The sequence below is a fragment of the Schistocerca piceifrons genome, chromosome 5 (assembly GCF_021461385.2).
Source record: "Schistocerca piceifrons isolate TAMUIC-IGC-003096 chromosome 5, iqSchPice1.1, whole genome shotgun sequence".
NCBI lineage: Eukaryota > Metazoa > Arthropoda > Insecta > Orthoptera > Acrididae > Schistocerca > Schistocerca piceifrons.
Window position 1 is genome coordinate 356779002 of NC_060142.1, and position 140933 is coordinate 356919934.

Below are 140933 nucleotides of genomic sequence, written 5' to 3' on the forward strand. Positions count from 1 at the left end.
GGTATCTCGCGTCTTAATTGTGATACAGTGATTTCAATGGGTCTTCTACGAAATATTTGCACTTACGTACTACGAACGCATAAATGGAATTACAATCATTTTCATTAATCAGCTGTTAAAGAGGCCTTTCGTACGTCGTGGACGCGAATTGTTTCGCACTATTGCATCTCCTAGATTCCGAAACAGTTTTCTGTGTACCCTCCCGCAATGCTCCCAGCGATTAGTAGCAACTATTATTTTTGCCACGTTCAGGTCCATTACATTTCATTAAGGCCTTAGGTCACCAGCAGGGACATCAACGTGCTTTGCAAATAATTTCCAAACTCGGTTACCATTTGTATGTGTTATCACCATGCAACTACTAATTATGCCTTTCAACGCTGAGTCTGATAAGCGCATGCTGTTTAGTATCTCCGTGCGTTATTATTGTTATTATTACTATTATTATCATCATCATCATCGATAGATATGTAGAAACAAAACGTCCGTCACCGTTAGGGAAGCATTGTAATTCGAAAACGACCATTTCACAATTAGCAGTGTCGGAATGGATCATGTAGAACAAAAGCTGTAAGAGAAGTAATGCGCGTTTGGTAGAACAGCCCGCTGCGTCTAATGACGAATGTATACTTTATGCTGTGTTCACCAGACGGGGACTAGTTTCTGTAGGAGCAACGCGCCCGCGACATTCGAGCACATATCGTGTTTTGTGTTATTGTAAAACAGTGTGACTGACGTAAGGCATACACAAACGATTAATAAAAAAAATCAAATGGTCAAATGGCTCTGACCACTATGGGACTTAACATCTGAGGTCATCAGTCCCCTAGAACTTAGAACCACTTAAACCTAACTAACCTAAGGACATCACACACATCCATGCCCGAGGCAGGATTCGAACCTGCGTCCGGAACGGTCGCGCGGTTCCAAACCGAAGCGCCTAGAGCAGGCAGGATTCGAACCTGCGGCCGGAACGGTCGCGCGGTTCCAAACCGAAGCGCCTAGAACCCCTCGGCCGCAACTGCCTGCAACGATGAATATGTGGATACGTTCTGGTCCTTGTATCTGATAACCGTGCTGGTGTTATCGCTCATGAATATGCTGCTAGATATCCTGGTCGGCGGTATCCAAATAAAAATGTGTTTTGATTGAATCAACTGCGGGTTCTTGGTGAAAAAAATGGTTCAAAGGGCTCTGAGCACTATGGGACTTAACATCTGAGGTCATCAGTCCCCTAGAACTTAGAACTACTTAAACCTAACTAACCTAAGGACGTCACACACATCCGTGCCCGAGGCAGGATTCGAACCTGCGACCGTAACAGTCGCGCGGTACCGGACTGCGCGCCTAGAACCGCTAGACCACCGCGGCCGGCGTTCTTGGTGAAACATTGTAAATTAACTAAACAAACACTGGTTTTTGCCTTGTTTCAAAAATTTTATTATTGTTACTGCACAATCTAGGTTTCGGATTTTAAGCCCATTTTCAAGCATATTACTGATTATCATCTTTTGGAGTCAGTAATGTACTTGAAAATGGGCTTATAATCCGAAACCTAGGTTGTACAGTAACAATAATAAAATTTGTGAAACAAGGCAAACATACAGTGTTTGTTTAGTTAAAAATGTGTTTTACTGTCTGGAGCTTCACCTTCGGGAGACAGGCTCTCTCCTTCCACCATCGCGTGACAGATGTCGTCCACGGACTCGCCGTACCAGCTACTGAGGAAGGTGTCCTGGAGGTTATACACCAAGAATCCCAGAGAAGTACACGTAGCGTAGCAGCGCAGCTGCCTGTCTCGCAACGGACGGTCGTCGACGTGCTGCACCAGCAGGGGCTCCACCCCTATCCCTGTTCCCTAATGCAATACCTGCATGCTGCAGACCGCTGTCTACGGATGCAGTTCTATGAATGGCCCCAACAACAACAGGGAGCCATCGACGACTATAAACACTGTAATAAGGTCGGATGAAGCAGCGTTCAGTCGTGAGGCAGTCTTCAATATGCACAGTGCACTATTGGCGTGACGTTAACCACACGTCACCCGCGACCGTGGATATCAACTTCGGGCATCAACGTCTGGGCTGGAATATTGGGAGACAGTTTTGGTCCCTGCTTGTTGCCTGACCGGTTGACTGCACGAAGGTATCACGCATTCACCTCTAACTGTTTACCTGACGCACTGGAAGATGGTCCCCTACATGTTCGGCAGAGGTTGTGGTTCCAACATAATGGTGCGACTCCACACTTTGGAATTAATGTGCGACAATATTTACACAGAACATTTACAGGGAAATGGCTCGGACGGGGAAGTCCAGTTGTAGACTTTTACCTGTAGACTTTTACCTGATTTCCCTGGATTTCTTCCTGTGGGGACACTTGAAGGAGCAAGTGTATTCTGCTCCTTCGACACAGGTGGAGGAACTGATATCGCGTTTTCGTGTCGCGCAATGTTTGGACGAGCAAAGTGGATCGCTTTGAACATCTGCTCTGAGGACAACAAATTCTTTTAAAAACGTCACGCGGTCATTAATATGGAAGTTATTATCGTCACTGAGCGGACGTATTGCATGTAGCATAAATGTCTAGAAGATGTTGGGTTATTGAACTGTGCAATTATCTTTAGCATCTCGAAATTGATATTGTTGTATGACAGATAACTTGTTTCAGCTACCTATTGCTGAGTTGTCAGACCACGTTTTTGTTTACGTTCACCGTTACAAAACACTGTGCTATGTAAATGTCAGATACGTGTCCGCCCCCGTTAGCTGAGTAGTCAGCGCGGCGGCATGCCACGCCAAGGGACCCGGGTTCGTTTCCCGGCTGGGGCAGGAGATTTTCTCCGCTCAGGGACCGGGTGTTGTGTTGTCCTCATCATTTCATCCTCATCTCCGACGCGCAAGTCGCCCAATGTGGCGTCAACTGCAATAAGTACTTGCCCTCGGCGGCCGAACTTCCCCAAATGGGGGACTCCCGGTCCAAAATGCCGTATGGCTTAAGAAACGGCGTATACTACATTGTTATATAGCAAAATGAAACTAGCAAATAAAAACAAATACGTCTCGATCCAGAATCGAACTCTCAACCTCCTACATCCTAACCCAACTGCACAGCACTACTCCTAAATGCGGACATGTGAGTACAGAGTCGCCAGATTGTAACGTCCATCAAATGCCGGAAATATGCGCAAGACGAAATTTTGTGAGAGATACTTTTGTATTGCTAGTATGTGAGCAATCGCTCTGCTAAGTCAGAGTCCGCTAATTTTTCCTCATTAGTAATTGACTGATTATCTCTCGCAGTATAAGAAAGTAAATAGCGAATATTATGCTAGTGCTGTTGGAAAACTGGATGAAGGAATACGTAAGAAGACGTCTGAGTTGTAAAAGTAAAAAACAAAAATCTTTTTTCACGTAAAGGGAAAGTACTTTAGAATGACGAACAGAGAGATTTGAAGTATGAATTTTATTCACTGTAATTGACGCCTTCCTTCCTGACTCACATAGGTAAGCAATCAGAGAAGGAGTGGTCACTAAGTTTTTATTTCTCTTGAAAAAATAAGTTACATAATTTATTTTGGTACACGGTACTGTAGCACGCCGCTAGAGGATCCGAAACAAAATAGCGCATCTCTTTGACAAAGGGAAGTGTATTGCAGTTATCCGTTCTTTGATCTCAAGGCGAATAACGGCGCAACATTCCATAATAGCATGGGATGTATCGGCAGTTGCGAATACGAACAGCTATCAGCTATATAAGGGAATGGCGACAAAAATTGCCCTTTTTAGGCGAGCGATTGCCAACTCTCTCCCCCCGCACTGCAAATCGGACAAAGACTACAGGACACCTTGCACTGCTTGCAGTAAGATGTTTTAGCCTTTTTTTTTAATTTTAAGTTTTGTAATTCACATGTTGAAGAGATTTTATTGCTGAGTAGGAACAGTGATGAGGTAAGAATGACCTTAGGGAATTACTAAAATATGAGAATGATGAAATAATTTTTATCTTATGGGGAGAGCTATTGTAAATTTGTATCTCACTGTTTGTAATGGAACTTTTATGAGACGATGTTCTTACCTCCTGGACATGATGCATTCCTTTCTGCCTTACAATATTTTCATGGATATTGAAGTTTTTGTTTATATATACTACAGACAGAACAACCAGACTTGTATATGGACAAGAGAGGAAACTACGTTTTAAAAGAGCTAATATAGGAATTTCACGCCAGTCCGATTCGTAAACAGTGTGATTTAGGAGCCAGATACAGCCGACAACTGCCGCAGGAGCGCGTTGCGATAGCGTATACCACGCTGGAGCCCACGTGCCGTATGCACAAGTCGCATCGTTTCCGAGCTTTTTTTTTTTTTTAAAAAAAAAAAAAAAATCTCATTATGTTCTGTATTGTTCGTTGACTTTGTTCGTTGCGGACGTCCGATGACACTCGTTCTGGTTGTTCGTTGATCCGTTCACCCAGTTTTTTAATTACAGAAGGTAGCTAAACCCTCTGACCGAACACGCTGAGCTACCGTGCGGCAAGCGTTCAGCAGCGCGTCGAACTCGGTACTCTCAACGTTTACGCAAAGCCGCCGAAGCAGAAGGAAAAGGCGTCCCAGCCCCGGACCAGCAGAACAGCAACGTGTCAACCGCTGTCGATATAAGGCTGGCAACATGTACTAAACAGCAAACAGCAAAACAAGTTTGATTAATATACACAGTAATGAAACTTTCTGGCAGATTAAAACTGTGTGCCGGACCGAGACTCGAACTCGGGACCTTTGCCTTTCGCGGGCAAGTGCTCTACCAACTGAGCTACCCAAGCACGACTCACGCCCCCTCCTCACAGCTTTACTTCTGCCAGTATCTCAGTAATGCTTAAACGGGGAACTGAAAGTTCAACTATTAAAACTTCAGTATGGGAGCGGCCCGCTCATTACGTTACAAGTTAATCTTCCCAGTAATAACAAGAAGCAACATACAAGGTCATTTAAAAGCGTAATTGTATAACAATTGCCGGCCGGTGTGGCCGTGCGGTTCTAAGCGCGTCAGTTTGGAACCGCGTGACCGCTACGGTCGCAGGTTCGAATCCTGCCTCGGGCATGGATGTGTGTGATGTCCTTAGGTTAGTTAGGTTTAAGTAGTTCTAAGTTCTAGGGGACTGATGACCTCAGTAGTTTAATTCCCATAGTGCTCAGAGCCATTTGAACCATTTTTGTATAATAATTCAAACAATAGTTTAAAAATCAAAGTACGCCTTTACTCGGGCCTCTTAGGAGCTAATAGACACTGTGTTGGGATACACACCAAATGGCAGATGGCCGGTTAAACTGTACAACTTTAACCCGAAGGACTTCTGAACACGGAGTGTGTGCAAATACAAGCCGAAAGCACACATGACCCATACGTGCGTACCTTTAGGCTGAGCGCACACAACTTTAGCTACAGGTCAAAACTAATAGCTCGTCACAGGAAGAAGGGCCATGAGGTTTAACAACAAACAGAAATTTAAAAAAAATGTTCAAATGTCTATGAAGTCCTAAGGGACAAAACTGCTGAGGTCATCGGTCCCTAGACTAACACACTACTTAAACTAACTGAAACTAAGAACAACACACACACCCATGTCCGAGGGAGGACTCGAATGTCCGGCGGAAGGGGCCGCGCAATCCGTGACGTGGCGCCCTAAACCACGCGGCTAAATGGAAATTACAATCAGTAGTACCAAATACTCAGTAATACCAAACCATGATTTCAGGTACAAGATAAACATTGCAAAATACTATCTTGGCCCATAAAGAAACCTCAACATTGAAACTCACATTCCCAAAGCGGTCATCGAAAGGCATAAAGCAACTGGATTCTTGAACAGCTCACACTGGGCAGAATCAACAATTTTTAAGTACAGTACCGCTTGACCGCTACGGTCGCAGGTTCGAATCCTGCCTCGGGCATGGATGTGTGTGATGTCCTTAGGTTAGTTAGGTTTAAGTAGTTCTAAGTTCTAGGGGACTGATGACCTCAGATGTTAAGTCCCATAGTGCTCAGAGCCATTTGAACCATTTTGAACCAGGTTGCACGGGACGAGAGCCGTTCTTCCCCCACTAAAACTCGCAGGTAGCAACGGCCAACGCTGCAGGAAAACGCGGGCACCCATAACCCATTGATCAACGGTGATAACTCGCTGCAATCACCAGGATGCCGAGTACTCAGGCACACCCGTCCGACACTCCACTCGCCAGCACACAGCCCCAGAGGGAACACACAACCCAGCAAAGTTGATACGACGTGGGCCAGAGTCGATGGACAGCGCGCCCTCACGGATGCCGCAGCGGCTCATTATGGGTTTGAGAAAAATGTAGCAAAAAAAAAAAAATCGCATGGATGTTACCAGTTAAAAATCAATGCCGTACACAATTTGTTTTCGGTAGAAACTGTATTTGAAATGATCTAGACCTTGACTACCTTACCTAAAAAAAGACAGCGACGCGGGCTGCCCATATTCCGGTCTCCGACCTGTTCCGGTCTCATCATCTCTCCCTCGGTCTTCCCTTGACCCATAGTTTATATTCCATTGTTGGTTTAGGAAATCTTTGTAGCGACATATGACGTACGGGTACTCTCCATTTTTCTTTGTATTGGAGTGCCTCTGGGTAATTGGTTGCATCCCAAATTCTTCCCTTATTGCGTTGTTCCTAATTTTGTTAGATTGTAGCTCGTATTTATCTCATTTAGTTCTGTAACGCAATTTATAGTTTATCTTCGCTGTCTTGTATGATAACTTGATCACCAGCGCATAACATCGGCCGGCCGGTGTGGCCGAGCGGTTCTAGGCGCTACAGTCTGGAACCGCGCGACCACATGGATGTGTGTGATGTTCTTAGGTTAGTTAGATTTAAGTAGTTCTACATTCTAGGGGACTGATGACCTCAGACGTTAAGTCCCTTAGTGCTCAGAGCCGTTTGAACCATTTTTGAATAACATTGTGTTAATATGTTTATTGTTCCCAGTGTTTATGCCTGATAGTTCTCTAATCACCTCATCTATATAGAAACTGAATAATGTTGACATCGTGTTAATATGTTTATTGTTCCCAGTATTTATGCCTGATAGTGCTCTGTCTCTGGCTCTGAGCACTATGGGACTCAACTGCTGTGGTCATCTGTCCCCTAGAACTTAGAACTAATTAAACCTAACTAACCTAAGGACATCACACACATCGTTGCCCGAGGCAGGATTCGAACCTGCGACCGTAGCAGCAGCGCGGCTCCGGACTGGAGCGCCTAGAACCGCACGACCACCGCGGCCGGCGCTCTGTCTCTTTTCCATTCTTTAATCACCTCTTCTATATAGAAACTGAATAATGTTGATGACAAACTACACTCTTGTTTTACTTCTTGATTTGTTTGTATTTCTCTTATTATCTCTCTACCCGTGTCAGTTCTAATTCTGTTCTTATACAGGGTATTCATTTTAACTGAAGGCATTGACACATATCGAAAACTGCACATCAGATCAAAAAAAGTTATAGTTACAATTTGTCTGTCTCGGAGGGGGACATCCAGCGATACCACACTGCACCCACCAGCCCATCCCGTGCGTGGGTGGCAGGGGGCAACTTTGGAATCTTCAATGGGAATCCCCGGTTTTTATTGCACAATACAATTCTGCGATCTGCATATGTTTTGTCTGAAGCATTTTCTTCTTCGTTTCGCCACAGATGGCGCTGTAAATGGAGGAATGGAAATGGGTACAAAATTGTAATTTACAATATGCTACTCAATGGCCCTTGAATATCCAATGGCACATGGGACCCCACCTCCATGCTGCGACGGTAGGACAGGCAGGTATTTCATCTAAAAATTACAATAAGAGGGGCGTTTGAAAAGTCTGTACAAAAGTAAAAACTACTTATGTGTTTGGGGTAAACCTTTTTTTTTCGACATAGTCTCCTTTTAGACTTACACACTTCGTCCAACGCTGTTCTACTTTGTTGATCCCTTTCCAATAGGAATTGTTCATGTCTGCAAAATAGCTATTAGTTGCTGCAATCACCTCCTCGTTTGAATAAAATCTTTGTCTCACCAGCCATTTCTTCAAAATGGAGAACAAATAGTAGTCTGAGGGAGCCAAGTCTGGAGAGTGGGGGGATGTGAATTTTAATTTTGAGACCACAACTGCTGAGGTGTGTGCTGGTGCATTGTCGATATGGAAAAGGACTTTTTTGCGGTCCAATCGCCGGCGTTTTTCTTGCACCTGGGTTTTCAAACGGTCCAATAACGATGAATAATATTCACTTGTAATAGTTTTACCCTTTTCCAGATAGTCGATGATGATTATCCCCTGTGAATCCCAAAATACAGTGGCCATAACCTTTCCAGTCAAAGGAATGGGTCTTCGCCTTTTTTGGTGCAGATTCTCCCTTGGTGACCCATTTTTTAGATTGTTGTTTGGTCTCAGGAGTATAATAATGTGTCCATGTTTCATCCACAGTGACGAAACGACGCTTAAAGTCCTGCGGATTCTTCCTGAACAGCTGCAAACCATCCTTGCAACACTTCACACTATTCCGTTTTTAATCAAGCGTGAGCAACTGCGGAACCCATCTTGCGGATAGCTTTCTCACGTCCAAATGTTTATGCAAAATATTATGTACCCATTCATTCGAGACTCCCACAACACTAGCAATCTCATGCACCTTAACTCTTCTGTCATCCATCACCATATCATGGATTTTGTCAATGATTTCTGGAGTCTTAACCGTCACAGGGCGTCCAGAACGTTCAGCATCACTTCTGCCCATATGGCCATTCCGAAAATTTTGAAACCACTTATAAACTGCTCTAATCGAAAGTGCAGAATCACCGTAATGCTTATCAAGCTTCTCTTTAGTCTCCTGAGGCGTTTTGCCTTTCATAAAGTAACATTTAATCACCACACGAATTTCTTTAACGTCCATTTTTTGACAATCACTTGATTTCCTTGATTTACACGAATGCCAAACACAAAGAAATAGACCAATATGGCTGAAACTCGGTGTGCCTTCTTTCCAAAGATGCTACTATCTAAACATGACCTCGATACTAGAGAGTCTGTATAGAGGCTCTCTACTCGATACGCGCCGTTAGTGCCATCTCTCGGCCTTTGCACGGACTTTTCAAACGCCCCTTGTACTTGCGCAGTGCTTATTGCCTACACACGGGCCTATCATTTGGAGATTAGACTTGCAAGTGGACGATGAATGTTGCAACCACATAAGAAAAAATTGAAATGATCCTAATTTATGGAGAATGTAGGAGAAATGTTGAGACTGCTGTTGTCTTGTATGCCAAGCGTTTCCCGAAGAAAGCTTCCTCTCGTTCGTTCTTTTACAAGGTTGTGAACGCCCTTGTGTCAGATGGCAGAGCACCGACCGGGAAAAGGAAACGGATCATACTTGCTACAGGAGAACTAATGAAATAACTGTACGTGCACCACAATCCACCGATAATCGCCCGGCAATTACTTCGCGATTCCGGTATGTCCGTAGGTATTATTGTCACAGTACTGCATCGTCGTAAATATCATCCATATCTCGTGTCACTGCATCGAGAACTTCATGGCGCCGATTTCCAAATCGGGTAGTGTTTTCTGAATGGGCATGTCATAAAATGCAAATGATCCACACGTTCTTTGACGAAGTACTATTTTCCCATGAGATTACATTCGCAAACCATGTTAGGGTTACCAGCACGGATTACTGGAACGTAGACGATACCCAATGGTTACGGCAAGTTGGTCATCAACGTCCTTGGTCGGTTAACGTATGGTGTGCCATCATGAGGAACAAACTCATTGGTCTGTATTTTATCGACGGCCGTTCAGTGAACGCAAATATGCGAACTTTCCTGAAACAGGAACTACCGATACTACTGCAGAATGATGCCCTGGATGTTCGACAACGTCTGTGGCTTCAGGATGACGGTTGCCCAACGCATTACGCAATTGAACCACGGGAGGTATAGCCCGTGTTTACACTGGTCGGTGTATCGGCAGAGATGGCCGTATTAAATGACCGGCTAGGTCGCCGGATTTCTTTCTGTGGCGATATTTAAAAGATAAGGTGTACACGCAAGTGCCAGCAGGCCTGAAGACATGGTCGACCTCACCAGAAACCCCTGTGCTGACTTTCCGTCCTGTGTACGGTCATTAGAAAAGCGGATCACTAAGCGTATTGAAATTGGCGGTACAACATTTGGACACATACTCTAACTGGAAAATTGTAAGATATGAATTCCGCCTTTTTGCAAACACACTGTTTTTTCTTTTTACTCAAACCTGTTTCAGCTACTAATCGACAAAGAGGTTTTGTTTGCTGAAAATATGATTTTACGTTATATGCTTTTGCAGGACCAACTGTATGGTGTCCTGCACTGATAGCTTGTCATATTTTCTTGTGAGTGGACCTTCTTTTTTTTCGTTCCGAGGACACTGCCCCCACACATTAATGTACTTGTGTGATTTCTGTCTTTATAAACGCCTGTTTACTAAGCAAAACGCGGTGAGCACTATGTTGTTGCGTGAGGAAACACAACATAGTGCTCAATCACAACAAAACATGACAAACTATCAGTGCAGGACACCATGCAGGTGGTCCTGCAAAACCATATAATCTGAAATCACGTTTCCAATAAACAAAAACAGAAGTGCTGAAACAGGTTTGAGTAAAAAGAAAAACAGTGTGTTTGCAAAAAGTCGGAACCCATATCCTACAATTTAACAGCAAACGCGGAAAGAAATATCAAGAGCCGTAGATCCAAAAGGAGTAATTGGAAAAGTTGAGCAGCGTTCGCCTCGAGCCACGGCCACTGTGGCGCGGTGTTTAGTCCCATTGGGAGGGGCTTCCAATCAAATGTTATGAAATACTGGCCTGTCTTACTCTCGCAGCATGGAGGGTGGTTCCCACGCGCCACTGGATATTCAAGGGCCATTGAGTAGCATGTCGTACATTACGATTATGTACCCATTTCTATTCCTCCGATTACAGCGCTACCTGTGGAGAAATGAAGAAAATGTTTCAGACAAAACGTATGTAGATTTTGCCGTAGTATCTTAATCAGCAATAAAAACTGGAGGTCCCCATTGAAGATTTCGAAGTTGCTCCCCGCCACCCACGCACGGGGTGGGGAGGGGGGTCGAGTGTGGTATCGTTGGATGATACCTCCTAGGCAAATAAATTGGAATTTTTTTATCCAATGTGTACTTTCGAGATATTTGAATGTCTTCAGTTATTATGAACACCCAGAAGAGCTTTATGTGGCTTGGATAAGATATTTAGAGATAAATCTTTTTTTTCATTTTTGCCCGTAGCTCATCTCTGTGATTTCTGTCAACAGTTCTATCAACAGTTCTAATACAGGATGATTCAGCTGTCCCTATGTATGGATTTTTTATGCAACCTGCAAAGCCTTCAAAGATCACGAACAATATTTTCATATTCTCTCGCTTGCTAAACGCAAACTGTTAATCCTACAGAAAAAAGTAAATGGGACCTTTTTGTAAGAAATTTAGTGTAGTTAAATTTTGTACTAGGATAATTTTCGCGAGAGGCCATAGTTCTTGAATTATTCAAGAAAAGCGTACAGAAGTGACCTTCAAACGCGTTTTTCTTGACTAACTGGAAAACCACAGCATCCAGCGAAAACGTATCTCAGTACAATGTTTACCTTCATTAAATTTGCTACATAAATGTCGTGTTAATTTTTTCTGTAGTACTAATAGTTTGCGCGTAGCAAGTGAGAGAGTAAGAAAATTTCACGTGTGGTTTCTGAAGGCGTTCGGGTTACATAAAACCTATAGGCAAGGGCAGATGAACCATGCTGTATGCTTGGATAAGCAGATGACCAGCATTTCAGCACAACTGTACAATGTCTATAAGAGTAACATCATCGGCACACCGATCGTAAGAAAAAATTATCTCCACAAAGATAAAAAGTGAGCCTTCAGCTGCACAAGAAAACCTTTATTTGGTTCACTTTGCCGGTTTCCATTGTCATCTTCAGAAGTGAGATTAGCTAAAATCATTGTGGAGGACGACATTCAAACCCACGTCCGCCCATCCTGATTTAGGTGTTCCATGATTTCCCAAAATCACTGCAGACAAATTCCGGGATGGTTGCAGTGCCGACTTCCTTCTCCATTATTTCCTAATCAGATGGGACTGATGACCTCTCTGTTTCGTCCCCTCCCCCAAAACAACCAACAACCCAACAGAAAATCATTGATAAGCCAACGTCATAATAAGAATCAGACGGTAGTGTCTTTTGCTACAGAGTAACAAAAAAGAGCGACTTCGCTAGAAATGTGTGATAGGTGCTACGAGTGGCAAACAATTAACTGTCAAATTTCACATCGTACGTAGTATCTACGTCTACATGACTACTCTGCAATTCACATTTAAGTGCTTGGCAGAGGGTTCATCGAACCACAATCATACTATCTCTCTACCATTCCACTCCCGTACAGCGCGCGGAAAAAACGAACACCTAAACCTTTCTGTTCGAGCTCTGATTTCTCTTATTTTATTTTGATGATCATTCCTGCCTATGTAGGTTGGGCTCAACAAAATATTTTCGCATTCGGAAGAGAAAGTTGGCGACTGAAATTTCGTAAATAGATCTCGCCGCGACGAAAAACGTCTTTGCTTTAATGACTTCCATCCCAACTCGCGTATCATATCTGCCACACTCTCTCCCCTATTACGTGATAATACAAAACGAGCTGCCATTTTTTGCACCCTTTCGATGTCCTCCGTCAATCCCATCTGGTAAGGATCCCACACAGCGCAGCAATATTCTAACAGAGGACGAACGAGTATAGTGTAAGCTGTATCTTTAGTGGGCTTGTTGCATCTTCTAAGTGTCCTGCCAATGAAACGCAACCTTTGGCTCGCCTTCCCCACAATATTATCTATGTGGCCTTTCCAACTGAAGTTGTTCGTAATTTTAACACCCAGCCTTGAGAATTGTACTATTTATCGAGTAATCGAATTCCAACGTGTTTCTTTTGGAACTCATGTGGATCACCTCACACTTTTCATTATTTAGCGTCAACTGCCACCTGCCACACCATACAGCAATCTTTTCTAAATCGTTTTGCAACTGATACTGGTCTTCGGATGACCTTACTAGACGGCAAATTACAGCATCATCTGCGAACAACCTAAGAGAACTGCTCAGATTGTCACCCAGGTCATTTATATAGATCAGGAACAGCAGAGTTCCCAGGACGCTTCCCTGGGGAACACCTGATATCACTTCAGTTTTACTCGATGATTTGCCGTCTATTACTACGAACTGCGACCTTCCTGACAGGAAATCACGAACCCAGTCGCACAACTGAGACGATACCCCATAGGCCCGCAGCTTGATTAGAAGTCGCTTGTGAGGAACGGTGTCAAAGGCTTTCCGGAAATCCAGAAATACGGAATCAACCTGAGATCCCCTGTCGATAGCGGCCATTACTTCGTGCGAATAAAGAGCTAGCTGCGTTGCACAAGAACGATGTTTTCTGAAACCATGCTGATTACGTATCAATAGATCGTTCCCTTCGAGGTGATTCATAATGTTTGAATACAGTATGTGCTCCAAAATCCTACTGCAAACCGACGTCAATGATATAGGTCTGTAGTTCGATGGATTATTCCTACTACCCTTCTTAAACACTCGTGCGACCTGCGCAATTTTCCAGTCTGTAGGTACAGATCTATCGGTGAGCGAGCGGTTGCATATGATTGCTAAGTAGGGAGCTATTGTATCAGCGTAATCTGAAAGGAACCTAATCGGTATACAATCTGGACCTGAAGACTTGCCCGTATCAAGCGATTTGAGTTGCTTCGCAACCCCTAAGGTATCTACTTCTAAGAAACTCATGCTAGCAGCTGTTCGTGTTTCAAATTCTGGAATATTCCATTCGTTTTCCCTGGTGAAGCAATTTCGGAAAATTGCGTTCAATAATTCCGCTTTAGCGGCAGTCGTCGGTAACAGTAGCATCGACACTGCGCAGCGAAGGTATTCACTGCGTCTTGCCGCTTGTGTACTTTACATACGACCAGAATTTCTTCGGATTTTCTATTAAATTTCGAGACAGTGTTTCGTTGTGGAACCTATTAAAGGCATCTCGCATTGAAGTTCGTGCCAAATTTCGCGCGTCTCTAAATTTTAGCCAATCTTCGGGATTTCGTGTTCTTCTGAACTTCGCATGCTTTTTCCGTTGCCTCTGCAACAGCGTTCGGACCTGTTTTGTGTACCATGGGGGATCAGTTCCATCTCCTACCAATTTATGAGGTATGAATCTCTCAATTGCTGTTGCTACTATATCTTTGAATTTGAGCCACATCTCGTCTACATTTGCATAGTCAGTTCGGAAGGAATGGAGATTGTCTCTTAGGAAGGCTTCTAGTGACACTTTATCCGCTTTTTTAAATAAAATTATTTTGCGTTTGTTTCTGGTGGATTTGGAAGAAACGGTATTGAGTCTAGCTACAACGACCTTGTGATCACTAATCCCTGTATAAGTCATGATGCTCTCTATTAGCTCTGGATTGTTTGTGGCTAAGAGGTCAAGTGTGTTTTCGCAACCATTTACAATTCGCGTGGGTTCGTGGACTAACTGCTCGAAATAATTTTCGGAGAAAGCATTTAGGACAATCTCGGAAGATGTTTTCTGCCTACCACCGGTTTTGAACAAGTATTTTTGCCAACATATTGAGGGAAGGTTGAAGTCCCCACCAACTATAACCGTATGCGTGGGGTATTTATTTGTTACGAGACTCAAATTTTCTCTGAACTGTTCAGTAACTATATCATCGGAGTCTGGGGGTCGGTAGAAGGAGCCAATTATTAACTTAGTTCGGCTGTTAAGTATAACCTCCACCCATACCAAATCGCACGGAGTATCTACTTCGACTTCACTACAAGATAAACCACAAACACTCCACCACCAATTCTGCCTAATCTATCTTTCCTGAACACCGAGTATGTGCGAGGAAAGTCAACCACCCACTTTTCTCACACACACTACACTGAAGCGCCAAAGAAACTGGTATAGGCATGCGTATTGAAATACAGAGATATGTAAATAGGCAGAATACGGCGTTGGGGTCGGCAACGCCTATACAAGACAACAAGTGTCTGGCGCAGTTGTTAGATCGGTTACCGCCGCTATAATGGCAGGTTATCAAGATTTAAGAGAGTTTGAACGTGGTGTTATAGTCGGCGCACGAGCGATGAGACACAGCATCTCCGAGGTAGCGATGAAGTGGGGATTTTCCTGTACGACCCTTTCACGAGTGTACCATGAGTATCAGGAATCCGGTAAAACATCAAATCTCCGACATCGCAGCGGTCCTGCAAGAACGAGACCAACGACGACTGAAGAGAATCTTTCAGTGCGACAGAAGTGCAACCCTTCCGCGAATTGCTGCAGATTTCAAAGCTGGGCCACCAACAAATGTCAGCGTGCGAACCATTCAACGAAACATCATCGTTTTCGGAGTCGAAGACCCACTAGTGTACATTAGACGACTGTACGACATAAAGCTTTACACTTCGCCTAGGCACGTCAACACAGACAGGACTGTTGACTGGAAACATGTCGCCTGGTCGGACGAGTCGCGTTTCAAATTGTATCGAGTGGGTAGACGTGTACGGGTCTGGAGGCAACGTCATGAATCCATGGACCCTGCATGTCAGCAGGGGACTGTTCAAGCACCTGGAGTCTCTATAATGGTGTGGGGCGTACGCAGCTGGAATGATAAGGGACCCCTGATACGTCTGGATACGACTCTGACAGGTGGCATGCACGTAAGCATCCTGTCTGATCAACTGTATCCATTCATGTTCATTCTGCATTCGACGATCTTGAGAAATTCCAGCAGGACAATGCGACACCCCACACGTCCAGAATTGCTATAGAGTGGCTCCAGGAACACTCTTCTGAGTTGAAGTACTTCCGCTGGCCACCAAAGTCCCCACACATGAACCTTATTGAGCATATCCGGGATGCCTTGCAACCAGCTGTTCAGAAGAGATCTCAACTCCCTCGTACTCTTACGGATTTATGAACAGCCCCGGAGGATTCATGGTGTCAGTTCCCTCCAGCACTACTGCAGACATTATTCGACTCCATGCCACGTCGTGTTGCGGCACTTGTGCGTGCATGCGGGGCCCCTACACGATATTAGGCAGGTGTACCAGTTTGTTTGGCTCTTCAATGTATGAACAAAGTGAAATTCGACAATTAATTGTTTACCACTCATCTCACGTATCATATATTTTTAGCAATGTCACTCTGTTTTATTGACTGTGTAGCCGTCCGATTCTTATTTTGAGGTTGGTTTACCAATGATTTGAGCCTATTTCACTTACGAAGATGACAGTAAAAACTGTCGAAACTACTAAAGTGAACCAAATAACAGTTTTCTTGTGCAGTTGACGACTGACTTTTTATCTTTGTGGAAAGACCAGTCAAAAAAAGAAAAATAACGCCTACACATTGTAAATATACTGCCAGTTTTAGAGCTGTGTATTTAAATATTGTTTTGTTACAGGATATTCTGTACAGCAACAACCTGCTTATCCCCTTCAGAGCAAGAATTGAAAGGAAAACGGTGGACGTTCCCGCTTGGCTATAAACAATTTACTACCAATGATAACCGGAAGTGAGGGGCACAATAAAAGCTGTCCGATGATTCCGTCGTTCGGTTTCTTCACATATCGGATTTGTCTGGAACACTTCAAGTCGACTTCCCTGGGTTTTTTTCTGCAAACAACAGCGACCTGGCAGCTGTAGTGTCAAAATTACGTGGTGGAATTAAACGTTGCAGTTTTTGTAGCAGCGCCGAGCGCCGATTACGTCAGCATTTCCCCTCACACGTCTGCGATCACCGCAAAGATTAATCCTGTTATTTAGAGTTTTGTTCATCAGTTTCAGCAACCGATTTTGAAGAATGCCGATGTGAAGAATCAGCACACTAGCTGCATTAAAATTATTTTTTAACGCAACTGGTGTGCTATTTTTCACATCGGACATGATGAAAGCTCAAAAAAATAGTAAGACTCCTTTACACAGTGAAAGTAAAATTATGTTCTAGTACAATTTGAAAAGAACAACTTCAAAAATCTATCGAAAATTGCGAAAAAATATAAAATAAAAATATCGGCAAACGACATTGTCATTTCGCTATCGATGAAAGATACCCGCCAATATATCTCGATATACTTGCAAACCATTTCGATATATCGATATTTTATCAACGGCACTACCCTGTATAATACACCTCGTGTCGATTTGACGTTTATTGCGTGCCACTTTGATGCCCAACCGTGTGTTCCCCACTCTAGAGGTCATCGCCCCCACGGCTGGGCATTCATTGAGTAGCCGCGGTGTGAGTGGCGCGCACAGTAGCGGCGGGTGACCGGAAGCGGCCGCAGCAGCAAAAAGCGGCGCCGAGTCCGCTCTGGCCGGCGGACCGTGCCGTGAGCGAGCGCGCTGTGTAGCGCGGGCCCGATCCGCTCCAGCGGCCGCGCGGCACGCCGCCCCCTCCCCCGCCCGCGCCAGTCCATAATCTAGGCAGCCGCCTCCGCCACCCTCATCTCTCATTTTTACGCGTCGTACATTAGCCTACGGCGCCGGCGCAGATGCTGAAGCTGATGAGGAAGCGCCACCAGATGACGTGGAACGCAGTTCCGAGACCTCTTTCCCGCTGCCTTCATTCTCACCTTCTCTCTTTCGCATCCGTGCTGCAGTGCAGTGGCGGTAGAAAACCTGGTATTAGTGCAAGAGAAACTATACCTCTGCAATAGCTGTAATCACTACTGCAGTGTAAAGTCTAAAATTTTATCTGTAAAATGAAAAACTATGAATAAATAAATTTTAAACAGCAACAAGAAATGTGAATTTAAAACCAGTATTACTTCTAGTACTGTAAAAACAACAAGAGTTGTGGATGTAAAGCTGTATTACTACTGTGAATTTTTATGTCTGAATAAAAAAATTGTTATTCATTACCGTATATCTTTGTTGTTATTTCACAAATCCCTACCCTTACAACTGTATATAATGGCTGTGCAAGACGCACAAGACATTAGTTTGAAGCATGAGGCAGGTGTCGTTTAATATGCATCAAAACAAAATATATGCAATGATTGCAGGGGATTTCGCCTATTGTGCTGCACATATAGGTTTTTGGGAACAGGCGGCGCGTGATCGTGCCCGCTTCCAGAGACATATAGCAGACATGACTAAAATTGTATCTCATGTGCTTGAACAAAGCCACTAACGTAGCATCTGGGCAAAGCTACATAATGTCTAAATACACTACTGGCCATTAAAATTGCTACACCACGAAGATGACGTGCTGCAGACGCGAAATTTAACCAACAGGAAGAAGATGCTGCGATATGCAAATGATTAGCTTTTCAGAGCATTCACACAAGGTTGGCGCCGGTGGCGACACCTACAACGTACTGACACGAGGAAAGTTTCCAACCGATTTCTCATACACAAACAGCAGTTGACTGGCGTTGCCTGGTGAAACGTTGTTGTGATGCCTCGTGTAGGGAGGAAAAATGCGTACCATCACGTTTCCGACTTTAATAATGGTCGGATTGTAGCCTATCGTGATTGCGGGTTATCGTATCGTGACACTGCTGCTCGCGCTGGTCGAGATCCAATGACTGTTTGCAGAATATGGAATCGGTGGGTTCAGGAGGCTAATACGGAACGCCGTGCTGGATCCCAACGGCCTCGTATCAGTAGCAGTCGAGATGACAGGCATCTTATCCGCATGGCTGTAACGGATCGTGCAGCCACGTCTCGATCCCTGAGTCAACAGATGGGGACGTTTGCAAGACAACAAACATCTGCACGAACAGTTCGACGACGTTTGCAGCAGCATGGACTATCAGCTCGGAGACCATGGCTGCGGTTACCCTTGACTCTGCATCACAGACAAGAGCGCCTGCGATGCTGCACTCAACGACGAACCTGGGTGCACGAATGGCGAAACGTCATTTTTACGGATGAATGCAGGTTCTGTTTACAGCATCATGATGGTCGTATCTGTGTTTGGCGACTTCGCGGTGAACGCACATTAGAAGCGTGTATTCGTCATCGCCATACTGGCGTGTCACCCGGCGTGATGGTATAGGGTGCCATTTGTTACACGTCTCGGCCACCTCTTGTTCGCATTGACGGCACTTTGAACTATGGACGTTACATTTCAGATGTGTTACGACTCGTGGCTCTACCCTTCATTCGATCCCTGCGAAACCCTACGTTTCAGCAGGATAATGCACGACCGCATGTTGCAGGTCTTGTACGGGCCTTTCTGGATACAGAAAATGTTCGACTGCTGCCCTGGCCAGCACATTCTCCAGATCTCTCACCAATTGAAAACGTCTGGTCAAAGGTGGCCGGGCAACTAGCTCGTCACAATACGCCAGTCACTACTGTTGATGAACTGTGGTATCGTGTTGAAGCTGCATGGGCAGCTGTACCTGCACACGCCATCCAAGCTCTGTTTGACTCAATGCCGAGGCGTATCAAGGCCATTATTACGGCCAGAGGTGGTTGTTCTGGGTACTGATTTCTCAGGATCTATGCACCCAAATTGCGTGAAAATATAATCACATGTCAGTTCTAGTACAATATATTTGTCCAGTGAATACCCGTTTAATCATCTGCATTTCTTCTTGGTGTAGCAATTTTAATGGCCAGTAGTGTAGGAGCTAGGAACAAAGAAAGAACAACGCAGAATGTGAAGTAACAAATTCATTTATTTTCATTAATCCAACTTAAAAATAATTTTACATTTTCATAAGCATGCACAACACTATTTCCATACATCTTCTTCTTCTTGAGCTGTTGGAGGGCAGGGCACCCTTAGAATGCCAGGTCTTGAATAAATGCGAACTTGAAGATTCGCTGCAGCCATGTGATCTTCTCCTCAGCTTCAACGTAGGAAATGGTCTCAGGATGACTGAATATTCGAAGTGACGTCATCATTTCTTTATAAGGCATACCAGGATCGTCCCAGTGGAGTCCATGAAAGAAACGTGTCAACCTCTTTGCACTCCTCCATATTTTAGCACAATTCACATCCTTGAAAGGCCTCGGTCATGCAATTCTTGCTTAGAATGTCTCTATTATACCAGCATCTACTGTGTATCCTATGAATGGCTCTGAGCACTATGGGACTTAACATCTGTGGTCATCAGTCCCATAGAACTTAGAACTACTTAAACCTAACTAACCTAAGGACATCACACACATCCATGCCCGAGGCAGGATTCGAACCTGCGACCGTAGTGGTCACGCGGTTCCAGACTGAAGCGCCTAGAACCGCACGACCAAACCGGTCGGCGTATCCTATGAATGCAACATCTTTAAATACGAGGGTTGGAACTTAAATAGTGGGAACTATTTATTCACAACCGATACAAAAGAGTTACATGTTTGAACCTGTTACTGTCCTTCAAAGTAGTCACCAGCGTTGTGTAGAACCTGTTGCCAGCGATGTGGAAGGCGTAGTATACCGTTAGCAGAGCCTGTTCTGTTAATGTAGCGAATGGAGCGGTCTACTGTCTGTCGAATCTCTAGAACAGTTCTGAAGAAAATGCCACGAAGTGGTTCCTTCATCTTCGGAATCAAATCAAAGTCACAAGGACTCAAGTCCGGGGAGTATGGTGGATGATACAGTACTTTCCAGTCCCATCGACCGAACAGAGCAGCCACAGCTTGCGCTGTATGCTCCTGCGCATTGTCGCTCGAAATGATAGGTGGGTTGCGCAGAAAGCGTCGCCGCTTCTTTCGCATAGCTGGTCGCAGGTGATGCTCCAAAAACGAACAGTAATACTGTGCATTGACGGTCTGCCGTGGAGGAACGTAATGCTTTAGGATAACACAATCTCAGTCGTACACGAGAATCACCATAACTTTCACCATACTGGGGCTCTGACGCACTTTCGACTTTCGCGGCGCCCCATAAGGACGCCATTCGTTGGATTGTCGTTTCAGTTTTGGCTTAGTGGTATTCGCTTCAAAACTGTTCCAGAGATTCGACAGGCAGTAGACCGCTCGATTCGCACCATCAACAGAACAGGCTCTGCTAACGGTACTCTGCAGCGCTACTAGACGTAGCCAAAGCCTTTGGTTCAGTATGGCATAGAGGGCTACTCTACAAGTTGTACACACAAGGGTTTCCCGGGAGCATAGTTCAGCTCATCAAGAGCTATCTCACGAATAGGACTTTCTCCGTCAAAGTAGAAACTGTCACCTCCACCAGAAGGCGTATTCGTGCCGGGGTGCCACAGGGATCGGTCCTGGGGCCCGTATTGTACAGTTTGTACACTGCGGACACTCCAACGGCCCCCCTGGTGCACACTGCACAGTACGCTGACGATACAGCCTTCTACACGAGAAACGCGAACAAGGCTACAAAAGGTTTTAGATGACACAGAAACTTGGGCCCGTCGCTGGCGGATCACCATCAACTCCGAGAAGACGCAGGCAATGCTGATTACCCGCAGGCTCGGAAGGCGCGAACCTCCTCAACGTCCCCCCTCCACCTTCACCTAAATGGAATCCAACTCCCCTGGCGCAGAACCGCCAAGTACCTTGGCGTAAACTTGGACTCTCGTCTTACGTGGAAACCCCACATAGACGAGGTCCACAGGAAGGTCTGCTCCAGAATGTCCATCCTATACCCTATCCTGAACACAACCAGCCCCCTTCCCTGCCCAGTAGCAGTAAATGTTTACCAGGCCCTGATCCGGCCAGTAATGGAGTATGCGTGCCCTGTCTGGGGATACGCGGCAAAGCAGCACCTGGACAAACTCCAGAGGCTGCAGAACCGCGCCCTCAGAAGGGCACTGCACCTACCTCTTGGATTCCCCACAGACGACCTGCACGCCGCAGCCGAAATCCCACTCCTGAGAGAGCGTTTCCAGGATCTGGCAAGGGCCTTCTATGAGGGTTCTTCCAGATCCGGAAACGCGCTCATCCACTCCCAAGGTCGGTATGACATGTCCCGCGATAAGCATAAGCGCCCTATGACGATCTTCGACGATTAAGACGAAGAGAAAATCCCAATACCCAGTCCCTAATCCAGTTCCTTCCCATATAACACCAATCTTTTCGCCTACCTCAGGCAAGTACCAGACTCACTCAGAACAAACATCACAAGTCACAGACACCAAAAAACTATAGAAAAATCACACACACACGTTCACAGGGGAGTAAAAGCCGAAAGGCTACAAACTCCCACCTCACACTTCCCCAAAGAGGGGAAAGTAATAGATGTGAGCAGCAGCAACGGTACTCTGCGCCTTCCACATCGCTGGCAACGGGTTCTACACAACGCTGGTGACTACTTTGAAGGACAGGAACAGGTGCAAACATATAACTCTTTTGTATCGGTTGCGAGTAAATAGCTACCACCGTTTAAGTTCCAACCCTCGTATGAATTGTCTTCACTCATCTTCATAGAAACCTTGAATGACGGCGTTCATACTGCAAGTTATTGAGAAATGCTCTGGGTATGCCACAGCACTTGGTCATTTATACAGCACGCTGCACAGCACCAGTAAGTGGGCAATAGTTAATCACACGGTCATGTAGAACTAGAGCATACGCAACAGTGCGTTCTGGGAAATTTGATGAGGATTCAAATTCGATTTGTACATCTATCGGTTTTAATTTAATTATCTCATTCTGCTTAGAACAGAGTATTACGATGATTGGTGCTGCCAGTTCCTTGAATTTCTGTGGACTGAGTAGGAATACTTCCTCTTCAACACCTTCATAGTAAGAAGCACGGAACCTTGCATACATGTCAGCTGGTAAACTTTATACATTCCGGTCCTACTGTAGCAGTAAATTGTCATATAGACAGAACTCAGAACTGAAGTAGACTCTGGCATCAGTTACATTACAGTTGTCAAATACGATGGAATCATTTGCTAATTTCCCCCTTTTATTAATCTGAAATGTAAGTATGGCGAATCTCAGTGTTTCCAGCTGCATGGAGGTTTTAATAGGCCATGTTTGCTCTCTGTCGGTAGCTCCTGATACTTAAAAACCTCCCATGAGCGGAAAGTTAATGGCAGATATGTACCGGTATTCGGGTCCGCTTGATAGCTGAGTGGTCAGCGTGACGGATTGCCGTCCTACGGGCCGGGTTCGATTCCCGCCCAGGGACTGGGTGTTGTGTTGTCTTCATCATCATTTCATCCCCATCCGGCGCGCAGGTCACCCAATGTGGCGTCGAATGTAATAAGACCTGCACCAAGGCGGCCGGACCTGCCCCGTAAGGGGCCTCCCGGTCAATGACGCCAAACGCTCATTTCCATTACCGGTATTCGTAACTTTTAAAAGCTTCAACTGCTCCTCGTCTGCCACAGCGATGTGTGGCATTTTCCATGTAATTTTATTGATGATGATTTGATTCTCCTCGAATGTATTAGTTGCTATGTGTTGCACGCCGTACCAGAATAAGCTGCTTTTTAGCATTCATAATAATTTGCTGCGTATCCTCAAAGTACTCCATAAGCATTTTTAGAGCTATCCATACAGTACATCGCGGTACTCTTCTGCTGTTCTGCCCACACCCTCGTCTATGAATCATTCTGCATTTTGTAAACCATTCAAATCCGAGGTTGATGAGGAGACATACGTTTTAAGGGTTGATACTACGCCAACATTACGTGTACGATCAACCTCCACCCCATTAAGTTCAATCGTATTTCCTGGAACAGGGAGGCCAAAGCATTACGTGTAAGTTTTTATCCCACTGTATGCCTACCATCCTTTTCCTTAAATCATCCATCCAAATATACGAAATTCTTGCATCGAAGAGTTAAAGCGTCTTGGTGTTGGATGACAATCCTAATTTCATCGTTCTCGTTAAATGTCGTTGAAACATAAGGTTTATGTGAGAAGTACTCCTGGCGTTTGATTCGCTCATCATATTCAACTGGGTGAGATACATTGAGCGATGATGCCGTTGCGAGGTTGCAAGCCTACTGATTTAAGAAACTCATAATTCACACTTGTAATCACCTTGCGGTTCTGCTGCGAAGTGCTGTGCTGTGCACTGTTTGCGCCAGTTTTATACCTTACGCCCATCTTGTCGTAGACATAGTCGTACAATTTTCCTCACCACGAAAGTCAACAAGTTGGATGTTCTGGTCCACAATACACAGCTCCAGATAGTCCAATGTCTGAATTGTCACTGGAAGGTATATAGCATTGGTAGGAGTCTCAACAATCTTATACCCTGTTCCAAACGACGGGAAGAATCCGTAATTGAATGAACCAATCTATCGTTGGGATATGAGTTCGTTGCATTGTTACACTCAACACAGATTGTACTGACAAGAAGAATATCCTCTTTCTGATCAGATTTGTAAAATTTACTGGGATCTGTCTTCAAAATCTGTTTCTCTGTGAAACCCAGTAGAGGTCCTATTGAACCTTTCTGTGTGAAGTCAATCAATGCATTCACCATCCTTACTTCGGATTTAATTGCACTGATGTTTGCACGGATCTCAATCCTCAAAATGGTTCAAATGGCTCTAAGCACTATGGTACTTAAGATTTGAGGTCATCAGTCCCCTAGACTTAGAACTACTTACCCTAACTAACCTAAGGACCTCACACACATCCATGCCTGAGACAGGATTCGAACCTGCGACCGTAGCAGCAGCGCGGTTCCGGACTGAAGCGCATAGAACCGCTCGGCCACAGCGGTCGGCTCTCAGTCCTCATTTAAATCGTCATATCGTATACACCAGGCTCAATTTCCACCATTTCGTTTTTACCATTAATTTCCAGATGCAGTTTACTGCTAGTCTCTGTGATATTTGGGATGGTGTTGTATGTCTCCAGTCCAATCAGCGTGACACTCCAACCTCCAATGCTTAAATCAACTGGTGGGAAGTAATTCGGACGTAATACAGATGATCGTGCTTTTAAAGTCAGAGTGTACGACGTTGCATCTAAACATCAACTGGTGAACGAATGCTTAATATCTATCTTTATGTATCATTCGTAAACATCAGGAGAAACATGATGCATAGATGACCACAGTGGAATGTATTAAAGTCCTGGTAGCGTCGAATATTGTAGAACACATGTCTGCTGTCTGTGAAGTATCGTTTTAATTTTTCTGGCGGTTACAGGTCCCCGAATGAGTCAAAATAAATAGTAGACATCTGTATTTCTTGTTTTAAAGTATGCTACCCTTGAGTTCCAGGTCCTCCTGCTACATCGAGATTCACAATTCCGCAGTCTTCTGTTTTCCACATAGTCCTCGATAATGTATCGCGCATAAACACACCTCGGAATCTCGAAATGTTGAATTTCTTCTTAATAAACTTAAGCAGATCTGTATTTGTAACCTCCCTGCTTGTAGGGCTGCTTGGGGGCTTTTTTTGTTTATGAAGAGACCTAGTCCTTTCTTGTATGGTTTCAAGTATAGCCCTTTCCCGATGGCTGCTGCCTCCATCATGCGATTATGTCTTCGGACCTCCTGCAGTTGCTCCTGAGAGTTCTGTGCATTCTTGAGTGTCCTGGCTATAGCCGCAGCACCCCCAGCCAGTGAACCCACCGCTGAGAGACCGGCAGGCGCAGGAATGAGGAAGGGAATAATTCCACCCGACGTCTTGGATGTTGGTGGAATCCTGGATGGTTAAATCAATCTTTTTTTTTCGCTGCTTTCTGCTTCATGGCGCGTTTAGCTGCATACAACGCTGCCAGGCAACAGTTTTTCATGGGTTGTTTCGTAGTCATCTTCTTCCTTAGTGCACTCCGTGCAGCGCTGTTAACTTGAGTGAACTTCTTCATACCCAAGCCCAAATTAACTTTACCACGCACAGTTTTTTTTTCTGCTACAAATGCTGTAATGCGTGGACATATACCAGTATCCCTTCTCGCATGTATTGTCTTAGCTTTACCAGCTAAAATTCGGGCGGCGGTGTGGCGATCTTTATTTGCTACTTATGCGATGTTGTGTTCCATACACGCTTCGTCGAGCAGATTTACCCCCTTACCACCGCGTGCCAACGTTTTTGAAGTTTTATTCCACGTCCACAGTAGTTACATCCAGGAAAGTGTTATTCGACTGGTAGTTTGTCGAGAATACCGCCTCCTCCTCTAATGCGTCTCCTATCACGCATGTTATGCTATTTTGGGTGTTGTGGTCTGCGCACGCTATTATATAGCAAATCGCCAGCGTCGATCCAGCTGCTTTGTGATGCGGGAAAGCCAAGCCATTTAACTAACGCTCTATACCCTCGTTGCTGCATGACCCTCTCTGAGATACACAACTCGTTCCGAGCTCTTGTGTAGCTCTTCCGTGTAGAAGCATCCTGCAATTTCAGTACCACTGCTGTCCTTTAAGAGGATTCGTTCCCTGCACTTTGGAAACTGTGAATATCTCGGCTGACCGATTTGGCATGTATGACTTCTCTAATGCTGTCTTGTGTTTTGAAAATCCGGAAATTTTATGGTAAGGACTAATGGACCAAACTGCTGAGGTCATCGGTCCCTAGGCTTACGCACTACTTAATCTAACTTAAACTAACTTACGCTAAGAACAATACAAACACCCATGCCTGAGGGAGACTCGAACCTCCGACGGGGGCAGCCGAACTAACCGTGACAAGACACCCTAGACCGCACGGCTACCCCGCGCGGCTTGTGTTTTGAAATATGTACTGAATCAGCTACGTTAAATTGCTATTTGCCTGGATTTAGCATTTTAACACGATTGTATACTGTATCTAGAAGTCTATTATCACGAACATCGATTAGTCTCATTTTTATTGCACGACGTTTGGTTCGATTATACCGTGCAATTATTTGCGGGAGGCTATCGGTCCATTTGTGTGAGCCACGAAGATTGAATCACATCCACATTGGGCTTTCATCGTTCTGTTCAGGCGTTCCACTATACTCGCCTTCCAGTTGGTGAATGTCGAGTAGTGATGTATTCCATACCGCTCCATCACGGTCTTGAAATATCTATTTTAAAATCTCGCCGCCATAATCTGTTCGAAGGTTGTCTGAGATTCGATTCAGCACCATCCGCAGCAGTCGCTCAAACACATTCACGACGTCCTTTCCTGTTTTCGCTTTTACGGGTAATGCCCAGGTAAATTTAGAAGAATCAGTGATCATTAAAATATATTTGAATCCGTTATTTACACGTGAATGTTCCCTCATGTTGACAAAATCCGCCTGCCACAGGTCGTCCAAACCTTTAAGCATAACATATCTTCGAGGATATGTTTTGCGTGTTGGTTTGTGCAATTCTCGAACTACGGTCTCCATACTTATTTGATGGTACCTGTCTCTCTAAGCTCAGAAATTATTGAAACAACTTCATTCGAATGAGCTATATCACCAGCACCAGCTGATGCCGTGTGCATTGGGGTCTTCGTAATAGGTATACTGTGGGAGTCAATTGTACACTCTTTTATGCTGAATGTCAATACCATCACCACTGCTGTTTTTTTTCATCATCTAATGTAGGTTTTATAATGGATTTATATTTCACATTGCTTTAGCTTTTTGGATTCTTATGCAGATCTGTCAAAAGCAATATTTCACGAAACATATCCAGATCTTTTGGCGAATAATTTACAATTGGGTCTTAGGAAAATGAGGTTCAGTAGACCGGGTGTTCTTTGAAACTGTCTATCGCCAGACTGTGTCGTTTTGTCATTTGAAGTTATAGGCTTTTTGTCCAGCATGTGTGGTTTTTTACCACTGACACCAAATGTTTTGTCTATCCTAGCGTCGCTGTGACGGTTAATGAAATCGGCAACAGCGTCACCGTCGTCGTTGTGGAATTTAGCTGAGAGTTCACAGGTTTCTCACAGTGTCTGCTCTCGCTTCAAATGCCCTAACCTCAGCAACCGTAAGTTCTCACGAATGGCCTTCCTTGTCTCGATGAGTTTATGCTTAGTTGACATCCCGTTGTATACTAATCGGACTCCTGTGCAGTGTGAGGTTTTATATATCCGCTTTTCTTCGTATGCTGCTCCCCATTCTTGGTAACAGCTATTTTCCTTTCAGTTAAGTGGCCTACTTCCTTTTCATTTCCGGTATCCCATTCATGCAATGTTCCGTTCTCAATAACAGCTATTTCCCCCTCAGTTAAGCCGTTTACTTTCTTCTCGATTACATGAACCCGTAATTCATAGTATTGTTCAGTTCTCAGAAGGCTATGACAATACATCTCTAGTTCCTTGTGTACGCCTCAAACTTTACGTTTGATAGTTTGAATTTTCGCTTCAATGTACAAGCGAATGTTTTGTCTATGCAACCTATCCTATCAGACTGAGCTCCCGGCATGCATGTGAATTTATCCGTAGTGATGCGTGCACTGATTTACTCACTTCTTTCCATGGCTATACATATAAGAACTCCTGGAAGTTCCGTCCATACCTTTCGGTTGCTTTATCCAATAATGAGAAACCCATAGTGTTAGTGATTCCAGGAATCTGCACATACATTTAACAAATCATTGAATGACATATCGGTTCCTACATGAGCCTGGTAAATGTGTTTTAGATTCAGATTGTCCTGTTTGAATGCTATAATTAGGTTTGCACTATCCCTCAGCTGTTTTAGGATTCCGAAATACGTCTGACTCAGACAAAATACATCAACAACCACATGGACACCAAAACAGAAATATCGTCGAATTTGATCTTGGTTTTCCACAGCAACATCGTAAAAAAAGGACACTGAGTTTAGCTGTACTTTTTCCGGTGGAGGGAGGTCATAGCTCTCACTGAATGTCGTATATGTGAATGTCGTGTGTCACACCATCTACACCCAGCAATAACTCTTGTAATAGATGGTGTTTGGACAAGCGGACTCCATGCGAATGTTTTAGCACAGACATGAAAACATTTGTCTTGCCGCAGTTGGATGGACCTACAATTATTGCACATATGTTGTTGGGAAGGACTATGTCATTCTTCTTCTGGTCTTCTTGCACACCGTCACAGCTCCTGTCGCTTACAACGAAGTCTTCATGCTTACCCACCCTGCCATGATACCTGTTACGTAAAGTACTGGCGAGCAATGAGTTTTTATAGAAAATAATGACCACTATGCCCTGTCATGATACCGAATGTCAGGTACTGGCGTGCGATTGGCTTTTACAGAGAATTTAGTTAAATAATTTTCTGCTGTTGCATATTTGCAGTGAAAATGCTGGTAGCAAAAGCTTTAGTACTTGAAATATAATGAGGAGCAATAAATAAAAACACATACATGGTTATATACACTTTTTGTTAAGTAATCGTATATGGGATCATTATCTCAACAGGTTCTTTCTTTATCTTAACACCTGTACAGAATATAGAAAATAAAGCCTTCTTGTAAGCACAGTACTGGCAGTGCATTAGTTTTCGTTGACAGCATACTGACCCAATGTTCAAAGTCGTGTACATGCACACTGTTCATACTTAGATACTCTGCAATGTCTGTATACCCAGCTTTAAAACACGGCAACCATCTTTCATTGTTTCCAACACAATGGCTAGCACCATCTGTAGACCGAACAGGTTTGTAACTGTGGAGTGCTGTAAATAAATGGATGTGTCACCTGATTTCACACGGTGTGCAGAGTCACTGTATATTGTTGTAATGAATAGAGCTAGAGCAGCGCAGTAAATATCCGGAGGAGGACGGCTAGGATGATACTCAGAGGGTAGTCACCTGACCAGAAGTCTTGTTCCTCCTGCCACCGAACTTCACTAATTCCCACTATATCTAACTTTAACCTATCCATTTCCCTTTTTAAATTTTCTAACCTACCTGCTCGATTAAGGGATCTGACATTCCACGCTCCGATCCGTAGAACGCCAGTTTTCTTTCTCCTGATAACGACGTCCTCTTGAGTAGTCCCCGCCCGGAGATCCGAATGGGGGACTATTTTACCTCTGGAATATTTTACCCAAGAGGACGCCATCATCATTTAATCATACAGTAAAGCTGCATCCCCTCGGAAAAAAATTACGGCCGTAGTTTCCCCTTGCTTTCAGCCGTTCGCAGAACCAGCACAGCAAGGCCGTTTTGGTTAGTGTTACAAGGCCAGATCAGTCAATCATCCAGACTGTTGCCCTTGCAACTACTGAAAAGGCTGCTGCCCCTCTTCCGGAACCACACGTTTGTCTGGCCTCTCAACAGATACCCCTCCGTTGTGGTTGCACCTACGGTTCGGCTATCTGTATCGCTGAGGCACGCAAGCCTCCCCACCAACGGCAAGGTCCATGGTTCATGGGGGGGGGGGGGGTAGTGGATCACACTAAGCAGATTCAGAAGGATGTAGGTTGCAGTAGGTACTGGGAGATGAAGAAGCTTGCACAGGATAGAGTAGCATGGAGAGCTGCATCAAACCAGTCTCAGGACTGAAGACCACAACAACAACAACTTATCCACTACATCCTCACTCTGTCCATACAGTATCACTGGAATATTCTGCGATGGTGCGTATGATGAAGCCCAGTACCTATTTGCGTCATGCTGATTAGGACTCCCGGTGCACTTCAGCGAGTCAGGGGCTGGTTAGGTGTTTTCAGGTGACAGTAACACCTGATTGTTCTGCTCCATCAAGCTGACCAGGTGCGCAACAGGATCCCAGTGTGCTGCCGCTGCTGCGGATCCAGAAGGGCTGGGACACGTCGCTGTTGCAGACCCCTGCAGGCTCGAGAGTGTCGCATCCGCTGATGAGCAAAGAAGAAAGCGACGATAGAGGCACAAGGACTCATCTGCCTCACTCGACAGTAAACACAGTCATTAAGCAAGGGATACTTACTGTTTCGCGGCTTCTCCCTGTTCTGTTGATGCTGAAGCTGGGCGGCGCTGGACGCGATCTCAGCTGGTACTTAATTCTGATTCACTGACTGACTGACTGCAACTGAGGCTGCAAAGCTGCTGGGCCCGCCTTATATCCCCGATGTGATCGGATGCTGAGTTTCTATTTTGGCTACTGCCAATTTCAAGCGCCTCTAGTGGTACAATTGTGTTAGGGGGGTGGTGGGGTGCTGTGCTTTAGAGCTTTCCTCCCAGGAGGAACGGTGTTCGAATCCCATCAATGGCACCTCCATTTTTAATTTCCCACCAATTTCCGGGTTGGGTGAGGATGAATTGGAACGCCAGCACAGCCCCGGGACAATTAAATTTCCGCCGAAATTCGAAATTCCCACCATTTTTGAAATTCCCACCAAGATTCGAAATTCCCGTCAATAGATGCCGGTTGAGGAAAACACATGACGCCACCTGGAGATGGGGCGTGGTTGGGGGTGGGGGAATTAATTGATCAATTTAATTAATTTGCGTATCAATTTGATATCAAAATTGCACTCGTGGCGCCATCTCCCTACTACTGATAATATACTGACACTACATATTCCCCCCCAACTCCCTGAGCCGAGAGACCACAAGTTTTAAGGGTACTTTATAAATGACAGCTTAGTGCTGCTGAAACTGAATATAATTAACATATTTGTGCTAAGTATGAACCTACAGTATCATGTTTCGTTTGTTAACTGATTAATGAAAATATTTATATATATATATATATGACTGCGATCTCATGAAACGTTTTACGCATACAAAATAAACATTATTCCTTAACAAAATTTGTTGTAGTGAAATGTACAGTACGTGCTCAGTGGAATCCACCTTCTAGTTTCGTTACAGAATATGAACAAACTCAGTTCATTTCTTTGGAGACACTTGAACGTCATGAACAAGATTCTATATGAGACGTGCTCTATAGATGCGGAAAACTTAATATCTCTATAAATGTCAAGCAAATTCAGGGGCTATTGATATTCGTTGTTTTTTCTTCATTCTGTTAACTGTAATAATAGTACACATTTTTTTTCTGTACAAGTCTGAAGAAAAATGAGCACTAAATATGCTATTAGGGGCTAATAATTGGGCCTCTCCTTTATGTAGCAGGCCAACATATCAATGGGATTCTAGTTTCTCTATGAACATTAAACAACCCTTCACGAAGTATGTGCTCACTTTCTGTTATCTCGTAATTATATTCACAGGAATATAAGTAAGCTATGTTACATGACCCATTATACTATTTGCAATGCTAGTATATGTATGTGCTTTCTTTAAACTGTAATAGGAAATATTTTTGGGATTAAGACTATTCTTTAACTACCCAGTTCGTCCTTAACAGATTTAACCATAATACACACTTTTTTTTCTGTACCTTTGTCGGTAAAAACGGAACCATGGTAGGATCACTCTGTTGTCCTTTGTCAGCCCGCCTGTTGAGACCTCTTTTTCTCGGAAACGGGTAGGGGTATTAAGTTGAAATTTATGTCAGATACAGTACTGAAATCTAAAGTCCCTCGGCGGTGTAAAAAATTTAAGCTTTTAAGTTAATGCAATTAAAAGATACGGCCATTTATTTCACATATTTTGTTAATCGCAAAAGCACTCATCATAGCGTATAAAAAAAATGGCTCTGAGCACTATGGGACTTCATCTATGGTCATCAGTCCCCTAGAACTTAGAACTACTTAAACCTAACTAACCTAAGGACAGCACACAACGTCCCCAGCTCGTGGTCGTGCGGTAGCGTTCTCGCTTCCCACGCCCGGGTTCCCGGGTTCGATTCCCGGCGGGGTCAGGGATTTTCTCTGCCTCGTGATGACTGGGTGTTGTGTGATGTCCTTAGATTAGTTAGGTTTAAGTAGTTCTAAGTTCTAGGGGACTGATGACCATAGCTGTTAAGTCCCGTAGTGCTCAGAGCCATTTGAACCATTTTTGATCACACAACACCCAGTCATCACGAGGCCGTAGCGTGTAGATGAACTATCTATATACATAATTAATACATGAAATCTATTTGCAGTTGCGAATATGGACAGGTGTCAGCTGCGAATACATATCTCTCTCTCTCTCTCTCTCTCTCTCTCTCTCTCTCTCTCTCTCTCTCTCTCTCTCTCTCTCTCTCTCGCTATATATACCGAAACGCCAAAGAAACTGGTAGAGGCATGCCTATTCAAACACAGAGATAAGTGAACGGGCAGAATACGTAATCGCTGTCGGCAACACCTATACAGGGTATTACAAATAGGTACGGCTAAACTTTCAGGAAACATTCCTCACACACAAAGAAAGAAAATATGTTATGTGGACATGTGTCCGGAAACGCTTACTTTCCATGTCAGAGCTCATTTTATTACTTCTCTTCAAATCACATTAATCATGGAATGGAAACACACAGCAACAGAACGTACCAGCGTGACTTCAAACACTTTGTTACAGGAAATGTTCAAAGTGTCCTCCGTTAGCAAGGATACATGCATCCACCCTCCGTCGCATGGAATCCCTGATGCGCTGATGCAGCCCTGGAGAGTGGCGTATTGTATCACAGCCGTCCACAATACGAGCACGAAGAGTCTCTACATTTGGTACCGGGGTTGCGTAGACAAGAGCTTTCAAATGCCCCCATAAATGAAAGTCAAGAGGGTTGGGGTCAGGAGAGCGTGGAGGCCATGGAATTGGTCCGCCTCTACCAATCCATCGGTCACCGAATCTGTTGTTGAGAAGCGTACGAACACTTCAACTCAAATGTGCAGGAGCTCCATCGTGCATGAACCACATGTTGTGTCGTACTTGTAAAAACACCTGTTCTAGCAGCACAGGTAGAGTATCCGTATGAAATCATGATAACGTGCTCCATTGAGCGTAGGTGGAAGAACATGGGGCCCAACCAAGACATCACCAACAATGCCTGCCCAAACGTTCACAGAAAATCTGTGTTGATGACGTGATCGTACAATTGCGTGCGGATTCTCGTCAGCCCACACATGTTGATTGTGAAAATTTACAATTTGACCCCGTTGGAATGCAGCCTCATGCGTAAAGAGAACATTTGCACTGAAATGAGGATTGACACATTTTTGAATGAACCATTCGCAGAAGTGTACCCGTGGAGGCCAATCAGCTGCTGATAGTGGCTGCACACGCTGTACATGGTACGAAAACAACTGGTTCTCCCGAAGCACTCTTCATACAGTGACGTGGTCAACGTTACCTTGTACAGCAGCAACTTCTCTGACGCTGACATTAGGGTTATCGTCAACTGCACGAAGAATTGTCTCGTCCATTGCAGGTGTCCTCGTCGTTCTAGGTCTTCCCCAGTCGCGAGTCATAGGCTGGAATGTTCCGTGCTCCCTAAGACGCCGATCAATTGCTTCGAACGTCTTCCTGTCGGGACACCTTCGTTCTGGAAATCTGTCTCGATACAAACGTACCGCGCCACGGCTATTGTCCCGTGCTTATCCATACATCAAATGCCAACTCCGCATTTGTAAACATTGCACAGACTGCAAAACCACTTTCGTGATGAACATTAACCTGTTGATGCTACGTACTGATGTGCTTGATGCTAGTACTATAGAGCAATGAGACGCATGTCAACACGTCACCGAAGCCAACGTTACCTTCCTTCAATTGGGCCAACTGGCAGTGAATCGAGGAAGTACAGTACATACTGATGAAACTAAAATGAGCTCTAACATGGAAATTAAGCGTTTCCGGACACATGTCCACATAACATCTTTTCTTTATTTGTGTGTGAGGAATGTTTCCTGAAAGTTTGGCCGTACCTTTTTGTAACACCCTGTATACGACAAGAGTCTGGTGCAGTTGTTAGATCGATTACTGCTGCTACAACGGCAAGTTACCAAGATTTAAGTGGGTTTGAACGTGGTGTTATAGTCGGTGCACGAGCGATGGGACACAGCAACTCCGAGGTAGCGAGGAAGTGGGGAATTCTTCAGTACGACCATTTCACGTGTGTACCGTGAATATAAGGTGTCTGGTAAAATATCAAATCTCCGACGTCGCGGCGGCCGGAAAAAGATCCTGCAAGAACGGGACCAATGAGGACTGAAGAGAATTGTTCAGTGTGACAAAAGTGCAACCTTTCTGCAAATTATTGCAAATTTCAATGTTGGACCAGCGTGCGAACAGTTCAACGAAACATCATTGATATGGGCTTTAGGAGCCGAAGGCCCACTCGTGCACCTTTGATGACTGCAGACACAAACTTTATGCCTCACCTGGGCCCGTCAACAGCGACATTGGACTGTTGATGACTAGAAACATGTTGCCTGGTCAGACGACTCTCATTTCAACTTGTATCGAGCGGATGGGCGTATACGAGTATGGAGACAACTTCATGAATCCATGGACGCTGCATGTCAGCAGGGGACTGTTCAAGCTGGTGGAGGATCTGTAATGGTGTGAGGCGTGTGCAGTTGGAGTGATATGGGACCCTGATACTTCAAGATACGACTCTGACAGGTGACACGAATGTAAGCATCAAGTCTGATCACCTGCATCCATTCATGTCCATTGTGTATTCCGAAGGACTTGGGCAATTCCAGCAAGACAATGCGATAACCCACACGTCAGAATTTCTACAGAGTGGTTCCAGGAACACTATTCTGAGTTTAAACACTTCCTCTGGCCCCCAAACACCCCAAACATGAACGTTATTGATCATATCCAGCATGCCTTGCAACGTTCTGTTCAGAAGAGGTCTCCACCCCTTCGTACTCTTACGCATTTGTGGACAGCCCTGCAGGATTCTATCCTCTACTGTGATAGTATACGTATTACCCAAATTTGTGGGTAAAACAGTCTCGGCTGGCGCCAGAATATGTATTTCACATGTGATAAATTTTTTAAAATGTATTGAAATGGCTAGAAGAAGAGAGGTTCTTGCAGTGAGGAGTTAAATATGGGAAAGAAAGACGCCAGTGTCAGGTAACCCACCTCCCAAATTCAGGATTTTACTGACAGGATCAGTATGCGTTTTAGAATAAATTCTTCTACTGTAGTCAGTGTGGACTAAGACCGTCGGAGGTCTAGGGCGGCGAAACTAAGTGAGGCCCCTAACTGCGTAGAAATTGATGTATTTGTGGCGTGAATTTTGTAAAAAATGAATGATATGGATGTAATAGCTGATCATAAAAGACGATGCGACACACATGTTCAAGAAGTACTGGATTATAAGTGATGTACACGATAATGATTCCCTGAAGTCCCGTTTAATTATAAATTGAAGGGTTTCTGGGGCTGTCCATCTAGCAGCAATATCCAAACAGGTATCGACTACACATAGACGCTTACTATACCTTTTTATTTCTTGCAGTACCTGCTCCTTATCACACTTGGCGTACACTTCTATCAGATTCACCAGTGCTACAGCGAGAGCATCAAGTATAAACTTTGTTTCAGGAATCTGGAAAATTTTGCTGATTTCCTTCATGGCCATGTATTGTTGTCACAGTTCTTGTATAAATCGGTTTATACATTCAAACATTGATTAACAAATTTCTTCGTGGATCAATAATCCAGTGTCACGAGCTCCTCCTTCCTCATTGGTCACTGTTAATGTACATATTACTGCATTTTGTAGTGCCAAAAGTAACAGCATTTTCTATAATTGTAGTTCGTCCCATCAGTAAAAACTCATTCAGGGTCTTTAATATGGCGAGTTCTTTATCCAAAGTAATTTTTGGAGATTGTAGATATTGTTAGACTAAATTGACTTTCTCCGGTATTGTATGCCAAAAATTGATGTAGATCAAAGAGGTAAAATCACATATAGCTAGAAGAAGCAAGCTTGCAGATCTAGTATCAGGGTTTGCCTGCGATGGATCTTGCACGTCTTCCAAAATGCTCACAATTATTTCCACGTTTTCCTTTATGACTTTAAGTGAATTTTACTGTGCGCAGCAGCGAATAACAGATAATTGTTTAAAACTTTTCCACATGTTCTTTACAAGTAACTCCCATCCGTATGTAGAAGATGAGAAAAATGAGGATGGGAATAGACGAGAATGTATGAACTCCACAAAGATTCAAGGAATGTTTAGCATAGAGACTGAACAGAGCTTTAGGACTGACTTTTCGAATTTTTCGTTGTAGTCTTGCATGCACTCCTTACATTGACATGGCATTATCATAACCCTGAGCCTTGTGCAACGTAATATCTAGCCCATATCTTTTGACTTATTGTCTGCAGCTTTTCCCAACATAAAAAAGACCTAAGAAAGATTCTAAAACTTCCACACTGCTGTCTTCTCTATGGACGTATGTAATTATTTGACTCATCACGAACATCCAGAATGCTGTCTTCTGTATGGACGTATGTAATTATTTGACTCATTTGGGCAGTTCTCCTTTCTTCGGGAATGCTGTCAAAAATTACCCCGTAATAATTAGTTCTTTTTATATTTGCAGTACTTTTTCCCTTGTCATGTTCACCCAAAATAAAAATAAACTCATTTTGTATCCCTGTTGACTAATAAGAAGGTGCCGTGACCAGCGGACTCTTCACGTTTTAAACAATGCTTTCCCGACACTGGGTCTTCGCCATCGGCTGCACCAGTTCTAAGGAATTTCTTCCGTTTTCTGGCGAAACGTCTTCACGATCATCGATCACGCAATAAAATTTATAAATCCATAACTGCAGCCTGAGGATTCAAAAAATCCCTCTTTGTTTTGATATACTTCACTACCCTTTTCAATTATAACAATCCTGATATGCTCTAGAGCAGGTACAGCCAATATGCATTATCACTGGATAAAGAGGCGTCAGAGTTAGATGCAGCAGAAATACGTTCATTCTCAGTAATTTTTTCGTAATTACTATCCTTATCATCTTTTTTTCTGTGTCACTTACGCCAAAGTATTCATTAAAATCACATACAGTCGGCTTTTCACCTGTGTTTGTAGTCTCAACACGAATAATTATCTGCAAGCCAGAGCCTGATTCAACAATTTGATTAGTCTTTCCTTCGCCACGTTTATTTTCTCTATGAGGTGAAAGGTATTTGGACAAAGATCCAGCGAGTGATTTAGCCTCACCAGTCTTTGTTTTTCTCAGCTTTCTTTTCTGAGAGCCAGATGGGTGAATTCTTTTTATTAAAAAGAAAAAAATAGCAACATTATTTTGGTGACGGATCTTAGGCTGGTAGAAGAGGGTAGATGGGTACTATCATGATCATAAATGTATGGTCATTTTCAAATAAATATTTATGTACCGTTTATTATATTGTGGCTGACAATAAAGCCTTTTTTCAGTTTTTTTTAGATATCATGATTCTACAATTTATAACACCTTTCAGTACTACAATAATGTCTTCTTTGGTGTAAAATAGTGTAAAGAAAGAATATAATGTTTGCAAAGTATTGTGGAACTTGTGGGCGTCTGTGTATTTCTCATCTTGACAGTACGTACTAGAAAATTTCGAGATAATAATAACATTATTACAGATGTTGGCACTTACTTTTTGATTCCCCTTAGATACAGTACACAATAGTACAAACACTTTTTAAACACACGTAACATGCCACAAAAAAAAATCAAAGAAAAAAATTACATTAATCGTGTAGCATTTCTGATCGAGCTTCATAAAGAAAGAAATTAAATGAAGTTAACACGAAACTCAAGGTGTCCCTAGAGCATGCGGACTGTTTGGAATTTCACCGTTCTGATGGATATTCCCCGAGAGTTTCAACGGGAAGCCGAAGAGAAGTCCCACGACGGTTACTTTCATCATTTGTCTTTTAAAAAGTTACAAATTATAACATAATTTTATGACAGTAAGGTTGACATTGATTGCTCTTGTTGCTATTCTTAATAGGTACGTTGTCCTTTTATAAAAGAAATCATCACATGATTTCTCCTTTGTTTGGGTCTATTATAAGGCTGTGCTAAAAAGTAATGCCTCTGAATTTTTTATGCGAAAACTCTTAAAGCGTTTTAAATAAAACAAACATTATTAACATTCGCCATGTGTTTTCTTCATGTCTACATATTGATTTCTCAAGATAGACACCTTGGCGATGAACACATTTCTCCCAGTGAGAGACCACTTTGTTGATACCGTCTCTAGAATGTTTGACTTGTTGATGTAGCCACAACTTCACCCCCGCTCGCACCGCTTCACCGGTATGAAAGTGCAGTCCTCGAAGCTGTTCTTTAACTTTTGGAAAAAGATGAAAATCGGATGGGGCCAAGTCGGTACTGTATGGAGGAGGATTATCGTTGACAGTGAACCCAAGACGTCGCATTGTTGCAGATGTCACAGTGCTCTGCTTGGTCTGGCATATAGTCATGCTGAAGGAACTCTTTGAATATATAACTCGATTACAACTCGCTGTTTCTCACACACCGACACAGTTATGTTACACACTGCCACATTACACCCTATAATTCGGAGCGCTCTAGCGGCAGGGGGGCTGTAAATATGTAGACATAGAGAATAAACAAGTAGAATGTTAATAACGTTTGTTTCATTTAAAATATAAGAGTTTTCACATAAAAATTCGGAGGCATTATTTTTCAGCGCGCTGTGGTATTTTTGTTTTGCGCCGAAAGCCGCCACAGAGCAACTGGGGTGCAATATATTTAAAGGCCAATTTTCATTAGCCGTCACGGCACTGTCACCACCTCCGAGTATTGAAAGTGAGGCTATGACTTACTATCCGTGATACAAGAAGTCGGCGCATAGTATCGGAATTGAGGAACCAACATCGATGAAGTTTATTAATGGCAAAACAACTTTATAATGTATGTTCTTGATCAGTTTTGTGTAGTAAAGGGCTGAGAAGTGAAACAACATTTAAAAACATTGACACTTTTTAGCTAGCGAAAATATACGGTAAATACAAACATACCAAACAATATTTATAAGGGAATAAATAGAAGCTGTATACCTTATCCATTACGGTTTTTATGTAACTAATAACACCATAAACAACTTACATTCACTAGAACTGACTTTTTCACTTAAAATGTTGCCGTATCCATTGAAAATTGGTTCATCAATTTAAATCATTATAAGTGGATGTCAGCTCTATTCTGTTTTTGTAAAACCCAAATAATTTTTCGCTTTCAGATATCTGACATCCGACCTCAGTGGAAGTGCGCTCAGTGGAAAAAAAATATCCAAGTCGTCACATAAACAAAGCATAAAAAGATTAAGAAGACATAGAAGCCCGACATGCACTACTACAACATGAGAGCGGCTAAAATAGGTTAATCTAGGATGTTAGCAAACGACGCCACCGTCAGAACTTTCTTCCCGAGAAACTGTAATGTGACGTCAAAGTCCATTGACGGACTGTGTGGATGCATTGTGGAATGTTTTGACATGGCGTGACGGCAAGGGCGGATTAAAGGAACGGGGGGGGGGGGGGGGGGGGGGCAGGGGGAAGTATCTCGGGTAGGATGTCCTTCATTTCAGGGCCCGATGGTGCGTAATCAAAACCCTAGCGAAGGACGTGGTTCAGTTGTTCCAGTCCGTGGTGGTCCTGAGTGACGAAGGGGACACTCCTTTGTAGCTGGTTTTTGCGCCACCACTCCTATAATGGTGTTCCGTCACCTACTCAACTTCCACAACATCCTAGTCCATCCCTAGCCCGCTCCCGATCCCAACCCATTGCCATAAGGATCATATCCCTGTGGAAGAATACCCAGGTCCAAAACCTGCCCAATCCACCCACGCAGCACTTCCTATTCCAGTCATGTCACAGGTTTCTCCTACCTCACTCAGCGATCAAGCCGCCTGTGAAAGCAGCCATGTCATTTACCAGCTCTGCTGCAATCATCGCATAGCTTTTTATATTGGTATAACTGACAACCAGCTGTCCACCAGAATGAACGGCAACTGCCAGACTGTGGCCAAGAGCAAAGTAGACCACCCTGTGGCACAGCATGCAGCTGAACGTAACACACTTGATTTCAATGGCTGCTTCACTATCCAAGACATCTGGATCATTCCCTCCACCACCAGCTTTTCTGATCTGCGCAGGTGGGAGTTGTCCTCACAATACATTCTCCACTCCCCTAATTATCTCAGCCTCAACCTATGGTAACATACTGCCCCCACACACTCCACCCAACAATTTCCACCCCCTCTGTTTTTCCATTTCTTCCCCATTCTTGTCTCCCATCCTGCTCCTTTTTTCCTCACCTCCCTCTCCCACAATCACCTGATGCTGTGCCTGCTGGCAGTTTAGTCCCTGCACACTCAACCAGGCAACATTTGTCTCTCTCCCCAACCGTCTACTACTATCCCTTCCCTTTCTCCTTCGCCCAACCCCTCCAGATTGCTGCTTGCATCCCACGTGATGTTGCATTTCGGCCCAAGATGCTGGAGTTGGCAGTTGTGTGTGTGTGTGTGTGTGTGTGTGTGTGTGTGTGTGTCTTCACTGATGAAGGCTGTGGCCGAAAGCCATATGTGAGTTTCTTTTAATTGTGCCTGCCTGCAACTTGATGTTTCTCCTTTACGACAAGTAGCAATCTGTTGTTTCCCACACTGTTGATAGATATTCCTACCTGAAGTTTCCAATGTTTACTTTTTGAAGTCCCCTTGTATATTTAAAAATACACAGTGTAGTGCTTCGCATAGTGAGAAACAAAGCACATTGACAGAATGTAACATTATGGTTCGTATTTGATAAATGAACTGTGTGGCAACATACCCACCCAGATAGCCATGCATGTTAAATAACCACTAAAGGACAGGGAGGTGCGCTGACCCTGGAATGAACCTGTCCAGTGGATTAACAACAAGGACCAGTGTGCCAGTCAGCCTGGGTGTGATTTTTAGGCTACTTCCCACATCCTACTAGGTGAATACTGGGCTGGTATTCAAATCCTATGTCAGTTACACCATTCACAAACATTTAGAAAATTGTCACTCACTTTAACATAAATAACACTACATGCAGACAGTTGGGGTACACACATTCTGTCCTGGAGTGTAATCAGATGGTGACAGGAAGGCCATTCAGCCACACATTAAACAGACCATGCAAAAACCATTAATAATCGTGCTAGCCCTGCGTCAATGTAGGAGAAAAGTACACGAGAAAGAAGAAGTGTTATATGTGCGAACTAAGCTGACACTTGGCACGGTGACTGGTGGGAGTGACCATAAAGCCATTTCCCATTTACAGTCGCTTCAATCAGGCACCATGCTGAGTGTCAACTTAGTTTGCACATGTAGTATATGGCAGCTTGTATCATTGCTTCATTTGACTTCCTAATGTCATGGAAATGTGCCACAGAAAATGCTGCTAACTATTTCAATAATTATAACAGAACATTATAATTTCTGAAATGTATCATCAATATGGCAGGCTATTGTTTGTTAAAGAGTTGTTATAATGTACATCAATTTTCTTGTTCCGCAAAATGTAAATTATGATGTACATCCATAAAAATATAAAAACATGCTAAAAAGACCTTAAACATAAATAAAATGGTTTCTTCAGGTGCAAAATGAAATGAGTTAAAATTTAATGACACTGAAACATGTTCAGCTGTAAATTTGCGGCAGTGCTTCAAAGCCAAAATCATCAAAGCCATGGCTTACCAAGTAGATTAAAATGCTTAACAAAGCTTTAATATCGTTGGATGTGGATGCATATCAGAGACATAACAGTGCAGACAGCATTTATCTTATCCCTGCACACCTCTACATAATATTGGTCTACAGAAGACGGATTTTTGCTTACTTAAAAACAAGGAATAGATTTTAGTTTAAAAAACAAATTCCCCTCCACTGACTTCTGTGTATATTTAAATGACAAGTTAGTTGCATATCCCTTGTATGAGATACTGATTGTAATAAAATATTACAAAAAATTATTATTATTATTATTATTCAGATAAACACACTAAACCACCATAAGAATATTTGCAAGATAGAGATATTCATGATATTAATAATAATTTGTTCACCAATTGGCTATTTAAGGTATAGGTGGTCTATAACAGATTATCAGCGTTCTGTTACTTTTTATTTTTGAACAGTGAGTACAAGTTAAAGTACATGTATTTATACTTGTAAGATAGGACATTTTATTTTATTTTATTTTAGCTTCAGTTAAAACAGACACTAATGTCTTCTGCCCTCAGTATTTTATAAAACATTTCTGCAGCACTACAGTTTTAGAAATTTCACCTGCCTTTACTTTTTTATATGAAGGCATCACTTGTTACTTCATTCACGTGTATTGTTTCAGAATCAACACAAGGGGAAATACCTTCTGGAGTATGTTTGTCGACAACTGAACTTAGCAGAGAAGGATTATTTTGGACTTCGTTATGTAGATGCCACACGACAAAGGGTAAGTAATGTTTTCTTTTTTTAAATGTATTCTTAACTGTCTTACAATCCCAGTTAGTAATCTAACCAGACTGCTCATTTTGAACAAGCATATGATGTAGTGCAGTACATCAATTCAAAAATTAATTAATGTTGTATTGTTTTCAGCACTGGTTAGACCCGGCAAAATCTGTGATAAAACAAGTCAAAGGTAATCACGAAAATAGTTTTATTATTTATTTAAATTATATTTTTGTGTTCCATTGTCTTTAAAAATTAATCCATTCTTGTAACTTCACTCTTTGCTCTCTACAAGTTTTCACCTAGAACTGTATTTTGTGAGTTTCCATTCTATACAATGTACTATACCCATGTTTGTATTCAGCTACTAATCATATGTTGTATACTGACTATCAGAGTTCATAATATTCTACAAAACAGTGTAACATTATTATATTGATATATGTATGTCTGATCATATGATCAATTAATTCATGTGTAACGTGGCTGCTGATGTCTTTTCTCTTGAGATTTAATATATCTTGGAATTAATCAGATCTTGGCTGATGATTCACTCTTTTTATTTCAGATATGGATCCTATATTGTTCAGCTTCCGTGTAAAGTTTTATCCACCAGACCCCTTCAGACTGAAGGAGGAAATAACTCGATACCAGATCTACCTGCAGCTCAAGAGAGATCTCCTCCATGGACGCCTGTACTGTACGCCGTCAGAAGCAGCCCTGCTGGCTGCTTATATAATTCAGTGTATGTGGGCTATACTCTCAACACACAATATTTGCATCTATAGTAAGGAACAGAGTGAGAGAGGGAGAGGGAGGGAGGGAGAGGGAGAGAGAGAGAGAGAGAGAGAGAGAGAGAGAGAGAGAGAGAGAGAGAGAGAGAGAGAGAGCATGCTGTTTTCACAAGTAGCTGAAAAACAGGTTGTTACACAGTCAATCCTCATCCATCCTGTGCTGTTATTTTTATGTTGACAGGACATTTTGTGTTTCCTGGTTGATTTCTGTTAATACATCGAGAAAAATTAATTTTTTAGTCATATTACTTCAGTGTGCAGCTTGGTAAAAGTTCATATTCATACAAGGCTGTGTGGCTCTTCTCGTATTTCTTGATATGTTGTGATGATGATGTACTGAAATGGATCAATACTTTAAATTGTGACCAAGACATTACCACAGTTCATTAAGTGCCAGTTTTTCCCTTCACATGGAACTATGAGTTGCCCTCTCTATTTCACTCTCACAGCAGAAATCCTTCATAACCAAAATCCCCACTGTTTATGGTTCCATCATTGCATTAGGTTTTCACAGTTATGAGTTCGGTGAATAATAGTATACATTTATATGTATAAAGAACACAAATAGCTCAGGGTTTGGAATATGAACGCTTTATGTCTGCAATGAATAAGATAAATAAATCTTTACTGGACAGACTATGCATTTTACTATGGCTCCTAAGCAGAGGATATGGAGAGTGAAAGCTTGTGATTGGCTCACAGCACTTTGGCAGCTGAAACTAGGTCCATCTAATTCTCCTAAAGATTGATGCATCACACAAATGCATGAACGTTGATGGAGAGCTGCTAAAAGGACCAGATACAGCCTTTTTGTTTATTTTTGTAAATAAGTTTAACAACCACTACACAAAACATGGGAAACAAATCAATGTTATATTCACAATGGCTACTTGGTGCTATGGCCTACAATAATTTTATATATGCTAAGCCTGTCAACAAGCTTAAACATTCTGCAGTGGAAAAAAGTCAGCTAACTATCACAGGTCAGAGAACAGTCAAGTTAAAGTATGTTATCAGCACTGTGCTTTCCAGAATATGAAAACAGTGTCTGTCTGGAAACTGAGTAGGTGCTAATAAACATATATTCCATCAAAAATTTCTTCTGCTGTCAAGATTACATACCTGAGTAAACCCCACCTGATTTGGCTATTGGCTTTTTTTCTGTTGAGTGTAATTTTAAAATGGCAAACATAGGAATTAACATAAAATCTTGAAAAGTTGATGTACTAAGTTTGCTACAGAATACATAATAAACATATCTACTGAACTTGAATTTTAAATACACACCCCATAAACAGCTTACAAACATCATAAAATTGCCAGAGGTAATCAGTCAGCTTTATTCAACTTCCTTCAATCCTTCGGATTTGATAAATAGATTGCCATAGACTCCTACTCCACTTTCCTTGGAAAAACTTGTTGGTGGTCTCCTTGTTTGCTTTAGTAAAGGACTCTCTACAGAGAAAGTCTTGTATGACTTCACAATTGGGTATGCTAGAACAAAAAGTGAACATTTGTTTTAATAGTATTTTCTGGGTTTTGCCAAAGACTAGTCCACAATATCTTACATGGAGAACTAAAATATAATGATATCCATCTTGCATGTATAGAATCCCTTCTTCTTAATAAAAGACAGAGTATCACATTAACAACTTGTACTGTAGAAGAAAATCTAAACTCAAAATAGGTGAGAAATAATGTGATGCCCCTGTTCCAAGGAGTCATGCTAGTTCAGCCCTTATTCTTGACCTACATAAATGAATTAACAATGACTGTTATTTTAAAACTATAATGTTCACTCATGACATCCTCAATCTTCAGAGGATATCCATCTTTGACAAAACTACAGGCATATAACTATTACAGAGCTGCCATTTTAGGTCTTAGTGTCCCAAAAAATCATTATATGGCATTTCAAACAGCTAAAAATAAACATGAGTATCAAAAATAGATGATACTGTACATACACAAGCTGAAACACTGTGTGTAAACTTTATTTGTATCCCTGATGGGTAAGAAGTTAAAACAGGGGTGAAAGATTGATAACTCTATCAAGAAATTCAGTTCAGCATTTTTTGCACTCAAAAATATATGTCACTGTGGTCACTTTGAAACAAGTAACTAGCTCGTTTAAAACACTTTCACTCGATAGTGTCTTCTGGAATTATCTGCAGGACTAATACTGTCAAAATTGACAATGTATTTATTGTAGAAAATTGAGCAAAATGAATATTGTTTAAAGTAAATTATTCAGCAGCACACCTTATAGAAGTTTCTTTGAATACTGTGGCACTAAAAACCCAGATGATGTTTACCCAAACATACAAATCTTCATCATCATCAAATGTACTTTTCAATACATTTATCCCTTGTTGTCATTTACATCCAACAATAAGAATTAATTTCAGAAACTAAATTTCATGTAGATTTTATCTTCTGGCACAGGCTCCAAATTGTGGATCTATATTCTATTGTGAAGGCTTTTAAGAAGCTGCCTCTAGGCATAATGTGAGACGTTGATAGTCTTTGCCAATTTAAAATAAAGCCTTAAACATACCACGTCAATTAGTCCAGCAAATTATGAAAATTTTCACAGGAAGCTTCTGCTTGCAGTAGGATGAGTTGAATTCCCACTGTAAATAAGAATTTCTATTCTGCATATAGTCCTCGTTTGTTTTCTGTTATTAAAATGTTCAATAGAATCCACTCAGCAGCTTCTCCAGGCACATACCTATATGATATAAGGGGAAGTGCTTGGAATTATGTGAAGCAATGTTGAAAACATCTGAAGATGATAATGATGTCCTTCACATTTCAATTTTGGTGATGAAGCTGACTTTCAGCTGCATGCATACATCATTTATCACAGTGTGAGGATTTGAGGAAGAAAACATACACATTAAATTAAAGATGAATGTATTCTGTATTATGTAAGACAAGATATTTATGGTCCATTTTCTTTTAGGGCAACTTCGTTACAGGACAGTCCTATGCCTGAATATTGACATCTGACAATGGAATCTGCAGGTTGGAATATCAGCAATATAAGGAAAAGATAGATTGCTACTTACCATAAAGATAACACACTGAATTCCAGTCAGGTGCAACGTAAAGACAGTTACACATTTAACATTATGCCAAAGCCTTCTTCAGGAAAGCATTCTAGTTCGAGCTGCTGGAGATGGCAGTCATGTGGGGACAGGTAGCAGTCATGTGTGCATGAGGTTTGCTTTTTTGTGTAAATGAATATATGTATGTTTCCATTTCTGAAGAATGCTTTGACTGAAAGTTAAATGTGTAACTGTATTTTCATTTTGCTTGGCTGTAACTTAACAAGTCATCTTTATGGTGAGTAGCAGTCTGTCTTTTCTTTATATCATTAACGATCTGACTTGTTTTCTTTGCAGTGGATGCATACGTGCGACATAGATTTTCCAGTGAAATGAATCACTGCCTCACTGGCATAGGAGGATTTGATGATTTCTTAACAGTAGCTAGCACACCTTTTATTTGATTGATCAGCAGCGTGCTCAGATTCTTTCCCTTTAAATGTCACATGTAAGATGCCCAGATACCTTTCCTTCTAACTACATGCTCTAAGTGACAAAAAAAGCCAGTGAATATGTTCGAGCACTTCCAGAAAACCATATAAATTAAATAACAACAGCAATCACCTCATTGAAGAGTTTCACATTATAACATGGTATCTTGATGCTTCTTGTAACTGCAATGTTGTTGAATGATTACTGTCATGTAATATGTCTGTGATTTATTTAATAATGTTATGTTAATTGAACAAATATCTACTGAAAATGTTACTTTTATTCTTATTACATGCATTAGGGCATTCACAGCATTTGACTTTTTCTACAGCGGAGTTGGGTGATTATGATCCAGAAGAGCATGAAGATAATTATGTCTCAGACTTCAAACTGTTATTAAAGCAAACACCAGAAATTGAGGGAAAGATAATGGAGCTGCACCAAACACAACTAAGAGGGCAGACACCAGCACAAACAGAAACCAATTTTCTGAGGAAAGCCTGCCAGCTGGATACATATGGTGTTGATCCTCATCCTGTAAAGGTAACAGACAAGAAAAAGAACTTAAGTGAAGCAAAACACATTTGTTGACACTACACAAATAAAGTAGTAAAAATGAAATCAGTTAGTGAAAACATTCAATTTTAAAACTCCAAGAGTAGTGCATCATTGGTATTTGAGTGCAACGGAGTTGTATACAAATTAAGCAGAGCACAGGAGGTTATTCAGGACCAAGGCCATTACAACATTAAAAATGCAGTTTTTTGAGTCATCCTAGATAACTGAAAGAGTAAAATTGTAGAGCTAAAAAGGCATACATTATGGAAGTATAAAAATAAGATTATAATTGAGAAGCATAAAATAGTGAAAATTTCCAAAAATATTGTAGCCAGGGTTAATGTAATGTGTTAAAGAAACTGATAATGCCTGATAAGAATATCATATGTGATTTTCTAATATAGGAAACTAATTTTGTGGGGAGAAGGTGCCATATGGTAAAGCATTGATTGGAAACAAAAAGAAGAATATATGGAAAAACCAATTTGTATGCAGGTTAACACTGTTAAGAAATATGTGAGAACAGAAATGTAAATAATGTGATGCACAGATCAGAAATATTGTATATATTAAGTACTGTAGTGTGTCTGTTGTGTTGAATGTGATTTGTTCAATGAAGATTTGATATTTTTCTTCTTTGCCTGTCATTTCCTCAAACCATTCCCTTGAATGCAGTGATGAAAGACATCATCTCTTCCTTTTTTGATTATTTGCTGTAAGGAACTGTAACACTGCTTTTCTTGAATAATGTGCAAACACCTTTTATATATAGTCACACACACTCCGTATATTGTCCAGCAACATACACATCATCAACTACATAACACCAAGCATCTGACTAATCGAAATGCCCAACATGAAACCTTTACATACAAGTCTATCCAAAGAAAAAATTAATCAGATTAACATTTCTTTTGTTTAAGTAAACATCATGACTATTGTCAAAAATATATGTATTCTCTGAGGACTTCATGCTTCTCCAAAGTAGGCTGGCAATGCTAGGAGTTCCTATATTCATTTCCACACAGATATTTCCCCTCATGAAATTACTGCAATCCGCACCCAATCTAGAAGATGTGTGTCTTTCCTCAACACAGTTCTCCACATGTAAATAAAGTAACAATTTGCACAATATTTGTGCCCTCCTCTCCTCCTGTATGGTTATAATTTGCAAGTATCATTTGTCAGTAACAATATGTAGGATTCACTCTTTTATTACCATACCATATTTAAAATATAATAACTGATTTGAGATTTTCTTACATTGTGTTCTATTAATTGGTTTGTTTTATTTTAGCTACTATTACGATACTTTTACAGGGTCTTGTTCTTGCTGTTGTATATCAAAGTATTTTATTTTACTGATGGACACAAAAAAGATCTGTTTATTAACAAATAAAACATTACTGTGAAAGTATGTTGGTAGTATTTCATAAAACTTATTAACGTCTTCAAAGAAAATAATTGTCTGTGATGAAATTTCAATTACCTAGAAAATAGCTTATTTCAATGCTTCTAAAAGCAGCAGACTGATGGGCATACACAAAAACTGACAGATAAACCTAATTTTGCATTGCTACGCTTTGAAAAATACAAGGATTAGGAGGAAACTTGATTTTCCAAAAAATAGTATGAAGTCATCACTAATAAAGAATGGATAAGGCTCAACAGTAAAAATGTTCTGCAATATAGATACCTGCACATGCTGTAGAGGTCTCTTCAAAGATCTTAGAGTTCCCACATTCACTTTCCAAAACATTTAACCTGCAATAGTATTTGTTACTAATAATAAAAATCTGTTTTTGGTGAACCATGATTTACACAACCAAATAAAAGACATAAAATTAAGTTTCATGTAGAGTTTACCATCTTGTCTGGGGTTTGGAGTAGGAGTCTGTATTCTGATATGAAGTTTCTCAGCAAGCTGCCATGAGACACAAAACAAGAAATTGCTCATAAATTCAAAGAAAATTAAAAACACACCTTATTAGCCACTCTTTCAACAAATTATTTGATTACCTAGCTTTAGAGATTAAAGATTCCTCTTGCTGCTGCATTATAAGTTGCAATGTACTGTTCTTGTGGCATGTGGATAACTATTGTAGTAGCTAGTTTCAAATCAGCTGCAGTTATGATAATTTTACTGGATTAACTGTAGCTAGATAACAGCACAATTAATTTATAGTAGTTTAATGGCAGTTAATTATTAATATATATTTTTAATGGGTGGATTCACAAAGTGAATGCATACCTAGAATTGTTCCACATCCCTGAAGGGTCTTCTTCATGACTGGATCCCAGGAATTGATGAATGCATTTACAATAAGAAACAGTATTGTCCAGTGGATATTAAGCTCACAGTAGGAGTTGTACAGAAGCTATTTAATTGGCAGAGCAGTATATTTATTCAAGGTAGCTATTTTGTTGTTTAATTTTACTAACACGAAATTGTGCCTACTCACCATCACTGATTTCATCCAAATTAATGGTATTTGCAGGACTTGACCAGAAATGAAAGTGACAGAAGTGGGCACCCCAGATGGCTGAGTGTTTAGAAAAAAAAATGTATTTTTGGTGTGGATCAGGCAAGGCATGAGCTGTTAACATTAGAAGAGCTTCCAGGCAGTCACTGGTGTAGTGGAAAGAGTACAGAGTGGTAATCAAAAGGTCAGGGGTCGAATCCCTAAGCAGATTTTTCTTTATTTTCAGATTTTTCATTTCTTTACACTGCAAGTAAACTGGAGTTCTTGATATAATGTATTTCTTAATATTTTCATAAAAGGCATACAAACAAAATCCAAAAGAGAATTTGTGTTAGCAACTAAATTTCCAGGAAGAGGGTGTACTTACAATGCCCGAGAGGACTCTGCAAGGAACATTCCAAGAAGGGATTTTAATTAATGCGTACAGGACATTGTATTCCATTAGTTTCATTTTGACCGTCATGCCACTGCATGCATGTGTTGTGTGCTGCAAACCGTGCGATGAAAGAGAACCCATGATGAATGTAAACCAAGTCTGTTTTTGTGTAGCAATCCTTTTCTTGAAATTTATTTACAGAATCCTTGTGGGTCCAGTAACTACCATCCTCCCTTGGCAATTTATTTGCTATCCCAAATTTGCCTTTCCATGTCTTTTATGAAAATATTAGTGAATATAATATATTGCTGTTGAGCTTATTTTGGTTTATTTGCAGTGTGAGTAACTTAAAAATAGGCAGTAAAAAAAAAGAAAACCTTCTGTGTAGGGACTCAATCCAAGGACCAAGGGTTAACCATTATGTACTTTTTCCACTGAGCCAGCCACTACCTGGTAACCACAGTAACATTAATGGCTCATACCAGGCCCAACTTATGCAAAAATGTAATTTTTTTCTATATTAGCTCCTACAGCTATCACTTTCATTTTCAGCCAAACCCTACAAATGGCATGAATTTGGGCAAAATCAATGATGTTGAGTAGGTGTGATCCCCTTGCAAGACAAATTTAGCGTGACTTTATAGCAGTGTAACAACTGTTAACTACTAATGCAGTAGCTAACAACACTTTCTCTTTGTTAATGCAAAACTCGGGTTGTCCATATCCATTAGGGCTCATTACAGTGGAATATACAGAATGTGATAGTTGAATGAGTGGATGGATGAATGAACAAATGAATGAATGCACATCAGGACAGTGGGGAGAAAAAATATATTAAAGAAAAACAGAGAAGAAAGGCAAATAAATAAAAATATCTTATTAAATGTGGAGATATACAGAAATAATGGAGAAAGAAAGAAGTGTTGCCTGTAGGAAAACAGCAGAAATTATGATGGGATTGCAGAAGTAGATAATTGATGAATCATTGTCAATATTAATTGCATGGGAAAGATTTGGAGCAAATGGTGAACTGCCATGTAGTTTGTGTCTGGGATTTGGACTGTTCTTCAGTCATTTTCAGATTTGGTTTCAGGTGGTATCATTCTACTGCTGATAATTTGGTCCTGTTTAGTTGCTTGATTGATTTTTATTTGGTTCCATTTGACTATATTTTGTACAGTGCGAGAACACAACAAACTTTCCTATGCATGCATCAAATAATAGATGTTTCTTCCAACCTAAGGAAATCTAAATCACTACGTGGAGATACAACATTGTTGGATAGCCCTATGAACTGGGCAATATTTTCTGCTCTTCATGCAGTGGTCTCACTCTACAAATGCTATTTTACATGTAGACAACAATATGAGGAAAAGATAGATTGCTACTCACAAATGACATGGAGAGTTGCAGACAGGCACAACAAAAAGACAGTTACACATTTAGCTTTAGGCTAAAGCCTTCTTCAAAAAAGGAAACACACACACGGAGGCTGTGGGGCAGGGAGGGGGAAAAGGGGGAGGAGGGGGGATGGGGAGTGAAAAAGGAGAGAAGTGGGAAAGGGGAAAGACAGGTGGGTGTGATGGCAGAGGGTGGCACACAAAGAGGAAAGGGAAATTTGTGGTAAGGATTATGGGACCAAACTGCTGAGGTCATCGGTCCTTAGGCTTACACACTAATTAAACTAACTTTAACTAACTTACACTAAGGACAACACACACACCCTTGGCTGAGGGAGGACTCGGAACCTCTGGCGGGGGTAGCCGCATGAACTGTGACAAGACGCCTCAGACCGATTGGCTCACACAAACAGGGTGAGAGGATGCGAGTAGGGAGGAGGTGATAGGACAGAGGGAATGAAAACTGTTGGGTGGAGGGTATGGGGCAGTGGGTTACTGTGGGTTCAGATCACAATAACTTTTGTGAGTCTTTAACAGTATGGCCTTTCTTCATATTTACTTTCATCTGTGTTTCACTTAATGGCATTTTATTATGAAATTGCATACAAATCTATGTTTTAAATGTTGGTACTTATAGTTATGATAAATACCAATCACCTGTGGTGAAAAGTAGCACAGTAGTAAAGATAATAAAGCTGTTTTTCCTAACTGTAGATCATTGTTTTCACATATCTGTGAAATAAAATGCGTTTGGCAGTAGTTTTATTAGATAGTGAACCATTTTTCCAACAAATTTTCATTTCTATCCTACTATCCCAACATATATTATCATTTCACATATCATCAAATGAGGTAATACTTTCCCATATATACTACGAATTTTGTATGTGTGTCGTACTCTTTTTAGGTTCAGATACACCACGAAATGTTTGTTTCAGGATCACAGAGGAAACCAGTTATATCTTGGGATAAACCATTGTGGTATCTTAACATTCCAAGGCAGTCGCAAGACACATCACTTTCGTTGGAGTGAGGTTCAGAAAATAAATTATGAAGGGAAAATGTTTATTGTTCACCTTACATATAATGAGGTAAGATGAATATCATCACTTGATGTTTCACATAGCTAAATAATTATGTCACAGGCAGTGTAACTGCACTAAATCACAGTATATTTCACTTGTCAGACAATTAAAATTGATTTTTAATAGTGGAAATGCACAGAGATTTTTCTACTATAAAAGAGTGCATGCACAAATTAATCAGAGTCTTTATCTCTGCCTGCCTTTACTGCAAAACAAGTTTGCTAGATAGTGATAGTCTGTTTTGGATTCTGACTGTCAAACAGAAGTTACTGTTTTGGTATTATTTGTATGTTTTGTATGTCATTTTGGTAAACATTTTTTAGAGTATGTGAAAAAGTTTATATAAAACATGTGACCTGTGTAAAAAGGAAATCAATGGAATTTTACTGAACTATGTTCCAAAGTGAGAGGAGAGGAAATCTCGCAGATTTGCCGCAAAGTCCCAGAGCACACATCTCTCTGAAAAAGCAGTACTTTCACATAACACAAGGAATTGAGTTGGTTGAACTGAAGCTGAGAAAAGGAATTTGCATGTCAGAAAGACAGATTAGACTTCCCAGGAGGAGGAGCATTTACAATGAAAAGCGAAAACATTAAGTCAAAGGAGGTATAAAATGAATGTGGCTGTGAACTAATATGGACTTTTATTTTCTTATTGCAGCATTTAAAAAAGCATTTCAGTACACATTTACGGGTCCAAACCAGCCAGAGGTGACCTTAAACTGGCATAATATTGAGTACAGAAACTACATATGTTTTATCAGTGGTAAGAACAAATAGTCTTTCAATGTACTGCCAAATAAATTGTCTGCCAACTGCCTCGAACAACTAGTACAAAACCCATGCAAAAAATAAATATTTTAGACCACATGGTAGAACTGAAATTTTCGAGAGTGTCACCAGTTAGACAGGGAATAGCAGTCATGATCCTGTTACAGAAAAAATGGTCACCACAGGACAAAAGGGGTGTCAAGACAGCTATGAGAGTACTTATATTTTGGTCAAAATGGTAAACAATTACAAACAGTCTACTTAAAATATGAACTGAGAACATTTGCTTCAGAACCAGCAAAAATTAAGAACAATTACAGGTAAAACTAAATGACATTTTAAAAAACAGTCTAGTTAAGAAGGTGCCAATTAACATAATAAACTATGGTGAAAATACACCTTCATTTAATGGATAATATTGCAAAAATAGTCTGTTATACTGTCACTTCAAAAGAGACTGCAGGAGAACTGCTACAGAAAACTTTGTGCATCCATAAGATGGGCCATGCACGAAGCCGGCTAGAATTTTTAGTCAGATCTTGGTGAACGATCTGAAGACAGAAATAATAAAAATGTAATTTCTGATTTAAGTACACTATGTGATCAAAAGTATCCAGACACCCCCAAAAACATACGTTTTTCATATTAGGTCCATTGTGCTGCCACCTACTGCTAGGTACTCCATATCAGCAACCTCAGTAGTCATTAGACATCATGAGAGAGTAGAGTGGGGCACTCTGCGGAACTCACGGATTTTGAATGTGGTCAGGTGATTGGGAGTCACTTGTCTCATATGCCTGTACGTGAGATTTCCACACTCCTAAACATCCCTAGGTCCACTGTTTCCGATGTGATGGTGAAGTAGAAACATGAGGGGACATGTACAGAACAAAAGCATACAGGCCGACCTTGTCTGTTGACTGACAGAGACCGCCAACAGTTGAAGAGGGTCATAATGTGTAATAGGCAGACATCTCTCCAGACCATGACACAGGAATTCCAAACTGCATGAGGATCCACTGCAAGTACTATGACAGTTAGGCGGGAGGTGAGAAAACTTGGATTTCATGGTCGAGCGGCTGCTTATAAACCACACATCATGCTGTTAAATGCCAAACAACGCCTTGCTTGGTGTAAGGAGCATAAACATTGAATGATTTAACAGTGGAAAAACATTGTGTGCAGGCAGGGTGCGGGTATGGCAAATGCCTGGTGAACGTCATCTGCCAATGTGTGTAGTGCCAACAGTAAAATTCAGAGGAGGTGGTGTTATGGTGCTGTTGTGTTTTTCATGGAGGAGGCTTGCACCCTTGTTGTTGTGTGTGGCACTATCACAGCACAGGCCTACATTGATCTTTTAAGCACCTTCTTGCTCCCCCTGTTGAAGAGCAATTTGAGGATGGCAACTGCATCTTTCAACATGATTGAGCACCTGTTCATAACGCACGGCCTGTGATGGAGTGGTTACATGACAATAACATCCTTGTAATGGACTGGCCTGCACAGAGTTCTATCCTGGATCCTATAGAACACCTTTGGGAAGTTTTGGAAAGCTGACTTCATGCCAGGCCTCATCAACTGACAGTGATATCTCTCCTCAATGCAGCACTCCTTGAAGAATGAGCTGCCATTCCCAAAGAAACTTTCCAGCTCCTAATTGAATGTATGCCTGTGAAAGTGGAAGCTGTCATCAAGGCTAAGGGTGGGCCAACACCATATTGAATTCCAGCATCACTGATGGAGGCTGCCAGGAACTTGTAAGTCATTTTCAGCCAGGTGTCTGGATACTTTTGATCACACAGTGTATGTATTTGCACATGACAATACTAACTACGTAGCAGTGTTAGAACAATAAATAGCCTCACAAATGAGAGATGCAGTGTAAGCACCACCAGTGCTGAAAACTGACTAAGAGTACTTAAAGCAAAGAATGTATCAAGCCCTGACAGAATTCCAGTTAGATTTTACATAGAATACCCCGGAGGACTGGCGACATTATTATCTCATATATACTGAAAATATTGTGTGTTGGGAGTAGTCTCTTGTGACTGGAAAAGTATGTAGCTCACTACTGTTCACAAGAAGGGTAAAAAATCAGAAGCACAGACTAAAATCACCGACATTCATCTGTTGTAGGATCTTAGAACAGACTCTAAGCTCAGACATTAGGATATCACTCAGGGAAAAACAGCTTTTCTCAAAGAATCAACACAGGTTCAGGAAAAATCACTTGTATGAACTACAGCTTCCTTTGCTGTTGTGCAAATGTCTCTGTTGTACCATATAGTATGAAGCAATGTTCCTTTGGATATCTAAAGGAACAGACTCTGCGTTGACAATCAACAGCCAAATTTCAACGAAGGAATGATTCACAAGTCGTGCTATATTGTACAACACAGTTGCTATAATACATAACAGTTTTTCACACCATAGTAGAGCAATGTGACAGTCAAAAAACAATGTGTCAACCTGTGTGGGAATCATGGAAGTACAAGGGGCATTTGAAAAGTCCAGACAAAAATAAAAACTACAGACTTGTTTGGGATAAACCTATTTTATTTTTTGACATAGTCTCCTTTTAGACTTATACACTTTGTCCAACACTGTTCTAATTTGTTGATCCATTCCGAATAACAGGAATTGTCCAAGTCTGCAAAATAGCTATTAGCTGCTGCAATCACCTCCTTGTTTGAATAAAATCTTTGTACTGCCAGCCATGTCTTCAAATTGGGGAACAAATAGTAGTCCGAGGGAGCCAAGTCTGGAGAATAGGGAGGATGTGAAACGAGTTGGAATCCTATTTCCAATAATTTTGCGACCACAACTACTGAGATGTGTGCATTTTTCTTGCACCTTGCTTTTCAAATGGTCCAATAATGATGTATAATATGGACCTGTAATAGTCTTACCCTTTTCCAGATATTCGATGAGGATTATCCCTTGCAAATCCCAAAAGACAGTTGCCATAACCATTCCAGCTGAAGGAATGGTCTTCGCCTTTTTTGGTGCAGTTTCTCCCTTGGTAACCCATTGTTTAGATTGTTGTTTGGTCTTAGGAGTATAGTAATGTATACATGTTTCATCCACAGTGACGAAACAACACTTAAAGTCCAGCGGATTCTTCCTGAACAGCTGCAAACCATCCTTGCAAACTTCACACAATTCCATTTTTGGTCAAGTGTGAGAAATCGTGGAACCCATCTTGCAGATAGCTTTCTCATGTTGAAATGTTTATGCAAAATATTATGTACCTGTTCATTCAAGATGCCCACAGCACTAGCAATCTCATGCACCTTAACTCTTCTGTCATCCATCACCATATCATGAATTTTATCAATGATTTCTGGAGTCGTAACCTCCACAGGGCGTCCAGAATGTCCAGCATCACTTGTGCCCATATGGCCACTTCGAAAATTTTGAAACCACTTATAAACTGTTCTAATCAAAGGTGCTGAGTCACCAGAATGTTTATCAAGCTTCTGTTTAGTCTCCTGAGGCATTTTGCCTTTCATAAAGTAATGTTTAATCACCACACAAAATTCTTTTTTGTCCATTTTTTGACAATCACTCAACTTTCTTGATTCACACGAACGCCAAACACAAAGAAATACATCAGTATGGCTGAAACTTGGTGTGCGTTCTTTCCAAAGATGTTACTAACTAAACATGACCTCGATACATGCTGGTGGTGCCATCTCTCAGACTTTGCACGGACTTTTCAAACGCCCCTCGTATAGTGTGAGCACTTGGGAATTTAGACACCAGTACAAGTGGAGATTTGGGCCGCTCCTGGAAGCATGTTTGGATAGCTGAAGCATTTAAGGTGACTGCTCATGACAAACAGGAAATCTGGGTTTGAGTCCCAGTCCAGCACAAATTTTCATTTGTTCTGAAATATTCCACAGCCAATGTGTATGGAACCATAATTACAATTTGCAAATGATTTCTTTACAGATTGCTTTATTGATACATGATATGCTAAAAGCAGATGCAGAGGAAAAGGTAGATTCCATCTTCCTAGATTTCCATAAGGCATGCAATACTCTATACAACATTGACTACTTACCAAGATACAATCATGCAGTGTATCTTTTTTAATACGTGACTAGCTCAACAGATATTTTACTAACAGAATACAATAGAAGTTCAATAAGCTTGGAAGTAATAATGAACGTGTCTCAAGGAAGCATAATAGTTCCTCTCAATATACATAAATGACTTATTAGATAAGGTCAGCCACACTATAAGACTGTTAGTCAATAATCAGTTGTGTCCAGGAAAGTACCATCACGGGACAATCATAACGAAACATAGAAAGACTCTTAGTGCAAGTAATGACAGATCTGTTTCAGTATGAATAAATCCAAGAAAAATGCCTATAACAAAGAGAATGAACCTGATAGTATCCTACTATAAGAGTGATGATAAGTACTGGCACATCATGTAAGCTTTAGAGGTAATACTAAGGAACAATGTGAAATCAGATGAACAAAGGAAAGCAGCATTAAGCAAGACAAATGGAAGGCTTAATCTTGTTGGGAGGTTTCTGGGAAGGTGTGAAGTATCTGTAAAAGAAATTGCGTACAAGACACAAGTGCAACCAATTCTAAAGGATTGGTTCAATGATCAGAGTACTTACAAAGTAGGAATGACAATAAACAGTAATAAATTAGGTAAAGTCCTGCTAGTATCATACAGGATGGTGTAGTGCTTATTAAGTTAAACAGAAATGCTCAGGGAAATTAAATGGGTATCCCAGGAAGATAGCTACTGTAGCTCTTGTGAAAACCTACTGGATAAATTTAGAAAACCTATATTCAAGGAAGACTGTGTGATCACCGTGCATGTGTAGGCATAATGAGAATAAAAAAAGGTTAGGGCACATACAGAGGTGTATAGACAATAGCTTTTCTCTTCACTCAATACATAAATGGAACAAGACAAGAAACCACTAACATTGGTATGACAGACCCTGCTCAATGCATTCTACAGTGGCTTGCAGAGTATTACTTATACATTGCAGATGTAGATCCCACCACCATCTTCCATCACTCCCTTTCTGGCCTTTTTTTGATTGACAGAATTTCATTATTTACTCTACTACCTTTGAACATTTCTATCTTAATCTTTCCTTCTCTCTGTTGCTGTCTCTATTCACTTTTACCTCTTCTTTTTCTCCAAGTTCTTAGTTTCCTATTCATTTCACTCCACATTTTGGTGCTTCTTAATACATATTTATTTTACTGTCCTCCTCTGATCTCAGGGCTAAAGCTAATGCAATGCTTCTAGGTGTATCTCTTTGACATCCTACTCTCTCTAACGCTTTCCCCTTTATCTTTGCCTCTATGTATCCTCACTACTGATAGGACTCCTCGACTGTGATTTGAGTGACCTGCACCTCCTTTACAATGTCTCTCAACCTAACCCACTTTCGTCCCTGAAGAAAGAATTAACAACAGTATGAAAAGTTCTGGTTGAGAATTATGAATTATTAAGGAATGAAGGAGATAACTCACTGAAAGGAAGAAGCACTGCATCATTGATAGGTACACAAATGAAAGGTACAGAGCTTTTCTAGATTTCGCAACAAACTTCCTTTTTCAAGCTTGTAGGAAACACACACACACACACACACACACACACACACACACACACACACACACGCACATGCACACACTGTCTCCCTACAGTGAGCTCAGTCAACTGCCAGCTCTTTCCTGGGCCACAGTGGGTGTGATGGGGTGGGGTGAGGGATGAAGGAGGCAGAGAGTGGAGGGGGTTGGGGGAAGCATCTAGTGGCTCATGGGAGAGTGGGGAGCCATGTGTGAGTTACCTAGGGTTGCAGTTAGAGGGAGCAGGTGGCAGACGGCTGGACACTCGATTTCACAGACTAGGGCATGAGATAGCAGCACATAACTAGCTGACATGAATTGGGCAGGAGTACTGGGACAGGAGACGGATTACACACACACACACTCTCTCTCTCTATTGAGTGGGGGTTTGGAGGACTGCGAGTTAGACCAGAGAGCTTATGGGAGCAAAGGATATGCTGTAAGGATAGCTCCCATCTGCACACCTCAGAAAAGCTGGTAGTACTGGGGGGGGGGGGGGGGGGGGGGATCCAGATGGCACGGGTTGTGAAGCTGCCATTGAAATCTCGGATGTTGTGCTGTGCTACGTGCTGTGCCACTTGGTGGTTCACCTTGTTTTTGGCAACAGTCTGCCAGTGGCCATTCATTCTAGTTGACACCTAGTTGGTTGTCATGCCAATCTAAAACACTGTGCAGTGATTGCAGCAGAGCTGGTACAAAACATGGCTACTTTCACAGGTGGCCTGGCCTGTGATGGACTGGAGTAGGTGGTGCTGGGTGGCTGGATTGGGCAGGTCTCGCATCGGGGTCTTCAGCAAGGGTGTGATCCCTGTGGGAGGGGATCATGGGAATGAGTGGCATAGGGATGGACTAGGATGTTGTGGAGCTTGGGTGGATGGTGGAACACCACTTTGGGAGTGGTTGGAAGTATCTTGGACGGGATGTCCCTCATTTCAGGGTATGATGATAGATAATCAAAAAATTCCTGATAAAGGAAGTGGTTAAGTCATTCCAGTCTCTTGTGGTATTGGGTGACAAGGGGGGGGGGGGGGGCACTTCTTTGTGGTTGGTTCTTGAGATGGCTGTGAGGATCAGAGGTATGTGGGGATATGGCATGGGAGATCTCTTTGCATATTAAGTCAGGAGGGTACTGGCTGGGTTTGCAAAGGCCTTTTTGAGGCCTTGAGCATACTGAGGGAGGGAGTTCTCATCACTGCATATGTGTCTACCATGGGTGGCCAGGGTGTATATGAGAGGGATTTTTTTGTGTGGAAGGGGTGGCAGCTGTCAAAATTCAGGTACTGTTGGTGATTTGTGGATTTGATGTGGATCGAGGTGTGAATGGAGTCATCTGAGAGGAGGAGATCGACATCTAGGAAGGTGGCACAATGGGTGGAAGAGTACCAAATGAACTGAATGGAAGAGGTGGCATTGAGATTGTGAAGGAATGAGGATAAGTGTCCTGGCTTTGGGTCTATAAACCTGAATCAGACCAGGGGTTTTGGGGTTTTGGGTAGATATGAATATTTTATCTAGGTGGCCTGTGAAGAGGTTCGCATAGGAGGGTGCCACACAGGTGCCCATGGCTGAGCCATGAATTTGTTTTCCTAGCCTTAAAAGTTGAGGTGGTTATGGATTATGATGTAGTTGGTTAGGTGTTTGAGGAATGAAGTGGTGGGTTTGGAAACTGCAAGGTGTTGGGAAAGGTAGTATTCAATCATGGCAAGGCCATGGGCATGAGGGATATTGATGTATAAAAAAAGGGGGGGGGGTTGTATCACCAGTGATGAGGAGGGACCCGGGAGGTAAGGGTGTGGGGATGGTGGAGAGCCAGTGCAGTAAGTCATTCATATCTTTAATGTTGGAGGCTAGGTTTAGGACAATTGTTTGCAGATGTTGGTCAACAAGGGATGAGACTCTTTTGGTGGGGGCACCATAATCAACCACATTGGGGCACCCAGGATTATTAGATTTGTGGATTTTGGGGAGCATGTGGAAGGTGGATATGGGGGCTGTTGTGGTGAGTAAGGAGATCGATTCAGGGGAGAGTTTGTGGGAATGGCCTAAGGATTTCAGCAGAGATTATAGGTTGGACTTCATGGATGGGGTCACTTTGGCAGAGCTTGTAGGTGGAGGTGTCAGACAACTGGCAGAGGCCCTCTACTGGGTAGTCACTCTGGTCCATCAGAACAGCAGTGGAACCTTTGTCTGTTGAGAGGACAATCAGGTGTTCCTTCTCATGAACCCCTCATAGCACCCAGTCTTTGCCTAGCTAACCCTTTCAACCCTCCTCATCCTCAAAACCTCCTGCCAACACTCCACGAAATCCAGAACCAAAACTGTTGTTAAACTCTCCACCAAAATCCTCAACCCCACAGAAGTTTCAGTCCCACCCAAAGTCCTCACATTCAGTCCTGCTCCCAGGTTTAACCATGTTGGACTTGTGAAAGACCTACTCTCCTTCTCCCACTCCCTGCAGTGGAAACACTTCTTTGCCATCAACCCCTCCAACGAAAGCCCATCCAATCCTCACATTAAATCCTGCCAATCCCAATTTCTACCATCATCCAACCATGACCCTCCCACCTAACCATCCCCTGGTCACCTTCCAGGAATTCCTAACTTTCAACCTGGTCTCACCATCCTTTCCCAGGTCTCTCCATAAGAACATCACCCTTTAGCAGAAGAAAGGACTGCCCTACACAACCTAAAAATGGATCCTGACATGATCATCTTTTCAGCAAACAAAAGTTACACCACTGTTTTGATGAACTGTAGTGACTACCTGGCAGAGGGCCTCCTCCTGGTGTCTGACACCTCCACCTACAAGCTCTGCCAAAGTGACCCCATCCCAGAAGTCCAACACAAACTCCAATCCATCCTGAAATCCTTAGGTCCTTCCCACAACCTCTCCCCTGAATCCATCTCCCTACTCACCCCAACAACAGTCCGCACACCCACCTTCTACATGCTCCCCAAAATCCACAAACCTAACAATCCTCAGTGCCCCATTGTGGCTGGTTACTGTACTCCCCCCTCCCCAAAGAATCTCAGCTCTTGTTGACCAACTTCTGCAACCAATTGTCCAAACTCTAGCCTCCCACATTAAAGATAACAATCACTTCCCACACCGGCTCCCCACCATCCCCACACTCTTACTTCTCAGGTCCCTGCTCGTCACTGTCAATGCAACCACCTTATAATCATCATTCCTCATGCCCATGGCCTTGCTGTGATTGAACACTACCTTTCCCAACACCCTGCAAATTCCAAACCAACCATTTCATTCCCCGTACATCTATCCAACTACACCCTAACCCATATATAGTGCACCTTTGAAGGGAAGGTATACAAACAAGTTCGTGCCACAGCCTTGGGCACCCGAATAGCACACTCCAATGGCAAACTCTTCATGGGCCACCTAGAAAAAACATTCATAGCTTCCCGAAACCCCAAACCCCTGGTCTGGTTCAGGTTTATGAATGACATCTTTATAATCTGCACCAAAGACCAGGACACCTTATCCTCGTTCTTCCACAATCTCAATGCCACCTCTCCCATCCACTTCATCTGGTCCTCCTCCAGCCATCGTGCCACTTTCATTTATGTTGATCTTCTACTCTCAGACAGCTCCAACCATACCTTGGTCCACATCAAACCCACAAATCACCAACAGTATGTGAACTTTGACAGCTGCCACCTCTTCCACACAAAAAAGTTCCTCCCATACAGCTTGGCCAACCATGGTAGACACATCTGCAGTGATGAAAACTCCATTGCACAGTATGCTCAAGGCCTCAAAAAGGCCTTCACATATAGGCAATATCTTCCAGACCTAATACACAGAGAGATCTCCCATGGCATATCCCCACATACATCTGATCCTCACATCCATCCCAAGAACCAGCCACAAAGAAGCGCCCCCCTTGTCACCAAATACCACCTGGGACTGAAACGACTGAACCATGCCCTTCATCAGGGCTTTTTTGATGATCTATCATCATGCCCTGAAGTGAGGGACAGCCTACCCAAGTTACTTCCATCCCCTCCCAAAGTGTTCCATCACCCATCCAACCTCCACAACATCCTAGTCCATCCCTATGGCACTCCAACCCCCAACCCCCTGCCACAGGAATCATACCCTAGCAAAAGACCCAGATACAAGACCTACCAAATCCACCAGCCAGCACCACCCACTCCAGTCCTGTCACAGGCCTATCCTACCCCATCAGAGGCTAGGCCACATGTGAAACCAGTCGTGTTACATGCCAGCTCTGCTGCAAGCGCTGCACAGGATTTTACATTGGTATGGCAACCAAATTGCTGTCAACTAGAATGAATGGCCACTGCCAAACTGTTGCCAAAAACAAGGTGGACCACCCAATGGCACAACATGCAGTAGAGCACAATATGTGAGATTTCAGTGGCTGGATCCTCCCCACCACCACCAGCTTTTCTGAGCTGTGCAGTTATGAGCTATCCTTACAGCACATCCTTTGCTCCCATAACCTCCCTAGCCTAAACCATCCCCCACCAATAGTGTGTGTGTGTGTGTGTGTGTGTGTGTGTGTGTGTGTGTGTGTGTGTGTGTGTGTGTGTGCGCGCGCACACACGTGCGTGTTTTTTCCTACAAGGAAAGTTCATTCCAAAAGATAGCAAAGCTCTGTACCTTTTGCTGGTGTACCTATAGAGGACACAATGCTTCTGCCTTTCGGTGATCATCTCATTAAGAGTTCAAAAAGCTATGTACAGTTTTATCTACTTTTAATTGTGTCTGTTGGCAGAACTTGCAACTTCACATTTTGAAGTGTTTTGTGATGTTGACAATTTGTCATGCTGTTCATGCCTGTAATATTTACACTCACTTACAGATATGCTGTACATACTCCTCTGAGAAGCTTGTGACAAGTAATTTTGTTTCTGGCGAAACAGTGTCCAAAATCATAATACATTAAACAGACAAAAATTTAACTAAGTGTTTTTTTCTGAAGGGCAAAGACAAGAAACAGATTTATACACTCTATGAAAAGTTTCTAATGAGCTGCGACTAAGTATAAGCTATGGAGCTGAAAGCATTAATTGCAGGCTATTAGTTCTGTAAACTGATTGGAATTTTAGAGTCCTAAAGGAGTTTTTTTTAATAAATTACCATGAATACAAATAATTTTCTTCTACTCTAATGGGAAAATAAAATTTTTACCTGTGTAATATAATAAGCATAAGTTGTTTCAAGTTATGCATCTCTGTATCTGTTATAGTTCCTTGTACATTTAAGTTATTTACCTAATATTTAGTAGTATTGTGGAAAAGTTTCTGTTTGTTTTTCGTGAGGAGAAGTATGGAAAAATATTGTGTGTGTGTGTGTTAGCTCTTTTATGAATTAATAATTAGAGTACTTTTCATTTAATGCTTACTTGATTCAGGATCCAAGGACGAAGGTATGATCAAATTTAGTAAACATCCACATAATTTAGATCACTTTCCAGTGACTTAAAATCTTGTAAAAGAGATCACAATTGGCTCAGAAACAACTCAGGAAATTCTGCCACTTGAATCAGGACATTCAAAAAACATTTAATTTAGAATATAATATCTAGCAGAAGGAAGGTTTGCTCGTTTTGCTGCCTGTAAAGACAATGGAGGATCAGTGTACATAGGAGATAGTAAATGAATGTAATTAAGACCTGGGACCTATAGAGACTATTGTTTCCCCTAAGCCTTCTCATTGGTTTGGTAACCAGCTGCTTTGTTGTTGTTGATAGTCTGACGTCAATAGTGCACTCCCAAGGAAAGAACTGATATTTGCAGAAGGCACCATAGCTTCTTGTAATTTGATAACTGTTGGTAGCATTATCAAGAATTATATATATATACGTTAAGGACATCAAGAAATGAAAAAGATGTGCTAGTCATCGCAAAGAAGTGAGGCAGAAAAATGACACTGAAATGCATCTATAAGATTCCTTCATCTTGTGAAAGAAGAAGTCTCATTGCTGTCATCCACTTACCCTAGATGGCGTGCTGTGTATATGATTCTGTTGTCTGACGTAATTACTCCAAAGACGACCAAGACAATATTTCATAGATAGACCTGATTCAGATTCCTTCATTTCTGTGTCCATGAAATTGTTTTTTGTTTATCCTTCCAGACAAGACTGCTTTATCTCTGTTCCAATTTTGATCCATGTTGCTGTTAATTGTACTCAGAAATCATCTGATTTCAGCACTGAATCCAGTGTTATGTCATTTACCTTTTTTACCTAATTGCCTACTAGTTTTATCAAAGTCACTGAATTTAAAAAAAGTTAAATCGTAGGATAGTAGCTAATTCAACAGAAAACCACCGTCTGTTGTTACTGTAATTGAACCTAGCCAAGTCTGTTCCTTCAGCCACAGCCTTCTCCCACTGTCACCTTCACAACCAAACATAGTACTGTTATTAAAAAGTATGCAGCATATCACTATGACAGAAGCTGAAGAACTTCTCTCCATGCTCTACAAATTGACCATCTTCAATATCCTAAGATTCACAGTTAAGTCATGAACAGCTCTTGTCCAAAAAATACCCAAAAAAATGTTTTATTATTTAGCCTTTCAACCAATCAGCTCTTTGTTTACAGAGAGACAACTTTTGCTTCTCTAATGACTATCCCTCTTTATGTTGTCCCCTCTTCTGCTAATTGCCCTTCTCAGATTAATATCTTGTGGTAGACATTCATTGCTACTAATTTTATCCTACAGCCTGGCATCAAAGAAAACCTTCCAATGTTCAGGTCACCTCAGAAACTACTGCAGGAGTATTCTTCTAACAACAAGCTTTTCCAGTATGACAACTATGGTCAGCTTATGGAATCAGAACCCTGCTACAGGTTGTTATGAAGCAAATATGTATCACATAGATAGGCAACCAAGCTGTCAGGTGAGGTCTCAGTAGTTAGAAGTTGCGTTCATACTGCAGTCGTATTATTTGTCACATTTAACTTACATAAATTGCATCAGAAGGAAAATTCAGTTGAGATAACTGTATAATTTCAGACAAAATCAAACAATGGAAACTCCAGGTAGAAATATCAACAATGTAGGAAAAGAAAGATTGCCACTTACCACAAAGAAGACATGTTAAGTTGCAGACAGGTACAATTAAGACAGGTGAAGGCTGTGGCTAAATACTTTATGAAAGTGTCTTTTAATTGTGCCTGTCTACACCTTAATGGGTCATCTTTATGTTAAGTCTAGTACTGCTGATAGACATGTTTAATACTGATAAAAAACTAATCCTAGCTTACAGAATTATTAGTTGAGCTGGATTAAGGAAGGTTAGAAGGGAGGAGTAGGTCATTCAGCCTCATGATGAGAGGTACAAATCTTTTCTGAGGACAAGGGGAAACAAAGATGAAGGAGGATGATTCAAAGTAGTGATCTCTGTACTACATGAATGTCAATCTCTGATCTCAGAGCATGGATCTTTGGAATGCCTTCAGATTCTTGTCATCTGCATAGTCTGCCATGTTGTGACTTGGCAAAAAAATTTCCACAAGTCTGTATGTGAAAAAGAATTATTTTCTTATTTCTGACTTTAAAATTCATGTCAGTATGCAATTTGGGATCAGAATTTAAAAAATATTTTCATTTTGGATTCCTGTGACATTTTGTGGCAGCCATGTTTTAATTTAGCAAGAAACAAAATATGAACAGCTTTGGCCAGTGTGTCCACACAGGTTTCATTTGACATCCAGATAGTATAGATATCACTGATTAAGAGAGAGTAGGATGTCAACAGTAGTATACTGGTAACCACTGTGCCAGCTTCAGTCCAGAGATGATATGAAGACAGTGAGAAATAATGATGGATAGAGAGGGGCAGGGGGAGGAGAGAGAGTGAGAGAGTGAGAGTGAGAGTGAGAGAGAGAGAGAGAGAGAGAGATGAGAATAGTTCAAGTAAAAACTGAAAAGGAGATTGGGAAGAAAACGAAGACGGAATGAGGGAATTAGGATTAGGAAAAGAGAAAAGGGGAAGGTATAATGGGGGGGATACAGATAAACAAGGAATAAAGAAAGTAATGGAGTAAATAAATAAATAAAATATACAAAATAGCAGTATAAAATGTCTGGAGGGTTGAATGTTAAAGGAGGCAACATCTAGGAGGTTTGTGGGATGCAAGGATATGTTGGAGAGAAAATTTTCAACTACAGATCTCACAGCACTTTCAGAAACTGGATATGCTTTGTCTCTAAGATCTGCCGGCTGGTGGTCATTTCTATAGAAAATGCCATGCAGTTAACATGCATTGTTTCATGTGTTGCTCTGCCTTTTATGTTGTCAGAGCATGCTCACCAACTGGGTAGCCAAAGTGCCCAACACACATTACTTCTGTGTTGATTCATGCGCTCAGGTATTTTGGTCAGTCGTTCTTGTGTAAAGTCCCGTGTAGTGACCACATGAAAAGCAGTAAACAACGTACAAGGTTTCACTCATTGCTCTACGTTAATGGAAAATACCTGAGTCATCATTTTTCTAATAACATCACCTGGTTGCCTCTAGTACAGATAAAGTTCAACAACATATGGAAGAAATTAATAACGAAAATTAAAGAAAAACCATGAAAATCAGTTATAGTATTACTTAATGTCTAACCAAGACATGAAAAGACAAATGTGAAGATTAATAATAAAATCATAAAACCAGTTGATAAGTTTTTACACTGACTGAGGAAGAAAGTGAAGCACCCAGAAGGAGAAGAGGAAATGAAATGAAACTTCATGGGTTGAGGGGGCATGTGATGTTATTTCAGTGATCACAAAACCAAGTCAAATTTATAAAGAACATGGCAATATGAGGTCAATTACCACTGAGTTGCACCTCCTCTGCCATGAAACAGTTGTATGCTCTCCTGCGGAAAGCTGGCCCACAATTATTGTGACTGGTCCTTGATACGCTGGATACTGACACAGTGACAGAGCTAATTTCCAAGCTGATCTGGGATTCTTGTTGGCCATGGGAGTAGCTCACATCATGCAGACAGTACATTGAGACATGTGTCATGTGTAGATGAGCATTGTCCTGTTGAAAAAGGACACTATGATAATATCACATGAAATATAACACACGAGGCTGGAATGTGTTTGTGACCTACTGTTGTGCTGTCGGAGCTCCCTCAGTCCCCACCAATGGTGACCTCACGTCATGCAGTTCTCCACACTCTGTTGCAAGGAGTAACATCACTGTACCTCTCCAAAATGTTGGAAGAATGAGACCTCTTTCTAGGTTGCTAGCATACACTTGCTGATGATGGTCATCTGAGGTAGTACAGAGCCACACTTCATCACTGAACACAATGTGACATCATTCATCAGCATTCCATGCTCCACAGTCATGGCACCACTCCAAATACAGCTGTTTGTGTTGTGGTGTTGATGGCATCCTACACATGCGTTGATAATTCCCTGGTCTGGCTGACACTAATCTCCGACTAATGGTACGGGATGATACAGAATGTTGCAGGGTGTCCATTACTTATTCTCTGTTTGCGAGTAAAGATGTAAAGGGGCTATGATGGGCCTGGTATCCAATATGGCAAGCCTCCTTTCTGGTGGTCACATATGGTTGACCAGAATCTTTATGATGAGTATGCCTGTCCTCAATTCGCATGCAGTCCAACATTGGGATGCTGTCACATCCAAATGCATCACAAATATAGATACTGCATTATTTGACCAGTTGACCTGTTGGCCAAGCAGAGACCCATGATGGAGCCCCTTTTGAGATCTGCCATGTACTGATAACATTGTATCACATGATTATGTGTCACCTCCATGTCCTTCACTGTGATCACTCACCATGTGATGCCATTAATGCCTCTTACATACCCTCCCAGGCCTTGTAATGATGCTAAAATGAACAACACTAATCCACTCTGTTGGCCACTCTCTTCTCTTTCACAGAGAATTGCAGCTTTAATAGTTTACATACCTACAATAGTGTGTACATCTATGAAGCTACATTGACAACTGACAAGGTCTTCTAGGTGATTCACTTTTTTCTCATACATTGTATTTACCAGTGGTCACACTAGCTATTTGAATCCACGCATCCAATACTAGTTTTCCTGAACACAGAAAATGGAAACATGCTCGCCAACATATGCTTGGATTCTGCCAAACTCTTAGACTTAACCTTAGTTAACATACAACCCCACCCTTTTATATTATTATTATTATTATTATATTGTATAATTATTGTATTTATTATGTTATTTCCTTTATTCCTGTTTTATCCCTGTCCCCGTTTCTTCATCTCACTCTTATTCTCTCCTTGTTTGTTCCCTGTCTCCTTTTCAGTTACTAATTAAACTGCTCAAAGCACTTCTCATTTCTCTTCATCTATCCATCTCCATCTCATCTCTGGACTGAAACTGTCATAGTGCTTACCAATAAATTATCTTTGATCTCCTTACTTTCTCTGAGGGGTCCCTTTTCACCTTTCTTTCCCCTCATCTTCAAAATAGGTTGGTCTTCTTCCTTGAGAAAAGAACTACCAGTTTCAAAAGCTGGGATTAGATATTATTTTATTTTATTTTATTATTATTTTTTTGCACTTTAAAATACAATATAGATGTATGTTGGTAGTACTGCAACCTGGAAAATATATATAAGCACTGTGGAAACAAAATTTCTACACATCATCTTAGTGGTAATGTAAGACACCAATGGTATCCCAAAGCAAACTGCAAAGAGCTTATAGGACCTAAGACTGCATTCTTCACTCTGTTGAAAATGACAGAAGACGGTAGTGCTGCACAGCAGAATAATTCATTCAGTTCTTGGGAAACATAGTCAACATAGTTAGTTCAAACTGTTATTATCAGTACTATGTAAAAATGAGATAATCAGTAAATAACAAAAATATAGAAAGGCATAATTATCTAGTGGTAGCAGATTAACAGATCAGAGTTTTTATTTGCTTTTATCCAGGGTGATTTGTGTAAGTCATAATACCCCTTTTATTTTGTGAATGGTTACAGATAACAAAATGAGGTTTTTGGAAAATGATGGTATGCTAAGAAGCATGTATTTTGGTATGAGGTAAAGTGTCTTTACTCTCATACTTATCGAGATATTGCAGCAAGTATTTTTTTTAATAAAGTGATGTACTTTTTTCAACTGCATCTGAAACTGCTTGAAAAGATGAGTACAGTGATATAATGCTTGCTAATATTGAGGTTGGATGTCTTCACAAAAGGAACCAAGAAATGCACTAAAATTGGAAAGCAATGTGGCCAGAATCAGCTGCTGTGATGTACACAATGCCAAGCAGAGCTCTCATGGGAGCCTCCATCATTATATACAGTGAGACGGGCCAGGCTACTAAGATAAAACTGCTTTTCCTGTAAGACATAGATACACGACATAGATACATGGCCAGCTATGATTTTTGTATATGGATAAACCCTTCCCATTCCTGCTTAGCTGTCAACTCCAAAACAGAAGTGTTGGTCATTCATACTACATAATGATAAACAGCCATAGTCAAGGGGAAAAGAGAATTACTGCATTAACTTTCTTAAAGTTGGAAAAAAAAAGAAAATGATCTGTCTTTGCCTGGAGATGCCTGAATGCTTCTTAAAGGAAACAATCTGCTGTCAGACAAATATGTCTATAAATACTATTCGAAATTGTAATTATATCAAGTACACTCTCAATAACCCAAACAGCTTATTCAAAATGACTGATGACATATCATTCACAAAACAATGTATTTTTACACTTTACTTAAGTATGCATTCAAATTGTTTATCATCGACTGCAAGCACATTTGTAACTGCCATTTGAGAGATAGATGAACAGATGAAACTACATTGGATATTACGCTGTTAGATGCTGTGGCAATTAGACAATGCATATTTTCTGGTGTGGTTGGGGTTTCATGATATACAGCATCTTTCAGTTCTTCCCACAGAAAGAAATCAAGGAGTCCAATCAGGAGATCTGGCCATTTGTTTTATTGCAGCATTCCATCCTGTCCAACAGCCAGGAAACTTTTCATTCAGTATTTGCATTGCAACATGGAGGAGTGAGCTGCCCACCTATCTTGTTGCAGCCGCATACACTATTGCTTATCCAGTGGTACCTCTTTTAGAATAGCAGAATGTTCATAAGAAAGTTTGCAAACATATTTCCATTTAACATCCCTGGAACGAACTAAGGTCCAGTGTGTAATTTCCTATTATGCTGCCCCATAGGTTTACACTTCATGATTGTTGTTATTGTATCTGACAAAACCAGCATGATTTTTGAGCTTCCCAGTAGTGCATGTTATGTAAATTTACATTACTATCTTTTGTAAACATTACTTCATTGGTAAAGAGCACTTTTGGAAAAATGTAGTGTTATCTCTCAAGTGATGCAGAGCAAACTGACAAAATTCCACATGAGTTTCAAAATCACATCCTCCGAGTGCCTGATGTAGTGACAGATCATAAAAATTGAATTTACGTCAAAGCAAGATGCGAATGACACTCCTCTGGCGGATCCCACATTCCTTTGCAGTATGTCTCATGTCACCATTTGCTGTGTAAATGTAGCACATCTAAATTTACCTCAGTTGTGTACATGTCTGCATGCAAGGTATGTTGAAGCAGAAATGACCTGCCCATAGGTAACACAGTTCTTGATAGTTCTGAAATGCAGACAAGTAAACAATAGAAAGGTTTGATACAATATAGCCTGTCATGATTGTGTTTACAACACAACAGATGATTCTGGCTGACTTTTCTTTGAATTTTAGAATATTTCTTCACTTCTTTTGTGAAGGGTTTCAATCTCAATGTTGACAAGCATTTTATAATTTTACTCACCTTTCAAGAACTTCCATTAAAACTGTTGTGTCGGCTACTGTGAGGGTCAGCACATACACAAACAAGGAAAGAGAGAAGTTGTGATGGCTGGTGGCAGGATTCCAAAATGATCTGTACATTAAACTTTGTAATTAATAGGACACTTTATTTCTAAAAAGAAAAGAAACATAACTTAACTTCTTGTTATGAGGTGGCTTTCTGTGCCTCCTACATGCAAATACTTTACATACTATTACCACTTGCAGAACAACAGGCTAACTACCATCTTCCTATTACTCAGTACTGGTGCTCTCAAAGTCTGTGAGCAAGCTCTAGGGCCAACCAGCAATGGGCGGCTGGTTAAGTCAACATTGACAGGGAGTGCTACACGCTGTCTTCCTGGAGGTGTGGCACTGCCCACTCTTTCATTAGCACATGGGTCAGCACTTTCTTAATGCCATTTCATGGTACTGCACTGTTCGGTGTCCAGTCGATGCTTTAGGACTGCACAAAAACAAGTGTCTCATTCTACTTAAAAAAGTCAAACTTGTGTCAATATCTCAACTGATACAAGAGTTAAGACTCTTTATCACATACCAAAGTACATACCCATTAGTGTACTATTATTTGCCAGAAACCTCATTTCAGTGCCTAGAACCATTCAAAAAATAAAAGGGGGGTGTTAAATCTTATGTGACACATACCCTACGTTTCTGTGAATTTGCATCTGTTTGTTAAGTAGATGTTATTTTCATCTCTGTTTGATTACAATTTTATTGTGTGCTATGCTTTTCTTTGTAAATGCTTTGGTAACTACGAAATATGTGATTTTTTTTACAGAAAAAACATACAGTTGGTTTCAAATGTCCTACTGGGGCAGCTTGTCGCCATGTCTGGAGATGTGCCATAGAACAGATGCTTTTTTTTACGTAAGTACTAAATTATGATTCTTACACAGTAAAATTTTATCCTTTTTAAAGGCAAAACTTTAGAGACTGAGCAGCACATCCAGAAATCTAATAGAAAAAGTACTTGGCATTTAAATATGAACAAAATTGGTGGTCACTTATTAATTGGATGCTGTAAGTTTATGCATAGTAACATATCTATTTATCTGTTATTTGACGTACAGAGCTAGATAAAAGGCTTCTGCAGATATCTCCATATGTTATACCTTTCCTCCATGTATTTTATAATGTCATCTACTCACCTCCCATTGGATGGTTACCCAGAACATTTTTTATGTCCTCGAGTTAAAAACAAAGGTGTCTTGATCCATCTACTATCCACTCACCTTCCTGATTCTCTTGTGTCTCTTTGTCTTTGCTAGTAATTCTCAATTTACATTTCTCTCTCCCTCACTGAGCAGCCTTTAGTTTTTGAGTGATTTTCATATCTGAAGTCCATGTCTCACTGATTATAAACTTGCCATTTCAGATATCCAAAATTTAAGTTGCAAACATTTTTTAGTTTACCATAAGGACTACAGGTCATTTTTACTCTTGTTTTTGAGTCCATCTAGTTGTGTTCCTCTGCCCTAAATATACACTGCCTGACAAAAAAAAAATGAAGCACATAGAAGACATGGTCAGATGTCAGTGTAACTTCATATTTGCACACACCAACAGCACGTATATAAATGATTAGAGTTGCAATTCTCTGTGACAGGTAGAAAGGCACCAGAGTGCATTAATGTTTTTACCAAACCTGATAAGATATACAAGGGGCCTGAACAGCATAAGGTGTTGAACGATGACTATGAAGGACATGGAGATGCCGCATACTTGTGCAATATAATATTATCAGAACTTGACAGAGTCTGGAAGGGGCTTTATTGTTTATTTCTATTTGCCCAGTTGGTTGAATCATGCAGTATTCAGATTTGTGGGGCATTCAGAGGCGACAGTGAACTGATGTTGGATGGCATCAGACCATGAGGGCAGGCATACTCGTTGTCAGCATTCTGGTTGACCCTGTCAGACCACCTTCACCAAATTGTGCAATAAACACAGTGTAACTACTTCACATTTGTACCTGCCATCCAAAAACAAGTAACATACTCCCAGGAGCAGTCAGAGCAGGGAATTACTGTTCCCTGCATAGATTACTATTAACACCACAATCCAAGAGACTGTGTTTGGAGTGGTGCCATAACTAGGAAGCATGGACTGTTGATGAATGGAGTCACGTTGTGTTCAGTGATGAATCACGGTTCTGTACTACCACGGATGACCATCATCAGCATGTATGGCAGCAGTCTGGGGAGAGGTCCCATTTTCCAGTGTTTTGGAGAAGGCAGTGGAGTTACTCCTGGTGTCATGATGTAGGAGGCCATTGGGTATGACTTGAGTTCACAGCTGGTAGTGATTGAGGGAACTCTGCTGGCATAGCAGTATGTCCAGACTTCTTGTAGCCTCACGTGTTACCTCTCATGCGACAGCATTGTGGCGACATTTTTCACAATGCTCATCAACAAATGGCATATGTCTCTGTGAACTGTCTATGTGGTTTTGGAGCACTCTAATGGCCAGTGGCATCCCTTGATATGTCCCAAAGAGAACATATGTGGAACCAGCTCAGACAGCAGCTCTGTCCCAGTGCCATTATCCAGGACATCAAGGAACGGTTACATCAGTTGTAGGCCATCTAGCCTCGATAGAGGATACTATGGATTTATGACATTCTTCCCAACCAAATCAGTGCATGCATGCAGGCCAGAATAGGTGCGGTGTCATACTGATAAGTAGCTCATACTGCCAAGTTATTTGTAAATTTGACTTGATTTTGCAATCATTGAAATAGCTTCATATCCTCTTGCAGACCCCGAAGTTGCATTTTCTTTCCTCCTCCCCTTTGAGGTGCTTCACTTTTTTCATCAAACAGTGTAAAAACTCATTAACAGATTTGTTGAGTTTATTATTGCAGTGGATGGACAAAAAATATGGAAACACCACAACATTACCATACCTAATACGGTGTTGGAAAACCAATGGCTTTCAAAACAGCTTCCAGTCATCTCATAATGGATAAATACAAGTCATGTATGGTTATCAAGGGAATCCTATACCATTCATCCTGCAATATAGTGGCAAGTTTTGGTAATGGTGATGGAGGTGGATAGCGATCACACATCCTACTCTACAAAGTAGATCACAGTGACTAATTAATATTGAGATCTGGTGACTGTGGTGGTCAGAGGAGATGTGACAACTCATCCTTGTGCTCACAAAATCAGTTCTGGATGCTGCAAGCTGTGTGAACAGGAGCCCTGTTGTCTTGGCACACAGCACCACAACTGGGGAAAAAAACATTGTACCATTGGATGGACCCAATCAGCCAAAAATGGTAACATAATCATTGACAGTAATGTGATCTTGCAGAGTAACCATGGGACCCATAGTATCTACATCTACAAGTATATGACTACTCTGCAATTCACACTTAAGTGCCTGGCAAAGGGTTCTTCGAACCACCTTCACACTATTGCTCCATCTTTTCACTTTCCAACAGTGCATGGGAAAAATGAATACTCAAATCTTCCTTTATGAGCTGATTCCTCATATTTTATTATGATGATCATTTGTCCCTATGGAGGATAGCGACAATAAAACAATTTCACATTCAGAGGAGAAAGTTTGTGACTGAAATTTTGTGAAGAGATCTCACAACAATGAAAAATGTTTTAATGATTGCCATCCCAACTCATTTATCACATCTGTGACACTCTCTCCCCTATCAGTGACAATACAAAATGAGTTGCCCTTCTCTGAGCTTTTTCAGTGTCTTCCATAAATGTTATCTGATAAAAAATCATGGAGCACAACAATACCCTAGCAGAGATGAAAAAGCATAGTGTAGGCAGTCTCTTTAGTAGACCCGTTGCATCTTCTAAGTGTTCTGACAGTAAAATGTAGTCTTTGATTTTCCTTCCCCATAACTTTATCTATGTGATCATTCCAACTTAAATTAGTTGTAATTGTAATTCCTAGATATTTAGTGGAAATGGCGGCCTTTAATTTTGTGTGATTTATCATGTAATCAAAATGAAATGGATCCTTTTTTTACTTATTTGGATGAACTTACACATTTCCTTACTGAAAGACAACTGCCATTTTTTGCACCATTCAGAATCATGGGAAAGTCATTTTACAATTGTTTTTAATCTTCCGATGAAAATATGGATACCCAAATCATCACTGAATTGCTGAAATGTTTCACGCTTCAGATGTAAACTCAGCCAGAAGTTGAAAACACTGTGAAACAAGACTCATCCAGCCAAACGACTTTTATTCCATTCCTCCATTGTCCAGGTTTTATGGCTGTGGCTCCTTTCTTTCCCACTGCATCACTTATGTGTGTTTTTAGTATTCCCCGCTTTTATCAGTGTTGTGTCTGAGCAGATGATGATTTTTCCACTTTCCCTGTACACAGTGTAAATCATCGATACAGTGCCTCTTGAAACACGAAACACTTTGGCTCCCTTGGTTATGGAAGCACCCAACACATGAGCGCCAATTTGCCCACATGTAAATTCACTTAGCTCTGACGTAATGCACTCACAAATGGAACATCAGCGACCTTGGTGGGTTAATGTATGGTGCGGCTTTATGGGAGGAAGGATAATTGGCCCCCATTTTATCGATGGCAATCTAAATGGTGCAATGTATGCTGATTTCCTACATAATGTTCTACCGATGTTACTACAAGATGTTTCACTGCATGAGAGAATGGTGATGTGCTTCCAGCATGATGGATGTCCGGCACATAAATCGAGTGCGGTTGAAGCGGTACCAAATAGCATATTTCATGACAGGTGGATTGGTCGTCGAAGCACCATACCGTGGCCCGGCATGGTCACTGGATCTGACGTCCCCGGATTTCTTTCTGTGGGGAAAGTTGAAGGATATTTGCTATCATGATCCAACAACAACGCCTGACAACATGCGTCAGTGCATTGTCAATGCGTGTGTGAACATTACGGAAGGCGAACTACTCACCGTTGAGAGGAATGTCATTACACATATTGCCAAATACATTGTGGTTGACAGACATCGTTTTGAGCATTTATTGCATTAATGTGGTATTTACAGGTAATCATGCTGTAACAGCATGGGTTCTCAGAAAAGATAAGTTCACAAAGGTACATGTATCACATTGCAACAACCGAAATAAAATGTTCAAAAGTACCTACGTTCTGTATTTTAATTTAAAAAACCTACCTGTTACCAACTGTTCATCTAAAATTGTAAGCCATTATGTTTGTGACTATTACAGCGCCATCTATCACAAAGCGAAAAAAAGCGTTCTAACTAAAACATTCACATTTCTTTACGTATTACATGAATATGTAATAAAATGGGGGTTCCTATTTAAAAAAACGCAGTTGATATCCGTTTGACCTATGGCAGCGCCATCTAGCAGGCCAACCATAGCACCATCAGGTTTCCCCCTTCAAGCTAGACAAGTTTTGTTCTTTGTAGTTTTTTCGTTTGACACTTATTTCGTGAGATATTTGGCCCGGTCATGATCAATGGACCACCCTGTATATTAGAAACCCAGGGCTTGTCCTGATTCCTGATTTCACAACAAAAGTACACTTTGTACACCTTCCTAATATATTGTGTTATTGGCCTCCTTTGCGATTTGAATGTAGCCTGCTTGCAAATGTAGTAAAAATTGACAGCACTGTTTATGCATTTGTGAGGTGTATTGAATCACAGGAATTACAGTAACCACACACATTCTTCCAGCACATGAACAGAATACAGTTTGTAAAGGACTGAAACTATGCTTAAATAAAACATGCCTTGCTCCTCCTACCTCTTGCCCTTTCCCTTGTTGCTACAAGCCCAGCTAAAAATAGCAACAAAATACACACAGCTATGGCTGCCTGAAACTTCATAATTCTGTTACTATCAGTGGGATTTTGAAGCCTGTACGAGAAGGGATTGGCCATGATAACAAAATATAATTAAATGCATCCCCCTTTAACTTAGAAACAAGAGCTAATTCAAGTTGCTCATTTTCATAGTCAGTATGGTAGATATAGTTAACATTTATTTCATCCCAGTTACGTTTTCATTGTTGGCTCATGTAATTTGACTCATAATTTCAAACAATGGAAAACCCAGGATGGAATGTAACAATATTGTGAAAAGGAAAGTTGTTACTCAGCATACAGCGGAGATGCTGAGTCACAGATAGGCACAACAAAAAAACTGTTACAAATAATAGCTTTTGACGAGTAAGGCCTTCATCAAAATTAGATGGCAAACACACACAGCAAACAAAACTCACAAACACATGACTGCAGTCTCGGGTAACTGAGGCCACTAAATGTGTGTGTTTGCCGTCTAATTCTGACGAAGACCTTACTGGCTGAAAGCTATTATTTGTGACAGTGTTTTTGTTGTGCCCATCTGTGACTCAGCATCTCTGCTATATGGTGAGTAGCAACTTTCCTTTTCACAATATTGTTGACTCATAATTTAACATTTTTGGTTATTTCAGCAAGAATTTGTTTTTAGTTCCATGTTATATTATTGTTAATTATTTTCAGACTTCCCTCGAGTTCTGAAGCACCTTCAGTGGTGACAGGTGGCAGTTTCTTTTCCTGGGGAACAAAGTTTCGATACACTGGTCGAGTTGAGAAAGAAATTCTTGAAGATTCTGGTCCATTGAGAAAGGAAGAGCCATCAATAAACAGGAATTTTCGCTCATCTAGTTTGCGGCGGAAGGCTTCCAGTGTTCCAGCCACTCCTTCAACACCTATTGGCTCGGAACTGGGTGAGATTAGTAAGGAATCCTCCAGTTTTTCTTAAGCTCGTTTTTATATCTTTGGTTGCACATACATAAGTTCTGTTTAAAAAAATACTGAGATACTAGAGAAGATGAACATCAGAATATATACGATGCTGAGCATACTGCTTCCATTTTTTCAAATTTAATCAGAGTTGAATTAAAATTGATTAAACCATTAACAGAAATGTCTTTGTTGTTCATTGCTCAGTGATAGGCAAAAATTAAAGTACTTAATTTATAATCTTATGAGTACACTTGCAGTAAAGTATCAAGTCAAGTAAAATACTATTGAAAGACATTTGTGTGCATCTCCATATCTACATATTTTTATCTGAGAATGAGTGAAAAAATAATACTGCAAACAGATGAGCAAGATTTAGTGAAACTATATCTTACCCACATGCAACAGTATTTGATTTGACAGTATTGGATCACATAAAGGCAACAGGAGCAGACCAAATCTAATTCTATATATACTAAGTTTCATATATTAAGTCACACGTTATGACATATTAATTAACGAGTTGTGACAGAAGCGGTCAACATATGTTAGCTATCTTCAAAGCAGAGTTGATGTATATATTTTACATCAGTGCCCACTGATGGAAAAACAATTTTTTTGGTGCTATGTTAACAAATCATCATATGTGCTTCTTGGCACAGTCTTGTATAAAACTTACGTAGGTAGAATTCCTATTTAAAGGAATGACTGCTACTGCCAGAATAGTATTGCTGAGATAAAGCAAAAGAAATATGAGCACAAGAAAACAGTATATAAAGTTATGTTTATCATATTATTAAGGGACATATTAACAACATGATGCAGAGAACAAACATTGTCTGAAAAGTATGTCAGAAGCTGATCTTTCCTGTATATTTATATTTTATTTGTACTTGAGTTCAAGGAGACTTGTAAGGCATTAAGGCATACTGGCCGAATGGGTAAAGTTCCTAATTGTATAATCAAAGAAGCCCTCTGAAGGGACGCCAACTTGTTGGAGGCACCTACAGTGCCCAGTGCCGAGCGGGGGCTTGCGTGTTACGTCAAAGTCAAGAGCTGTACCAGCAGCAGCGTAACTACTGGTAGGGTCACCCAAGATGGCGTGGTCTTGACAGAGGAGCCAGACAAATTACATCCCACAACATAGGGCAGGGAGGGCTCTAGAGGTGTAGTGAAGCAAACTTCCCTAAAGTAGTAAACCCAATATAAATAATGGTCCTCCAAGTTGTGGGTCAGGCAAACGGCTAACAACCCCTTCCTGTAAAAAAAAACCCTGATCAGAAACTCCAAAGTACAGAAACCAGACTGATAAATGGACAACAACACAGCACTGTTAAAGGGAAAAGCAAAGGCAAATGAAAAAGAAAAAAATATGGATTTATTGGAACCTGGAATGTAAGATCATTATACAGGGCTGGGGCCCTGAGGTCACTACTAGAACAGCTTGGTAAAATGAAGGCAGGCATAATTGCACTACAGCAAATGAGATGGAATGGACATGGAGTGTTTGATATGGGAAGCTGGATAATTTTCTACCATTGTCCAGAGAACAACCACGAATTTGGTGCAGGGTTTGCAGTAAGACAAAACTTTAAACATATAGTGGGTGGATTTACTGGAATAACATCTAGAATCTCACAAATGAGATTGAAGACCCAATTCACAAACCATTCATTGACAAATGTATATGCACCAACAGAAGTAGCGGACAACCAGGATACAGATGCCTTCTATGAGAAGGAGGGAGCCTATGATGGATGCCCTGGGCATGATGTTAAAATAATTATTGGAGACCTCAATGCAGAGACTGGGAAAGAAGATCATTACTGTCCAGCAACAAGAAACCATAGCATCCATGAATACACAAATGATAATGGACACAGAGATGTTCAGTTTGCACTATCACATAACAAGGCTGTATGTAGCATTCTGTTCCCACACAAAAGGATGCATAATTCAACTTTGTGTAGCCCTGATCAGCATACCTTCAACCAAAATTATCATGTAATAATTGACGGCAGGTATTTCTCAAACTTATTAGATGTACTTTCATACAGAGGAGTTAATGTGGATTCAGACCACTACCTTGCAATTGCTGAACTAAGAGCTCGAATACCTAATGCAAGGAAAATGAAAGGAACATCTCGAAGAAAGTATTTGATATCAAAGTTAAAAAAATGAAGAGATTGCTTAAACACACTCTGAAAAGGTTACTGAGAATCTTGCACTGTACACTCCTAGTGTAAGTGATACTCTGGATCAGGCATGGAGTGCTTGCAATGCTGCAGTCATTAAAGTAGCAGAAGTAGTGCTAGGGAAAGATGGAAAACAACCAAGGAATCTGGTTTGATAATGACTGTAAGAGAATAAGTCACAAGGAAAACTTGGTTTACAGGAAAATGCTTCAGAAACTGTTTACACATTTAGCAGTAAGAATTTATCGAGATAAAAGGAAATAAGAAAAGAAACTGCTTTGGAAGAAGAAAAGGGAATGGGAAAGAACACAGATTGAAGAATTGGAGACAGTTGGAAAAACAAATGAAACAGAGGGACCCTTTTGAATGTTGCAAAATCCTATAATTTAAAGGCTGAAGTACAAGCTGCTACCCGAGTAACAAAAACTTGCCAAACAGCTCTAAATCAATTTCTAATCAACAAGAGTTTACACAACACTTCACTAAAAATTTTCAATACAGGTTTCAGTGACCATCTTGCTCAAATATTAAGCATGAAAGTAAGAGGCAGTATTATTAACAACATGTCTTTAAGAACCTCATGTAGAAGTTATAATCAGGATAATGTAAACTACTTCAGCAGCTTATTACAGAAAGAAAAATGATCAGAAGTGTACAAAATGAACAATATAGATGAAAAATTCAACACCTTCGTAGATACATTAACCCATTTTTTCAAATTCCATTCCCACTGAAAACTGTAACCACACAAGGGAAATCTAGAACAAACAAATGGATCTCAAGGGATTAAGGGTTTCATGCCACAAGGAAAGACTGCTTCATAAAATATGTAGCTCAAAAAATCTCTCAGCTGAAGTATGTGCATACTGTTAAAAATACTCCAAAATATTAATGAAAGTAATAAAAGCAGCAAAAATAATGCCTAACGACGAATACATTTATAATTCAGCTAATAAATCAAAGGTTATGAGGAGTGTTACAAAAAACAGAATCTGAATAATACAGACAATCTTGCAAAAATATGAAATTATCATAAAAAAGTAACAAACCCCTTAGAAATAGCCAACACATTTAACAATTTTTTCACAGGTGTTGCTGATAATATGTTACAATCAAACTTAGATAAAAGTATCCAGGCATACAAATATAAAATAAGTGCATGTAGAGGATCAATGTACATCAGTTCTGTTTCGCAAGATGAAGTAGCTAGAGCAATGAAAGGACTCAAAAATTCCATCTCTGCAGGCACTGATGGTATATGTGCAACAATATTAAAGAAGAGTGCATCAAACCTGACTGAAATACTCACACACTTATGTGACTCCTCATTTCAGGCAGGCACTTTCCCTGGTGTATTGAAAACATCAAAAGTTATTCCAGTAGATAAAAAGGTGAGGAAGATAAGGCAAATAACTACAGACCCATCACAATTTCCTCCTGTATATCTAAAGTATTATGAAAAGTTATGTGTGACAAAGTTATGAAATTTATAAATAAAAACAACATCCTGTGTAATGAAGAACATGGATTCAGAAATAAAAGGTCAACGACAACAGATATTTATAAGTGCATCAATTCCATCCTAAACCTGGTGGACAAAAAACAGGAATCAGTAGGAATATTTATTGACTTGTCAAAAGCTTTTGGCATGTTTTTGCAACCACAACAAAGCGGTATCTGTTGAGAGGCCAGACAAACATGTGGTTCCTGAAGAGGGGCAGCAGCCTTTTCAGTAGTTGCAGGGGCAACAGCCTGACTGATTGACTGATCTGGCTTTGTAACACTAACCAAAATGGCCTTGCTGTTCTGGTACTGCGAATGGCTGAAAGCAAGGGGAAACTACAGCCATAATTTTTTCCGAGGGCATGCAGCTTTACTGTATGATTAAATTGGGTAAAATATTCCAGAGGTAAAATAGTCCCCCATTCGGATCTCCGGGTGGGGACTACTCAAGAGGACATCATTATCAGGAGAAAGAAAACTGGTGTTCTACAGATCAGAGCGTGGAATGTCAGATCCCTTAACTGGGCAGGTAAGTTAGAAAATTTAAAAAGGGTAATGGGTAGGTTAAAGTTTGATATAGTGGGAATTAGTAAGGTTCGGTGGCAGGAGGATAAAGACATTTGGTCAGGTGAATACAGGGTTATAAATACAAAATCAAATAGGGGTAATGCAGGAGTAGGTTTAATAATGAATAAAAAAATAGGAGTGTGGGTAAGCTACTGCAAACAGCATAGTGAAAGCATTATTGTGGCCAAGATAGACACGAAGCCCACACCTACTACAGTAGTACAAGTTTATATGCCAACTAGCTCAGCAGATGACGAAGAAATTGATGAAATGTATGATGAGATAAAAGAAATTATTCAGGTAGTGAAGGGAGACGAAAATTCAATAGTCATGGGTGACTGGAATTCGATAGTAGGAAAAGGGAGAGAAGGAAACACAGTAGGTGAATATCGATTGGGGCTACGAAATGAAAGAGGAAGCTGCCTGGTAGAATTTTGCACAGAACATAAAGTAATCATAGCTAACACTTGGTTCAAGAATCATGAAAGAAGGTTGTATACATGGAAGAAGCCTGGAGATACTAGAAGGTTTCAGATAGATTATATAATGGTAAGACAGAGATTTCGGAACCAGGTTTTAAATTATAAGACATTTTCAAGGGCAGATGTGGACTCTGACCACAATGTATTGGTTATGTACTGTAGATTAAAACTGAAGAACTTGCAAAAAGGTGGGAATTTAAGGAGATGGGACCTGGATAAACTGAAAGAACCAGAGGTTGTACAGAGTTTCAGGGAGAGCATAAGGGAACAATTGACAGGAATGGGGGAAAGAAATACAGTAGAAGAAGAATGGGTAGCTTTGAGGGATGAAATAGTGAAGGCAGCAGAGGATTAAGTAGGTAAAAAGATGAGGACTAGTAGAAATCCGTGGGTAACAAAAGAGATAATGAATTTAATTGGTGAAAGGAGAAAACACAAAAATGCAGTAAATGAAGCAGGCAAGAAGGAATACAAAAGTCTCAAAAATGAGATCGAAAGGAAGTGCAAAATGGCTAAGAAGGGATGGCTAGAGGACAAATTTAACGATGTAGAGGCTTATCTCACTAGGGGTAAGATAGATACTGCCTACAGGAAAATTAAATAAACCTTTGGAGAAAAGAGAACCACTTGTATGAATATCAAGAGCTCAGATGGAAAACCAGTTCAAAGCAAAGAAGAGAAAGCAGAAAGGTGGAAGGAGTATATAGAGGGTCTATACAGGGGCAATGTAATTGAGGACAATATTGCGGAAATGGAAGATGATGTAGATGAAGATGAAATGGGAGATATGGTACTGCGTGAAGAGTTTGACAGAGCACTGAAAGACTTGAGTTGAAACATGTCCCCGGGAGTAGACAATACTCCATTAGAACTACTGACAGCCTTGGGAGAGCCAGTCCTGACAAAACGAGCAAGATGTATGAGACAGGCGAAATTCCCTCAGACTTCAAGAAGAATATAATAATTCCAATCCCAAAGAAAGCAGGTGTTGACAGATGTGAAAATTACCAAACTATCAATTTAATAGTCACAGCTGTAAAATACTAACCCGAATTCTTTACAGATGAATGGAAAAACTGGTAGAAGCCCACCTCGGGGAAGATTCCGTAGAAATGTTGGAACACGTGAGGCAAATCTGACCTTACGACTTATCTTAGAAGAAAGATTAAGGAAAGGCAAACCTATGTTTCCAGCATTTGCAGACTTAGAGAAAGCTTTTGACAATGTTGACTGGAATACTCTCTTTCAAATTCTGAAGGTGGCAGGGGTAAAAGGCAGGGAGCAAATGGCTATTTACAATTTGTACAGAAATCAGATGTCAGTTAGAAGAGTCGAGGGACATGAAAGGGAAGCAGTGGTTGGGCAGGGAGTGAGACAGGGTTGTAGCCTCTCCCCGATGATATTCAATCTGTATATTGAGCAAGCAGTAAAGGAAACAAAAGAAAAGTTCAGAGTAGGTATTAAAATCCATGGAGAAGAAATAAAAACTTTGGGGTTCGCCGATGACATAGTAATTCTGTCAGAGACAGCAAAGGACTTGGGAGAGCAGTTGAATGGAATGGACAGTGTCTTGAAAGGAGGGTATAAGATGAACATCAACAAAAGCAAAACGAGGATAATGGAATGTAGTCGAATTAAGTCGGGTGATGCTGAGGGAATTAGATTAGGAAATGAGACGCTTAAAGTAGTAAAGGAGTTTTGCTATTTGGGGAGCAAAACAACTGATGATGGTCGAAGTAGAGAGGATATAAAATGTAGACTGGCAATGGCAAGGAAAGGGTTTCTGAAGAAGAGAAATTTGTTAACATCGAGTATTGATTTAAGTGTTAGGAAGTCGTTTCTGAAAGTATTTGTATGGAGTGTAGCCATGTATGGAAGGGAAACATGGACGATAAATAGTTTGGACAAGAACAGAATACAAGCTTTCGAAATGTGGTGATACAGAAGAATGCTGAAGATCAGATGGGTAGATCATATAACTAATGAGGAGGTATTGAATAGAATTGGGAAGAAGAGGAGTTTGTGGCACAACTTGACTAGAAGACGGGATCGGTTGGTAGGATGTTTTCTGAGGCATCAAGTGATCACCAATTTAGTATTGGAGGGCAGCGTGGAGGGTAAAAATCGTAGAGGTAGACCAAGAGATGAATACACTGAGCAGATTCAGAAGGATGTAAGCTGCAAAGGTACTGGGAGATGAAGAAGCTTGCACAGGATAGAGTAGCATGGAGAGCTGCATCAAACCAGTCTCAAGACTGAAGACCACAACAACAACAACATCAAAGCTTGAAAAATACAGTATTCGAGGTCTGTCCAACAACTGGATGAGTTCCTTCCTGACTAATCATAAGCAGACAGTGTGCATGAAGCACACAAATATTGAACTAAAAACTGTATCCGAATACTTATCTCACTAACAAACCAAATGTGGTGTACCCCAAGGATCAGTAATGGGACCCCTTCTGTACATAAATGATCTAAACTTAAATTTTGATGCAGTTAAAACAATCATATTTGTAGATGACACTAAAATTCTACTAAAAGGAGACATCAATGAACAGTTACAGCAGTCACTAAACATGACCAAGACAGTTTAGCAGCTGGGCCCTGAATGATCACACTAAAATTCCACAACGCTCCTAACAAGAACATGTTTATCCCATCGGTTTCTGTCAATGACAAACTAGTTGGTAACAGTACTGAAATCAAATTTTTAGGACTTTGGCTGCATAGCAACGTCAAATGGAAATAAGCATATTGAATATCTCAATGCAGAACTGAGCAAAACATGTTACCTTCTTTACTCACTAAAATCACGCTGTAGTGAGAAAACAGTAATGAATGCATATCATGCCTGCTTTCATTCTCATCTTACATATATGAGGTCACTTTCTGGGGAAACTCTAAAACAGCTAATAGCACTTTTAAACTACAGAAAAGGTCAATTAGAATCTTATTTGGGCACAAGCCTCAAGAATCTTGTAAACCTTTGTTTAAGAAATCTGCTATTCCTCCATTACCATGTGTATACATTATGGAAACCCTTTTATTGTTAAAATAAATGTAATAGGTAAGGACTGCAGATTGCAAAAAAACTGTGATATACATGATCACTTTACTAGAAAAAAACAGAAACTTGAATATAACCTGAATCAGCACAGTTCTGTGGCAAAAAGGTACTTTTCACATGGAAGTTAAGCTTTATAACAAACTTCCTGAAAACATAAAAGCATTTACTAAGATCAATATCTTTGGAAAATATCTAAGTCATATTTACAGCATCACTGCTTTTACTCCATTGAAGAATATTAAATTTATGAAGAGTGTTATATAAATACTTATGTATAAAGTTTATTATTGAAACCTTCAATAATTATGCCTGGAAATGACTTTCAGCTGCATACTTATAACTTGACTTGTCCAATGTCTTATGCATAAGGTGCTTTGTAGACAACAGGACCAATAAATACAATACAAAAATTATGTCAGAAAATTCTATCAAAAACTTAAAGTGAAAGAAAAGCATTTAAGTCACATATTAATATATATGTAAGATTAAAAATGGGGAATTACTAACTGATGACCAAGAGGTAGTGGAATGTTGGGTAGAATATTTTAGCAAACTGTTGGATGCTCCAGAGCCCCCTATTGAGGAGATCCTCATCCACTTACAAGGAGATGATGAGGCCATAGCCCCTCACATCTCTCAAGGAGAAGTAGACAAAGTAATAGCCTGACTGAAGAACAATAAAGTACCAGGAACTGATAATACAACATCAGAACTATTGAAAGGCAGAGGAGCTGAGTTAAATTGTAGGGTATACAAGATTTTGTGACATATCTGGAAAAAGGAAGAGTTGCCAGAAGGATGGAATGTAGGGATAGTGTGTCTGATACACAAGAAAGGAGATACATTTAAATATGACAGCTACAGAGGCATAACACTCCTATGTTGCATATAAAGTATTGTCAAATGACTTGTTTATTAGTCTCTCACCCACAGTAAAAAACATTATTGGAAGCTATCAGTGTGGATTCAGACCAGGAAAGTCAACTGCAAACTGGATATTTACTCTCTGGCAAATAGTAGAAAAGACCAACGAATTTAATGTTGGTGTGCACCACCTTTTCATTGATTTCAAATCTGGATATGACACAATAAATCAGGCTAAACTTTATGAGGCAATGTGGGAATTCTGGGTGCCTAAGAAATTGGTGCATTTGACAGAGGTTACCCTAAGCCACCACCAGTATACTGTGCGAGTGCAGTCTAGGCTATCACCACTGTTTCCCACACAAACTGGGCTAAGACGAGGGATTGGGCTTTCCTGCCTACTCTTCAATTTGGCATTTGAAAAAGTGCATGAATTGGGTATCCAGACAAGAGGTACATAAGTCTGTACAACTGTTGGGATATGCAGATGATTTGGACCTAATGAGCAGAACATTTAGAGATCTATAAAGTGCCTTCTCAGCTCTAAAACTGAGGGCAGAGAAGATAGGCATGAAAATTAATGATGGGAAGACCAAGTATATGTATAATGGTACAAATTAACCTTTACAGCCCACAGTAAACCTTAATGGCATGTCTTTTGAGCGAGTGGAATGTTTCACTTATCTGGGCACAAAGATAGAAACAAATGGCAGCACTTCGACTGAAATTATGGCCTGCATAAGTGCTTCTAATCGATGTTATTTTGGAATGCTGTGACATTTTAAATATGAGCTCCTGTCATGAGAGACTAAGTGCTGACTCTATAAAATGCTGATCCGCCCAATACTTACATACGGTTCAGAAACATGGTTGATTACAAAGCATAGTGAAAGTAGACTGAGATCATACAAAAGAAGTATATTGAGGAGAATTTTTGGACTTGTGTATGAAAATTGGAGTTGAAGAAAGCGAATGAATGATGAGCTTTATGACTGCTATAAGGAGGATGATGTGGTCAAGTTCATAAAGTTGTGTAGATTGAGATGGGCTGGACATGTAATATGACTTGATGAGACAGATCCTGCAACGAAAGCCAGCTGCAGTGAACCTGGAGGAAGATGAGCAAGAGGACAATGAAGGTTGAGATGGAATGAAGTTGGAGAAGATGCTGCCTGAGTTGGTTGCCATAACGGGAGGTCTTCAGCAAAGTCCAGAAAGGAATTGCAGAAAATTATTGAGGAGGCCAAGTCCCATCCTGGGATGTAGTGCCAGTGGAAGAAGAAGATAGTCAAAGAAAACTGACAAAAGTGTAATATATGGTCAGAATATAGCTTCGAAACAAATAGCATGAAATATCATACACATCACACAGAAAGAACCTTTTACTCTGAGGTATAGTGTACATGGTACAGTAAAAATTTGCCTGTGTATCTTACTGAACAAACCATCCTGTGAGAAAGAATATGATGGAGAATATCTTAACTACTATGCAGACTTTACCTCATCCTTTCACTGAGTCGCCCATGAGAGATAGTTCCTCTGGCTATGCAGAACTGATAAGACAGACTGAAACTTTGAATCCTGCTTGCTTGGGTTATATGGTACAGCTGCTGCTCACAAAATACAAAATTTCACTTTCAAATCCTAGTCTGGTTTCAGTTTTAACCTGCCAATACTTAAACTTTCAAATGTATAGTCAAACCAACATTTGGTATCGTGCATGTTAAAGTGCCACCCCTGGGATGGCAGGTGTGCTGGTCCCAGATTAAAATCCACTCTGTTGATTAACAATCAGGAATGGTGTGCTGGCCAGCATGGATGTGGTTTTTAGGTGTTTTCTACATCCCATTAGGTGAATACTCGGCTGTTACCCAAGTACCGCCTCAGTTACACGATCTGCAAACATTCTGAAAAATTTTACTCACTTTCATATGGATTACTCTACACACAGACAGTTGGTGCACACATATTCCATCCCGGAAGGTAAGGGAGGCAATGGGATGGTGACAGGAGGAATATCTGGCCACCACTTAAATTAACAATCACAAATCCATTAATAACCATGTTTTTATGTGTATATGATCAGTAATCATGTCAAAAGTACTGGAAACAATGCCTAACACTATGAATAAAGATATTATTAATCTTAGGTGTAAGTCTTAAAGTATTATTCTGGTGCAATATTTCGGCAATAATAAAATTATTTCTGAGAACAGCATACTATATGACTGCCTAGTCATTAGGTCAGAACAAAATGTGTCCCATTTTCGGGACTGTTCATGCAGTATGCCAAAATAACTGATGTAAGATTCCTCTCAACTGTGTATCTTGATAGTACATTGCTGGAACACAGATTACACATTTGAATTGTACCAGATGAGCTGTTAAGCTAAGTCCCCATTTGACAGATGGGTAACCATCAGTAGTGACACTTGTTCTTACTGTGAGGAAGTGCAAAGAGGACACTGATACACAAGCTGGTAAGCAAGTTTATGCCACCACTTCTCCTCCCCTTGCTGACTAATACTGGCAATGAAAATTTCTTTCAGTATTCATACCAGCAGTACAACACTGAATGCCAAAAAATACCAGCAAATATTAGAGACAAAAGGTGCATACCTACCTTTGTAATCAAGGTTGCTAACACACACAAGTGTGCTGACACTCAACCAGGAAACAGCCAATTTAAGTCATGCTGATGAAATAAATCTTCATCACCAATTTTTTGTAAATATCCCCATCAATTAACACTGAAAAAGGTCAAGTAGGGGTACTAACTGGTGTACTCACAAATTTTTGCCCACTGGTAGTGGGGAGTGCCATAAACAACATATAAAATCCTGACCAGTGGGTGCCGGCATTGAGGGGAAGGGGGGGGGGGGCCTCAGAAGGTCATTTTTTTGTTTTTATTTAATAACTCAAAAAACATGGCCCAGTACAAAATTAAACTACATTAAAGTTCCTACAAAAAGTTGACCTGTTGTGTGATGAAAGCAAATGAAAAATCCAATTATTAAAAATAATGTTTTAATCATGTAAAATTAAATTTATTATTAATTAAAGTCAGTTAAGATCAAATATAAATGTGTCTACTATGACTTTGTATGGTACAGCCATATTAAGGAATAAATTGTCTTCTGTGGATAAGACAAGGGGTCAAGGAAAGGTGGAGGTGCAGAGTGGAAGTGTGGGAAAAGGCAGGTCACCAAAATGTGGTCAAGCACTTCCCTCTGTGCAGGTGCAAACTGAAGAGCAAGCAGGTGAGTTCCAGTTAAATCACAATAAGCAAATGCAGGCTTTTTCACAGTTAAACCAACCTTTCATAGCACATGTTATAAATCAGTGGCTACACAATGTGCAGACAAACTTTCCACAAAATGCTTCAACACTACACAAAATACAGATATTAGTTACTAATAATAATAAAACTAGAAACCATATGAGTAGAATCAATGTAAATCTCCAGATACTGCTCTGTGCTGCTGGATGGTAAATTGATTTTTAATTGTATTGTATGGCAGTTGTACCACTCTTCCAGAAAAGGCCACTCCCTGCACTACAGGTGCTGCAAACTTCAATTTACAGGCAGACAATACCTTACCAGCATTTCCGACGCAGTTTTCTTATGTGAGTAGACAAAATAACATCACTGTGCTCTTGCTTATATAACGGAGTTATTTCCAGTTTACTATGCAAGTACTTATATCATTTATTGAGTTTTTATATAAGTACTTACCTATAGAAAATTGATTAATGTCATTGACCTATGTAATGTTGGTGGGAAAAGGGATCGATTGCTAAATGCACATTATCTGAGAAAAGATGGGAATAGTGAAGGCATCAGGAACAAAACAAATATGGCAGAGTTCATGCATCTTGCAGAAAAGGGTACACCAGAGCTGACTCAATTAGAGAAGATTTACAAGAGAAACTCTTTCAGAGGAACACCTTTCAATGTCACATGGTATAACACATTTACATTCAACTAAAGTGAAATTTGATTTCAAAACTGCCTGTTTTGTGTGAAAGATGATGATTACTAATTTCTTGATAAACAGAAGACAAAACTCCTATAATTGTGGTGAATCAATCATTCAGTTAGAACAATATAATTACAGTTCACGGACAGGAGAGGAAGGATGAATGGGAAGACCCCATCTCAAGACATATCTGTTCTATTGATGATCTACACACTGCAGATGCAAAGTATCATGAGGACTGTCTTTAAAAGTTCATTATAGGCTCAGTACCTACAATGAGAAAAGAGGCCATTCAGAAATTGTAAAAATCTGCATCATTGGAGAAGATATTGTGTTACAGAGACAAATGACTACTGTCAGTTCACAGCATTTGTACCAAGTTTCAGGTACCATATTTCATATAAAAACAGTCAAGGGCAGAATGAGAGAAGAATATGAAGACTGCATTGTTTCCAACAAAAAAAACTCTTATGTGCTTCCCATTTCAAGTGAAAAATATGAATTATGTGAGGGATTCTTCTAAGTGCAAAAACCAACAAGCAGAACAGGAGAGGATCATAAAAACAGCAACCATTATAAATAAATGCCATATGAAAATTCTGATTTTCCACCATTTGTACTGGTGCTGAGAAGATGGTACCTCGTATACTGCATGCTTTGTGGACTGCATTTTAGTGGGGAAAAAGAAGGCAAAAAAGAAAACTGAAAAGTTACTTAGATCTATATCCCATACCCCTACTGCTGCAAAAAGAAATTTGACAGATTTACTTACTGGTTTGGGATTCAGCGTAACTTTGCATGAAACCCAAGATCTGGAGCTACCGATTGTCTGCTACATTGAAGGCCTAGCCAGATGTAACATTCTGTCAGTATACACTATACGATCAAAAGTAACCGGACACCTGGCTGCCAATGTCTTACAAGTTTGTGGCGCCCTCCATCGGTAATGCTGGAATTCAATACGGTGTTGGCCCACCCTTAGTCTTGATGACAGCTTCCACTCTCACAGGCATACGTTCAGTCAGGTGGAAGGTTTCCTGGGGAATGGCAGCCCACTCTTCATGGGGTGCTGCATTGAGCAGAGGTATCGATGTCCTTCAGTGAGGCCTGGCACGAAGTCAGCATTCCAAAACATCCCAAAGGTGTTCTATAGGATTCAGCTCAGGACTCTGTGTAGGCCAGTCTATTACAGGGATGTTAATGTACTGTAACCACTCTGCCACAGGCCATGCATTATGAACAGGCGCTCGATGTGTTGACATACACTGGGCATTCTCCATACCCACACCCTGCCATCTGACTGCCAAATTGTGTACTGTGATTTGTCACTCCACACAATGTTTTCCCACTGTTCAATCATCCAGTGTTTATGCTCCTTGCACCAAGTGAGGCATCGTTTGGCATTTACCGGCGTGATGCGTGGCTTATGAGCAGCTGCTCAACCATGAAATCCAAGTTTTCTCACCACCCGCCTAACTGTCATAGTACTTGCAGTGGATCCTGATGCAGTTTGGAATTCCTGTGTAATGGTCTGGATAGATGTCTGCCTATTACACATTACGACCCTCTTCAACTGTTGGTGGTCTCTATTAGTCAGTAGCCGAGGTCGGCCTGTATGCTTTTGTGCTGTATGAAACCCTTCACATTTCCACTTCACTACCACATTGGAAACAATAGACCTAGGGATGTTTAGGAGTGTGAAAATCTCGCGTACAGACGTATAACAAAAAACTTGCTTAATAACTGTAAATAAGTACCCAACTCAGTAAAGTGCAAATAACTCCACTGTAAAAACACCAACACAATAAAGTTATTTTGTCTGCTTACATAATAAAGGGGATTGGACAGAAAATGGTGGGGAGTGTACTGAAGAGTGATCACTGCTTGTGGTGGTAGAAGTGGTTTTCCCAGAAAAACGGTACAACTGACGAAGAAGCAGTTTTCTGTCTAGCAGTGCAGAGATGTGGTCAGAGATTTACTTAGATTCTGCCACATGCGTTTCTAGCTTTAGTGTAATTAGCAACTAATATTTGTATTCTGTGTAGTACTAATGCATTTTGCAGGAAAAAAACCACTGCTTGTTTAAGTCAACACATTAAATCACCACTGAGTTAGAAGGCAACACACTGTGGAAGATTGGTTTAACTGTGAACAGCCTTTAGTTGTTTCTCGTGATGTAATGTGATGGGGGTAGCGAAGGCTTGCCTGCTTGCCCTTCAGTATGCAGGAGGGAATGCTTGGTCACATTCTGGCAGCCTGCCCTCCCCTATGGTAGTGAGACAAACATCTAATGTGTAAATCATTAAAAAACTGAGGGTTGCTCAGTGAGCAATGGAGAGACAGATAATGTAAATTACTAGGAGAAATGAAATGGAGGAGGGTGGGACCAGCAGCCAGGTCAGTAGATGGAAGATAGTCCAAGGAAGTTATCTGCTGAAATTCACGAGATAAACAAGGACTGAAAGGATGTCCTAATGAAAGGTTGGTAGAGAACACTGGAAACATTAAACAGCAACAGGAACACTTATCACTGGTGATCATAAAACATGGAAAAAGCCAAAAACTTGTATCCTACCTGATGTCAGCTGATTATTATTGTTTTTGTTGTTGTTGTTGCTGCTGCTTCTAATGGTGAAGCTAGCAATAGTGATCAGGCAACAACATATATCTGCCATAGTATTTTTTGTGTTTCTCCCTTGACCTTTTTTTCTTTCTGTCAGTACTTGTTATATAAAGATACCTTCTTCATTATCTTAAGTTTGTTAAAAGGGGGTGAGTAAATGTAATTTGCTTAGTTTTAAGGAACTATTTTGTAAATATTATCACATTTTACAGATTGTACGACACTACCAACTATAAGACGCACATTAATTTTTAAGTAACTTTTTTAAAAAATAATATTTTTACCATTTTTATTATTATATTGTAAAGCCAGACTAGTAAAGATTCATAGTTTATAAAAACAAACCGACATTTAAAATCCCTGAAGTTCGTCATCTGAACTTTCTTCTTCTTCTTCTTCTTCATTGTCCACTTCATATATAAGAAGGTCTTCACTGCCATCGAGAGCTTTCTTTATGCTGCCCTTCTTCAAAGATTCAGCAATAATGTCTTCTCTCACTCTAGACCATAATTATTTTATCTACTGAGATATTTGTTTGATTGTAGGTCATTTTCAAGCTGCCTTCAGTGTGAATTCATGTTGGGTTTCATTCATCTCCATTTGTTCCATTCCTCTCTCATACACACTTTAAATGGTTTATTTATCAAGACATCAAGAGGTTGCAATGGTGAAGTAAGTCCTCACAAAATAACAGCAAGCTATGTATCTCCTTGTCTTAATTTCTCTTTCAAAGAATTTTTCAAATGACTGCTAAACTTATCTAGCCTAAGGAGAGAACTCTTGTTCAATAAAGTACCCTTCCTTCTCTCCCACACATGTTAATCCACAATTTCATACCAGCTTCATGCATCCAACCCTTGTCATGTACACTTGGCAGTGTTTCAGAAGGTTTTGGTATTCTTCTACACTTGAAAATGATCATTGGATTAAGTTTAGTATTGTCAGTACGACATGAAAGGACAATAGTGTAGTGCATTTTTTCATGTCCACTTGTTTTCATAGTTCCAGTTTTAGCACCTTTCATGACAGCAGTTCTGTTACTCAGCACATCAAATGTCAGAGGAGTTTCATCCATATTTGCTACTTGGCTTAGTTCCACACTGATTTTTCTTTCAATGTTGAATAATAAAGCAATCTAAAGATAATATTTTCTCTTCATACTACTGTAGTGGCATTTTGTGACCCCTCTCTCTTTTTTTTGTTGTTGTTCGCATGCTAAGTCGATGATGCCTCATAAACTTGTAGCACCAATCATCTCCATGCTTAAAGTCTTAAGTTCCACTGTAGCACTGGCTTATGAGCAGTTGATGGTGTCCTTGAATCGATTATTTTGATACACCACCTTCTGGTTTCAGCCATTTTGCATTCAGTCCTCTATTGGGCACATTTAGTCTTCCTCATTTTTTTATTCAGTTCTTCTGCTTCCATGTTCTTCTGCATATGCTATTATTTTCAATTTGTAGGCTGCATCATATGAATACTATTTGTTTTCCATTACAAAACTAACTACTAACAAAAATATTGTACTTTTACGACAATGCAATTCAAGTTCAGTAGCAATGTAGACTGCAGTGACACATCATATGCTAAACATTTTGTGATGGCGGGGTGGCAGGGAGACAGTGTTAGCAAGCTTATGAATATCTTCAACTCACGTTCGTCACATCAGTGTGCTATTGCTGCTGATTGAATTAAATATTGCCAGCTAGAGAGAGGTTTCTAGCATCGAACATATGGCTATTTTTAAGACTAGTGGGAATTTTAAATCCAATGCTGGACATTTTTATATTAATCTCAAGTATAAGACACACCTGAATTTCAGAGGCAATTTTTCAAAGAGAAAAATGCGTCTTATAGGCCGCAAAATACTGTACATTGGAAATTGTTGCTTTATTCCATCAAATTTCATCAAAAATATTTTCATGTGGGAAGTAAAAATCCTGTTAAATATCCAAACTCAATTGGTCATCTTTGAAATTGACCCCACTTCACCAAAACAGAGGTCTTTGTAAAAAATCCCATTTTTTCATCATAATGCTGTTAACTTCACGGTCACAATGCCCACATAGTACTAGGGACAGAAAGTTGCCTGAAACCAGACGTAAACAGTAATGAAATCCTAAACTCAGATTGGAATGTATACCGCAGAGACAGGCTGGGCAGTGAAGGGGGAGGCGTGTTTATAGCGATAAAAAGTGCAATAGTATCAAAGGAAATTGACGAAGATCCGAAATGTGAAATAATTTGGGTGAAGGTCACGGTTAAAGCAGGCTCAGACATGGTAATTGGATGTCTCTATAGGCCCCCTGGCTCAGCAGCTGTTGTGGCTGAGCACCTGAAGGATAATTTGGAAAATATTTCGAGTAGATTTCCCCACCATGTTATAGTTCTGGGTGGAGATTTTAATTTGCCAGATATAGACTGGGAGACTCAAACGTTCATAACAGGTGGCACGGACAAAGAATCCAGTGAAATTTTTTAAAGTGCTTTATCTAAAAACTACCTTGAGCAGTTAAACAGAGAACCGACTCGTGGCGATAACATATTAGACCTTCTGGTGACAAACAGACCCAAACAGTTAACGCAGAACAGGGAATCAGCGATCATAAAGCGGTTACTGCATCGATGATTTGAGCCGTAAATAGAAATATTAAAAAAGGTAGGAAGATTTTTCTGTTTAGCAAAAGTGACAAAAAGCAGATTTCAGAGTACCTGACGGCTCAACACAAAAGTTTTGTCTCAAGTACAGATAGTGTTGAGGATCAGTGGACAAAGTTCAAAACCACCATACAATATGCATTAGATGGGTATGTGCCAAGCAAGATCGTAAGAGATGGAAAAGAGCCACCGTTGTACAATGACCGAGTTAGAAAACTGCTGCTGAAGCAAAGGGAACTTCACAGAAAACATAAACATAGCCAAAGCCTTGCAGACAAACAAAAATTACGTGAAGCGAAATGTGGTGTGAGGAGGGCTATGCGAGAGGTGTTCAATGAATTCGAAAGTAAAGTGCTATGTACTGACTTGGCAGAAAATCCTAAGAAATTTTGGTCTTATGTAAAAGCGGTAGGTGGATCAAAACAAAATGTCCAGACACTTTGTGACCAAAATGGTACTGAAACAGAGGATGACAGACTAAAGGCCGAAATACTATATGTCTTTTTCCAAAGCTGTTTCACAGAGGAAGACTGCACTGTAGTTTCTTCTCTAGATTGTCGCACAGATGACAAAATGGTAGATATCGAAACAGACGACAGAGGGATAGAGAAACAATTAAAATCACTCAAAAGAGGAAAGGCCGCAGGACCTGATGGGATACCAGTTCGATTTTACACAGAGTACGCGAAGTAACTTGCCCCCCTTCTTGCAGCGATGTACCGTAGGTCTCTAGAAGAGCATAGCATTCCAAAGGATTGGAAAAGGGCACAGGTCATCCCCGTTTTCAAGAAGGGACATCGAACAGTTGTGCAGAACTATAGACCTATATCTCTAACGTCGATCAGTTGTAGAATTTTGGAACATGTATTATGTTAGAGTATAATGACTTTTCTGGAGACTAGAAATCTACTCTGTAGGAATCAACATGGGTTTTGAAAAAGACGGTCGTGTGAAACCCAGCTCGCGCTATTCGTCCACAAGACTCAGAGGGCCATAGACACGGGTTCACAGGTAGATGCCGTGTTTCTTGACTTCCACAAGGCGTTCAATACAGTCCCCACAGTCGTTTAATGAACAAAGTAAGAGCATATGGACTATCAGACCAATTGTGTGATTGGATTGAAGAGTTCCTAGATAACAGAATGCAGCATGTCATTCTCAATGGAGGGAAGTCTTCCGAAGTAAGAGTGATTTCAGGTGTGCCGCAAGGGAGTGTCGTAGGACCGTTGCTATTCACAATATACATAAATGACCTTGTGGATGACATCAGAAGTTCACTGAGGCTTTTTGTGGATGATGCTGTGGTATATCGAGAGGTTGTAACAATGGAAAATTGTACTGAAATGCAATGGTGCAGGGAATGGCAATTGAATCTCAATGTAGACAAGCGTAATGTGCTGCGAATACATAGAAAGAAAGATCCCTTATCATTTAGCTACAATATAGTAGGTCAGCAACTGGAAGCAGTTAATGCCATAAATTGTCTGGGAGTACGCATTAGGAGTGATTTAAAATGGAATGATCATATAAAGTTGATCGTCGGTAAAGCAGAAGCAAGACTGATATTCATTGGAAGAATCCTAAGGAAATGCAATCTGAAAACAAAGGAAGTAGGTTACAGTACGCTTTTTCGCCTGCTGCTTGAATACTACTCAGCAGTGTCGGATCCGTACCAGATAGGGTTGATAGAAGAGATAGAGAAGATCCATCGGAGAGCAGCACACTTCATTACAGGATCATTTAGTAATCACAAAAGCGTTACGGAGTTGATAGATAAACTCCAGTGGAAGACTCTGCAGGAGAGACGCTCAGTAGCTCGGTACGGGCTTTTGTTGAAGTTTCGAGAACATACCTTCACCGAAGAGTCAAGCAGTATATTGCTCCCTCCTACGTATATCTCGCGAAGAGACCTTGAGGATAAAATCAGAGAGATTAGAGCCCACACAGAGGCATACCAACAATCGTTCTTTCCACGAACAATACGAGACTGGAATAGAAGGGAGAACCGATAGAGGTACTCAAGGTACCCTCCGCCACACACCATCGGGTGGCTTGCAGAGTATGGATGTAGATGCAGATATATATCCTATAAGGTACTGTAAAGTGCGTGATAAAGGTACTTTGTACTTAACAATACTTTGTCTTATTCCATTATGTAGGGAGTGAGGGAAAAATGGGTATCTAGATGCCTCAAAGTCTCTCTTATTCTTAAGTGAGATGTACAATGTGGGCAGTGAATTATTTGTCCCGTAAGCACATCTGCTACATTTTCGTATTGGCTTTACTGATCTGTTACGATTCAGCAAATATATATATCCATTCAGTGTGGACTGTCATGTCTATTTCATGAATTGCATATGTGCCAAGTTGGGCAGTGGCTCAGAGTTCACATTGAACTGTAGTTCCCCCTATAACTGGAAAGTCCAACAAATGTTGGACAAAAGTGAGGGTATACCACTTCCAATAGGATCTTGCCTAATAAAGTGCTGGATTGTTCGAACCAAACCAATTTGAGATCTGTGGAAACCTTTGCTTGACTGTAGCATCTAGCATTTGTTTTCCATTACAGATCATAAACCATTTCCCAATGCAGTCGATAGGTGGAACATAAGTAAACTGCCAATTGGTTTAAAGTGTATCATGGGGAAGCATGGTGCTGATATCAGTAAGATGGTTTTCAATCTTAGGGGAAGTTAGTTTCTTTAGAATATATTACAAAAAATAGGCAGGAAAAAAATGAGAATGTGGCAAATGAAATGAAACAGTATATACCAAATTCTGACTAAGAGGAATAACTGGAAACAGTGGTGGAGGAAATACAAACAGTGATGATAATCTTTGATTTTAGCTTGTTCAAGGGAAATTAGGAATTAAGATTTATATATAATACTTTGAAAAGGTTATATGAGAACATCAAATAATTATGGTAATTTTATAAGGGCAGATACATTTGCTTTTAATTACATGCTATAGTCTTTATTTCAGTGATATGCAAGTGAAAAGAGAAGACTACAGAAATAAATGTATGCTGATAATGACAACTTGTGTTTTTATAGGGTATGGAAGTCTCCCAAGAGCCAATCATTCTGCACCAACCTCAGATGCACGACTGGATGCCAGCGGAAATATTTTGTGTGGATCTGATGTTCCACTTTCATCACCTTACTGCACAGACTCTGCACTGCCACTTCTCGAGACTGTTGCTGAAGATCAAGAAATAACAGGGAAGCATCGGTTACAAGGTGTTTAGATTTAATTTTCATTAAAGATTATGGTGTCTTTTTTATATTGCACCACGTAAGTGAAATTTACAGAAGCATCACTCTTATAAATTTGTGTTATGTTTTACAATTTCTTTTCTTTTCCAGAACTGTCTCGATACATACTTAGCCTCTATTAATTGAAAACTGATCCAGTATTACTTCATAGGCAGATATCATGCTGTTTAGACCTTATGAACACTTGTAATTGTCATTGATATTCCCAGAACCCACAGCTCGTTTGCATCAGTCATTTATGTCACTGATATAGTCCCACTAATTCATATACAAAATGAGTATTAACAGTTTTAAGACAGATGTAACTTCTGTTTACTGGTTGCTGAAGAAAAAAAAAAAAAGTGACAGCAAGACTGATTAACAAGCAAGTAACAAAATTAAAGAGTGTGATTCTTCAGTTTCTCATAGCGTATTTGTTGATCAAATAGTCCACAGGTGTACTGCCAGTTCATAGTGAGCACAATATTCCAGCAATCAGACACGTTGCCAATATTAGGTGCGCTCATAATCTGAGCTTCTGAGTGTGGCCAACTAGTACCCCTGCCCCTGTGAACCACTCCGTCTGCAGTCCATGCCTGCGGTCACGCATCAGCTTTGGCTGCAGTCCACGCCTGCAGCCAAGCATCAGTGTTGGCTGTCGTGGCAGAGGTGCTAGTGTCAGTGACTGTGATGGCATTAATCTCAGTTCTCTGTCCTCCTTGGTCACAATATTGTTTTGTTTGATGAGAGTTGTCTTTATTAAACTCAGTGGTGCTTCTCAAGCATTTCTAAGATTATATCCACAATCTCAGTTGATGAGGTCATCCCTGGTATGAATTTCTATGGCCTGCCTAATGATACTGTCCCAGTATTTGGAAGTCTGTGCCAAGATACTGGTACATTTGTACTCCGTTGTGCGAGTCTTGGACAAACAGTCCTCTGCGACTGCTGACTTGTTGGGATACATTAGATGAGTGTGCCTCTGATGTTCTCTGCAATGGTCTTCGATGGTGAGACCTGTGTGTCCCCAGTATATGTTCTCCCACATTGACATTGAATCTGGTATTCGCTGGCCATCCGCAAACTGAGATCGTCTTTGACATTTCCCAATAATGCTTATATTGAGTGAACAAAAGACAGTTTTTACTCGGTGCTTCTCCAATATGCATCAGATTTTTACCAATAGTACACCACTGTACAGTAAAAGGCAGTGGCTGCCTCCTCCTCCATGGCTTCTTCCATCACCACAGGCTACACTGTTGTAGTGGGGTGGAGAGCGTGCCTAATCTGTCATTCTGGGTACCCATTTTTTCAGAATATGTTCTGAGGAGATCCACCTTCTGGGGCAGAGTCTTTGTGCACTGTTATTTTTAGTACCCCATTCCTCTGTGAAGGGTGTATGCAAATGGAGGCCAGTCTGCATTTTCTTCCAATACTCACTATGGCTCAAGGTGCCATAAGCTCTTTTCTTGACCACGACATTCAGGAATGGTAATCTTCATTCTACTTTGGTCTCCATAGTGAATTTGATGTTGGGATGTGTGGAGTTCATATGTGTAAGGAAGTCAAGGAGTTTGTCCCTTCCATGGGGCCAAATGATGAACATCTTATCCACATAATGAAAAAAACACATGGGTTTTCATTTGGATGATGCCAGGGCTTCATTCTTGAAGTACTCCACATACAAATTCACAACCACAGGAGAGAATGGGCTGCTCGTTGTGACTCCTTCTGTTTGTCCAGAGTATTCTTCATTAAACAGAAAGTACTCTCATCAAATTATGACCAATAAGCTCTAGTGACTCTCTTATAGGTACCCTAGTAAATAATGAATGACATCACAGCTAATCAGGATATCTGAGACTTTCATTCTGAATTTGTTGAGGCATTTTACAAACTCCATAGAATTGTGGATATAATGAGTGCAATACTAAGCCTTTATGTGGGTAAATGCACTCATCAAATCCACAACTCCGTGGATTTCGTAAAACACTTCGACAACCTCAGGGTGAAAGTCTCAGATATCCTGGTGAGTTTTGACATCATTTCATTATTCACCATGGTACCTCTAAGAGAGTTACTAGTGTATTGGTCAGAAATTTGATGAGAACACCACCAACCTTTATACACACTTCCTGACTTCTATGTATTTTCTGTTTAATGGAGAATACTATGAACAAATGAAAGAAGTTGCAATGGGCAGTCTACTCTCACCCATGGTCATGAATTTGTATATGGAGTGGTTCAAGGATGAAGTCCTGGCGTCATCCAAATGAAAACCCATGTATTTTTTCCTTTACATAGATGACAAGATCATCATCTGGCCCCATGGAAGGGACAAACTCCTTGACTTCCTTGCATATAAATCCAACATCGAATTCACTATGGAGACTGAAGCAGAAGGAAGATTACCATTTCTGGACGTCAAGGTCATGAGAAGAGCTGATGGCACCCTGCGGCCACAGTGTGTATTGGAAGAAAGTGCTCATTGACCTTCATTTGCTTGCAGAGACTTGCCACCACCCTTCGCAGAAGAATAGAGTACTTAAAACACCAGTGCATCATTTCAGATGCAAAGAGTCTGCCCAAGGGGCTGGAACACCTAAGAACTGTATTCCAAAAAAATGGGTACCCAGAATGGCAGATTAGGCACACTCTAGAGCCCCACCACAACAGTAGAACCTTTGGAGATGCAAGAAGCTATGACGGAAGATGGAGCCACTGCCTTTATAAAATACACTGGTGTACTATCGGGAAAAATCTGACATATGTTGGAGAAGTACTAAGTAAAAACTGTCTTTTGCCTTGCCAATAAAACACAAGCATTATTGGGAAATGTCAAAGATGATCTCGGTTTGCACAATGCCAGCATATACCAGATTCCATGTCAAAGTGGGAAGATATATTTTGGGAACAGACAGTGTGCACTGTTGAAGATTGTCACTGAGAACACCAGAGACACACTTGGCTGATGTATCCCAACAAGGCAGCAGTCACAGAGCACTGTTTGTCTGAGAACCACACGATGAAGTAAGAACATACCATGATCTTGGCATACACTTCCAAATACTGGGACAGCACCATTAGAGAAGCCATAGAAATTCATACCAGGGATGATCTCAGCAACCAAGATTGTGGCTATAATCTTAGCAAGGCTTGGGAAAAAGAACTAAGTTTAATTAAGAAGATTCTCAGCAAACAAAATGATCTAGTGACCACAGCAGACAGAGAGCTTACATTAATACCATCGCAGATGCTGACGCAAGCATCTCCGTGACTGCTGCTGCCGATGCACGGCCACAGAAAGAGAAGTTCATGGTGGCAGGAGATACTAGTTGGCCACGAGCCCTCAAGAACTCAGTTCATCAGTGCACCTGATGATGGCGGCATGTCTGATCACCAAAATATTGTGCTCATTGGAAACTATGAACTGGCAGTACATCTGTGGGCTGTCCAATTAATTAAAGAATGGTTTTAAATTCCACTTGTCAAAACTATGAACACATATCTTCCCTCCTTGTCTTAAGCTGTCAGTCCACTGACTGAGAATCTAAACTGGCTTGTCTGCTTGACTATGCCCTTTTATTTCTTTTCTCAAATTAAGGACTCTGTGTCTGTTAGTCATTTGATGTTTTGTAAGGTTTTTTTCCATTTTTACTATTAATATGATCCTGGTGTATGTTCTCCAAGTGTGCAAATCTTGCTGATCATTTTGAATGGTTTAGAATTAGCTAGGAGTCTGCTTTTGATTATGCTGACCTTTTGATTTGCTGAAAGTATTTGTAGTGCCAATTCCTCCAAATGGTTCTAATTAGGCACTGCAGTTATAACCTAAATGGCAAACAAGCAAATAATTAAGCTAAGCAAGCTCTCTGTTTATCTGGGGAAAGGTTTAGTTGCTGTCATATTTATTTCATTTTAGCTTTGAATAAAGGAGATAAGTTTTGAAATTAACTAGGGCAGGTGACTATGCTTAAGAATATTGTTAAAGGTTAAGTTGAACACATATATTTCAAAAACGACACAAAACATTAAGTCACAGAGCAAGTAGACAAAGTAAGACATGTGTACATGGTAACATTCAAATCAGTACTGAGTCCAAGTCCAGCGGCCGCTGGCTGGCTGGCCACTTAGGTGGCGCGGCTACTGCATGGCTGGCAGACAGCACTGCATGTAAAGGATGCGCGTAACTGTGTAGCGGCACTTTAAAAGATCGGCGAGTCACAACACTTTTCCCCCTTTGAATGTTTTGCACTGGTCTTGATGGAGGTGGCCTGTAGATTGCTAACGTCCATAGGTGTTGTTCGACTGGCCATAAAGTCTCGAGGAGGAGGCTTCTCGTATGGACGGAAGTGTCCCCGATGATAACGGGTCGAGATGACAGGAGACGTAGTGGTCGAATCTGCTGGGGCCCCTTCCACCAATCTGCCCGTTGTGGCAAGTCCAGTTGTTATAACAGGAGACTTGGGCGATGTGTCAGCATCCATAAGAGAAGGAGGCGAGTAGAGTTGCTCCGACAGATGATGTTCATCCGGTTCCTGCATGGGCACGTCTTCTTGTGGCATCTGTTCTTGTACTGGCACCGAGATGATGGTGAGAGGGCTGCGTTGTGAGTAATGAGAGATGCCAAGATCCCGAGCGTCAGGCAGAGCCAAAGGTGGCATAGCAGCATTTGGAACAGGCGCTGCCAGCACACGAGGCCGAAGCTGGTCCGAATGACGCACAGCCACACCCGTATCCGTCTGGATTTCATACAGGCGTCAGCCACGGTGTCGTAAGATGCGGCCAGGACTCCATTTTGGCCACCTGCCATATCCCCGTATCCATACAAGGTTGCTGGCGCTGAACCGGCCAAGCAAAGGCACCCGCGGCCATGAGGTGGAAGGCCGCAGAAGATTAAGTAGTGTGCGGGGCTGTTGGCCATGTAAGAGCTCAGCCGGGCTGTGGTTGCCCATGGGGGTGAAATGGTAAGAAGCCAGAAATTGGAGAAGCGCCTCATCAGCAGCCGAAGCAGTCAGGAGTTTCCTCATCTGAGGCTTAAATGTGCAGACCAGTCGTTCAGCCTCACCGTTTGACTGTGGATGGAACGGAGGGGCCGTGACATGCATGACACCGTGACGGGCACAAAAATCCGCAAATTCGGAAGAGGCAAATTGCAGACCATTATCAGTAACAAGAGTAGAGGGAAGGCCTTCCAAAGAGAAAATGCGAGCTAGAGCATCGGTGGTTGCCGCGGTGGTAGGCGACATGCAATGGACAATGAAAGGAAAGTTAGAGTAGGCGTCAATTACGAGTAGCCAATAAGTACCTAAAAAAGGTCCCGCGAAGTCAGCATGAATACGCTCCCAGGGCTTCTCAGGTGAAGGCCACGGTGACAAAGATGACTTCTGGGCGGCGGCCTGTGATGCACAAAGGCCGCAGGCAGCGACCATGTGTGCGATTTCAGTTGATGCCGGGCCAGTACACATGACGGCGCGCCAGAGATTTTGTGCGAGACACACCCCAGTGCCCTTGGTGAAGGAGGCACAAGACCGAAGCATGCAAAGACGCAGGTACAGCAACATGCAGCGAAGCATTGTTGGTGGAAAGGAGGATAACACCATCCCTAGCCGTGAGGCGGTAGTGCAAAGCGTAGTAGTTCTGCAACGGATCAGAAGTCTTAGCCGACGGACAAACTCGCCAACCCATCTGAATACAGCATAAAACCCGGGAGAGGGTACGATCAGAACCCGTAGCAGCCGCCAGCCGGTCCCAGGTGATGGGGAACCTGTCCACAACCCGCTGCTTGGCAACATCCAGGTGGAAACACAAAAGTTCGTCCCAATCGAATGCCAGATCAGGACCCATGGGAAGGCGAGACAGTGCATCAGCATTCGCATGTTGAGCTGTCAGCCAGAAATGAATCTCATAATTGAAACAAGACAAGTAAAGAGCCCAACGCTGGAGGCGGTGTGCAGCCTTGTCGGGAAGCGACGTTGATGGATAAAACAAGGAAACAAGTGGGTTGTGGTCCGTAACAAGATGAAATTTGGATCCATAAAGAAAAACACCAAACTTATGAAGAGCGTAAATAATGGTCAAAGCTTCTTTTTCAATTTGAGAATATTTTCGTTGGGCATCCGTGAGCGTTTTGGAGGCATAAGCAATGGGTTTTCAGAACCGTCAGAAAAACGGTGTGCAAGGACTGCACCAACCCCGTATTGAGAGGCGTCCATGGCAAGAACGAGATGTTGGCCAGGTCGATAAGAAGCCAGGCACGGGGCCTGTTTCAGCATAGTCTTCAATTTCTGGAAAGCCGCATCGCATAATGCGGACCAGTGAAAGGGCACGTTGCCTAACTTCTTTGTCAGGCGCCGACCGGATAATAGCATCCCATACCATGGAATTGGCATCGGATTCTTTGTGAACTTCAGAAACAAATTGACACTTTCTACTGAGGCCGTGAAGTACAGCAGCCCAAGCGCGATAAGATTGAGTTGGTTGTTTTTGACAGCGATAAAAGGCAACACGAGAGGCTACCACATGCGTATGCTTTTGAAAATATACAGACAAAGTGAACACATGTCACCAAAGGACAAGGACACAGGATCTTCCAAAGGAGCCAATTGCGACAACAACCGATACATTTGTGGTGAAATTCATGAAAGGAACAGAGACTTACATGTTTGTTCGTCTGTGACATGAAATGCCAAGAAGTGCTGTCGAAGACGTTTTTCATAATCAGACCAGTCTTCCACTGTCTCGTCGTAAGGACGAAAAGGAGGTATAGACAAAGACGAGAAATGCCCCGCATTGGATGCCATGATGAAATCGCGAATCGCCAATGTGAGAAGCATTTGCTGTTCAAGGAGACCTTGCAATAGTTGCTCTAAAGTAGCCATGGAAACCTGTGGCTCAACGATGAAAAGGAAAAATCCACTACCTCGTCGCCAATTGTTATAACGTCAAGTTGAACACATATATTTCAAAAATGACACAACACATGTAAGTCACATAGCAAGTAGACAAAGTAAGACATGTGTACACAGTAACATTCAAATCAGTACTGAGTCCAAGTCTAGCAGCCGCTGGCTGGCCGGCCGCTTAGGTGGCGCGGCTGCTGCATGGCTGGTAGACAGCGCCGCATGTAGAGGACGCGCGTAACTGTGCGGCGGCACTTTAAAAGATCGGCTAGTCACAACAGGTATGTATGACATTTCAGATGTTTTGCATTTTCAGAAGTAAGAATGGAGAAAGCAATTCTCATGATCCAGTTGAAAAGAAGCATTTCGTTGTGTAAACCTAGTTTAACACATTGACTGCCACATGCATAGTGATGGATGTTTCACTGCCAAAACAGGCCAGGGCTTCAGGTGTGAGACTCTGCTGTGGCTGCTGCTAGGTACATGACATCAGGCATAAGGTTCGGCTGTTGCCAGTGGCGATCTCATAACAGTCAATATGTTAAGATTGTTTTGTGGATAATATTAGTAAATATGAAGCAGAAGTGAACCTTTGTGAAAGTCAGTTAGCAGGAAGAAAACAATTATTAGGATTTAACATCCTGTCACAGTTGAGATCATTAGAGACAGAGCGCAAACTTGGAATGTTGCAACGATGGCGAAGGAAACTGGCCATGCCCTTTCAAAGGAACTGCCCCAGCATTTGGCTGCAGCGATTTAGGGAAATCGTGGAAAACCTAAATCTGGATACTAGGGAAATCGTGGAAAACCTAAATCTGGATACGGATTTGAACCATCATTCTTCTGAATGCAAGTTCTGTGTGCTACTTAGCAGAAAGAGCACAAACAAAGAGTGCCACAATTTGGTCCACATTCTGATTATCTACACTGATTTAAAAAAAAAAAATTATAAAAATCCAAAATTAGGTTACTGTGATTGATGTGAAATCACAAACTAACAGAACAACGTGATATATCATGAACTTTGCTAATACATAATGTATCCTTGCTTAAGACAGTCATTTGGGGTGAAGTTCCGATACAGAGGTAGATAGTAGAAAAATGCAGTTTGAATAACTGCACCAAAAATGGAAGGGAAATAGGGGTTAATGTAGCATTTGAAGGAAAATAAAATGGAAACCTTGATTGACATTGCACTCCTTAGTAATTTTTATAATTATTGAATTATCTGTTTTGCTTAAAATTAGACAATGTCAAATAGATTTTGCTATGCAGTTGATGCAAAAGTGACAAATACTGGTGCCGTGCAGCCTGCCTTATTGGTTTGCAAGTAAGCTACACAATATTCGTATAAGAAATTTCCTCATGGCCAAAAAGAAATCTTGGAAAATATTGACTATCTCTCTTCTTTAGTACATCCTTTCTTTATAGCTTGCTGTGTGCTTCGTGCTTTTTGTTATTTACTTTGATTCCAGCATGAAAAATGGTCCTCCAGTTACTATAGCTTACGTATAATCAGTTTTCTGATACAGTTTATTATTATTACTATTCTTTAAGTTTATTTATACAGTGTAAAACTTTAATTTACTGTCATTTTTTATTTGGTTTGGATTTTCATTTTATTTTTTTATCAGCTGAGGATATTGATGCATTTATTAAGCATGAAAAAAACCAGAATTCACCATCACGCACTTCTACCACTCAATGCATGGTCCCTTGCACTTCCACACCCAAGGGAGACATTGTTTATGAATCAAATCTGGATAAAGGGTTTGAAAAACATCAGAAAGCAACAGAAGAAAAGAATGTAACTGACGGCATTAAGGAACCTTCCCAACACAAATTAGGTACGTGCAGTTCAACAAAGTCATGGAAGTCTCAGTGTAAATCATTGTTCATTTTGATTATTTACATAAATATATAATTTTTCAGTGACCCTGAATGTAAAATGAATATTTTTGAATATTGTTTTAACAACCATTTCATCTCCCTTTATGCCTTAAAAATACATTTTATTCAAATTTTGTGAACATTCATCTTCTTTGGCATCCTGTTCACATCACGATTATTAGAGATGTGTTAGATTTGTTTCCAAATGTGAATTTAATGTCTTAATCAATAAGCAGTCCTGTGCAGTTTCCTTCTAGGGTACCGTATGTCCTTTACAATCTTGAACATGGCCATTAGGAGCAACTGTAAGTAAGTTTCCAATTTATAAAGTACATAGCCCCCAATCAGGTGCAAATTTTTCTTTAATTTTAGACATGACTCAGGTTTTAGTACCACTAAGGGTATATTCTTCAGAAGAACAGGGAGTTACTTGGATTACATTATGTTAAAACATGTTACATCCATCACAAGCTGAATCACTCAACCACTTACATATAATATGGTTAAAATCCATTAAAATCAAAAGATTAAAAACAGGAATGGCTATTGAGCAGATAAACATAAAACTAACTATGTCCTTTACTTACACATTTAATGTAATAAAAAAAAAAAAGAGAAGTCATATGGATTTGTTGGCTGGGAGTCCTTTGTTGGCTGGAGACCATAAATGTCAGGTTCAGCTGCCGAATTAGACAGGTTTTGCATCCTTCCATCATAATGACATCCTTCCTTCGTGAAGTGTGAGAGTTCTGTGTCTACTCCTCTCAAGAAGGCTGCCGAGCTTAACAATGCCATCCAACGGACGGATCACCTTCAACAGTGTCACATGCCTTTTTCATGAGACAATGCAGAGAGGTTTGGAATTTACTGCAGGACCAAAAACTTTATGCCACTATCCCACACACCCTTGGGTGTATAAGCAAAGGGAAAGCAATAATAGTCAGTGGAACACTTGATTTCACTTAATTTTGGTCATTTCACAAGAACAGGTGTATTAAAGAAGGCAAGGCTGTTGGTCATTTAATATGATAAGGAAATATATAGAAGATAAAGCATGATATGAGGGCAGACCAGTACCCAGAGAAATCTGTTGTGTGGATATAAAAATTTAATACAGGTGACGTGAAGCGAGAACTTCATCTAATCTAGAAGATACTGTAATCAAGAGTTTAAACTTACTGCCAACAGTATTTCAAAATCCTCATGTCTAAAAAAATTATAACACCCAGCAAAATAGCAAAAATTATCTGGATCATTATCAAATAAGATACAAATAAGAATAATGACTGAATAGCTTTGAAATTGCATTGTTGCAAATATTATGACAATTTGAAATCAGTAGTTTCAGTAATATCTTCCCCATAATGACAGCAAATGTTTCCAACACTCACAGACAAAAAATAATTTTCAGTGTAACACGAACATCTCTCTGTCACTGAAAATATTAATCCTTTTGGGTATAACAGTATATCTACTGGAGATTTAAAATCTCGTGCTAATTTGATGGAATCACCCTTTAGCTGCCTCTGTAATCAGTTAATGACTGGACGTATTTCTTAACTGACTGCATACACTGCCTTCCAAAAAGCATCCAGAGTTGGCCGCCAGACTGCATTAATATAGTTATCACATCTAGTAGGGTATAAAAGGGGCATGAACAGTTTCAGACATTGAGTGATCATTTTGAAGGTCATGTAGATGCTGCATATCCATGTGAGATAAGAGTTATTGTCACATGATTGATTTTGAAAGAGACCTGATTGTGAGTCTCTATTTGGCTGGCTGGTTAATCAAACTGTATCCTGATTTATGGAGCATTCAGATGTGGCGGTGGCCTGATGTTGGACTGTATGAGAAAATGAGGGCACATATACTTGTTGCTCAGGTACTGGTTGTCCATGTCTGACAACCAGAATGGAGGATAGACATACTCTGCACCAACCACACCTTAACTCCTCCACCCATCTGCACCTGCCATCCAAGAACATGTAATGGACTCCTTGTAACATAGTGTCATTCTGCATCACTGGTCAAAAACAAGCAGCATCTGGACTAGGGAATTACTGTCCCATTAATAGGCTGCTGTGAACACCTCACACAAAAGGTCTTACACTCACAACTGAAAACATTTACTCTTTAATGGTATTTACTGCCAGCAATAAACATCAATTTCAGATTAATTGCAGCTAACACAACCAAAATGTAAAACATAAAAATAATATCCATGTAGACTTTATCTTTCGTCTAGCACTCAGACTGGAGTTCTGTATTTCGCTCTAAAGGTCTACAACCACCTCCCACCAGACACAATGTAAGAAGTCAGGAATCTTAACCAATCCAGTAGAAAAATAAAAGTATACCTTAGTAGGAACAATCTCTATGAACTTCTTGATTATATAGTTTCAAGGATTAAAGATTCCAAATAGGAATAAGTAGCAATATTCATTATGAATAGGGCTGTTATTCTTCTAGAATGTAGATAACTATTATTCTTGATAAATGTAGCCAAGAAATATAAACAACAGACAAAGAGTAGTAGATAAACTACAGTTATCAAGGATACTTGAGGAAGCAAAAATAGTTTACTGCAGTTCATTATAACATCTGCTCTCATTGTGAATGTATACTTTGACTACTCCAATTTCCCTGTGTGTTTTCTGTCACAATACAGTCTACAGAACCCAATGAATGAATTTATTTATTTATTTATTTTTTTTTTTGGGGGGGGGGGGGGGGGGGGGGAATAAGGAACCAGGTTCATTTTTTTTTTCATGCAAATGCATTGAGAAACTTATCACATGTTGTGTCTTCATGGTTAGTAGATTAAGCAGCATTAGCTTCTCTGATGAAATAATCTACCGTAACCAAATGAACTTGGTTTAGGGGTTATTATCTAAAGCCTTAACTTATACCTATAAGATCACCTACCCTCCTGTGAAATTCCTTCTATGGCCTTCTTAATGGCAGCAGTCCAGCTTTACAGTTTTGAAGTGTGCTGTTGTGTTGTGTTGATTGTGATCTTGTTTTATAAACACACTGTGAGCAAGGTAGTCTTCAACACAGATGTGCCATTCATTGAAGTCTCACGTATTTGTTTAACAGACTTGGGATTTTGCGTGCTTACGCATACAAAATAACGATAAAACTACATTCTGTTCCTTGAATCACTGATGTAAAGGTATTTGTGATGTCTAGGTTCATTTTTGTTTAGCACTGTCAGATGCATTCACTTCACAAGATATTCACAATACTAGAAATCAGTGACACTTATCTTTGATGGTACCAGAGCTCCAAATTCTTACCACTGAAACATCTCATACATCATGTAAGTGCTGCTACCAAGCTAGAGTAAATACAGCAATGTCGGTGGATCTGTAGTTTCATGTAGTTGTGACAAAATATACTCTGGAAAATTTGTAGAGTAAATAAGAAACTGTTGGTCACCAGACAAACAAAATATTTTCTACTAATCAAAAACTCAAATAATTTCCTCGTTTCACCAAGCTATATCATTCTGCATTTTTTGGTGAGATGCACAGCTCTTCTAGTCTTCTAATGTTACAACAGTGAAAGTTAAAGTCACATCAGCATAAGCAAACTGACCATCTGGCCTGATGGTTACTGTTTTTGGCTGGTAACACCAAGGTTCCAATATTGCTTCTTTGGACCACCTCACATTTTTCTCTGTTAAAAATGTCTAAGGCATTCAGTCAGCCTTGTTAGGCTAACTGAAAAGCTGCTTCAACATAAAAGCATTGAAAGTGAATGCAAGTCACTGAAGTAGTGTTATGTTGAAAGACTTGCACCAGGCTTGGTGACACACAATGTTAATTTATTAGCAGCAAAAGCATAAGCTGTTATTTTTTCAGGTTACAGAGTGAGACACTTTATGTATTACAATTATGGATCTTATTCTTTACAAGAATTCAAACCAACTGTATAAAATTTGTATCTAATGGTATGATGGCAGTATGAAGGGAACCATTTCCATGTAAAATTGTATCAAAGGAAAAATTAATGGCAGAAGTTTAGATTAGCTTGTCTCTACGTATTTTTCATTTTTTGCCCATTTCTATGACAGTCTGAAGTTTTCCTGTTACAGTCATAGAGAATTGAACATGAAATAAAATTCTAGTCACACAGCAGTGAACATGAAATGAAACTCTGCATTCATGACAACGAAACATTGTCTGGCACTGTTGTTTGATAGTGCCCTTTGCACACTGTCACTTACTCACAGTGTAATCTACAGGGTCATTGTAATTAAAGTTAAACTTTTAGAACACTGTAGAAACAACACCACTGGTCAGAATGATGTCAAATTGCAACGGAATATTATCGGAGGAGGAGGAAAACTTATGGCAGAAGAAAAAAAATAGTGTGAAAATTGATCAATAGATGGCACTGCATGTGTCAGAATACGTAAATGAAAACACCTGTCATGCATACGACCCATTGAAGTTGGTATAAACACGCCGGGTACACGACTTTTCCTCCTTTCGCATCTGCGACGTTAGCCATGACTGTCTCAATGCAGGATCGCACTCTGCTTGTCAAGCTGTATTACAAGAATGATGACTGAGCACAGATCATTTTGCAGACGTTCTGCACACTGAAGGGTTTGGAAAAAGTGGTTTGTCTGATGACTGCCGTGGGTCTGGAGAAAATGATTCGGAAATTTGAAATGATGGGTTCTTTTGGTATGCAACCTGGTAGAGGGAGGAAATGAACTGATTCAACGTCAGTGGAAGCAGCGGCCACAGCAATGCAGGAGGAGACAAATGGTGGTGTGCAAATGTGTAGCGCACAGATAATTGCCCCAACATTGGACATACCTGTGAGCATGGTGCGTAAAATCCTACAAAATATTCTTCTTTGCATTCCCCTCAAAATTACCCAGGTGCACGAGTTGCTTCCTGTTGCCCTGCCAGCAACAATGACCTTTGCTTTAGAATTTCTTGCTCGCATGGAGGTGGACGACTTGCCATGGAAGATTTTGTGGGCAGGCGAAGCCCACTACCATCTGACAGGATGTGTCGATACACAAAATTGTCAAATATGGGCAACGGAAAATTCCCACGCAAATCAACCAATACCACTTCATCCTGAAAAGGTCACTGCTTGGTGCAGGTTTATGGCACAATTTATCATAGGGCCATATTTTTTCAAAGAGACAGGTGCTCCCGGTCGTTACTGTACTGTCAATGATAAGCTATGAGTGTCTTCTGCGCAACCACGTCATTCCAGCTCTCCAACAGCATGGATGGGATCATTTTTATGCAAGATGGCACACCTCCGCACATTGCAAATCCAGTTAAGCAGCTACTGAAGTGCCATTTCAGAAATACTAGAATTATCAGCCTCCACTTCCCTAAAGCCTGGCCGTCCCAATCACCTGATCTTAATCTGTCTGACTTCTGGCTGTGGGGCTACCTGAAAGATGCTGTGTTCAGTGTTCCAACTGCAAATTTAGCTGCATTGAAGGCACACATTGCGCAACACTTTGACCAGTTGAGGAATATGCAATTTCTCGATTTCAACTTGTTGCAGAAAATGGTAGGCAGCATATTGAACATCTTTTGCACCAGTCACTCGGAAATTAATAATCTGATTTGATTTTGGTCTCAGGACAATTAAAAACCAATTTTTCCCATTCGATGTGATATGGCCTTGCCGTTGTGGATGGGCTTATGTAACTAACAGTATCACACCTGTGCACCCATGCACAATGAGTAGTACAGTTTGTTTAGTGTCAAACATACACCTTAGGCATTGTTGTATGATTCATCTGTCATTTGTAGTCGACCACTATTAAATTATGATGCTTACAGCACCAACTATTACAACATTTTGTAACTATTTATTTTTCTTCTGCCATACTTTTCCCCCTTCTCTGATAATATTCCGTTGCAATTTGACATCATTCTGACCAGTGATGTTATTTCTACAGTGGTTTGAAAGTTTAAGTTTAATTATAATCACCCTATATATGAAGCCACAGTTCATTTAAATACGCCTTTGACCATTTTACTCCTGGTGCCATATGTGTGTGTAAGAACCACACATACAAATGGGCGACACTGAAATATCAACCATGGTGAAAATTCAGAGCAAAGGAATATACCAGATCAGAACAAAATTGCTATTATATTTTACATTAAATTGCTGCTTATATTTCTCAAGAATCTCTTGCACAGCAAACAGCTGGAGAATAACACAAGTCACTATGATTTACATTTATGAAATGTAAATGAATAGATCCCCACAATTATCAATATCCTGATGATATACCACAAAGAAAAGTAATTATATCAAAGAACATGCACTGGTTTTGGAAATTTGAGTTGAGATGCTTGCTTTTTTTTGGGCACACACAGATTTCATATTTGGAGAGTTTTAGGATGGCATTCAGTGTTGGACAGCACTTTCAACTGAAGGTATGATAAGATGGAGAATCTTCTCAAAATGTGATTATCTAAAAGTATTTTTGAGCATAAGAGGCATGTACAACATATCATGGGACAAGTCAGCACTAGTGATATCTGTTTCTGTAATTTGAAACTATTTTCACTTCTTTATGAGTGGTGAAGTTAATGACTGCAAATGAAATGCACAATAACAAAACAGAATTTCTATTTTACATACCGAATGACCTCCCCCCATGAACCATGGTCCTTGCCATGGGTGGGGACGCTTGCGTGCCTCAGTGATACAGATAGCCGTACAGTAGGTGCAACCACAATGGAGGGGTATCTGTTGAGAGGCCAGACAAACGTGTGGTTCCTGAAGAGGGGCAGCAGCCTTTTCAGTAGTTGCAGGGGCAACAGTCTGGATGATTGACTATCTGGTCTTGTTAACATTAACCAAAATAGCCTTGCTGTGCTGGTACTGTGAATGGCTGAAAGCAAGGGGAAACTACAGCCGTCATTATTCCTGAGGGCATGCAGCTTTACTGTATGATGATGGCGTCCTCTTGGGTAAAATATTCTGGATGTAAAATAGTCCCCCATTTGGATCTCCGGGTGGTGACTACTCAGGAGGACGTCGTTAAAAGGAGAAACAAAACTGGCGTTTTGCAGATTGGAGCATGGAATGTTAGATAGGTTTGAAAATTTAAAAAGGGAAATGGATAGGTTAAAGTTAGATATAGTGAGAATTAGTGAAGTTCGGTGGCAGATGTGGACTCTGACCACAATCTATTGGTTATGACCTGTAGATTAAAGCTGAAGAGACTGCAAAAAGGGGGGAATTTAAGGAAATGGGACCTGGATAAACTGAAAGAACCAGAGGTTGTAGAGAGCATTAGGGAACAACTGAGAAGAAGGGAGCAAAGAAATACAGTGGAAGAAGAATGGGTAGCTTTGAGAGACGACAGTGAAGGCAGCAGAGGATCAAGTACGTAAAAAGACAAGAGCTAGTAGAAATCCTGGGGTAACAGAAGAATCTTGAATTTAATTGATGAAAGGAGAAAATATAAAAGTGCAGTAAATGAAACAGGCAAAAAGGAATACAAACGTCTCAAAAATGTCATCGACAGGAAGTGCAAAATGACTAAGCAAGGATGGCTAGAGGATAAATGTAAGGATGTAGACGCATGTATCACTAGGGGTAAGATAGATACTGCCTACAGGAAAATTAAAAAGACATTTGGAGAAAAGAGAACCACTTGTATGAATATCAAGAGCTCAGATGGAAAACCAGTCCCAAGCATAGAAGGAAAAGCAGAAAGGTGGAAGGAGTATATAGAGGGTCTCTAGAAGGGTGATGTACTGGAGGGCAATATTATGAAAATTGAAGAGGACATAGATGAAGATGAAATGGGAGATATGAAACTGTGTGAAGAATTTGACAGAGCATTGAAAGATCTAAGTTGAAACAAGGCCCCAGGAGTAGACATCACTCCATTAGAACTACTGATAGCCTCAGGAGAGCCAGCCATGACAAAACTCTTCCATCTGGTGAGCAAGATGTATGACACAGACGAAATACCGTCAGACTTCAAGAAGAATATAATAATTCCAATCCCAAAGAAAGCAGGTGTTGACGGGTGTGAAAATTACCGAACTATCAGTTTAATAAGTTGCGGCTGCAAAATACTAACACACATTCTTTACAGACTAAAGGAAATACTGGTAGACAACAGCCATGGGGATGATCAGTTTTGATTCCATAGAAATGTTGGAACACGTAAGGCAATACTGACCCTAAGACTTATCTTAAAAGATTGATTAAGGAAAGGCAAACCTACGTTTCTAGCATCTGTAGACTTAGAGAAAGCTTTTGACAATGTTGACTGGAATACTCTCTTTCAAATTCTGAAGGTGGCAGGGGTCAACTACAGGGAGCAAAAGGCTATTTACAATTTGTACAGAAAGCAGATGGCAGTTATAAGTGTTAAGGAGCGAGAAAGGGGAGCAGTGGTTGAGAAGGGTGAGACAGGGTTGTAGTCTAACCCTGATATTATTCAATCTGTATATTGAGCAAGCAGTAAAGGAAACAAAAGAAAAATTTGGAGTACGAATTAAAATCCATGGAGCAGAAATAAAAACTTTGAGGTTTGCCGATTACATTGTAATTCTGTCAGAGGCAGCAAAGGACCTGGAAGAGCAGCTGAATGGAATGAGCAGTTGAACGGAATGGAGAGAGTCTTGAAAGGAGGATATAACATGAACACCAACAAAAGCAAAACAAGGTTAATGGAATGTAGTCAAATTAAATGGGTTGATGCTGAGGGAATTAGGTTAGGAAATGAAACACTTTTAGTAGAAGATGAGTTTTGCTATTTGGGAAGCAAAATAATCGATGATGGTCAAAGTAGAGAGGATATAAAATGAGGAAAAGAAGTTCGTTAACATCGAGTATAGATTTAAGTGTTAGGAAGTCTTTTCTGAAAGTATTTGTATGGAGTGTAGCCGTGTATGGAAATGAAGCAAGGACGATAAATAGTTCAAACAAGAAGAGAAAGGAAGCTTTCAAAATGGGGTGCTACAGACGAATGCTGAGTATTAGATGGGTAGATCACATAATTAATGAGGAGGTACTGAATAGAGTTGGAGAGAAGAGGAATTTGTGGCACAACTTGACTGAAAGAAGGGACCGGTTGGTAGGACATGTTCTGAGGCGTAAGAGATCACTAATTTAGTAATGGAGGGCAGCATGGAGGGTAGAAATTGTAGAGGGAGACCAAGTGATGAATACACTAAGCAGATTCAGAAGGATGTAGGTTGCAGTGGGTACTTGGAGATGAAGAAGCTTGCACAGGATAGAGTACGACGGTGACCTGCATCAAACCAGTCTCTGGACTGAAGACCACAACAACATAATGAACGTGATTCTTTTTATATCTGGATAAATGCTTGGCTACACATATAAACAGGAAAAATCCATTAGTATCTGATGACAACATTAATGAAGTTTTGGGGTATTTAGCATTATTTAAATACCTAAGGACAATACTACAAGGCTATGTCAATTGGCAAGAACATACAATATCATCTGAACAGAAGAGAGATTCACTGGCTCCTGAAGCTTGCACATTACCTTAACTTTCATGTGTGTTTTCTCCTGCCACTACGTGTCAAGTAGATTTTTTTAATCCATCCAATTATACCATAGGGAGATGTAATAGATATGCTCAGGGAACATGTGTCTCAATGCCAACAATTCTTTTTATAGTCGTGAAAGGCCAGGGTTTAGGTCCATCACCAACAACTAGTTTGACTTTCTTTGTTCTCGGGTTGCAAAACAATGTTCCATGATGTGGAATCTGTTTCAGTTTTGCTAGATCTGGTGTTTATGAAATTAGTAACACTTTATCGACGAGTCAATTTGGAGCTACTGCATGTTCATAGTTCACTGCTTTAGTTTGTGATCTGTGTTTCATTGATGCATGCATGCCAAGATATAATAATTTGGACCCTCTTGCATGTCAAGATATGATAATTTGGACTAACTTTTTGACAATATTTTGTCTGAGTTGTTATTTCTACATCTCCTATGCGACACCTTTCTTATTTGATAACAACCAGAATGATCTATTGTTATCATACAAGTGTTCAAATATATAATACTTTTACATTTGTGTGGCTGTAAAAATATTGTCAGCGTTTCCTTTTTCTTTTATCCAACTTATGCTGCTATTGGTGTGTGTAATAAATTTTTCTGAATGTGATACATTATTGTAGATAAACAAGTGTTCCATTATTATTTGTTTTCAATGAGGTCACTGACATTCTTTAATATATGCTGTGCAGGTCTGAAGGATGGAGAAAATGTGCAGCATGGTTTTGATGACTATTACTTCCGCGACTCGTTTGAGCACTCGTCATCGGAGTCGCAACTAATGGAGCTCGGTCTCAAGCAGACACACCTGGGTACAACACCCACCAGGACACAACCTCCACCTATACAAGCACCTCCTACCTCTTCACAGGTGGGACTTGTATCGGCGCAACATTCGGGTGGCACTAATCGTCGGTTCAACATTTTTCGTGTGTTTGTGCCATCATTTCTAGTTGTTGTGGCATCACTAGTTATTGGTACTGTGTTTATACTCGAGCTGGACTGTGAAACATTTAGCACTCTGCGGCGATGGCCAGAAATGGTAGTACTGCGGCATGATTATTATGAACCTATGAAGGAATACTTACGGAGGCACTTTGTAGGCTGGTTATCGTAGAATAACAGTGAAACTTTTATTGTTACCTGTGCCTAGGGACTTTGACCCACACCTACAGTAGTGGTGCAATAATGACTGTACCAGACAGCTGTAACATGCATGTATGTTTTCTTTGGAAATGCTTTTTCTGTGAGACTAACAGCGAAGGGAAATCTGCAGGGATACATACTGTCCACTCTGTAAGTAAACGTAACTGGTTTCTAGTGCAAGACTTTCTGAAACATTTGGGAACTTTTTTACATATTAATAAATGTCCTCCTTCACAGCTTTTATGGGACTTCAAAATAACTAATGAACAGTTTTTTAAAAACGTTGATTTAAATTCTCCCTGTGCGCCTTCCGTTACTCCTCAAAGTGCCTGCAACCACTGTTGGCAGTGGTTATTCCATTTCTTCTTGCCCCAAATTTTTGTGGTATCTTTCATCAGAGTAATACCTATTTACATATTTTGTTACCATACAGCATTAATAGGAACAAGTACTGATGGGGCCAATAAAAATGTGGCCTAAGAAATGCTGCTGTTGCTCTGTATGAAATTTATGGATATAAAAGATTGTGCTTTCACATATATCACATTGTCAATTATAAATGAAATCTTTGTTATTTTTAATAGTTTTTAAAAATGGTTGGTATAACTGTGTAACAGAGATGCAAGATTTTGTTTTTAAATAACACAGCCAGAAGGCTTGTTTCAGATTGAATGACACAACTGTTTCATTGTTTTACTGAATAATCAACAAAAATCTATGTTATCATCATGATATTTGATGAGGTGCACATTCCACATTATCACTGTTATAAATAATGGACTTTTAATGTATCTAACTGTGATCCAGAATTGAAAGTACAAAATGTACTGCGCGAAAAGGATGTTTTAAGTTTTAAAAGTCTAATGTAATGAAATTTTATTTATTTATTTAATCTGTGTTCAAACAAGGTACTCAATGAAGATGATTTCATGGCACATTCTGTGTTCTTTAAGAAAGAAATGTAAGGAAATGTTTTAATGTATACATTCCATAAGCATTTTATTGTATTATTATAAATGTAGAGTTACATTCCTTTATTTTTAATAAGTAGACAATGACAGTATAGCCTCCACCTCTTCCACTCTTCTTTCATTCAGGTGCTTTCTGCTGTTTATGGAACTGAGTGCAGCAATAAATAATACAAATTTGGAATGAAGGTCAATCAGTTTACATTTCATTTCCTGTCTAACTAATGTGTTTTAATAAAGTACTTCTAGTTTGTGTTCTCTTGTTAATGCTGTATCATATTCTTAACTCTTCTAAAGAAGAACATACAAAATGAACATACATGATCACTTTTAGAATATAGTATAGCTTGTAATGACTGTCCTGAGTGCCATATGCCCTCATAAGATAGATCACTATGAGGTGGATACCAATGGCATATTGACAGATACCATACTTCTCACAGATAAGTATTTAGCTTTGAAAGAAGACATTCGTGTACAAAAAATGTTCTAGAATCCCACAAAGAAGTGGAATAACAATACAGACAATTAAGAGGAAAAATTCCCAAAACAATTTGAGTACTTGCCAGACAACTGGAAAAATTCAAGTGATCTACATTAAGGTGTCTGCATGTTTCATATTGTCATAATTTGTAACATATCTATTATTCCCGAGTGTTCTCCAGAGATTTCAGTGTTTACTGTTGAGGCAATTACACATATATGTTTATGGAACAGGGCGAAAACTTTGGCATGATTTTAACTGATAAAAGGATTCGGAGAAAAAATTTAAATTTCTGCCTCTGCTTCATGAAAACACATGTGAACGCTAGTTTTAACACAAAGCAACGAATAATCAAATAATCAGTAACGTATTTCACACTGTGCAGCACCTTTTGGCATCATCTGACAGCTCTCAGATGAAATAATGAATCCAACTTCTGAAAACAACCATAATGGCCAACTTTTATTCAACTCTGGGTTATTAATCATGTTATGACTTCTTTTCAACCTGTGGCACAACTAAACCTTAAACACATACCTGTTATACAATAAAACAATGCACCTGTTTGCAAGACAGGAATGTGAGCCAACCAGTACACGCATGCTGAACAATCTCATTCTTTTTACTCAGTGATTTTCCTGAGCATTTATTTAGATGGATGCTAAGTTAGTTCACCAGTTTCATCTCAGAACCACAACAGAATTTACAAACATACAAATGACACACACAACATTCTTCCTCTAACACTAATACGAGTCCAAATGTCAGGAAGAGAGGAAAAAAAATATCCACTATGATGGACACACACACACACACACACACACACACACACACACACACACACACAAAATCAAGAAAATCATACTGAGTGAAAATTATGACCAAATACTGACGAATACGAACAGTATTTCTGAAATAAGCAAGTTTTTAATAAGAAGAAAAATACTGTAAATATCATTAAAATATGCTTTTGCCATCCATATTCTACATACTTTAATCTACTTTAAATATTTTCCATTATTGTTCAAACATATGTCATACTGCTCAATGCATTTCGAATTTTGATGTCAAAGAAATCTGCCGCCTGTGAAGAAACCCATTCCAGGGCTGCAGCTTTTGCTACTACTTTAACCACTGATCACCAGGGGACTCCATTAATTACTGCAGCAGGTAAAAATCACTTGTGTAAGGACTGGACAGTGAAGTAGATGATCCAATTGTTCCTGCCCAAAAAAAGAAATGACAAGATCTCATGTTTGTACAGAAACATGGGCCTTCCATTGTCATGGAGCAACATCACACCAGAGCACAGCAGACCACTCTGCTTGTTTCATATGGCACACCAGAATTAAGAATCGAATTACAGACTGTATCTCACAGTTGGCAGGTAACTCAATATTCTTAAACATTATAAACTTCGACAGCTCAGCAACAGTGGGCTGCAAATGGCATCCAAACACGCGCAAGGTATGCTGGAAGTAGACGTGCATATGTACTGTGGCAATTATGTGTTTTTTCTCTCACTCACAAATGGAGCCTATTTACAAAACACCCCTCATATTTAGGTATCAAAGAATCTATGATAAAATCTACAATTCAACTGATCACAAACCACTACAGCAAATTCCAAAATAAAACTGTTTAGATCTGAAAGCTCTTGCAATTATAAACAGAAATGAACCATTTATTTGGCGATGTTGCTCTCAAGCAACGGGTCTTTCTTATTGTCTTGTGGACAGCCTTTAGAAATATGGGCCACTTCTTGTCAGTGCTGATGTCTCTTAACATTCTCTGAACATGATTCAACACATTGTTGTTCCAATTAATGGTTGAGAGGTGCACAGAAATCATTTGAGTGCGTGTAACAGTTGGCAGTGACTAAGCTGTGTAGTGTTCTAAAGTCTTATATGGTTTACTTGGTACAACTTGGAAAGGGTATTATTTGTAGAAAAATGTCTGCCATTGTAACATGGGGTGTTCTTTGTGGTTTATAAGCAAATCTGAAGGACAACATAAGACAAAACATACTTGTTGAAAAATAACATCACAGCTTACAGATATGAGGGTGAGTCAAATTTAAACCTTAAATATTATTTATTGTGCAGGAGTGGTACAAAGCTGTATCACTTTTCAACAAAATCTCCCCCACACTCAATGCAAGTCCTCCAGTTCTTACAAAGTGCATAAATTCCTTCAGAAAAAAATTCTTTTGGTAGTCTATGCAACCACTTACCCGCCGCGTGGCATACCTCTTCACCAGAACGGAACTACTTTCCCCCCATTGCGTCTCTGAGTGGTCCAAACACATGGAAATCACTTGGGGGCAAGGTCTGGTGAGTATGGTGGATGAGGAAGACACTCAAAATGCAGGTCTGTGATCGTTGCAACTGTTGTACGGGCATTGTGGGGCCTTGCATAGTCATGTTGCAAAAGGACACCTGCTGACAGCAATCCACGTCACTTTGATTTGATTAGGCCGCAGATGATTTTTTAGGAGATCTGTGTATGATGCACTGTTGATAGTGGTTCCTATAGGCACGTAATGCTCCAAAATGATGCCTTTTTCGTCCCAAAAGAGTCAGCACAACCTTCCCTGCTGATGGTTCTGTTTGAAACTTCTTTGGTTTTGGTGATGAGGAATGGCGCCATTCCTTGCTCACTCTCCTCGTTTCCGGTACGTGGAAGTAACCCAGGTTTTGTCCTCAGTCAAGATTCTTGCAAGGATGCCATCACCTTCTCATTCAAGTCGCTGAGAAAGTTCTTCACAAGCATCAGACGTCGTTCTCTCATTTCATTTCAGGAGTCAGCTGCCTTGGCATCCATCTTGCAGACACTTTATGAAACTGGAGCACATCATGCATGATGTGGTGTGCTGACCCATAACTAACTTGTAAACATGCTGCAATGTCATTCAATGTCACTTGGCCGTTTTCTTTCACTATGGCTTCAACTGCTGCAATGTTCTGTGGAATCACAACTCGTTGTGCATGACCTGGACGAGGAGCATCTTCCACTGAAGTCTCACCATTTGCGAACTTCCTACTCCATTCATAGACTTGCTGCTGTGACAAACATACATCACCTAACTGAACCTTCATTCATCGATAAATTTCAATAGGTTTCACGCCTTCACTACACAAAAACCGAATAACAGAATGCTGTTCTTCCCTGGTGCAAGTCGCAAGTGGGGCAGCCATCTTTATACTGATACTGCGACAGTATGCGTGCACCTGCACTATGCTGCCACCTACAGGCCATTCTGCATGCTGTTTGTACCACACTTACCAACTTAAAGGATAACGGCGCGAAATTTTGATTAGTTATTACAAATTTAAGGTTTTCATTTGACTCACCATCGTATATTTGTCTGCAGCTAAAACAAAGATTAATCCAGTCAGTTTTTTTTTTTATGGAAAAAGGAAGTGTAAAGCCACTAGCCTTCCTTCTCTGGATCCTTTGCTTTCTAACAGTGACCATTCAAGTTTGGAAATAGATATTCTAGTGGCCAATACTGGTGAGGATCCACATTACTAACCCCAGATTTCATGAAATAATCAGTTGATAATCGGAGCAGAAACTGATTCTGAAGATGACGAAGTAACAACAGACAAATTAGTTCCACATCAGCAATGTGACGTAGTGACACACCAGGACCCTCCACCGAGAACTGAGCTCCCCCAGTGAGTCAATTCAAATGGGTGAAGCAAGACCTTATGCATGTGGATTCAGATCTGTCTCATGAATTACGTGAATCGTGTAGTGTAACTCGTTTACAATAAGTCAGAAATTTTACTCTGAAATAATAAAACAGCTTGTTGATCAGACAAACATAGTCATCCTTGAATACAAATGTAAATGAAATGGAACAATTCAGTGCCATGTTAATTTACATGGGTATAATAAATTTGCCTCCATATACTAATTACTGGGCTCAATCTACTAATACAGAAAAAATCTCCAGTTTTATGAGTTTGATAAGATTTCAGAAACTCTGAAGATATCTTCACTTCTCAAATAATGAGAATTCTTCCATGTCTAGGGACAGGTTGCTGAAAATTAGATGTGATCTGGTTGCTATAGTAAGCAAGTGTTGAAACCTCAATGTGAAAATGAATATTCAATTCATGAAATTATGGTTCATTTTAAAGGTACCAGGGCTGGCAATCTACGTCAGTATATTCAGAATAAACCTCACAAATGGGGCTTCAAGATTTTTGAGGAGCAGGAGTGTCTGGAATTGCATATGATTAGATTCAATATACCAGTAGAGGTACGATTATGGACTTATCAGAGATGAAAAGAAATTTGGAATTGATAGCCAAGTTATAATTCTGCCATGTAAGGCAATAGCTCAGCCACTCAACTCAAGAGTACTTTGACAACTTCTTTTCAACACTGGAACTGCTCATTCTCCTGAAGAATAAAATGACCTGTATAAAAGAATCATGAACTACTGTCCAGTTGAACCAGAGAAGTCACTTTTGACACAAGGTCAAGGAAGTTATGACTATAGGTAGGATGATAATTCAGGAGTCATCGTAGTTAGGTGGGGAGATAACAAGGTAGTGTGTTTAGTAAGTTCATTTTGTGCAATAGAACCAGTGAAATGTTGGAACACTGTTCAAAAACAAAAGACAGATGTGCCATGTCCAAACATTACTACAATAAGCACCTGTTACTACAATAAGCACCTGAGTAGTGTAAACCTGGTGAGAATGGTTTGACTGTGTATTACTACGAGGGTAATCCCAAAAGTAAGGTCTCTTTTTTTTTTTGTAAGTACATAGACCTGTTTATTTCTACAATGGTTTACATCAGTTTACTGCTTGAACATTTAGCTAAAAAGTTATGAACCTCTTCTTTCACCTCGTCGTCGGAGCTGAATCACTGGGACCACAATTAACGCTGACAGGTACTGTGAGAATCAGAAAAAACTCAAAACGGGCAATTCAGGACCGGAGAAGAGGAATGTTGAGCAAGGGCGTACACATTCTCCACGACAATGCTCACCCGCACATTGCTCGGCAAACCGTTGCTCTCCAGCAACAGTTTCAGTGGAACACAATCACCCACCCACTCACCCATCCTCTAGTCCTGGCTTTGTGCCCTACGTTAAAAGAACCTTTGGCCAGAAAGCGATTCAGCTCCGATGACGAGGTGAAAGAAGAGGTTCATAACTTTCTGAACAGCATAGCGGCGAGCTGGTATGACATGGGCATACAAAAACTGCCGCAGCGTCTGCAAAAATGCAACGACAGAAATGGTGATTATGTCGAAAAATAGCTAAATGTTCAAGCTGTAAACTGAAGTAAACCATTGCAGAAATAAACAGGTCTATGTACTTATAAAAAAATAGGAGACCTTACTTTTGGGATTACCCTCATATATTTATCTTCTGCACCATCTAGATTTCGGCTTCTATACTGTTATCAAGTAGAATGCTGAAAATTTTTAGACCATTATTATGTCATATCTGTTAAAGCAGCCTCAGTCACCAGCTTTTTGCTGCCGTAACAGGTATAACTTTTGTGCCTTGTACTCGACAATGGCATTAGAGTTTAAATCTAGATAGGTGCAGAAGGTTAATACAGTAATACACAGTCAAATGGCAGTTTATTCTTTCAAAAAATATTGCACGATTATGGTTGATCATCATCGAAAACTTCTTTACCTTTGTTGTAGTTCCAGGTGTTGTGCAGCTCCACTTTAATTGCATATTTCCTGAGGCCTTTACTTTTCTGGAGATTCATTCCTTGTTTGGAACCAGAAGCTACAATCAACTATGTCCCATTTTGCAATCACTTGACAGATTTTAAAAGTGCCAGCAATGCCCTTTAAACCCTTTTGAACACACAGAGAAAACTTTCTAAAAATTGCCCTCTTCCTTTTTAACTATCGAAACACGTTTTGTCTACAGCAGCATAAACATAAATATCTTACCTAATTCCTGTATCACGAGGACTGGTGACACAGGCCCCCTTGTTAGGTTTGGTGTGGATACCCACCAGCGGTACACCTATCTCACTGGGAGTTGACATGGATAAATTCGAGAGTTCCATCTCAGTCCCATGAGCAGCTAGTGTAATACGGAAGGAAGGAAGGAAGGAAGGAAGGAAGGAAGGAAGGAAGATCAGAGCTTAACCTCCCATCAACAATGCACTCATTAGAGATGGACTACAACTTCAGATTTTGAAAGGATGAGGAAGGAAATCAGTCATGCCCTTTTCACAGGAACCATACCAGCATTTGCCTGGATATATGCAGGGAAACAGTAGGAAATATAAATCTGGGTGACTGGATGGGGATCTGAACCTTTTTCTTCCGAATGTAAGGCCAGTGTGCTAACGACTGCACCATTTCACTCAGTAGTGTTATTTGCGCAGAACATTTCCTGATTTAGGTGTCAGTTTCTTCAGGAAATAGTTGTTACTGACAGTCAGCATTTGAAAACACGTAAGTGTAAACCATTTAGTAGTGTAGTGCAGTATTGGTTAGATTCGTAGACTTCACATACTACATAAAGAACTTCATTAAAGTTTTGAAGTGCATTTGCTTGCGCATACGTGGAGACGCGGCAGACAGTCAAGTGTGTGTCATGTTCTGCCATCTCAGCAGCCAGGCTGCGTCGTCCGCGAAGCATCTGATGCGCATCACCAACTGCATCAGCAGCTGTGATACCACGCTGCATCAGGATCTGCCAGCGCCAGCTGCCTTCCTTGCCAGCCAGAGCCACGCCCACTGCTGGGGGCATCAGTCGACGCAGTCTTGTCGACAAAATTTTAGAGGCAGGCAGCCCTTCAGTGGTAATAACTGCAGCCATAAGACAATGCCACATCACATCAAGTAACTGCTAGCACCTTGACAGTCATGCCAGCAAACAAAGTAACAATGGATGTTCATTTATGACTGAATATGGCTAAGGCATCACATGAGGAATTCTATGACGACTTTCAAAATTGTCTTCAAGAAGCAAAAAAAGTTCCTGTTGCTGTAACAAACAAACTGATGCACAAAGTGTTCAAATGGACCATGTTTCAGTCCATGTTGCTTTGTCAGATACGAGAACTGCGAGAGGAGTATGAAACATTATGTCATGAAATTTCTGAATCGGATTCGAATGCACTAAAAGCCAATCTTAAACTTCTAGAGCAGAAGAACTCCAAGCTGATAGAAAAAGCGACTATGTCTATTCCTTCATATGCCGCTGTTGCAGCTTCACAAAAACCAAAGCTAAGTAAAAAAGCTGAAATACAGAAATCAGCTAACAGAAAAAATAACACACACTTTCTTAGACAGAATGAGAAGAAAGACATCAATGATGTAAAGAAGGAACTTACTGATGCAATAAATCTGAGGATAGGCAAGATTAGCCCTCACAGAGGACACCACCTATCAAAGGCACCTTTAGAGCCAGTTGGGAGCGTTTGCGTGCTTTGACAAAGTCAAGAGCTGTGCCGGTGATAGCCTAGCTACTGGCAGGGTCATCCAAGCTGGAGTGGTCTCGAATGGCGATCCAGATGAAGTGTGTCCCATAATATAGGGCAAGGTGGGCTCTAGAGGCATGATGAAGCCAGCTTTCTTACGGGAGACAACCCTGACAGAAAATCAGGCAGGTCTCGATACTTAAGAGGTGGCAGTCCTATCACATGACTTAACCTGTGCAGCACTCATAACACAGCCAAGGGATTATAAAATTATTGGCAAACTCACAGCCAGCCTCAGATACAGGTCTAGATCATCTGGAGACAACTGGAAAATCTTAAAGGACAAACAATTTGGCATTACAGATTATATGTCTGTGGCAACATGGAATGTTTGAGGATTGACCAATAAAGGAAGAGGGTTAAAAAAGTACTCAAAGAGAGGAAAGTAAACATTGAAATAATAACAGAAACTAAGAAAAAACTGAAAGAAACAAAAGATTTGACAGACTACTGAATGGCTTACACAGTGGTGTCCCACAAGGAAAGCAAGCTAGTGCTGGAGTAGCAGTTTTGATCAATGATGCATAGAGCGGAAAGATTCGTGAATACAGCTTCTTAAATGAAAGAATAACGACAGTCGGATTTCAAATTCCAAGAGGTTATCTAATAGTTATAGGTCTTTATGGTACAGAGGGAATCAAGGATGATACTTATTTTTTTTATAACGATCATCAGCAAGAAGTGAACAAAATCAACAAGACAGACGATGTTGTCATCACTGGAGATTTTAATGCAAGAGTTGGAAATCTACCAATGCCAAGAGTAGTAGGACAATTTGGAGAAAACACTCTTAATAATAATGGCCAGGAATTAGGCTAATTTGCCTCCTTCAATAATTCATTTTACAGAATGAAAGAAATTCATAAGTTTAAATGGACTGCACGAGGATTAAAGGCTGTGGTTGGTTATGTACCAATTAATAAGAAACTGAAGAATCTTATGGAAGAAAATGTATTTATAGAGGAAGCAACACAAGTAGCAAACACTTCCTTTTAGGCAGTAAGATAGGGCAAGTATCAAAATGAATGAAAATAACTTCCAAGAGAACCCACAACATGAGTTGTTCAAGATACATCTTCCGTCAAAATATAGTAAATAGGAAACTTTATAAGTACAGATTCCAAGAAAAGGTTGCTTCACTACCAGTCGATAAAGACATCAATATAGAATAGGATAATAAAATCTAGCAGCTTCAGAAGCACTTTGTAAAAGGAAGAAAAACAGATAGCAAAAAATGACTCAGAATTTGGAACACAGAAAAACAAATAGCTTATTTGAAGTTTCTACAGTCACAAACATCAGAGAGCTGGGAAACATACAAAATGAAAAGGAATGTTGTGAAACAAATAGCGCACAGAGCACACAAAGAGTCATGGAACTCCTTCATAAGTGTTTTAGAACATGACATTCACAGTAGACAGCAATGTGCATACAAAGTCATGAAAGCCATCAATGAGGAAGAAAAAGATACAGCCTCACTGAACATTATACCCAGTGAACATGGATAAATCACTATAGAAACTTGTGGTGTACATAGAAGGATGAAGATGATACTGGAGAAAGCAAGTACAATGAAACAGCAGATCCAGTTACAAAGGAGGAAGTACAAGAGGCTTTGAAAGACACGAAGAACAGAAAAGCTACTAGAATAGATGGAATAAATGCAGAACTAATTAGATGTGGAGGGTTACCACTAGATAACAGACTTTTACAATTAGACAATATAATACAGAAATCCATATGGCCTTTATAGACCTTGAGAAGACATCTGACCATGTGAGCCGTGATAGCCTATGAAAGATACGTCTGAAATCCTCATCACCAAACAGAGGTAGTGAAAAGTCTTCACAAAACTACACGCATTGTAACAAATACAGGTAGGACTCAATTAGAAGAAATAATTATTAACCAACATGTTACACAAGGGTGTGGACTATAACCTACCCTTTTTAATATTTACATTGATTTCATTTTTCACAGATGTTAATGTAAAGTAAACAAAGGAATTAAGAGAGCAATGAGGAATACTTGAATGTACTTTTGTTTGCTGATGACATCATTATTACTCAAAAGAATGAAGACCTCCAAAGACCAGTACACCAGATAAACAAAATTGGCAAGAGTACCACTTTAAAATTTCTAGCAATGAAACAAAAATAGTAGCACTCTAAGGAAAATATCCAGTCAGATCAAAAATTGTCTGGGATAATTCAGTTTTAGAACAAGCGTTTCAAATCTCTTACTTAGGTTGTGCTATAAGTTTTGTTTTGACTCTGATATTGAAAATAAAATACACAAATTCCCAAGATGTCTGTCGTACCATTAGCAGAATATTAGGCCATGAAGTACAAAAAGAGACCGTCATTAAATTCTATAAAGTAGTGGTGGTTCCTGTGTTATCCCACGGAAGTGAAAGCTGGGTTACAAAAGATCATACAGAAGAGATGAGGTTTCTTAGAAAGACGAAGGGTACACGAGAAGAGACATGATTAGAACCTAAGGTATTAGAACAGAATTAAATATTTTCAAAAATATTACGAAGACTGGAGACAACACATCTTGAGAATGCCAGGTCACAGAATTCCCCAGTAGATTCTGAACTACAAGCCAAATAGGAAAAAGAGATACTGGAAGACCTTAAAAAAAAAAAAAAAAAAAAAAGGATGGGAATGATTTTGTTTGTGAGTTTGGAACAGAAGATGATGACGACGATGATAGACAAGATTAGGATTAAACCAAACCGGACAGCCAACAGAATCATCATAGATGAAACACAGATAATGATGACTGCAGAAGGCTTCAAAAGAAAGCTCACCAGACACACAGCATTAAATGTGAACAACCAAACAAGAAGAGACCTCTGCTAATAGTGTGCAATGTGCCCAAGGACGCAGAAGACAATGAACTTCTCTAAGATGTCTGTGAGCTTAATTTGTTTGAGCATATGTAAAAGAGGTACAACATATTCCGAAAAGGACTAGAAGTCACTCCTCATGTTCATAATCTCTTGCTGCAAAAAGAAAAGGTATATGTTGGTTTCCATGCTCTAGCAATGAATGATCATGTGGATGTGTCAAAATGTTATGAATGTTGTCACTTAGATCGCACTAGGAGTGAGTGTGCTCCCTCTGTGGAGCAGAGGGCCACAAGAAAAGTGCATGTTCAAAAATCAAGGAGAATCCTGTCTTATCCCTTGTAGCAATAGGAACAGAAAATGTGACACACCTAGGAAAGACTATGCAACTTCTGCAATGCTGTTACAATGTGAACTAGTAGAATAGACTATGGATCCATCTAAATTACAAGTAAACATAGAGTGGTCAATTCCATTATCAAGTCATGTACAGCAAGTAACAGAAGACACACTGCACAGGAAATAGAAGCACAAGTCCCCATTGACAACAGCCAGAAATTGGCGTCATGCCATACATAGCCTGGCATCATAAACTTGGGATTATACTGCCAGGGAGAGGAGTGTCACATTATGATGAAATTCCTGTACCAATCACTACAGAGTTTATTAAGAAGCAACATCCTGACTTCATGAATCTCACAGATGACATGAAACTACAGAAGAGTTACGAGGCAGCAGTTGCAAAAGAACTTAGGACACCGTCTCTAAAATCGGTAAACATGCAGACAAAGGTGTGTTGCACGATAAACGAGGCTGAACTGCAGCAGTTTTGTGCAGATGAAGGTGAACACTCAGAAAGCTTAAACACAGACATTATAACTCATAATGACCTGTCCACAAGACAAGGAAGATCATCATCATGTACAAAATTACACCAGATGACGTTCGAAAACTTTGTTCAAGGAGACACTTGTGAGGTAATGCGAATTGTGGTACCCTGAAAATATTCTAAGTTGGCATGGCAGACATTTCATTTCACGGTTTGTACAGAAATTAATAGTAGCCAGATGAAACATGATACCTCAAAAAGAAACATGTACATTACTATTATTTGCACGACAATTCTGCTGGTTTAATCAGATTTTCAATATCTTCATTAGTTTAAAGTTTAATATCTGACTGTAAATTAGACAAGTAACACCCAGCAACGAATTTCCAAAATGTAAACACTTCATCCGATTTCGTCGATCGATATGTCTAAGGAAAGCTATTAGTGTAAACCTAAATTAGTATAAATTACAGGCATGTAACTTGAATAGTACATTAGTTATTGGAGGTCAAAGTGGCTGATTACTATTGATCGTGTCAGGCCATAAGTACTCCACAGTTACACAAAAAAATGGTAGCAGCATGCTTAGAAATATATTTATTCATCTATGTCTTTGTTTATATCCGATATATGCTATTCATGAAGAAATTGGTTAAATATTTACTGTGTTTTAGAAAGCACAGAGACATTAGGCTACTGGCCTACCTTTTGAAGCTATTCCTGTTATATATTTTTATTTAATTTGTTTATGTATATAATAATGTGCGTTAGAGTGTGTTTATGTTCCAGCTGTAGGAATATTTATTTAAATTCAAGTTATTTAAATGTAAATCCAGTACTTCAAATGTGTTTCATTATGTTTTTGTGGGTGTGTTGGTTTGAAGACATGACGTGAGTGCTCTAGCCAATTTACAGCGGTTGTGAATGGGGACAATGGATAGGACACGAGGTGGTTATGAGCAGTGCAGGAGTTCTGGGGAGGACAGCACGACACAGGAAGTGCCGGACGCGATGGCGTGACGGACGTGGAGTCGGCGTAAGGACTTGGAGAGTGGAGCGGTTTGCGCGTGGTTGCGAGAGATAGGAATACTTCGGAGTGCGAACTTGTGAGATTTCCGAGGATTCTGCAGTGAAGATGTAGTATGCTTTTAGAAGTGAATATCTCGCGAGCTATGTTGTCGTTCACAACTAATTATGCACAGTAGGAATCTATTGTTTCCCTGTTATTCAACTTATATTCTATTTAATTGCTGGACCATCGACATTAATAAGCGTTTTGCAGAAATATACCACATTCTCAAAAGTACTTCTACTATCGTCCTCATCATTTAAAGTTGTTAAGATAGTACCTGCAGATTTTATTTAATTGCAATTTTTCATTTATGAATTTATACGTTACATTCATAATTCGCAATTGCCGAGTGATAGAAACCTTCAACCATTCAATTCATGTGTGTATTCTCATCGTATACTGTAGACTCAGCAGTATTTGGCCTGTAATGTGGCAATTATGTATCCCAGCCCCTAGACAACAAAACCAGCCAAAACTTTTAATATTGCAAGTCTGAGGGGGCGTAGTTGTATTTGAAAGCCCACACACTACATGGGGGACACCCGTATCAATCCAAGCTGTGGGGGTTGCTGATAAAAGATGTTCCTGGTGCAGCAACACCTGCAATAGAAGGCTCCCGACTTGTCAGCTGCCCAACTCTGTACTGCATTTACATGGAGCTCCTGCTAAAGGCCATTATAAAAATGGTGATGATCATGATTACATAGGTACAGCACCTGCAGTAGCAGCAGACAACCCTGTAGGTTTGACATCATCTGCACATCCTCCCTTATTCCCATGTGAAAGAGAGAGTGGTGACCATGGTAATAGTGATGAGTACTGCATTTACGTTGCTAAGCAATGAAGTGCAGTGAAAATCAGGGCTTTCTATTAAATACAAAAAATATTTCTCACATTTCAAGCCCTATTAAAACGATATACAATTATACACAGACGAAATTTATAATAATTTAGAAGTTACTGTCACATTAAGTCATCTGGAGGATCTCCGTGTACTGCAGGTTGCTCTTAGGTATAATATCAGAGTTTGGCACCCCAAAGGGAGTCTATTAAGTATCCTGTACTACGGGCATTATACAGAATTCTTTTGAGAGTAAATAATCTTCTAACAGAGTTTAAGCCATTATGTGACCTCCTTCAGCAAGTGTTCATGAGAAGAAACGATCAATTCGACATGGAGCATTTATATGTAGATTTTGTAAAAGCATCTGGAATGGACATGTTTCGTTTGATCCAGCCCCTCCCTCTCTGAAGTGCTTTGTTTACACTCGGAAAAGATAAAAGAATAAAGATACTAGAGATAAATGCTGCTTGAAGTAAACTGGCTGAAATACTAAAACTAATTGATGAGCTGAGTGCTGACATAGTCTGTTAGCACGAACCGCACTGGAGAAACAGTAAGCTGCGACATTTTCCTGCAGATATGGTAACACTTACTGCCCATGATGAGGCAATGTCTGCCACTGTCATTACAAGTACAAAATTCACCGTGACATAGATGCACAGCTGTGTGACAGGCACATGGTCACAGTACATGGAAGGATGTACACACAAAGTGGATTGCAGTGAGCATATACATGCAGTATTATCATCCCATTGTACCTTATGTAGATAAACTCATGAACGGTTGCTCTATATGGTCGAGGTGCATGTCTCCTTGTGGCAACAGATACAAATGCAAAATACTCTCTGTGGCACAGTAGGCAAACTCATGAACAAAGTGAGATATTAGAGGACACAATAAAGGAACTGGATCTCATTGTTTTAAATCTAGAAGGCCAGCTGAGTACATCTGAGGGATGAGCATGTATAGCCACTAACACAGATGTGAATTTAGCAAATTGCATGGCAGTAGCTAAGATAGCTTGGCAAGTGCTTCAATACCTCACATCCAGTGACCATAATGCAATTTTCAATGAAGGGAAAGTGCCAATAATAGAAGGATCCAAGTGGAGAAAAGCATGACTGGATTAGACACCAGGAAAATGAATTAGGATGGCTTAATTGCTTACATCGCAGTATTATCAATGGAATCGCTTCCAGTACATGTAGACTTTGGTGCGCATCTACTAAAAGAACTTTTGCAAAGAGCACAGAACATTTATATCCCTAAGAAAGTTTACCAATCATGCTACAATCCCTTGGAGACCAGAAATTTCCACACTGAGGTGAAGGGCAAGAGCAATCAGAGCACACTCCGAGGCTCCACAAAGACACGATGATTAAGATATGCTACAAAAAACTGCTTCAGTAAGCTAAAAGAATACACTGGGAGAAGTTTCTAAGATGTAAACTGCAATTTGACATATAGGGAAGACAGAGTAACCTATTGACTGAAAAGATTAAAGAACCTACTGCCATGTCCACAATTCATAAAGAGGATGGATGGAGTCAACAGAATATCTGTTAACTGCCCTGCTTCCTGACGATAAAACTAACACACATACTGAAATACACACAGTATTTAGAAGTGAACTAGATAACAAATATGACAATCGGATTAATCTTTGGTGGCCTGCTACGACTGCAAGTGTCCGAAATATCAGTGTTCCCAAAAGACCATATAAAAGCTTCAAAGATTATTGTAGCAGACATACCATCCAGTAGATTGCAGAGCAGAGCAAGGTAATCAAAAAAGTTACCAAGGGCTGTCCTCAAGGCTCCATAAGTGGTCCACTGTTCTTGAATCTAAGTACTGAATCCCTGCAACACCTGTTAGACAGGGCAGATACTACTAAAGGTGGCGTTGCTTATGCAGATGATATCCTAGTAGTTTTATTCACTGACTCCAGGGTGAGACCTGAAAAGACCAATGACATGCTAGCTCAGATGCAGCATGGCATTGCTTATGCAGATGATATCCTAGTAGTTTTATTGACTGACTCCAGGGTGAGACCTGAAAAGACCAATGACATGCTAGCTCAGATGCAGCATTCATAAAAGGGCAACAAACTGATTATAGCTGTTCATAAAACAACATACATACTTCTGAAGGATAGACTTTCTCTTGCCAGAAATCCCTCCCTGAGTTTTGATGGAATTCCTGTGAAATGCAGCACAGTTTGTAGATATTTAGGCATATTCTAGAAGAGAAAAGAAACTTTCTGGAACATGTAAAATCTGTTACTCAGAAAGCTGCTAAAATTATGCTAAGACAGCCCATGCTGGCACTGGTGACTATGAATTACCACTGCATGTGGTGCGGTCTATCAAGAAGCTATCTTCAACACCATTGTTGTTTTTTTTTTTTTTTTTTTTTTTTTTTTTTTTTTTTTTTTTTTTTTTTTTTTTTTTTTTTTGGCAGTATCTGGGCATATTGCCTTTGACTAGGCAGCTATAAAACAATACCATGGTGAATTTAGTGTAGCGGACTTCTGAGGCTCACCAGTGCCTTTAGCACTACACCTGTTGAGGGATTACTGGTGATTCTTGGGACATGTCTGATGGATATCATGGTACATTACAGGACAGCTCTTTATTCGTTAGAGCATGATAATATGATTGTGTGTATGAGATTAAAGGAACTTATACTACTAATAAAAGACATTTATGAGCCTGGAAAGTAGGCGAATTGCAGTGTGACTGGGAACTAGAAGCACAGCAAGGCATGTTTACAATACATTCCAAAGCATCAGGAATAGGCTCAAACTGTGCAACATTGCCCCTACTTGAGGTATGGTGGACCTATTAACAGGTCACAGACCATATCCCAAACATTTGCATTGAGTGGGCTGTAGTAAAACACCAATCTGTGAATGTGGAGAGGAAGGTTCCTCTGATCACGTCATTCTCAGATGCTCCATTTTTCAGTTAGAGAGAGACTGCAGACAGTTTGCCAGAGATCTGCAAACAAAGGTAAGTGACGAAAATTTGTGGAATACAGTTAATATGATTGCGCACAGATGTAAAAGGCAGCTGCTTAACTTTCAGTCTATAGGACAAAGTGAACACTATGAATGTCAAAACAATATCAACATATCACAAACATTTCCTCCATTACAGATAATGGTAGACATATATAAATTAAGAGAAACTATATGTATATAAATTAAGAGAAACTATATGTATGTAAGACAGAATATTTTTAAAAAAAAGGGAAGATAAGAAAGGAAAGAAAGAATGCTATAACCACCCACACAGGTATGCGTAGACTAGAGAATTGCGAGAATTGCCGAAGCACACACATACCAGTGTGAGCAAAGTAGAACAGTGTAGCAACAATAGGTTTAGACATAGGCATAGTTGTATTTAGTTGACAAACTTCGAGTTATTCCAAGGCTGCCAGTAACATATCTAGTAATATACATTGGAAGTTATTCACTGGGAACTTGAGTACATTCCTTTTATTTTATGTTTTTTCTTTTTCACTTGATTCTTATTTCCAATTTTCTGTTTAATTTTACATTCTTATTACAAATGTTTGCTCTTAATTTATTACTATATACACATATAAATCACTGAATGTCACCATGATTACTGAATATGTACGACTTGTTTAGTTTTTCCAGATAACTGGTCAGAAATTCATGGCAATAAATTAAATTGAATTGAATTGAAAACAAATTGGTTCAACCAGACAAGAGCCTCGCACACCCTGGTAAGCCTCAAACAACTGAGGTGCGACCCTCCAGAGGTTGTCAGCTAACAACTGTTCTGCCTTAACAGCCAAGATTCCCTTCAAGAATGTCATCAGTCTGAGCAACACCCAGCTGAGTGGCAAAGCGATTTCAGTTCTGAAGTGGGAATGTAGCTTTGCTCCTACTCCTGCATTCCAACCAGATGCAGACAACATCAGCACAGCTGAAGAAGTATGTTTGGACATTTGTTTTGCTCTGACAAGACTCAAACTTACAAAGCCAGACATCACCAGCAGGACAACCATTACATCAGGATCAATGTTGACCTAAAAAAGAAGATAGAGAACAACATCAGGGCATTTCTCAAGGGCCCAGATTTATCTAAAGAGATTGCCATGAAACTATTACCTCAAAGACATGTACTGCCCAGACTTGAACTCCCTAATGTCCACAAAGAGGAGGGTGCCATTAAGCTCTGTTGTGAGCAACATCAGAACTCCTACATATATGTTAGCAAAGTATCTGAAAGACATATTCAGCCTTGTGTGGATAAATACCCACAACATATCCGCAATTCTGACTTAAGGATTCAGACATCCTGGTGACCTTCGATGTTTTTCTGCTCACTAGGATGCACCTAGCAGAGTCACTAGATTTCACTGGTCAGAAATGTGACCCCAAAGTCTACCAACCAGGTTTGTCCAAACTTCCACACATTTGCTTGTTGATGGAGAACACTACGACCAGGTCGTAGGAGTCACAAAGGGCAGCCCACTCCCATCCATGGTCACAATTCTATAAATGGAGCAGTTCAAGTTCGAAGTCCAACAGCCATCCAAAAGGAAACATACTTGCTTTTTCTGTTTAAATTATTTTGTGTTTGATGGTGTACTTTTTACACCATATTGAAACTCATAATATCATGTGGTTGATGTTCAAGTGAAGTTTGTCCAATTGCTGTACCCGATTTTGTACTTTTCTGAAGTGCTTTACATCTAATGTTCTTTAAATTTAAAAAACAGCATGGTTCATATGTATACTACTGAATTATGTATTCTTCCTACGTTTCCATGCATAGTTTGTCATTCCTACCTTTGCTGGTATGTTATAATGCAGGACTAAATCATGTCTGCCAACAATGGTGTTATATCTTCCGATTCATATGCATTCTAACTGTCCTAATAACTTGACTAACAAGCAATGTTGTATTTACAAATTCTGATATGAAACACCTTACAGGGTTTAATATATGATAGGTGGCACTGACCAGCCTCCAGGAATGGTTATGTGTTTGTCACACTTTTATCCATCCATCCCTTACAATGTGCGACAAATTTTGTCATGCTCCTATGTTGAGGTTTGTCCAACAAGGGTGACCCCAACAGAAGCTAGTACAGTCCTCAATGTAGGTGCCTACAATAAGATGGTGTTGTCTTAGATGATTACTCTCAACCCATGCGGCTTGTCATTTTAGTAAATGGTCACTAAAATCTTACTGCTATCAATTTCTAGTTTTAGCCATGTCTTGGTGCATAAACATTATGTGAGCTCAGCTGCTTTTCAGGAGTACTTCAAACTATTTCAGCAGTTAATTATTGAGTACTTATTATCATAGTCATCATCTATTGGGAACATTTCACAGGGTCTAATACTAGTAATTTGGTGCCTTGTTTGGTTCTGTTTATTTTCCATTTCATGGAAGTACCAGTGGTAGCAATTAATAAAAACTAATGAAGATTAAGTGATCAATCAGAATATTATGTTAACTAAACTTAAGCTACTTTCCATTCCCATTCCAATGCACCTGTTCTTTAATGGATATCTTATCTAAGGCTCAGATAGAAATGCTGTATTTAGATGTATACGTTCAACTTCTTTTCCGTAGATAGAAGGTGAAAAACTGGAGACCTTCAGAAACTCAAAACTAATTCTAGATACACTTTATTTTCCACTTGCCCTATAAATTATAGCCCAAATTTCTGAGATTATAAATCTGTGGTAGTACTGTAATAAACTGAAACTATTTAAATAAACCTCCATTCCTCTTGTATACATACAATTATTATAAACAAGATTAATGTTAAGAATATGCTGACAACAACTGAACAATGTAACTGTAAATGCAGTTTCATGTTCAGTAGTTTCTTTGCTCAATATTAAATAAGACAGGCTAGCTGCAGCAATTTTAAGTATAATGGCAATAATTGTAATGTTATGGGCAGATTATCAATAATTACTGTATGAAATAAGTGTTGCATACTGCAACAGTTCGCCAACAGCTATTTCTTTGCACTAATGTATTTCTTAAACCTTTAAAGGTTCTTCTACATTATGAAGTATACATAATACATTGTGAAAGTCAAAAATAGCTGTCAGTCAATAACCAAGAGGCTCCATAGCTAATAGGCCTAGTAGTTGGGCAAGGACGGGAAAATAAATTGGTTACGACATTTGAAAGAGCCAGAATTCATAAAGCAATTTC

The 140933-nt window shown here is 40.4% G+C and overlaps 1 protein-coding gene across 1 annotated transcript; it reads left to right on the top strand.

Moving 5' to 3' along the window:
• Window positions 1-35839: 35839 nt before the first annotated feature.
• On the top strand, window positions 35840-121345 carry LOC124798985 (FERM domain-containing protein 5). The gene is made up of 11 exons (XM_047262522.1): window positions 35840-35865; window positions 43110-43251; window positions 43398-43440; window positions 43819-43995; window positions 47918-48129; window positions 53342-53494; window positions 73524-73612; window positions 79243-79469; window positions 100484-100669; window positions 109221-109433; window positions 119730-121345. The coding sequence occupies exons 1-11, from the start codon at window positions 35840-35842 to the stop codon at window positions 120152-120154; spliced, it is 1893 nt and encodes a 630-aa protein (XP_047118478.1). The 3' UTR covers window positions 120155-121345.
• Window positions 121346-140933: the final 19588 nt, after the last annotated feature.

Excerpts from the sequence above, each read along its gene's own strand:
- LOC124798985 (XM_047262522.1), top strand. The coding sequence starts at position 35,840 with ATGGGAAAGAAAGACGCCAGTGTCAG. Across the intron at positions 43,252-43,397 it reads TAGATGCCACACGACAAAGG|CACTGGTTAGACCCGGCAAA; the intron begins GTAAGTAATGTT and ends TATTGTTTTCAG. Across the intron at positions 48,130-53,341 it reads TTGATCCTCATCCTGTAAAG|GATCACAGAGGAAACCAGTT; the intron begins GTAACAGACAAG and ends TGTTTGTTTCAG.